The sequence below is a fragment of the Gossypium hirsutum genome, chromosome D11, assembly GCF_007990345.1.
Source record: "Gossypium hirsutum isolate 1008001.06 chromosome D11, Gossypium_hirsutum_v2.1, whole genome shotgun sequence".
Taxonomy (NCBI): domain Eukaryota; kingdom Viridiplantae; phylum Streptophyta; class Magnoliopsida; order Malvales; family Malvaceae; genus Gossypium; species Gossypium hirsutum.
This window is the reverse complement of record NC_053447.1, coordinates 21611748-21755194: the sequence shown is the minus strand read 5'-3', so window position 1 is coordinate 21755194 and position 143447 is coordinate 21611748. Positions and strand designations below refer to the sequence as shown.

The 143447-nt window shown below is 33.1% G+C and overlaps 12 protein-coding genes and 3 pseudogenes across 18 annotated transcripts in view; 8 read left to right on the top strand and 7 right to left on the bottom strand.

Annotated features, from left to right (window-relative positions):
• The first annotated feature begins 17685 nt into the window (after positions 1-17685).
• On the top strand, positions 17686-19257 carry LOC107911351 (peroxidase 72-like; annotated as a pseudogene).
• Positions 19258-25837: 6580 nt separating this feature from the next.
• LOC107913043 (50S ribosomal protein L7/L12) lies at positions 25838-28626 on the top strand. Of its 3 annotated transcripts, XR_005921254.1 has the most exons (3): positions 25985-26707; positions 27995-28058; positions 28232-28626. XR_005921254.1 is itself a non-coding variant. In XM_016841479.2 (2 exons), exon 1 carries the CDS (start codon positions 26116-26118, stop codon positions 26704-26706), a length of 591 nt encoding a protein of 196 aa, XP_016696968.1. In that variant the 5' UTR covers positions 25838-26115; the 3' UTR covers position 26707; positions 27696-27936. The 3 variants fall into 3 exon arrangements, 2 of the variants coding, with proteins under 2 accessions (XP_016696968.1, XP_040962421.1); XM_016841479.2 differs by lacking the exons at positions 27995-28058; positions 28232-28626 and adding an exon at positions 27696-27936 and having other exon boundaries at positions 25838-26707; XM_041106487.1 differs by lacking the exon at positions 28232-28626 and having other exon boundaries at positions 27995-28109.
• LOC107911064 (epoxide hydrolase A) lies at positions 28044-30027 on the bottom strand. The gene is made up of 4 exons (XM_041106486.1): positions 29239-30027; positions 28954-29136; positions 28622-28863; positions 28044-28528 (listed from the first exon to the last, which is right to left on the bottom strand). The coding sequence occupies exons 1-4, from the start codon at positions 29515-29517 to the stop codon at positions 28279-28281; spliced, it is 954 nt and encodes a 317-aa protein (XP_040962420.1). The 5' UTR covers positions 29518-30027; the 3' UTR covers positions 28044-28278.
• Positions 30028-31254: 1227 nt separating this feature from the next.
• Positions 31255-33140, bottom strand: LOC107913042 (epoxide hydrolase A). The gene is made up of 4 exons (XM_016841477.2): positions 32665-33140; positions 32387-32569; positions 32056-32297; positions 31255-31959 (listed from the first exon to the last, which is right to left on the bottom strand). Exons 1-4 carry the CDS (start codon positions 32944-32946, stop codon positions 31710-31712), a joined length of 957 nt encoding a protein of 318 aa, XP_016696966.1. The 5' UTR covers positions 32947-33140; the 3' UTR covers positions 31255-31709.
• A 1760-nt stretch (positions 33141-34900) lies between these two features.
• On the top strand, positions 34901-37481 carry LOC107913041 (CDK5RAP1-like protein). The gene is made up of 3 exons (XM_016841476.2): positions 34901-35287; positions 35439-36508; positions 36764-37481. Exons 1-3 carry the CDS (start codon positions 35019-35021, stop codon positions 37273-37275), a joined length of 1851 nt encoding a protein of 616 aa, XP_016696965.1. The 5' UTR covers positions 34901-35018; the 3' UTR covers positions 37276-37481.
• Positions 37482-48187: 10706 nt separating this feature from the next.
• LOC107913040 (double-stranded RNA-binding protein 2-like) lies at positions 48188-54921 on the bottom strand (annotated as a pseudogene).
• LOC107913038 (L10-interacting MYB domain-containing protein-like) lies at positions 53988-57730 on the top strand. 2 transcript variants are annotated; one of them, XM_041106485.1, is made up of 4 exons: positions 53988-54319; positions 54425-54576; positions 55010-56802; positions 56998-57730. In XM_041106485.1, the coding sequence occupies exons 3-4, from the start codon at positions 56455-56457 to the stop codon at positions 57583-57585; spliced, it is 936 nt and encodes a 311-aa protein (XP_040962419.1). In that variant the 5' UTR covers positions 53988-54319; positions 54425-54576; positions 55010-56454; the 3' UTR covers positions 57586-57730. The 2 variants fall into 2 exon arrangements, with proteins under 2 accessions (XP_040962419.1, XP_016696964.1); XM_016841475.2 differs by having other exon boundaries at positions 53989-54319; positions 56455-56802.
• A 2564-nt stretch (positions 57731-60294) lies between these two features.
• LOC107913036 (3-epi-6-deoxocathasterone 23-monooxygenase CYP90C1) lies at positions 60295-64829 on the top strand. The gene is made up of 9 exons (XM_016841473.2): positions 60295-61131; positions 62079-62403; positions 62486-62635; positions 62730-63029; positions 63663-63752; positions 63842-63920; positions 64009-64115; positions 64200-64327; positions 64535-64829. Exons 1-9 carry the CDS (start codon positions 60923-60925, stop codon positions 64617-64619), a joined length of 1473 nt encoding a protein of 490 aa, XP_016696962.1. The 5' UTR covers positions 60295-60922; the 3' UTR covers positions 64620-64829.
• Positions 64830-65477: 648 nt separating this feature from the next.
• LOC107913037 (uncharacterized) lies at positions 65478-67524 on the bottom strand. The gene is made up of 3 exons (XM_016841474.2): positions 66962-67524; positions 66601-66722; positions 65478-65951 (listed from the first exon to the last, which is right to left on the bottom strand). The coding sequence occupies exons 1-3, from the start codon at positions 67230-67232 to the stop codon at positions 65787-65789; spliced, it is 558 nt and encodes a 185-aa protein (XP_016696963.1). The 5' UTR covers positions 67233-67524; the 3' UTR covers positions 65478-65786.
• Positions 67525-78410: 10886 nt separating this feature from the next.
• On the top strand, positions 78411-83721 carry LOC107913033 (beta-galactosidase 3). The gene is made up of 19 exons (XM_016841468.2): positions 78411-78970; positions 79060-79155; positions 79270-79382; positions 79469-79535; positions 79630-79722; positions 79824-79967; positions 80139-80227; positions 80317-80422; positions 80506-80593; positions 80711-80829; positions 80922-81086; positions 81166-81344; positions 81529-81638; positions 81721-81830; positions 81923-82033; positions 82116-82229; positions 82317-82519; positions 82629-82965; positions 83051-83721. The coding sequence occupies exons 1-19, from the start codon at positions 78800-78802 to the stop codon at positions 83198-83200; spliced, it is 2565 nt and encodes an 854-aa protein (XP_016696957.2). The 5' UTR covers positions 78411-78799; the 3' UTR covers positions 83201-83721.
• A 459-nt stretch (positions 83722-84180) lies between these two features.
• On the bottom strand, positions 84181-85530 carry LOC107913035 (thioredoxin H-type). Its single transcript, XM_016841472.2, has 3 exons — positions 85349-85530; positions 84607-84729; positions 84181-84519 (listed from the first exon to the last, which is right to left on the bottom strand). Exons 1-3 carry the CDS (start codon positions 85436-85438, stop codon positions 84370-84372), a joined length of 363 nt encoding a protein of 120 aa, XP_016696961.1. The 5' UTR covers positions 85439-85530; the 3' UTR covers positions 84181-84369.
• Positions 85531-86346: 816 nt separating this feature from the next.
• On the bottom strand, positions 86347-88157 carry LOC107913034 (protein RTE1-HOMOLOG). Of its 2 annotated transcripts, none has more exons than XM_016841471.2 (3): positions 87884-88157; positions 87406-87689; positions 86347-86884 (listed from the first exon to the last, which is right to left on the bottom strand). In XM_016841471.2, the coding sequence occupies exons 2-3, from the start codon at positions 87664-87666 to the stop codon at positions 86462-86464; spliced, it is 684 nt and encodes a 227-aa protein (XP_016696960.1). In that variant the 5' UTR covers positions 87667-87689; positions 87884-88157; the 3' UTR covers positions 86347-86461. The 2 variants fall into 2 exon arrangements, with proteins under 2 accessions (XP_016696960.1, XP_016696959.1); XM_016841470.2 differs by having other exon boundaries at positions 87406-87719; positions 87884-88042.
• Positions 88158-95828: 7671 nt separating this feature from the next.
• LOC107911063 (trafficking protein particle complex subunit 4-like) lies at positions 95829-97950 on the bottom strand (annotated as a pseudogene).
• A 31373-nt stretch (positions 97951-129323) lies between these two features.
• Positions 129324-135683, top strand: LOC107913029 (protein MICRORCHIDIA 2). 2 transcript variants are annotated; one of them, XM_016841463.2, is made up of 17 exons: positions 129324-129757; positions 129862-129936; positions 130033-130067; positions 130165-130249; positions 130342-130431; positions 130629-130704; positions 131209-131287; positions 131414-131542; positions 131861-131959; positions 132236-132343; positions 132430-132579; positions 132826-132915; positions 133345-133396; positions 133477-133588; positions 134600-134830; positions 135176-135218; positions 135315-135683. In XM_016841463.2, the coding sequence occupies exons 1-17, from the start codon at positions 129487-129489 to the stop codon at positions 135408-135410; spliced, it is 1821 nt and encodes a 606-aa protein (XP_016696952.1). In that variant the 5' UTR covers positions 129324-129486; the 3' UTR covers positions 135411-135683. The 2 variants fall into 2 exon arrangements, with proteins under 2 accessions (XP_016696952.1, XP_016696953.1); XM_016841464.2 differs by lacking the exons at positions 135176-135218; positions 135315-135683 and having other exon boundaries at positions 134596-134811.
• A 124-nt stretch (positions 135684-135807) lies between these two features.
• LOC107913030 (uncharacterized) overlaps positions 135808-143447 on the top strand; it is a 7758-nt gene continuing 118 nt past the window's right edge. Inside the window, exons 1-14 of one of the 2 annotated variants that reach the window (XM_041106483.1) lie at positions 135808-136488; positions 136595-136753; positions 136855-137106; positions 137201-137320; positions 137581-137661; positions 137789-137884; positions 138083-138178; positions 138578-138631; positions 138731-138934; positions 139428-139553; positions 139848-139913; positions 140073-140372; positions 140515-140959; positions 143287-143447. The exon at positions 143287-143447 is cut by the window's right edge and continues 118 nt beyond it. In XM_041106483.1, coding sequence (XP_040962417.1) covers positions 136426-136488; positions 136595-136753; positions 136855-137106; positions 137201-137320; positions 137581-137661; positions 137789-137884; positions 138083-138178; positions 138578-138631; positions 138731-138934; positions 139428-139553; positions 139848-139913; positions 140073-140372; positions 140515-140959; positions 143287-143309 — 2085 coding nt within the window. In that variant the 5' untranslated portion in view covers positions 135808-136425 and the 3' untranslated portion in view covers positions 143310-143447. Of the gene's footprint in view, positions 136489-136594; positions 136754-136854; positions 137107-137200; positions 137321-137580; positions 137662-137788; positions 137885-138082; positions 138179-138577; positions 138632-138730; positions 138935-139427; positions 139554-139847; positions 139914-140072; positions 140373-140514; positions 141270-143286 lie in introns of those variants that run through there. The other variant, XM_016841465.2, reaches the window with a different exon arrangement.

Here is a 143447-nt window from a genome sequence, read left to right as displayed (position 1 = left end):
AAAATAACAAGGAAATAGAAATCATGGTATTGATGAGCTCATCAATCATGGTATATATATTATTGATACATGGAAATTATTGAACTAACTTGAATGTTGAGTTTGTACATGTTAGGAGGATAATGCATTGAATGGCATGTATAAGTTAAATTGGCCAACGTTAGCTCATTAATCTTTTGATTTTAATTGGTTTTAAATATGAATGCTTGATGAAATGAAATGTCTGTAAATTAATTTGTAAACTCCGGTAATGCTCTATAACCCTATTCTAGCGATAGGTACGGGTTAAGGGTGTTATAGTTTAAGACTTTCGACTTCGTGATTAAATCAATTCATGCTCGAAACTAGTCATCAAATGCTCAAATTAATTTGGCAATATATATATCAATACATACAATTCAATTCAGCTACATATAATATATATACTTTTGAATTTAAAAACATTTAATTACTTATGCACTTACCTCGTAAAGAAACGAACGGATTGGAACGACTATTCGACAACTTTTGACTTTCCCCAATCTAACTCCGATTTCTTTCTTTCTTGATCTAAATCAATTCAAATTTAACTTATTTAATCACATATTCATTCAATTTCATCTAAAAACACATAAATAGGCATTTTGCACTTTAGCCCCTAACATTTCACATTTTCATAATTTAGTCCCTAATTCAAAACAACACAAAATACTCAAAATTTCACCATGCTCATGTTAGGCCAAATTTTTCCTAGGTCCCTAACAACCCATTAATTCCATTTATTTCACATTTTAACCCCTTAGTTTACTAATTTCACAATTTAATCCTTAATAAGCATTTTTATCAAAAATCACTTAATAAAACATGATAATCTCATATCAAATATTTATTTTCCATCATAAAAAGCAAAAATTTTGAATATTCATCAATGTCATTTTTATGTTTTTTTATTTATCTATTACATATTAATATAATATTTACTAATTTACCCTTAATGAATAAACATAAAAATTTATAATACATGTCTATTAATGTCCATTAACACTACCAATGGTCTAATATCATCATAAGGACTTTTAATTTAATTAATCATAGCAATTAAGCGCTTTAAGCAAATAGTATGTAACTTTTGTATTTTACGCGATTAAGTCATTTTATCAAATTAACTAACTAATCGGTAAAATTAAATCACGAAATTTTGACCCAGAGTAAATAACATACTGTAAATACCAAAAATAATATTAAAATAATTTTATGACCTAGAATTTGTAGTTCTAAAACTACTGTTCAAAATTTAGCTGAAACCGAGCTATTACAACTCTCCCCCTTTAGGGATTTTCGTCCCCAAAAATCTTACCAATGAATAGGTTTGGATATTGCTCTCTCATAGCATCCTCGGGCTCCTACATAGCTTCTTCAACCCTGTGTCGATGCTATAAGGCTTTCACTAATGAATTTTTTTTATTTCTTAGTTCTTTAACCTCACGATCTAAAACTCGGATCGGTTATTCTTCGTATGTCATATCAGACGGAATCTCAATCTCAGACGGGGAAATCACATGTGAGGGATTAGATCGATATAGCCGAAGCATTGATACATTAAATACATTATGAATCTTTTCTAATTCAAGTGGCAACAACAATCTATAAGCAACCGGTTCGATTCGCTCGATAATTTCATACTGCCCAATAAATCTCGGACTCAACTTGCCTTTTCTGCCAAATATAAGTATTTTTTTCCATGGAGATACTTTCAAAAACACTCAATCCCCAATCTGAAACTCAATATCTTTTCGTTTCAAATCAGCGTACGATTTTTGACGATCTGACGCTGCTTTCAGACTATCACGAATCACTTTCACTTTCTGTTCAGTCTCTTTAATCAAATCGACCCCGTGAATCTTATTCTCACTAAGTTCAGTCCAGTACAAAGGTGTTCGACATTTACGATCGTATAAAGCTTCGTAAGGTGTCATTTAAATACTCGATTGAAAGTTGTTATTATACGCAAATTCAATCAACGGCAAATACTTGCAGTTTCTGAATAACATATCCTCAAGTATCTTTGTAACTTCAAACTCAAGAACGCAACATCGTAACATATCCTCAAGTATATGAATAACTCACTCGAATTGTCCATCCGTCTATGGGTGAAAAGTGGTACTAAAGTGTAGCTTTGTACCTAGTGCATCTTGCAGTTTCTTCCAAAATCGCGATGTAAACCTCGGATCTTTATTCGAAACAATAGAAATAGGTACTCCGTGCAATCTCACAACATCAGAAATATACAACTTAGCTAACTTATCAAGCGAATAGTCCATTCGTACTGGAATGAAATGAGCTGATTTCGTCAATCTGTCAACTATAACCCAGATCGCATCTTTCTTTCTCGGAGATAGGGGTAATCCTTACACAAAATCCATAGTCACTCTATCCCATTTCCACTCAGAAATCATAATCGGCTGCAATAAACCAAATGGTACACGATGCTCAGCTTTAACTTGCTGACAGATCAAACATTTAGAAACAAACTCTGAGATGTCACGTTTCATACCAGACCACCAGTAAAGCTGTTTCAGATCGTTATATATTTTCATGCTTCTCGGATGAACAGACAAACAACTAATATGAGCTTCATTTAAAATCATCTGAATCAACTTTGAATTTCTCGGTACACATAGTCGGCCTCTGAATCTTAAACAATCATTAGCATCAACCTGAAACTCTAAATCAAAATTCAAATCACATTGATCCCGTTTTGCTAACAATTCCTTATCAACTTTCTGAGCTTCACAAATCTGTTGTATAAATAACAGTCTTGCTTCCAACTTAGCTATAATTGAGCCATCATCAAATAGAGCTAACTGAGTATTTATTGCATGCAGAGCAAATAAATATTTTCGACTTAAAGCATCAGCAACAACATTGGCCTTTCCCGGATGGTAGTCAATCACTAGCTCGTAATCTTTTAACAATTCCATCCATATTCGCTGTCGTAGATTTATATCTTTCTGATTCATCAAATATTTTAAGCTCTTGTGATCAGAATAAACATGACATTTCTCACCGAACAGATAGTGACGCCAAATCTTCAATGCAAATACGATAGCAGCTAATTCTAAATTGTGCGTCGGGTAATTCTTTTCATGTGGCTTTAATTGTCTCGAGGCATAAGCTATGACTTTGCCTTCCTGCATCAATACACAACCCAGTCCATTCAACGATGCATCACTATAGATTACGAATTCTTTACCCGACTCTGGCTAAACTAACACTCGAACTTAACATCTTTCTGTAGCAGTCTCGTCATCAGGGTTGCAATCATTGAGAAACCTTTTATGAATCGTCTATAATAACAGGTGAGTCCCAGAAAGCTTCGAACTTCAGATACATTTTTTGAAGGCTTCCAATCTAACATTGCTGAAATCTTACTCGGATCGACTCGAATACCCGATGCTGACACAATATGCCCCAGAAAACTAACTTCTCGCAACCAGAACTCACATTTACTAAACTTTGCAAATATCTGTTTATCTCGTAAAGTCTGTAGCACTATTCTCAGATGTTCAACATGCTCGAATTCATCATGGGAATAGATCAAGATGTCATCTATAAACACAATAACAAATCTATCAAAACTGTCTGAAGATCCGATTCATTAGGTCCATAAAAATAGCAGGTGCATTCGTTAGTCCGAAAGACATAACTAGGAATTCATAACGCCCGTACCTCGTTCGGAAAGTAGTTTTTGGCACATCTGAGTCTTTAACTCGTAGCTGATAATAACCAGATCTCAAATCTATCTTAGAAAACACCGTAGCCCCTTTCAGTTGATCAAACAAATCGTCTATTCGTGGCAGAGGATATTTATTCTTGATTGTCACTTTATTGAGCTATCTATAATCAATACACATTCTCATAGTTTTGACTTTCTTCTTCACAAATAATACCGGAGCACCCTAGGGAGAAAAACTCGATCGTGTGAAACCTCTATCTATCAACTCTTGCAACTGAGCTTTCAACTCTTTTAATTTGGTAGGTGCCATTCTGTATGGAGCTATCGATATCGGAGTTGTTCCCGGCATTAACTTAATACCAAATTCAACTTCTCTGATCGGTGGCAAACTCAGTAACTCTTCAGGAAACACATTCAGGTATTTACACACAACTGGTGTTGACTCAATCTTCTTTTTGATCACTTTAGAGTCGAGTATATAGGCAAAGTAAGCTTCACAACCCTTTCTCACATATTTTCGAGCTAACATCGAAGAAATCACTGCCGGTAAACCATTCAAATCATCTGACTCAATACGGATAATTTCATTATTCTGACATCTCAAATCGGTCGTCTTTCGTTTGCAGTTTACAATTACATCATACAACGTTATCCAATCTATACCTAGAATCATATCGAATTCGTTGAATGGCAATAACATCAGATCGGTCAGAAAACAGAAATCTCGAGTCATCAATGGACAGTTCTTACATACTTTATAAACCAAAACACACCTGCCTAAGGGGTTCGATACTCTAATCATAAATTCAGTAGACTCTACAGGCAAAGTCTTACTGGATACTAAAGTTTCACATACACAAGAATGAGTTGATCCTGGATCTATCAATGCAATCACAGTAGTATCATAAAGAGTGAAAGTACTGGTAATAACATCTAGAGACGAAGCTTCTTCACGAGCACGAATAGCATAAGCTCTGGCAGGTACACGACCTTCAGATCTAACAGCAGTGTCTTTAGTTCCCCTTTGGCTACCACTCACATTACCCGTGTTTCTGGGTGGTCTACCTCTAGCTGCAGTGTTACTCAGCCTCGTATTCCGCACTGTATCTTGTTTAGCCAACTCAGGACATTCAGGAATGAAATTATCTAATGATCCACAATTGAAACAAGCCCGATTATTCAATCTACAATTTTCGGGATGCCGTTTACCACAATGTTTGCACTCAGGTTGATTTGATCTGACATTTCCAACACTAACTATTGAAGTAACTTTCGAACTCACAGGTGGCCTGTCTCGGTCTCTTCTAGAATAACCCACAGTAGCCTTTGAACTGTTAAAATTATCTCGAAACTTCTTTGATGCTGACTGAAATGACATACTCGATGATCTTTTTCGCGAATTTCTAGCTTCAAAGTCAGCTTTTCTTTTCTCTTTCCCAAGTTCTTCAGCTTTGCATGCTCGCTTGATGAGTACCACAAACTCTTTTATTTCCAGAATCTCGACTAACAGCTTAATGTCTTCATTCAAACCATCTTCAAATCTTTTACACGTTATAGCTTCAGTCGAAACACATTCCTGGGCATATCTGCTGAGTCTCACAAATTCCCGCTCATATTCTGTCACTATCATGTGACCCTGTTTTAACTCAAGGAATTCTTTGCGTTTTTTATCTGTGAATCTCTGACTGATATATTTCTTCTGAAATTCAGTCTGAAAGAACTCTCAGGTAACCCATTCTTTTGGAACCATTGATACTAGTGTACTCCACCAGTGATATGTAGTGTCCCTTAACAAAGATACAACACATTTAATACATTCATCAGGAGTACAAGATAATTCATCTAACACCCTGATTATATTATCAAGCCAAAATTCAGCTCGTTCAGCATCATCATCGACAATAGCTCTGAACTCTTCGGCCCCATATTTTCTAATTTTATCAATCGAAGGCTTATTCAATTGTATCGAATCAGTAACTTGAGGCATCATAGGTATTTGGGAAAAGTTAGGAGGGGGTAGAGGTTCTTAAGCAGCCGGATTTTTTTGTATATACTGTGTGAACCATTCGTTCATCATCTGGAAGAAGGCTTGTTTAGCCTCTCCCTCGTGGCTACTCATAATCAGCCTAGAATCAGCCGGCACTACTCCTTGAGTGGGAGCGGGCACATTACTTTCCACATCATTAGCTACAACTCGATCGGGATCCATTTACTATACAAAAACACATTTTAATTGTCAGGAATCATCACACTATCGTAGTTTATATATATGGCATGTATAACTAGACTCACACGCACTACGTTAGTCCTAGAACTGACTAAATCGTAGCTCTGATACCAATCAAATGTAACACCCCTAACCCATATCCGTCGCTAGATTAGGGTTATGAGACATTACCGAACAAAACATAGTTCATTACAAACATTTATTACAATTCGTGCACAAAATTATAATGACTTCTTTACAATAGTTATCAAATTCAAATAGCAACCATTCACTCATTCATTTATGTCAAATTCATATATATATAAGGCACTAACCAATTAATTCAAACATGCCTTATTAATTATATCACAAATACGAACCATGCTTCAAATTCCATCAATTCAATATACTCCATTCAATCAAAATTTTAGAACCATATGAACATCACATTCTTGGTATTTGACTACCTAATTTAAACCAAACATGTTTTATTCCATATATCAATCACATATATCACCTCATTCTTTAGTATACATCTATTTCAATGACTAATTATTATACGAACCATTTTATATACCTATGCACTTTCACATAACAAGTTAAAACAAATTATATTATACCATTTATTAGTTAACCAAATATGATTCATTAGAAAACATTAACAAATGGTTAAATATAATCTTTATACATTACCAAACATCAAAATCTCATGCTTATCAAAATGAACCAAATACCATAGCTGAATATAAATATGCGTCATATATATATGTGTATATCATAATTATCTCATCTAATGATCAAAGCAATTTTCATCATTTACAAAAACAACTTACAAGGTCATTTATACATCAAAACATAGGTCATTAACGAGCCACACCAAATATCCAAATTCACATGGCATAACATAGTCATCACATAGCAAATACAAACACATACCAATATTAACATTTAACCGAACAACTAACCACTTAAATATATCCAAGTTGCTGAATCACAAGATAGATTATAGACATTATCTATTATTTAACAATGCACAAAATAAGCTAATTTAAATAGTTAAAATAGTTCCAACAATTACATAGCATTCGAATACCTAAATCATAATCAAACATAATTCATCTCATATACCGAGCATACATTAAGACATCCTTTAGTACAATTTCATGCCTTTAACTAGATATTAAACATATCATTTTCATTTGCTAAGCACCAAGTCAAACTTTACATATTCACACCCAATTTACGCGCAATTTGCCATAATTTCATTAACCATTTTCAGACGCAAAATACAATTTATAGTATATCCAAATCGTATGCTCAATAACCAATCAGTCACATCTATATCTCTATCTTCTAGAAGTCATCCACTCTAATGCCCAAGACAAGACATCTACCTAATTAGACTTGATATACGACATATTAATCTTTTAATCGGTGTGTTCATTTTCGGTTAGACTAAGGACATGTTTAGATCCATCTACTTATATAAGTTGTCTTTTCATATTACGATCCGACCACGTAATATCATTTAGTATTAATTTAAACATTAGACAACCAGTGAGCCAATATTTGCTTCTATTTAGCTTTGCATGCAAAAACCATATGAGGACATTATATAAAGTATATTAATGTAATCTTTGAATTATTTTATTAACCAATCTATTTGAAAAATTATAAGTTTACAAACAAATATACTACACTTAAGGCACCTAATCCAACAAAGATATCATTTACCCATCTCCTGGGTTATGAAAGATGTTACAAGGATATCATTTACCTATTTCTTGGGTTATAAAGTTGTATACCCAATGCACCAGCTTTCAGTTCCTTATCTATTTGAACTCAGGTTTTTACTTACATCAAAGTATACAAGTCAAGCATACATAATCCAACAACCACTTAATATTAATGTATGTTGCACTATGAATGTCATAAGTAAATAAATCCATATACGGATTTAGGATCTATTCTACTTGGGTCATGTTCGATGTACTGCCAATCCAGTTAGTCACATCTATGTCTCTATCTTTTGAAAGTCATTTACTCCGGTGCTTAAGGCAAAATATCTCCCTAATTGGACTTGATAGATGACATATTAGTCTTTTCATCGGTTTACTCATTTTTTATTAGATTGAGACATGTTTAGGTTCATCTACTAATATAAGTTGTCTTTTCGTATTATGATTCAACTATGTAATACCGCTTAGTATTAGTTAAATGTTAGATGACCAGTGAGCCAATATTTGCTTTCATTTTGCTTTATGTGCAAAAATCATTGAAGATGATATACAAGGGTGTTAATGTAATTTATTGATGTTTTTATTAAACCAATTTGTTCAAAAAATACAAGTATATAAAACGAATGTACTACACTTAGGGCACCAGATCCAACAACTCGAGACTAACCAACTAACACACCGTAATAATAAAAATGTTGTAGCATTAGTGTCCAAAGACTAAAACACTTTTACACTGAAGTGCCAGTAAAAAAAAGCACCAATGTGCTAGTAACAGAAGTACCAAAGTTCTAATAACATAAGTACAAAAGTACTATGCCAGAAGGCTAAATCATAGTTGAAATCGCATCTTCTATTAGAAGTAACTGAAGTTTTCTATTGGCATGTCAATCATATCCTAACTAAGCTACTAGGGCTTTGTTTTATTAATTCAATTTATCAGAAGATTTTATATCAAATCATTATTAGATTCAATACAGTTTTTTGTTTCATTTTAATTTTCAGTTACAGTACAAATTTCTCATGCCATTTGCCACTATACCAAAATTCAATAAGGATCATATGGCTTGTGCCATTTTAACAAAAACCAGTGAAATTTACATGGCTCACACCATTAAAATAGAAATTAGCAGTCAGTTTCATTTATCATAATATGTGTTTATTTATTTAGGATATAAACATGATTTATAGTCACTTAATATCTTTTTTTTTAATTTTTAGAGCTCATAATGTAGGAAGGTTGCACTACTTTTAGGCACCCAAATGCATTCAAATATACATTTCATTTCACGTTGTTAATTAGGCCTTATACCAGTTTTCAGTGTTTAGTTTTCCTTTGTCATATTATGGCAATCCTAATATTTTAGCTTGTATCGACTCTTGTCGACATAAAGCATGACTTTTCAATTTAACATAATTTGGCTATTATGGCATTATTCAATCTCTTTATATTAGTGACATGGTTTGTACACATACATACATATCCTTTCAAGTCTTAGATTCATCCATGGCAACTGTAACACATTTTCACATAATTTGCTAAAAATCCCCACATAATCACACATCAATTTTTCTACCCCATTTTAGTGCCTTATCATTTCACATTTTTCCATTGGATTCCACAACCATACTAGCAGAATTAGACACTTAATTATAACATTAATTTAATGATTCTTAAGCTTACTAACTTAGGGTAAGTATGAGTATCCATGATACTTACCTAATTGGATGCTCTACAACATTAAATCAAGTCTCCATGAACACCAATTCATCATCAATTAAGCTTGGAACTCCATGAATCAACATTTCCCCAATTCCAATCAACCAAAAATACATTCAAAACTTAATATAAATTCATTTTAAGCTTTCTCATGACAACTCCTAGCAAATATAAAACTAATAAAGGTATAGGAAACCATTTCTTACCATTATTGAAGCTTTCTCACTCTAGATTCATCTTCTCTCACAAAAGCTTCATCAACCCTAAGCTAAAATTGGTGAAGTTGTTGACGGTAGTGAGTTTAGGAGGTGGTTTCTATAGAGATTTTAACAAAATCTTAAGGTGGGTAGTGGAAATTTTGAGAGCAATTGATTAAATAAGCAAGAAAATAGAAGGTGGAAGTGGAAACTTCCATGTTTTTCTACTGCTGTCATTGGAGAAAAAGAGAATGAGCTGATGATTTTCCTTCCCATCTTTAAAATACCATCAAATGGGCTTTGGGACCATGTTTACATGTTTCAATTCTATTTTATGCCAATTTGAAGCCCATTTCCATTAATACGGAGTTCAAATGATCCAAAATAAATTCCAAATTCCAAATATCATATTTAAATGTTATTTTCATCATTGAAGTCTCAAGAATTGACCGAATTACCATTTTTGGCAAAATTATCATTTTCCCCTCTTTTACCCATTTTTTAGTGATTTCTTCTCAAAATTCAATACTTAAATTAATTTAATTTCATAATTCATTATAAATCTTTATTATAACTTCATGAGTAATGAAAATCTCACTTTGGCTTTTTTCTTGATAAAAATGAGAAAATTACAATTTAGTCTTTATACTATTCAAAATTTTCAATTTAGTCCCCAAAGTATTTTCATCACACTAATTCACATTCTAATCCATTTCATGTCAAATAATCCACAATTATTAATATTTTCCATATTCTGATAATTTTTCCCATTAGTCCTCATACTTTTTAAAATTTGTAATTTGGTCATTTTGTCATATGTTCGTTTTTGCAATTCTTTTTGCATGCTTCCATCTCCAATATCAAATTTATTTCATAAAATTCTCATGTGAGTCATTCTATAATTTTTATCATAACTTTCTCAATATTCAAGTCCAAAATTATGCCACGTGTCATATCAAAATTTTTGGGGCATTACAAGCCTTATTAGGAAAGTTGGTATATATAGAGATTTATACGTAACCGAGATACATCTTGCAGCCATGAAAAAATTGTCGTCAAGATTATTTTGGTAGATTAGGGATGGTATGATGATATAGATTTAGAGTTCATTGAGGGGGTTTGGATGTGTTTAGAGATAGTGATTTGAGCTCTAATGGTCAAGTTCCAAAACATGCTAAAGTGTGTGAGTTGTTTAATAGCAAGGGTAGTGGGTGGAATGAAACAAGTAGATGTTATTATTTGGGGACATTCGAAATAGGTAGATATTATTATTTAGGGACATTCGACAGATGGAGTATACTCTACCAAGATAGCTTATACTTAGCTTTGATTGAAGTCATTGGGTTATGGTTTGCACAAGTTTTACCAGCAAGTGATTTGAAATCTCAAAATATTTCCTCAGGTTAAACTTTTTGCTTGGAAAGAGGCCATGAGATTTTGCTCATTGTGGCTAAAATTGCACTTATAACTCCTATGCATGATGCTACTTGTAAAAGATGCAAGGCACTAAGGGAAGACTTAATTCATGCTCTTAAGGTGTGTTTGGTTGGATGGAAAAATGGAGGGATAAAAGGAGGGAATGAAAAAGTGGAAAAAAAAAATAAATTTGAGTGTGCTTGGTAGGAAAGATAAGTGAAGAAAGAAAATAGGAGATGTGATCATTTTTCATACTAATGCATAAAAACTAATCCTTCCAAATTCAAATAATGAGAGGAGAGAAAATAAGAGAGAGGTGTATGTTAGTTCAAAATTAAGCATTTTTCAAATGTTTTATTTTATTTCCTTTTATTTTTCAACTCTACCAAGTAATGTATGGAAAGAAAATTATTATTTTTTCTTTCAATTTTTCCATCTTTCTGATTTTCATACTCTACCAAGTAAAACCTTAGGATTACCTTAATCTTTAGATATTTGGTGACTTGGAGGTATTAATAATGATTTGCATGTAATTTTCAAGTTATGCATCCATACTTGACTTGTATCATTTGGTTGCGTTCATATACATTATTAGGGATGTATTTAGCTACAATATATGTGCAAAAGTTTCCTTGGTTCTATTTTAATATAATTAATGGACGAAATTGTTTGAAATACATTTTGGTTATGATTGTAAACTTTTGAGCTCATAAAATTATATTATGACATGTAATTATATGATGATAAGTATATATATGTGGTCTAAGTGGGAGATTGTTGGATTGGACATCACACACATATATAATAATAATAATAATAACAACAACAACAACAACAACAACAACAACAACAACAACAATTACATGTTATTATTTACTATTATAAAAGATTTAGCTCAAAATATAAAGTGATCTAATACAATTTAAGTTAATTAGGCTTCAATTATTAAATAAAGTATGAGCTAAATATGTACAAATAATTAAGAAACTAATTTCTAATTGATGATGTGCTAATTAAAGATTAGGATTAATATGCAAAGGTTATTATTTTTATATAATACTTAAAACTACCTATAATCCCTCATGCATTGGCCACAATGCCAATGCTAACTGAGCTAAGACTCAATCGACATTAATATGCAAAAGTTATATATTAGATTTATGGTCCCAAATTATACAAAATTCTTTTTAGTGTGAACTACATCATTAGTCACTAAACTATGGGTAAGTTTTCGTTTTTGTCACTTAACTAAAAAGGTTACCATTTGGTCACTGAACTATTCAAAAGTTTTCATTTAAGTCATCAGGCTATTAAAATTGATGCCATATGGCTTTCTCTATTTGCACTACCTGCTAAAATGGAAAGCTCTATTTCCACTTCTCTTCTACAGTTTAGTTTTCTTTCATGAAACAGCTTTGGACGTCACGAATCTACGAATCAAAATTTAAACAATTTTTTTCTTTGATCTTTGCTATTGACTGTCAAATCGACTTAAACCTAAGGCATGTTCATCTACTCATCGGTGGGTACTAATCCACCATACTGATCGCCAAATCATCGAATCGTTGCTTTGAGCTTGCTAGTGGAACTTTAAAAAAAAAACCTAACAGCCCAGTGGCTTAAATAAAAACTTTTAAATAGTTCATGACTTAAATGAAAACTTTCTAATAGTTTAGTGGCCAAATTATATTTTTTTAATTAAGTAACCAAAACAAAATTTTAATTTAGTGACTAATGGTGTAGTTTATCCTTGTTTTTAACATTGTCAGGTTATTTTTAAAATTGTATGTTAATTTGAGAGATAAAAACAAAAAACAAAAAACTTGGTGGACTAGATTACCTTTGTTATCCTTGATAGGTTATGTCGTAGAGAAATACATGAGACCTTTATTAGATCCTTGAATCATCGTAAACCCAACATATTGAGGGGGTGTTTGGTTCGTCGAATGTAACATTATGGTGTTACATTCCAGAATGTGTTACACCCCCATACTCGACCCGATTGCCAAGTCAAGGCATCAGGATGTCACATTCGTTACTGAAGTAACTACTAAAAATTTCAGATCAATTTATCTTATTATTTAATTAATGTAGACCATTAACTAATTTTAGTAATAATTGAATTTACGATAGAACTAATTATGAGTTAAAGGAGCTCATTAAAATATTCACAATTGATCAAAGGCCAAATTGTAAAGTTCATAAAAATTTTTGAACTGTCGTCGCGACGTTAGGGTTTCCACGTCGTGACATGGCGAACTTGTCATCATGACATCATCTCCATTTCCTACAAGTTCGACGCTTTATTTTTATTTATTTATTTTATTTCATTGCCTGAACCGTATTCAGATGTCATAACCACCACTTCATTTTACATATCATCCACTTACATCTATTTCTAATCTCAAGTCTTCATAAAACATGATATTCAATTAAATATAACAAAGTTTATAAAATTAACACAAATATTAAAATTTTACAAATAAAACCATTGGAGGACTTACACTTGCAAAATTAGTTACCCACTTGATGTATATTTCATATTTATTTCTAAATTGTGCCAATCAATTTAATTCTTCATAAAATTTTAACAAAGAATTCACATCAATTAACAATTATTTACTTATTATGTTATCAATTCGTTTAAACATACTCATATGTATCAATCATTCCATCACCTACATCCATTTCAAAACATTTCAAATTCATCTACTATACATATATATATATTCATATATTTTTCCTCCTCCTCCTCCCCATTCCACATCCTTTATGTATATATTTGTTAGAATCTTTAGCTTTTAGTATATAACGTACTTATATGTAACATTATCTATAATTCCACTATTTACTTATGCGTTCATATCAAAGATGTCCACTTAAGTCATAGTCACTAAATTATTTATATCTTGAACTACAAAATTCTAAATTAAGATTCGCTTTGATGTTTTTGAAACTAAACTCAAATATCTTTTTACCATAAAAATTTCAGAATTTATAATTTAGCCAATAAGTACAGTAAAATCTTCAAATTTATCCATGTTCTGTTGTTTGACAGCTTCGACCTTTCTTTACTAAAAATTAATTATCTCTTAGTACGGGGTTTGGATGATGTCTCTGTTTGCTTCTCTTAAAAATGGACTCATTAATAATTTAAACATATAAATTTAAACCCCTAATTATTTTTTTTAAAATTTTTGATGATATTCTAAAGTCAGAGAAGGGGAACCCGAAATCAATCTAACATTGTCTCACAAAAATTCATATATCTCATAATATGAAATTCTTTTGCTTACACCGGTTCTTCTATGTAAAAATAGACTCATAGGCTTTAATTAACCTCTAATTCAATTTCTAAAATTTTTGGTGAATTTTCAAAGTCAGACTACTACTGCTGTCCAAAACTGTTTTAGTGCAAAATGTTGATAACCAAGTTTATAACACCCTCCTTTCTTTTCTGTACAATATTTCTCATCACTTCCTCTTATTTCCCTTCACTAACATATCAAGAACATAAAACCTTATATAAGAAAACTCTACTTTAACATCATTTTCATGCTTTTTCAATAATACCAAACTTAAAAATATATTAGAATCTTGATGTTCTTACCTTGTCCTATTGATTTCAATCTTTAACTTGATTTTCTCTCTCCTCCAACTTCCATTTTCTTGAATCCAAGGTGATTTTCTTGTTCTCCATAGTCTCCTTATCACTTTTCTCTCTTGGTGATTATGAAAATTTCTTGAAATTCTTGGTGAAAATGGTGGATTTTTGGTGGAAGGACCAAATTGTAAAGACAACAAAATTTTCTTCTTCTCTCCCCCTCACTCACGTTGGAAAGATGGGAGGATCCTCTCTCTTTTTTTTTTCATTTTCCTCTCCTTTTATACTAGCTATTTATAATAAAATATTAGTAAAATATCTCATTAAAATATTAATAAAGTAATATTTATCTAATTAAATAATTATAAAATATCATCAAAATATCTCCAACATCATCATTGCCTTCTAGAGTTCTCTCTCTTTCTAATTGACCATTTTTCCCTTTATAATCTTTTAAAATTCGATCCTAGAATCATCACTTAATTTGGTAAAATTACGATTTAATCCCTCATAATTCTTCACCTTTTTAATTTGGTCATTGCATGCCAATTTCATATCATAGTAAATTAGATTATTTTCATTTTTGGTCCTTCAAATTTTTTATTTTTACACTATGATCCCCTAAATTTTGAATATTTATACTTGAGCCAAAAAATTCACATATTTACAATTTAGTCCTTACTTTAAATCAATACACTAAAACGTACTTCTTAATTATTATTTTTTTAATACTCCTCAATATTCGCTTTTATCATCTTTATATCAATTTCTCATTTTATCGAGAAATCAATTATACATCATGTCATGCTTCTTGATTTAACTCTCTTTTGATATCTTGCAACTTTCATTTTCTTTGATCTTATACTTTATTTCACTAAAATTTTATCTCATATTATTTACAACCAAGGGGGTTTTGAGGATGTTACAGAATGAGATTACGCTGTTTGAATTTTAACATCTTGGCCATCCTATAATATAGGGTGTAATCTCATTACGGTCCATTCCTTAGGTAATTTTAGATTATGAGTATAATCTTAATTTTTGGACCAATTTGACCTTTGTTTTTATTATTCTATCAATTTAAGCTTTTATCTTAAATAAAGTTTAAGACTAATTAAAAAATATTTTTTCTTAATAGTGAATTTGTAGATATCATACATTGTAATTATAATCATTATATCTTATTAATATATTACTTATGGTTATAACTAAAATTATGGTTGGTGCCGCAATCACTTTTCATGAATTATTATAATTATGATTTAGAAGCTTATTTCAACACAATATATTTATTTATTAATATATAAATTATAATAAAAAGTAAGAATTCTAATAATTTATCATAATCTTATGAAAATTGAGGCTAAAAAATATTAAAGAAACTAAACTTATAAAAAAAAATTTATAACGAAGACAATTGAATAAAATACATTTTTAAATAATCTTACATTCTGTCCAAATGAATTAAATAAAATAATTGCACATTTTATCTTTCATCTTACAGTCTCATAATCCTATGTAACCATTTCCATTTGTTTTCTTTAATAGAAATTTACTTCAAAAAAGAAAAGAAGTTTAGTCCATAGAGGACACGTGAAGGGATACCTTTTTACTTTTCTGAATAGTTTAACGTATTGTTATATAATGGTTTGACATTTGTGCGTTAATCCTTTCCTTTAGCTATTCCTACTTTTCCCCATCATATAATGGGTTTGCCACACAGTAGTTATTTGATGAGATAAAATCTTCAATCAAAATCCATGAAAAACCTAACGGTCGCCAAGTATGAGTTATTTAATAGCTTGAAAGTTAGGTTAGAAGAGGCTCAACCAAGAATGCAAGCAGTAACTAGTAAGTGGCAACCTATTTCAGTTTTAAAAAATCTCAAGTATGGCATAATCAATATCCCCGCAGTTGAGTAATAATTAGTCCAATCTCCTGCAATGAAAAATGGGGTCTTTGTGCCTTTTGTGTGTGTGTGAACAAAAGGACAGTAGGGGTTCCTTTTAATGGATATATATCTACTGATATGGGTAGGTTTTGGGTTCCATGTGGAGATTCAGACAACTAACCAAAAAGGAAAGTATTTAGAGTCTAAAATTAAGATTACGTAAAATTATATTTGTAATATGATGATTGCAATGTAACATTATTATATTTGATTATTTTGTTGAAAGTAAAATTACTTTTTACTATATTTATTATATTATCTTTATTATAAGACATCAGAATTAATTATTTCTTTCATCAAAGATGAACTTTTAAAGTCAACAATAAATTCAGTAAAATAACATATATTTTTTAAATTATTAATTGTAATTTTGAAATTTAAATTTTATAACAAGTAATTTAAAATTTTAATATTGTTGGAAATATAAGATTATAATAATTTTTGGAACTTTATTAACTTTGAAATGTGAGATTAATTGAAGCAAACAGATTTAATATTGCTATCTCAGACATTGAAGGGAAGATAACTATGCTTGTCTCTTTACTTGTATTACTTCGTATAGGAATCAACCATCTTTTCTACTTACAAACTCTTATATTTCTTTTGTTGATCCTTCCAATGAGATAAAAGAAATGATTGCCATGTGCTGCTTAATTGTTGCCTTTGAACATGTGACAAAAGCAGTAAAATTTTAGTACTACAGCTAGAATCACTGTCGAATGAAGTTTGATGATTCAGATTAGTCAAAGAAATTATGAGTTTGGGTTTATTTTCAATGAAGTAGGTAAGCCTGTCCCCTGTTAGATACGAGTATGTGTTTGATTTAAATATATTTGAATTATACATATATTACAGGGATACGTAATGAACTAATCCAAAAGCTAGTTTTATTGTATGATTAATCATATGCCTAAAGAAATAAGGGTGATTAGCTTACAACTAATACATTTCAGGGGAACTGGTCAACAGCAGCATGCAAATATTGGCAAATTACTATACTAACTCCAACCTTAACCATTTCTTTCCTGTTTTTCTGAATTATGCAAAGCTAGTTTACTTAATACTGTTTTCATCTGTTCGACGACCATTCAAACGAACTAGTCCCTTTTATAAATACCCATATATCCCTTGGAACCTCTCATCATAACCAAGTTTTCAACATCCCTCTTCACATTTCTTCAGCTGTTTCAACTTTGGTCTAGAAAATATTTAAGTTAAAAGGCCAAAAACAAACTAGGAAGCTATTAGGACCAATATGGCTCATTCTATGGCCTTTATCACAGTTCTTTCTCTTCTTGCCATTGTTCCCCTTTGTTTGTCAGGCAAGACATATGGAGGAGGAGGGTACCTCTACCCTCAGTTTTACGATCATTCATGTCCGAAAGCTCAAGAGATTGTGAAACACTCTGTAGCTAAAGCTGTCGCGGAGGATCCTCGTATGGCTGCTTCATTGCTAAGGCTACACTTCCATGACTGCTTTGTCAAGGTCTTGCTTTATATATTGGCCACATCTGGAGTAACAGTTTCAGTGTATCACAAAAGTAATTAATACCTTTTAACGCTTGGTTTTTGTCACAGGGTTGTGATGCATCAGTCTTGCTAGATAGCAGTGGGACTATAATTAGTGAAAAGAGGTCGAACCCTAACCGTGATTCGGCTAGGGGATTCGAAGTCATAGATGAGATCAAAGCTGCAATAGAGAAAGAGTGTCCTCATACGGTATCATGTGCTGATATTATGGCACTGGCTGCTAGAGATTCTACTGTTCTTGTAAGTCCTGCCCATGCTCTAATTACGCTTAGCCAAAGCATTTGCATTGAGTTAACTCCTTTGGCATTTGCAGACTGGAGGACCTAATTGGGATGTCCCTCTTGGAAGAGGGACTCCAGAGATGCAAGCTTGAGTGGCTCTAACAACAATATCCCTGCCCCAAACAACACATTCCCAACAATTCTCACCAAGTTCAAGCTACAAGGCCTCGACATCGTCGATCTCGTAGCACTTTCCGGTAAACTTACTCGACTCAAAATCTTGCACTGATATGTTCTAAAGAAGGCAAAAGTCAGAGAACATGTTTTATTTTTATGCAGGGAGCCACACAATAGGAAATGCTCGATGCACCAGCTTCAGGCAGAGGCTTTACAACCAAGCAGGCAATGGAAAACCAGACTACACACTTGACCAATCATATGCCGCACATTTGCGCACCCATTGTCCAAAATCAGGTGGTGACCAGAACCTGTTTTTCTTGGATTTTGTGAGCCCTGTGAAGTTTGATAACAGCTACTTCAAGAACTTGTTGGCCTACAAGGGTCTGCTCAGCTCTGACGAAGTTTTGTTCACTAAAAATGCTGAATCAAGGGAGTTGGTGAAGACATACGCTTACAACCAGGAACTGTTCTTTCAACAATTTGCCAACTCCATGATTAAGATGGGAAATATCTCACCATTGACAGGCTACAAGGGTGAGATCAGAAAGTATTGCAAGAAGGTTAATGCTTATTAATAGGCATTAAGAAGTGAATAAATATTATATTGTCTCCAGTTTTATGTTATTATTTGCTTTCCTTCTTGATTCATGTATTGCATGGAGTTGTCTTGATTGTTTCATCAAACATGAATATCTGCAGAGTAATTCAAACTGAAAGTAAAAGGATGAATAGAATGAAGTCTGATTTTTATAAGATCATGCACAACAATATTTTAGAGGATGAGCATGCACCTAAGGACCCACACGCAATCAGTTCATGCAATTTTGACATCACCCGCTTTCAAATTTTTATATGAAATAAAAAACCGCATTCCCACCATCTGTAAATGAAAATCCTGCTTCAGTAGTTTTGGTTGAACGTCTTAGTTGGTTGTTTGAAGTTTTATTTAAGGTAATCAATGCATCTTTTTTTCACTCTATACAATATATCGTTTCAGATTAATAAATAATTATAGAAAATATTAAAGGAATGAAATTAAATAAATTAAAAATATAAAATATTTACCAATTATATAAAACAAATTTTACAAATAAAATTTAAGCATTCAACAAATTAAAGTAAATAATTATCCCATATTAAACACTCCAAAGGTAAGTTAAAAAAATTTCATTTAAAGTTTAAGTTAAATTTAAAATTTTTATTAAATATTTTAACAAGTGAAATCAAAATTAGGTACAACTGATACAAGCTAAAATTTTTATCGGTCTAAAAAAAAATTACAACTAGAACTGATATGGATTTGACTACATTGATTTCTATTATTTTTTTTATTTTTAATTTTAATATTGTAAGATGCATAATATGCATATTATATCTCATCGTGGAAACAAATAGTAAAAGTATTATGGATATTTTTGTATTAGGAGTTAGATTGTTTTTTTGAGGAAAATATGTTAGGGAATGAACTGAAAATGTTTAAAGTTAGATAAACTTGAGAAACAAAATTTAGGGACATATTGAGTAATTTAAATAATAATTTTATATAGTTTTTTAAGTTTATTATTTTTTTTAAAAATAAAAAAGATAAGAAGGGTTTATTTTTGTTATTCTTATAAAATTTAATTTCAAAATGGGACAAACCTAACATGCAAATAAGTCAAAAGTTTAACTAGATGTCACCATACTCTCATGCGGCACTCTTTTTTCAGCCACGCTTCAATCTGATCCATCAATTTGTTAGGAGACACCAAAATTTTATTAATTTTTTTAGATTTCTAGGGTGGTGCCGCATGATAAAGTGGCGATGTAACATCCTCAAAACCCCATTGGTCGTAAATAATATGAGATAAAATTTTAGCAAAATAAGGTATAAGATCAAAGAAAATGAAAGTTACAATATATCAAAAGAGAGTTAAATCAAGAAGCATGACATGATGTATTAAGGAATGGACTAAATTGCAAATATGCAAAAAGTTCTATGGCACAAGCATAAATGTAATATCTCTACAATTGATATATAATAAAAGTAGTAATAAATTGAATAATGTATAATTGATTTTTCAATAAAATGAGAAAATAATATAAAGCAGATAAAAGAGAATATTGAAGAGTATAATAATAATAATAATAATAATAATAATAATCAAGAAGTAGGTTTTAGTATATTGATTTAAAGTAAAGGTTAAACCGTAAATATGTGGAAAGTTTTTGACTCAAGTGTAAATATTTAAAATTTAGGGGATTGAAGTGTAAAAATGAGATATTTGAAGACCAAAAGTGAAAATAATCCAATTTACTAAGATATGGAATTGGCATGCAAGGACCGAATTGAATAGATGAAGAATTATGAGGGACTAAATCACAATTTTACCAAATTAAGTGATGTTTCAAGGATGGAATTTTGAAAGATCATAAAGGGCAAAATGGTCAATTAGCAAGAGGGAGAGTTCTAGAATGTAATGATGATCTTGATGATATTTTGGTGATTTTTTATTTAATTAATTAGTTAAATATTATTTATTAATATTTTTCTTAGATATTTATTATTATTTTATTTAGAAAAATGGTAGTATAAAAAGAAAGGAAGTATGAAGGAAATGGGTCATCCTTCCAACGTGAGTGAAAGGGTGAGAAAAGAAATTTTCTTTTCTTTACAATTTAGTCATTTACCATGAAAACCTACCTTTTTACCCAAAAATTTTAAAATTTTCCTTAGATATTAAAGAGAGAAGATGAAGTAGAGATTCTAGAGAATATGTTCATCAATTTAGAAGCAAGAAAATAGTAGATGAAAGTGGAGAAAATAAGAAGAAAAAGGAAGGAAAGTGGTGAAGATGAGAAATGCATGGAAATGAAGAAATTCTTGACAAATGAGGTAAGCTTCATACTAAACCTACTTGGATTTCAATAGATTGAGTTAAAGATATTTTGAGTGAGATGTATGAAACATGTATTTAATCTAAATACTAGAAATAGAAAGTATTTGATGAAGAATAGAGACTTAAAACACTAAATTGGTAAGAGAGAATGTGATTTGTATGGTGAAAAGTACTAAGATTAAGAAATGAATATGTAATCTACACATAAACATAAGTGTCTAAATTGTATAGAAATCAAAAGTATGACAAGTATGAGTGAATGAATGAAAGATAGTGCAAGGAACCATGAAAAAGAAACTATTTTTTTTCATTAAAACAGTTTGGATAACAACAGTGACTTAACTTTGAAAATTCACCAAAAATTATAAAAGTTTAGTTAGAGATTGAATTAAATATGTAATTTCATATGGAAGAATGATGAAAGAAACAGAATTTTATAGTTTGAGATATATTAATTTTCGTGAAACAAGGTCAAAGTGGATTCGTGTTCCCCTGTTCTGATTTTGGAAAATCATAAAAAATATAAAAAAAATACTAGGGTTTTAAATTTATATGTTTAAATTCTTAATGAGTCTATATTCAATAAAAACAAACGAAAACATCATCCAAACCCCGTAATAAGAGATAATTAATTTTTAGTAAATATAGATCGAAGCTGTCAAACAGCAAAATAGAGACAAAAAATGAAGAATTTATTGTACTTATTGGCTAAGTCATAAATTCTAAAATTTTTATGGTAAAAAGATATTTGAGCCTAGTTTCAAAAGCTTCAAGTAGATCTTAATTTCGAATTCTATAACTCGTTATCTAAATAATTTAGTGACTATGACTCAAGTGGACAGCTTTGATATGAACACATAAGTAAATAGTAGAATTATAGATAATGTTACATATAAGCATGCTATATACTAAAAGTTAAAGATTCTAACAAATATATACATAAAAGATGTGGAATGGAGAGGCGGTGGAGGAAAAAAATTAATATATATATATATATAGTAGATGAATTAGAAATGTTTCGAAATGGTTGTAAGTGATGAAATGATTAATACATGTGAGTATGTTTAAATGAATTGATAAAATAATAAGTGAATAATTGTTAATTGATGTGATATTGAATTCTTTGTTAAAATTTTATGAAGAATTAAATTGATTGGCACAATTTAGAAATAAATATGAAATATACGTAAAGTGAGTAAACTACTTTTGAAAGTGCAAGTTCTCCAAGGGTCTTATTTGTAAAACTTTAATATTTGTGTTAATTTTATATACTTTGTTATCTTCGATTGAATGCCATGTTTTTATGAGAACTTGATATTAGAAATAAAATGTAAGTGGATGATATGTAAAATGAAGTGGCAGTTATGACATCTGATATATATTCAGGTAACGATATATAACAATAAATAAATAAAAATAAAGCGTAAAACTTGTAAGAAAATGGAGACGACGTCATGATGACAAGTTCGTCATGTCACGACGTGAAAACCCCAACGTCGCGACGACAATTCTGAAATTTTTATGAACTTTAAAGTTTTGCCTTTGATCGATTGTGGATGTTTTAATGAGCTCATTTAACTCATTATTAGTTCTATTGTAAATTCAATTATTACTAATATGTGTTAATGATCTACATTAAATAAATAATATAATAAATTGATCTGAAATTTTCAATAGTTGCTTCGGCAATGAATGTGACATCCTGATGTCCTGACTCGACGATCAAGTCGAGTATAGAGGTGTTACAGGCAGTACCTAAAATTAGATTATTCTCATAATTAATCTTGAAATTGGATATTTTCATAATTTTTAACGGTTTGTTTAAAAATTGGTAAAAAGTAATCATGTAGATTGCCATAAATTTGTATTTAAAAAAGAGCCTAAACTCTATGAATAACTTTATATAAAATTTATTTGAAGAAAACGTGAATGACTGCTATAAAATGGCCTTAATATAAGAAGAAATTCATTTTATTCTCAACTCAGGTTTAGTTGTTTACAGATACAGTTATTCATCGAAAATAAAAAAAAAATTATTAATATTAAATCAATATATCAAAAAAGGAAAGAAGTAATGCAAAAATCATTCCTTCACACACTAACACCAAACTATGAACTTTAGAAAATATATCAAACTCATTTTCTACTTTTTTAGGATTTGGGTTTAAAGAATTTCAAAAAAATAATATTTGAATTTTTTTTTTCTGAAAATAAGAAACGAAGACTAAAGTGTGGAGCCTTTGATTATGCTCACCAAATAGGAGGGTAGGGAACGAGCTCATCCAAGTAATTTAGAAGGCTGAAAATGAGGAAAACGGAAAAGAAAATGCATTAATGATGGAGGTGGTTGTTTGAATTTTAGTGAGGGTGAGGAGCCATGAGAGGAAGTTAAAAAGGTGGAGAGTTTTGAATGAGAGATGCAGCAGTAGAAGTACAAAGGAGTGTTGATAAATTCTTTATAATTAACTAAATCAACTAATGTGATATATATATTAATACATTTCGTGGGAAGTTTGCCGCAATTGGTCAGAATTAGATTTTTTTTTTTAGGTCATGGGTTAATTTTGCTTTAGATCCTTCATAATTTGTTAGTCTTACACTTTAGTCTTCATTTCGTTTCAATTTAATCTTTAATAATTCAATTTGATCTTAATTTCATTCAATTGATACTTCTTGGATTTGTTTGGATTCAGTTAGGTTTCTCTCTCTCTCTATATATATATATTTCTATGTTGGAATTGTTTTTCCATTTTTATTTCATATGGTAATTATTTCATTAAAATTTTAAATGTAGAAATAATTTTATATGCACAAAACGGGAAAGAAAACTAGTTAATCATTAAAAATTCAATTAATGGATTAAAGATTATTATTTACATAAGGATTGAAATATCAAAATTCCAAAAGTATAGAAATTTTGAATGATCCAATTGGAAAATATGAATTAAATTTATAGTTGTATGCATAGTACATGATTAATAATTGAGTTTAACCAAACGGATTTAACTGTTACTGTCTGGATCAAGATTAAAATTTTAAAGTTTGAAAAGTACTTGGACTAAAATTAACCAATTAAAAGCACAGCCTAAAATTGATCAAATTAAAGTACGAAACTAAATCCAAAACTTTCACAATGTACAAGGATTATTAGTAGAATTTAACTTTTTTTTATCACATTCGACTTTTCTTTTCATTTTTGGTTAAAGTGACTCAGATTGCATTTTGCTCCATTTACTCAAAAAAATGACCAAATTTGTTCTTGTACAATAAAGAGCAAACTAGCATTGTTTTGTTAAAAATTTCATTCATTTTTTTATTAAAAACTAAGACGACTGACAAAACAACTCGAACACTACATGTGGTATGTGTACCTCATTCTAGTGTATAATGACCAATTTTTAACAATAAAAATGGACGAAATTTTTAATAGAATAATTGGTTTGCTCTTTGATATAACATATAGAGATTAATTTACCCGTTTTTCATTGGTCAAGTTACTCACTCAAGCCTAAAGTTTTGCTTAAAATGTGGAAGAATTTTGGAAAAATATCCGAGCTCAACCTGACCCTTTTTTTTTTAAGTTTATAATTTTTTTAATTATGTTATTTATATATATTATATAATTTATAACACATAAAAGTTAAATCTATAATAGTATATAATACAACTATAATTTAAATGCTAAAAAAATGTCAAATTGATTATATATAATTTTTTTAATAAACAAAAGAAATTAAACTATTAAATATTAAATTAAAAATAATATAAATATATTTTTTTAAATGATATGAGCGGATTTAAAATGAGCTTGAGTTAGACATTTACAAATAAGGACAAATTTAGACAAAATTTTAAACCCATAATTTAAATCAAGCCGAGTTAAAAAAATATAAAATGTGTTAATATCATACCTAGGCTGACCATCAACACCTTTAAATAGAGTCCTCATAGTGCTTTGACCTTTCATTTTCTTTTGGTCAAAATTTGATATTAGACCTTATACTTTGTATAACTTGTAAATTTAGTATTTATGTTCTAATTTGATCAAATTTTGTTTTTATATTTTTCGAATTTTAAAATTTTAGTCCTAACTCAATGGTAGCAGTTAAATCCATTTGATTAAATTATGTTATTAGTCATGTACTATGCATAAAGTTATAGATTTAGTCCACATTTACCAATTGATCATTCTTAGTGGCTATATTTTTTAATTTCAAAATTTAGTCTTAAAGCAAATGACAATAATTAAATATATTAACTAATTTTTGGTGAGTAATAAGTAAAAATAACAAATTAACATAGCATTACACATATGATAATATGTTTGATACATCAAATTTTAAAAATCACAAAACTTAATTTAATGAATTTAATAGCTATTATTTGGTCAGGAGTAAAATTTTCAAATTCTAAAAGTACAGGGACTGAAAATGACCAAATTAAAGTATAAATACTAAATTCATAACTCACGTAAAGCATAGGGTCTAATAGCAGAATTTGACCTTTCTTTTTGTATAGCTATGGTTTCAACTGTAGTGTCAGTCGAATGATGGCCTCAGCCGCTTGCTCTTGGAAGAAAAAGAAAATTAATATTTGGGCTGAAGTTCAAGCCCATAATTGACCCGACCTGTTTTTACACCTAGGGCTTATGCCTAAACCCTCAGCAACACTCGTACTTTCGTTTTCCTTGCACTCTCGTGATCTCACTGGACTCAAACCAAGAACACCCAAATTGAAAATTGAAGCAAAAAGGGAGAAAAATGAGAAGTTTACGGTTTTTTTCCTCTAATTTAACTCGAATCCATAAAACCCTTGTTCCAAATCCAAGCATTTCCTCTTCCATCCAATCTTCACACAGCTTTTACCTTACTCCAACACGAAATTATACCACCCCATCACAAGAATCCACCAAGCAAGCTCCTTCCGAAAAGGTCTCCGCAATCGTCGATGAACTCTCCGGTTTGACTCTGCTCGAAGTCATGGACTTGACCGAAGTCCTCCGTCAAAAACTGGATGTTAAAGAGATGCCAATAATGGCAATGATGATGCCCGGGATGGGATTCGGTGGGGCCATGAGAGGAGCCGGGAAAGGTGGGGCTGCTGGCCCTGGGAAAGGGGAAGAGAAGAAGGAGGAAAAGATGGTATTCGATGTGAAGCTTGAAGGGTTCGATGCGGCGGCTAAGATTAAGGTTATTAAGGAAGTTAGAGGGTTTACAGATTTGGGGTTGAAAGAAGCTAAAGATTTGGTGGAAAAGGCGCCTACTTTGTTAAAGAAAGGGGTTACTAAAGAAGAAGCTGAGAAGATTATACAGAAGATGAAAGAGGTTGGAGCTAAAGTCTCCATGGAGTGAGGTACGAGAAATTTGGTTTACTTTGATTCCTTGTTCATTTTGTATTACTGTGCTTCTTTAAGCTATGATCATCTTAGTAATGTTTATATTTATGATATATACATATATTCATTTGAAGTGTTAGCTTTACATTTGAACAAAAGTAAAGGTTTTAGCTTTACATAGTTGCTTAGCAAGAGATGATAGAGGATAGATTTTTATAAGTTCGTCAAAATAGGTACTTCTGTTAGTCTATTTTATGCATTTTATTCGCTGGGAATGTTTAGCACATAGCAGTCTAGGAGAATTTATCATGAATAGTATCATTCAATAACCTTAGTAGACATTAGATAAGAGACAGATGATTATCTATGTAGTACTGGAGTTGTATACTACATAGATTTCAACTGCATTGCTTGTTTAATTGCCTGTGAATAGGTCATTGATGTACTTGGGAAGAAAAAGCTTGCAGTGAGCCTTTTTTTTTTGGCTACTATTAGTATTATTACTGCATCTTAATTGGAAACCAAGGGAACTAGTTCTACTTATACTGATGTAGTGAGGTTAGTTAATCAATGCAAGTAAAATGCAGAGTACAATTTTATGGTCATTATTTTTTAAGGCAGGTGTAAGAGAGAATGGTTGAGATTGGATCTGGTGGTGTATTGACAAGCTACAGTCAAAATGATTATGGCTGGTAAATGATCGATGTTAAACTAAAATTAAAACAACCTGACTCTAATGATGGGAAACATAATTAGTTTCAAGCAATTTAAGAACATGCAAGGGTACATTTACATGCACTTAAAACTTATGATTTATGAACTGAAAGCAGAAATTTGTAAAGCCTTTATTAGTTCATGAGGTATGGAAGTCATGAATATGGAGTTGAACCCCTGAAAAACTCGTTACAAAGGAAAATCTACCTCGGCTTTACTACATCGGTTAAATTATGTTATGCAGTTTCATGAGCTGATTTTTTTTTTCTTTCTGGATTTTAACTTTGCAAGATTTTCTCCGAGGAAAATGGGACAAGGAAGAAGACCAAGGCATTTCCTAATGGTTTAGGAAAATGCAGAGTAACTGATATTGATGTATAATGGAAGGATTACTGTTGTGTGAAGGGGGGTCAATTTAGGATTCTTGACAAAGCAAAATGTTCTTTGAAAAGATTGATTTGCAGCAGCTGAACCCATATTATGTTTTCATTTTCATTGATCATCACAATAATTTATTGATGATTCTAAACCACCAGTTCTTGAGCTGAATTTTGACAGTAGATTCATTTTATAAAGATTTTTTTTCCCAGCGTACCCCTGATGGATTTCGTTGATCATTTACTGCTATGAGCAAGTTTGTACCCTGGAACAAAGGTTAGATATCATTTAACGTAAACAATGTAATTTGAAGTATTTTGCTGATCATATGCCTAGTGTATGACATAAGACCATTGGCCTTTATTAAGTCTGAATAAAGCTTTTCTCAATATCTAGATAGTTTCATGAACAAGGAGGTCAGGAAGTAACTTGATCATTTATTTATCCAGGCTAGTTATTTTCTCAGCAAAATCGTGATGAAGAACCAGAGACATGACTATTCTGCAGGGAATTTGCGAAGAAACGATAGAATTTCCTCGGAGACTTCTAGGTGTTTTTCTTGTTGGAGAAAATGATGACCATCAAGGAAAACAATTTCCAGGTTGGGAACAAGGCTCCTAAAGATATTTCCCTCAACGTATTGCCTTACACCACTCACTTCAAATCCCAGATCATTTTTACCCACCATGAATTTTACTGGCACAGTGATTTTTGATCCTTGCCAGGGTGCAGTAAGCTCCCAATTCCTGTTTTATCAATTTGAAACATTAGCTCTGAAGAAGAACACTAATAAATATGAAAATCAACCATTTCTGATTAGCAAAAATACCAGAACTTACAAGTCCATAGCACGGTAGTAATTAAGAGCTCCAGTGAAGCCAGATTCCTGAAACTTGTCAGCATAAACCTGGAGTTCCTCTTCAGTAATCCATGGTGGTAACCTTGATAGTGTTCTCAGATAATCAATAATCTCCATTCCAGGAGGAGCTATCAGATTATCAGTCTGTGTAATCAGCAAGAACTTCTTTATCACCGTCAAATAATCATACCTGGTGAATGCCCTTTCCGCTCTTCCCGGTTCCTATCGAACAAATTTCCCCAAGAAAAAGCCTGATTAACATCAACAACATCATGTACATCCCATATCTTGACTAAATGGGACAGAATTTACCTGGAATTGGGAAATGTAAAATCCATCCCCATATGTTCTGATTAAGGATTCAGCAAATTTGGCATTTGGGTTTCTACTATAGTATGGAACGGATAAGTTGATCAATCCTTTGACTCTCTCAGGTCTAAACAGTGCTAAATGCCAGCCAATAACAGCTCCCCAATCATGTCCCACCATAAAAGCCTAGCCATAAATAGTATAAACTCAAAACAGTTGAGGTTGGGTTTTAAATACAACACGAACTGGCAAAAGATAAGCAGGTTCGGTCAAGGAAGGTGGAAATACCTGTTCCCCAAAATGGTCAAGCAGGCCAATGATGTCCCCAACAAGGTGCATAACAGTGTAGGAGGTTGGGCTAACTGGGGAGTCGGAGTCTCCATAGCCTCTCAAATCAGGAGCAACTACATGATAGCCATGGTTAGCCAAGAAACTGATCTGATGGCGCCATGAATACCATATTTCAGGGAAGCCATGAAGCAATAGAACAAGTGGTCCTGTCCCTTGCTCTGCTATATGCAGCCATATCCCATTTGTTTTGACCCTTTGGTGACTCACCTCATGCATGGTCCCTCGCGTTTCTTTCACTTCTCAAGGAATAAAGTTAGAGCAGCTTGGTGTTCAACTGAAACCAGTCCAATTGATTTGCACCTATGAATATAATTGACGAGAGAGAAAGTTGAAAGAGTTTGAAGTTTGAATGAAAAAGTCAAAATCAGAAACTTTGAGATTAGGCAAAAGACAAGGACATATTAGAATATTGTTGAAAATAAGAAAGAAAACACCAATTGGAAGTCCACGTATGTAACTTGCATGAAGGGCAAGAACATGGTGAAGTCAGTCCTGAAGTCATCATATAGCCTAGCCGTTGATTCTCGATTCTTTTGATACATTGCACCACCTGAGTCCTGACTCTGGAAGTAGTTAAAATTCAAAGCAATTTGCCCAGAGGAATCATACAAAATTAGAAATTTAGAACCCTAATTCTAGTAGTGCTAGATTACTAATTCGAATTGAATAATTTTGTCTTGGGAGAGAGATGGTTGCAACTAGATTGGTGAGATTAGTTAATAAATGTAAGTAAAATGCTGAGTACGATTTCATGGTCATTATCTTATAAGAAGAGGGTTTCTTATTTTAGAACTGTAACAGACGTTGGCAGGGAGTAGTTAGTATGTGTAAGAGAGAATGGTTCAAGATTGAATCTGGCAGTGTATTGATGACCTACAGTCGAAATGATGATGACCGGTAAATGAACAGGGTTTAACTAAAAAAAAAGCAACTTGGCTCTAATGATGGGGAAATGGTGAGGTAAGATGTGGTTGGAGGGTAAAGTGACGGTTCACACACCGGAGTAATGTGCCAAGAGCCGTAGGAGGGAGATTCTTGGTTTATTTATTGTGTGCAAAATGGTAGAAGGAGATGCATAGGTCGTCCCAAGGTTAGAGATGAATATTTATAGATGATGGCAATTATCTATCAACTTTGAATCTTGATATTCGTATAACGCAAATTCCATAATGACCGATCACTTGAGAAATACAATAAAATTTTTAAGTAAATTACTATGTGTATGCCATATAAGGGAGAGCTCAGGGCTCTACATATTATGCGTTTGCATATCCATGAAGCCAAGTTTTGGTGAAGTGTTACTCTTAACGAGGTCATGGTAGACATAGTTGTGGCATGATGAAGTAAGGGTAGCGAAGACTGGACAAACAAAGTATTTATAACATAACTAGTATGGTTTCCCACCCACTATTTGCATTGGGTTAATTATTTATTTTTTGACTAAATCAAAGTGTAAAAATTTAAAGGTTACAATTCGCTCAATGTTTTTACACTTTTTGTTAATTTTCATACTTTTATTTTTAAGAATTTAGCCTCTTTACTTTTTGAATTTAAAATTTTAAGTCTATCTGTTAAATTTGTTAGAATTCTTTTGTGTTGATGTAACATTTTGAAAAAGTAGAATAATCTTAGTATCTATGTAACAAAAAAAAAATTGTAACGGACTTAAATTTAATAAAATGTTTTAATGGTACTAAAAATTATTAAAATTTCACATCATCATTTTAATTAGAATAAAGTATTTAAACTAGCTAATTAAATTATAAAAGTTGAGATATCAAATTATATCAAAATTAAAATAAATAGATTAAATTTCAAATTTGAACGAAATATAAGGATCAAATTAAAATTTAACCATTCTTATAATCTAAAAAGTAGGCAGATTGGAGTTAAAATTTACCCATTGTTCTCATAAGGAAAAAGGCGGACAGGTGTCCATTGTGGAACGCTTTAGGGAAAAAGTTGCTAAGATTTGTAAACCCTCTATTGGTCAATTGCGGCATGCAATTTCACGAATTAAAAACTGAGTTCATATTATGTTCTCATTTTCATTTCCATTGACCATTACTGCAATTCCTAGATGATATTCTAAACCTGTTCTAGAGATGAATTTTGACAATTTTTATAAATAATACTTCCAATGCCCTCCTCATGGATTTCATTGATTATTCACTGCCTTGAACAAGTTTGTATCCTGGACCTGGAACAATGCTAGAAGATCTCTTTCCATGCTCATGTGCCTAGTGTATGATAGAAAAGGAATGGCTTTTACTAATTTCTGGGTAAAGCTTTTATTATGGAGGTTTTTTCCTTAACTTTGCTTCTCTACAAGACGAGCATACGCAGGATAAACAGTAAATTAAATCTAGTTATTTTCTCAATAAGATGACGAAAAAAACCAGAGAACACTATTCTGGTGGAAATTTGGCAAGGAACGACAGAATTTCCTCTGAGACTTGGTGGTGTTTTTCCTGTTGGAGATAATGATGGCCATCTAGCATAACAACTTCCAGGTCGGGAATAAGGTTCCTGAAGACATTCCCCTCTATGTATTGTCTTATACCATTGATATCAAAACCAATATCATTTTCACCCACCATGAATTTCACTGGAACTCTTATTTTTGATCCTTGCCATGGTGCAGTAAGCTCCCAATTCCTGTTTTACCAATTCCAAACATTAGCTCTCCGAGGAGCAGTACTCACAAATATGAAAATCAACCATTTCTGATCAAGCAAAAATGCCAGAACTTACAAGTCCAAAGCACGGTAGTAATTAAGAGCTCCAGTGAAGCCAGATTCCTGGAACTTGTCAGCATAAACCTGGAGTTCCTCTTCGGTAATCCACGGTGGTAACCGTGATGGTGTCTCCAGGTAATCAATAATCTCCATTCCAGGAGGAGCTATCAGATTATCAGTCTGTGTAATAAGCAAGAACTTCTTTATCACTGTCAAATAATCATACCTAGCAAATGTCCTTTCTGCTCTTCCCGGTTCCTATAGAAAAAATTGCCCCAAGAAAAGCCTGATTAACATCAACAACCTTATGAACATCCTTTATGTTGACTGAATGGGACACGATTTACCTGGAATTGGGAAATGTAAAATCCATCTCCAAACGTTCTGATTAAGGATTCACCTAATTTGGCATTCGGGTTTCTATCGAAGTATGCAACGCCTAAGTTGATCGATGCTTTGACCCTCTCAGGAGTAAACAGGGATAAATGCCAGGCAATAGCAGCTCCCACGTCATGTCCCACTACGAAAGCCTTGCCACAAATGATAAAACAGTTGAGATAGTTTTTATAACACAACACAAATTGGCAAAACATAAGCAAGCAGGTTCAAGGAAAGTGGGAAATACCTGTTGTTCCCCAAGATGGTCAAGCAAGCCAATGATGTCCCCAACATAGTGCATAAAAGTGTACGAACTTGGGCTAAGAGGAGAGTCGGAGTCTCCATAGCCTCTCAAATCAGGAGCAACTACATGATAGCCATGGTTAGCCAAGAAACTGATCTGGTGGCGCCATGAATACCATATTTCTGGGAAGCCATGAAGCAATAGAACCAATGGTCCTCTCCCTTGCTCTGCTATGTGCACCCATATCCCATTTGTTTTGATCCTTCGGTGACTCACCTCATTCATTTCTTTCACTTCTCAAGGCAAATGGTGTTCAGCGGAAACCAAAGTAGTTGATTTGATCCTATGACAATAATTCACGACAAAATTGGGTGAGTTTGAACCTTGAATGGAAGATTCAAAATCAGAAACTTTGGAATTAGTCAAAAGATAATAACATATTAGAATATTATTGCTGAACTTAAAAAAAGGAAAATACCAATGGGAAGTTCACGTTTGGAATATGGAAATCAATCCTAAAGCCATCATCTAACTAGCACGTGACTTTCTAGATACATTGGACCACCTGAGTGCAGGTCAATTTTTTGTTTTTTTAATTACAAAAGAAAAGTGCAAGGTTTAATATGCAAACATAGTTTACTAAATATTTATATATTTAGTCTAGGAAGTAGGAAATGAAATAAAAATTTGAAAAATTTGCCTTGCCAAGCCCCTGCAGACAAGGTTTACTTTGGATGAAGTTTAGAATTAATAAAAGTTGGATAATTTCCGAATCCTTTTCCCCATTACTCACATTTTCAGATATTGGTGTTTTAGGAGCTTCTTTGATAAAAAACCAACTTAAAACTTTGCTTTCAAACTATCTCTTTACTACATTTTAAAACAAGTCAATGAGGGTTTCATAGCATAAACACGATAAAAGTATCATGAAAGCTCTTATATTAAAAGTTAAATTGTATTTTACCCCTCTATTAAAAAAATAAACAAATTAGTCCTTATATGTTAGATCAAAGAGTAAATTGGTCCTTTTGCTAAAAAAAGTATCAATTTCTACTGTTAAAAATTAATCCTTGTACGTTGGCATGAGGTACACGTGGCACGACATATGTCATTGTTTGGTTATTCTATCAGCCATGTCAACTTTTAATAGTAGAAATGAATTAAATTTTAATAGAAGGGGTCATGTTACTTTTTGATCTAATATATAAACACCAATTGAACCACTTTTTAATAGAAGGGGCAAAATATAATATGGCATCTAACCATAGTATTTTTACCACATAAAAACAATATTATAATTTAGATTTTTAAAATTAAAAAAATTTTGTTTTAAAGTTGGATGATTAAGGATAAAAACAACCTTTTTAAGAACTTTGTTTTCAAAGTTCATATAAATAATTTTGTTTGATGTTAGGAGTTTTGTTCTTTGAATATGAAAGACGTTGATTTCAGGCTCTTAAATAACATTCAAATTCCGTCTTTATTTTATAACTCTAAAATTATAAGCATATAACTTACCAATTTTTAAAAGTTACATTCTAATTTTTCAAATTTTGCAATTTAACATTTTTCTTTCTATTTTGGTATCTAAACTTTTTTGACCCAATTTAGTACTTGAACTTTACACTTTTTTCCTTATGTGGTACCTAAACTTTTTTTGGGCCCAATTTTGGTACCCGAACTTGGTTTTTTTTTTCTAATTTGCTACCTAAGCTTTTTTTTAGATTCAATTTGGCACCTAAATTTATTAAATGTTTACAAATTACGCGAAATATTGTCAGTATTAGAGGAAATTCATGTTAAAAAAATAGTTATTGAGCTATGCTTAACGAATTAATATTAAATAAGAAAAAAATTTTAAAACCCCGATTTAAAATAAATTCATTATTTTTAATTAATAAAATAATTAAATAAAACTAAAATTAATTGAACATATACAAAAAAAATATAATATCATCTATCACTTGTCAGTTATACATTGATTATTTTTGCTACCTCATAAAAAAACATTTCCAGTATATTGGAATAATTTGTAAAACATTTGACCAGTTCCAAATCAAACAAAAAAAAAGGATTAAGTACCAAATTAGGAAAAAGAGTCAAGTTCAAGTACCAAATTGAACCCAAAAAGATTAAATACCAATTTAAGAAAAATGTCAATTTCAGGCCCCTAATGTTATATTAAGCCTTTAAAAAACAAAAACTTCATAAGAAATAATTATGTATATACTATATACTTGAGACGCTGCGTTTTGATCCTTCCCCTAGGTGCCCAGAATAGTGGATAGGTAAAGACTATCCTGTGGTATTTTCGCGTTGAAGTAAATACAGGGCGCTCACACAAACTAGTTGTTCCAATGGCCTCAATTTTGGCTCAACCCGGCTGCTCCTGCATTCGAATCCATCGGCGATGCTGCTTTACCACTCTTAAGTTCTTCTCTTCAAGGCCTTTCGCTTCCCGTTCCCACCCTCCTCACCATTTCTCTCACCGGCCGCTCAGGAAACGCTTCGCTCTCGATGTTTCTAGAAGCCTCTCTCAATCTCACCGCCTCCTCAACACCGATGCCCCCACTCTCCATCACTTCACCGCTCAAGCTTCCCTCACTGCCTCTCAATCACAACCCCAGTAAGTCCCTTTTCCCATTTTCCTTTTAAATATCTATTTTTGGTTTCATGTTTTGATCTCTCTAGTAAGAGGAAACAAAGAAAAACACTAAAACTTTTTTTTTTCTAAAATATCTGATTGGTTTCAATCTTTTTTTCCCTTTTGATTTTAGTGTTTTGTCTAGTGATGCACCGAATTCAGAAGTTGCTTCAAAGGGTAGAATTTATCACGAGACTTATGGATGTCAAATGAATATAAACGATATGGAAATTGTGCTTTCAATTATGAAGAATGCTGGTTATACTGAAACTGCGGATGTTCCTGAGAGTGCGGAGATTATATTTATTAATACCTGCGCCATAAGGGACAATGCTGAACAAAAGGTATGGCAAAGGCTTAATTACTTTTGGTTTTTAAAGAGGCGTTGGAAGAATAATGTAGCTATAGGAAGATCGCTGTCGTTGCACCCTCCGAAAGTGGTGGTGTTAGGATGTATGGCTGAAAGGTTAAAGGATAAGATTCTGGATGCTGACAAAATGGTTGATGTGGTGTGCGGACCTGATGCTTATAGAGACTTGCCGAGGTTGTTGGAAGAGGTTGATTATGGTCAGAAAGGGATTAACACTCTTCTTTCCCTTGAAGAGACATATGCGGATATTAGCCCTGTTAGGATTTCAAAGAATTCGGTTACTGCTTTCGTGTCTGTGATGAGGGGTTGTAATAATATGTGCTCGTTTTGCATTGTTCCGTTTACCAGAGGTAGAGAGAGGTCACGTCCCGTGGAGTCTATAGTGAAGGAGGTGGGGGAGCTTTGGGAAGAAGGTGTGAAGGAGGTCACACTTCTTGGACAGAATGTGAATAGTTATAATGATGCATCTGGAAGTGAAAAAGAAGTTGAACCAGGAAGTAATTGGGAGTTGAGTGATGGCTTTAAAAGCATGTGTAAGGTGAAAAACATGGGCTTGCGTTTTGCCGACCTCTTAGATCAACTTTCTAATGAGTTTCCTGAGATGAGGTTCAGATATACATCCCCTCACCCTAAAGATTTTCCAGATGAATTGCTGTATCTGATGCACGACCGCCATAATATCTGCAAGTATATACATTTGCCTGCCCAAACAGGGAGTACTGCAGTGCTTGAAAGAATGCGTCGGGGGTATAGTAGAGAGGCTTATTTAGAGCTTGTTCAGAAGATACGCAGAATCATTCCGGACGTTGGAATAAGCAGTGATTTTATATGTGGTAAGGTTTTATTATCTTATTCGGATTCACTATTTTGATCATTTACTTGTATATGAAACTTAGGCAGTTGACCTTTAGTACAGACTATGAAGGATTGAACTCAATTATCCTATATTGTAAAAACTAGTGCTGTTGGTATTTGACAATCCGCATATGCACTGCTGCTAGAGTAGTAACACATTTTCAGTATGTAAGAATGTTAGCCTCGAGATTCTGGTGTTGGCTTCTTATTACCATCTGGATCCTTTGGTGCAGGTTTCTGTGGCGAAACAGAGGAGGAACATGCAGATACACTAAGCCTAATAAAGGCTGTTGGGTACGATATGGCATACATGTTTGCTTACAGCATGAGGGAGAAAACTCATGCCCATAGAAACTACATTGATGATGTTCCAGAAGAAGTCAAGCAAAGGAGGCTTACTGAACTGATTGAAGCTTTCCGTGAGAGTACAGGTCAGCGATACGATTCTCAGGTTGGAACCATCCAACTTGTGTTGGTTGAAGGACCAAACAGGAGAGCTCCAGATAAAGAGCTTATCGGCAAAAGCGATAAAGGCCATAGAGTTGCATTTGTTAATCTTCCTTTGCTAGATCGGGAGAATCAAACAGATAACAGAAGGAATCCTGTTATTGGTGATTACGTAGAAGTTCATATAACAAAGTCTTCGAGAGCATCACTTTTTGGCGAGGCACTTGCTATAACTAAATTGAGCGCATTTTACAACAATGTGGATGAAGCAGCAGTAGCCTGTGGTAGCAGAGGTTGAAAACCATCTCCATTTTCATTGCCTGTAACTAGTTTCCTTAATATGCCTGGAAATTACAAGAATTAGAGTAGCTTCTTGCTATTGGAATTGGCATTTGCTGCTATGGGATTATTAATCGCTTGAGATAGCAAGCCTATTCATTTGATGTGAAGGATAAAAGGGAACTGTGAGTTATGAGTATGACTGCGGATTTTTCTTCTTTCCTATTATTCTCTCTCGATATTGCTGATGCCTGCTGGCTGATGTATACGAACAAAAAAAAGGAAATACAATGGGATTCTTAAAACATTTTGTTGCAATTGATTACTGGAATTACATTTCACATGAATTTAAATTTAAATTTGATGCAATACCAATTTTGTTAACTTAAAAAAAAAAAAATTCTACCTAGTGAGCTTGAAGTGATGATTCTACATTTGTATAGTGAATCAGTATCTATCGACGAGTAGAAAAATATATTTTAGATTCAAATCGATTTGATGATTAATCTCGGATTTTAAAAAAGAAAGCTATTTGATTTTTTATTTGCATATTTGTGATGTTCAAAGTTTTTTCATAAAAAAAAAAACTAAACTAAATTGTAGAATAAATGGGAAGGAAATGGTCATACTAATAGTTTAATGATCTTATGTGTAAACTAACCAACAAATATTGAAATGAAGATTGAGCTCAACCCATATTTTAAATAAGCTTATTTTTCTTACCTAAGCCATTTTTTGTCATAATATTTTTGTCCAAAACTTTTTAAATTTCAAGAGGGCCTTAAAGCTTAAACGGGTTGCTCGATCTTAGGATAAGCCTATTTAAATTTAACTTTATTTTAATTATGCAATACTTGTTATATTTATGGAAAAATAATTGATACATTGTCAGGAGAAATTATTCCATGAACCCTTCCCATCACCTTATATATGGTCCTAACTAATTATTTTATGCCACATCAACAACTTTTTTCCAATTCAAATTAAAAGAATTAAAACAATTTCCACATCAAATTTAATTTTGTTCATTTTTTATGTGAATTTTTTCCTTCCTCTCACTGTCTTTCACTATTAGAAGAAAAAGATTTAGAGTTTTGTTGATTTTCCTAATTTTTTTTTCCTTTCTTCATAATCTCTTCACTGTTAGAAAAAATATTTAGGGTTTTGGGCAATTCAAAATTAACAATGGAAGGATTACAGACTGAGCAAAAAAATGGAGGGATTACAGAATCAAGTTCATTCCTATTTTTAGTGATTAAAAATCAATGGTTTTTAATCTTTTCATTCAACTATAAAATAGTTATTAAATTTAGTTTATAACAATTTTTTTTTATTTTTTATTTATTAGAAACAAAAAAAAGAAGCAAAATTGAAGTAAAAAAGTGAGAGTAACCCTTTTCAAATTTCTGTTAATATATATGCAGTGGGAGGTGACTAGCTTCTTGTTCGTTTTGTTTTTTAAGTTTTGGTTTATACCCAAATCGCAAATATGTTGCAAATTGCATCTTTAATGCGTCTTAAGTGCATAATGATATTCTTGTTTGAGCCTTTGTATGAATTCAATTTGTAATGTAATGTTAGTTGCTTTGGATTACTGGTCATTTCCTGTCATATTATTGATGGAATTCCTGTTTATGTAGATCTCTGGTGTTGCACTTTTTTTCTTTGAAGTCTTTCAATCAGTTTGGGTCTTCTTTTTATAATTCTATTTTTGTTTTCTCACTTTTACATTTAAACAAAGTATTTTGATATTTACTTCTCTACTTTAAAGTTTGCTAAACCAAAACATATTGTGTTTTTGTCCATGGATTTTAAGTTTTAGTTTATATCCAAATCGGCAAATATGTTGCAAATTTTCTTTTATCTTTTTACTTGGAATTTGTTTTATTTAGGAATTGAGTGTTTAGATCATGTGATCAAAACTTTAGTTTCTGTTTGGTTGATTAGAAAGTGAAGGAACAGAAAGAAAATGTAAAGAATTTTTCGAGTTTGAAGTGAACGGGAAATTTTTTATAATTTTGTCTCTTTTTTTTTATAAATTTGCACAATATTTAGGTGGACAAGAAATTTTTTTTATGAATCCTCCTTACCACATCATTCATGTGACACCCTTAACCCGAATCCATCGTCGGAACATGGTTACGGAGCATTACCGGAGTTTGCAGATCAAATAAACAAACATTTCAAACATTTCATATCATATAATATTTATGTCAGAAACCAATCAAAATCAAACATATTGTCCCTTATACGAGCTTTTGAGGCCCAAAATACGCATTAGAAACAAGTCGGGACTAAATCGGACACTTAAAGAATTTTTTTTAAAATGTTGAAATTGCTCAAAGCTGCAGGGGTCACACGGCGTGTGGCCAGGCCGTGTGATTAACACGGCCAAGAGACACGCCCGTGTCTTAGGCCGTGTGGACATTCAAAATAAAGACACACGGTCGTGTCCCAACTCATGTTCGTACTTGTGTAACTTACTGACTTGGGTCACACGGCCAAGCTACATGCCCGTGTGCTAGGCCGTGTGAGCATACTGACTTGCATTCTTAAGAAGATACAGGGGACACACGGCTGAGACACACACCCGTGTCTCTGCCTGTGTGAACGAAAATAGGTCATTTTACAAGCCATATTTCTCACCCAATTTAGCATCCACCTATACTTAAACATTTTGTATATATACAAGTCATAATTAGGCAACCAAAACAAGCCAAAAATTAAGCCTTAAACATGTAAAATCATCACATACAACCAATATGCCTTTAGGCACTTCAAATGAAAATATGCAAATATGTCAACCATGTACCCTAAATTTACCTAAGTGACTAAATACATATATGCCTAATTATACCAAAACCTATCATGTAAATCATTTATCAAGCTCACCCATTTGGTACCAAATATACCATTCTATACCAATCATCAATATACATAAATTTTTTATCATTCAACCATATCAAACACACATTAAATATGATAAGGTCACACATATATATACATATACATCAAAATATACCAAAAACAAGCCAAATAAGTGACTAATCTCAACAAAATATTTATATGCCAACTTTGGCCAAATTAACCTATACATGCCATTATAACCAGAATTAATTAACCAAAAGTACCAAAAGAGCCAATGGATAGTGTGATATAGCTCCGACAAGCTTTCAACCTGAACAAGCTTCCGAATCACTATAAAACACGGAAAATAACACAGAGTAAGCATTTAAGCTTAGTAAGTTCGTATAACACAAAAATTAACTTACCATTTAATCACATTTAAGGTAAGCATACATAACATATCCAACTCAATTTGGCCAAAAGTCTAAACACATATCCTCAATAACCATGTTAGTCATATAATTCATATAAAAATCAAGAAACTTGTATGAGCTCAACAATAATCAAACTTCCATGTACATATAATTTCTACATCATGTATCTAAATATCATGTACAAATCATTTTCATATATCTCATGCAAATACCTATAGTAGTTCGTATTGAACTCATATAATCTCGTAACAGAACAATGCATGTTGAATCCTTTAGAATATCATTGGATACGCGGGTAGTACACACGAGGTGTACTGAATTGTAATCCGTCAATTCATGTACATGTATGCTCATACGAGCTGTAAATGGTAAGCTCCTCCGAGCTAAAAAATCGGTAAGGTCATACGAGTTGAGTATTGATAAGCTCCTAAGAGCTGAAACCGGTAACTCTAATGACATGCCATTTGTATCCTACGAATTCCTAAGGTTCAAACAGGGCTCGGTAATCGTCGTACATCGTCGGATATGCGATCGGTATTCATATATGATGATAATGCAAATAATATACATATAATTCAAACAAAGTATATAATTATACAATTTAAATACACGAACTTACCTCGACGAGTGTACGTAGATATGGAGGCAACTAATCCGATATTTTCTCTTTACCTCAATCTAACTCTGTACGAGGTCTGACAGGATCTATACGAATGAATTTAACTTATTTCAATATAATTCTCATTCAATTTAATCCAACATGGAATTTTTGGAAAAATTACCATTTTTCCCTATACTTTTAATTCCTTTGTAATTTAGTCCCTAGGTTTGAAAATTGAAATTCATGCAATTTAATCCTTAACCAAGCCTAGTCGATTTTTATACATACTAGTAGCAGCCCATATATTTTACAAAATTTACAAATTTTACCATAAATTTATCACCTTTTTTCAATTTAGCCTCTAATTGATAATTTTACCAAAAATCTCTTTACAAAAATTATTTATCTAACAACAACCATTCATTTTCTATCATCAAATTTCAAAATTCAAGCATGTTCATCAATGGAAAAATCCTAATACCTTAATATTTTTGAAAATTAATCCTCGGGCTAGCTTAAGCTACAACGATCCTGAAAACATAGAAATCATAAAAAAACGGGACAAAAATTCATACAAAATTGAGCAAAATAAGCTTGCTGAAATTTCAAGCTTCCATGGCTAGGTTTTCTTTTAAATTTTTGGTGGAAGATGATAATAATAGATGATAATAGTTTGTTTTATTTTATTTATCATTTATTACCCATATACTAATTTAACCTTAAAAACTAATCAAAATTTCAATAATAACAATCCATACTTATCCACTAACAACCTTAATGGCTAATTACTATATAAGAGCCTCCACTTTAAAATTATATAGCTATTTAATACCTTTAGCTATTACAACACAACTTTTACACTGTATGCAATTTAGTCCTTTTTATCAAATTAAGCATGTAAACTGTAAAATTTCTTAACTAAATTTTTATATGGTATTTCTATCATACCATAGACCATAAAATAAATTTCTTGACTTCAGAATTGTGGTCCCGAAATTACTGTTCCGATTTCACTGAAAACGGGCTGTTACAATTCATGATTGAGTAATTTGAAATTTTTTTAGATTCTGTAATTGTTCAATATAATTATATGACTAATCTGATGTAGATATGTTTCATGACCTAGATGAAGAACATTCTCAAAGTTTTACTTACATAGAAAGGATAGTAATTGATACTGTTAATTTGAAGGGACTTGTGGTGAATAGTGAAGATGAAGCTTATAATTTGTATATAGATTATGGCCATCACATTGGTTTTAGTGTTTGAAAATGAAAAAATAGATATTTTTCTGGCACAAAGATTCTTCGCACTAGAGGCATTTATTGGTTCAAACAAGGTTTCAAAGAATTCGAAGATGTTGTGGATATAAAAAAACATAACAAATTAGAAACAAGAACTGGATGTTCAACAATGATTTGCTTTACAGTACAAGATGACCAATGGAAAGTTACTCGTTTTATTTCTGAGCATAATAATGAGCTAACAACTCATTCAAAAAGACATCTACTCAAGTCAGCTCGATCAGTTCCGGTAGCTAAAGCTCATGTCATTAATTCAATGATTAGTGTTGGTATACGTCCTATAGATGTTTACTCCTTCATGTCAAATAAAGTTGGTGGAACTAAAAATGTTGGGTTTACAAAACAAGATTGTTGTAATTACATTAACAAATAGAAGATGATGATGATTGAAGCCGAAAATGGTCAAAGTTTACTTAACCATTTTAAGGTTAAAGCAAGTGAAGATCCAATGTTTTTTTACACAGTTCAAGTGGATCAAGAAAATCAAATAATAAACTTTTTTTGGAGAGATGGTAGATCAAGAATTGATTATGATTAATTTGGAGATGTTGTGGTTTTTTATACAACTTATTGTAACAATAGATATAACCTAATATGTACTTCCTTTGTGGGTATTAATCATCATCGACAAAAAATAATGTTTGGGTGTGCATTTTTGTTAGATGAGACTGTTGCTTCCTTTGCATAATTTTTCAAGTTTTTCTTACAATTAATGGGTAATCAGTCACCAAATATTACAATGACTAATCAAGATCATGCAATTAGCAAAGCAATAGGAGAAGTTTTTCCTGATTCATGTCACAAATTATGTTTTTGGCACATTTCTAGGAATGCCCATTCACATCTTGGTAATCTCAATGAAAATGTTGATTTTCATGCTTTGTTTCATAAGTGCATGCAAGGTTATGAATCCGAAATAGAATTTGAGAAGACATGGGAAAAATGATAAATGATGATAATCTTCAAGATCATTCATGGTTGAAAGGTTTGTACAAATGCCATGAAAAATGGAGTACTGCTTTTAGCATCAATATATTTTCTTCTCAAATTAAATCTTCTTAAAGGGTTCAGGTTACAAATAATGTTTTTCATGGTATTTCTAAATCCACTCTTCTATTACCAATTTTTTTATTCAAGAATTTAGTGGGAAGATAGCGTTCTTCTGAAGCTATGAAAGATTTTCAGCGCAAAAATGGCTCAATCACGTGTGCAATTAAAAATTGTGGCATTTTGTCTAATGCGTCGAAAGTTTTACTCATGAAATATACAGGTGCTTTGAGAAAGAATTTCGTGATGGTGTTCCACTGATATGGAGAGAAATTGCGCAAAATGGTACATCTTATACTTCTGAAGTAATGATGGATGAAAATAGTTCAAGAGTTCGAACAGTCCATTTTAACACAACCACCATGGAGATTCGTTGTACTTGTAAGATGTTTAATTTTTGTGGATATCTTTGCTCTCATGCTATACGAATTCTTAGTGTTTAAAATGTCAAGAAAATTTATGATTAGTATATCTCTCAAAGATGGACTAAATATGATAAAAAAAAATATGTATGGTGGTAATGTTGCTAAGTTTTCACAATAGTATAATACGGAGGTTGAAGTTGTATTTTGTAATCATATGATTCGATTTGCTTATGATTTGATTATAAAAAGTCAAGAAAAAAAGGCAATTTTGTCAGAAGAATTTCTATGAAGGAGACATGGAAGTTAAGAAAGAATTGACAAAGTTATGTGTCTCTAAGAATCATGAGCTCAAAGAGAATGAGACCAATGCAAGAGCAGTCATTCCATCTAGTAAGTTATCTATATAATTAAGAATTTTAAATGCTTTATGTTTTTTCTTACATAAGTAATAATTGTTTTATTTTTAATGTAGGAAACGTGAAAAGGTCAATAATTGAATAATTACCAATCAATGATGATAGTGTTGTAAAACAGGGTTAAAGTAAAACTTCTTCAATCTTAGATTCACCATGTGTTAAGCTGAAAGGGATATCTAATTCTAGAATTAAAGGTCACCTAAAGAAAAAAAAACAAAAGCATCCCAATTGTACAAGTTGGGTAAGTAATTTGATGATAAATTTTTATTTTGGGGTAAATTTATATTTTTTCTAATTATATTTTTTTAATAAATCTTACATTTTATATAAGAAAAAAAAACAATCAGCAATTAGAGAATCCTTAGATGTACCTTTTAGCTCTACTTTAAGTTATAACAATTTTGTAAGTATAAAATTAATTACTCACATATTACATAAAAGTATTTTTATTGTTGTTATACATTATTAACTCCTTTTTTTTGTCTGCATTTATTGGGAATCAAGCCGATTAAACAACAAACAAGTAAAAATAACGAAAGAAATTGAGAAATTGAATACACAAATTTAACATGAAAAAACCCCCTCCAAAGAGGATAAAAAACCACGGGTAAAGATAATTTTACTATAATGGAAAAAGAACGAAGAGTAAAAAAGATGGAGATAAAAACTAAACCCTGAAAACCCGAAAACAAAGAACCCTCAAAACGTAAACACAAAATTCTCTAAATGTGTTATGAGTTCTAATCTCTAATGGGTGTGTTTTCTAAGGTGTAAAAGAACATATTTATAGGCTAAATTCATAGGTCAAATAATAATAAATAATCCAGACTAATCAGAGTTTGATTGAAACAAATAAACAGAGTTTAACTGAAAGATTATTTCTTAAATTTCACTGAAATATGAGTCATACTCAACAAATCTCCACCTTGACTCATATTTCTATAATGCCATCTTTACCAAAGCCCGCCACGGGCCTATCTTGAACTATGTTGGGAATTAACTGAGTCGAATCTATGCTTAGAAACTGGAAGACTTCTAGCCTTCGACTTGGACACTGGCAAATTAAAACTAACCCGAGTCTGATTTTCATGAACACAATACCTTAACTTTTCAAACCTGCATCCAAAAGAGAACCTCTCTTCAACGAAACGGTCATACCTTTTTCCCTAATATGACCAAGTTGCCTCCACTCCAAACGAGTTGACTTTGACTCCGTAACGGACGAGGGTCGGCCGATTTCACCGGTCACTGTAGAACCTTCCAGAATATAAAGACTTTCGATTTTTTTACCTTTTAACAAAATGAGAGCTCCACGAGATACTTTAATTCCACTCGACTCGATGTACTTTAATTCCACTAGACTCGATGTTGATTTTGCATTCTTTCAAGTCTAAAATACTCAAGGAGATGAGATTTTTTCGTAAATCAAGTACATACCTGACATCTGAGAGTGTCTTAATCGTCCCATTGTGTATCCTAATTTTAAAAGTACCAATACCAATTACATTACTAGATGAATCATCTCACATGCGCACAAATCCACCTTCAACCAAACTATATGTGGAGAACCATTCTTTATTGGGACACATGTGGAAAGAACATCCTAAATCTAAGGCCCACACGGACGTGAGCTTGGAGTTATCACTTGTTGAAACTAACAAGAAATCATTACTGCTTTCATCTGCCAAATTAGCACCAGCTACCTCTTCCTCGTTACTCTTAGCAGCTCTTTTATTTCGCAGTTTATAACAATATGCTTTGACGTAACCTAACTTTTTACAATAGCGACACCTTTTGTCCCGTTTCTTTGATGCTACCAAAACGGAAGCTTGCCTATCTGCCTTGCTATCCAAACCAAAATCTTTGCCGAATTTGTCTCTACTCAACAAATGACCCTTCACATCTTCGAACGAGAGTTTGTCTCTGCCATAAATCAAGGTCTCCCTGAAAGACTTGTATGAAGGGGTAAAGTGCACAATAATAGCATAGTCTGATCTTCATCATCAATCTGAACCTTAACGTTCTTTAAATCATTTAAAAGAGTAATGAATTGACTGATGTGATCTCTAAGAAGCTCACCTTCATTCAGGCGGAACGTAAATAGACGTTGTTTCAACATTAAACGGTTAGCTAGAGACTTAGTTGCATAAAGAGTTTCTAACCTTTTCCACAAGGCAGATAAGGTCTTCTCCATCAATACCTCTTGCAATACCATATTCGTGAGGCACAACTAGATTATAGACAAGGCATTTTCATCAAGTTTTTCCTATTATGTTTGATTTAGATTCTCAGGCTTTTTTCCCAGTAACAACTTTTTTCAAGCCGGTTTAAACTAGAATTGTCATCATCCAAACTTGCCACAGATTGAAATTTGTCTCACCATCGAACTTTTCAATTTCAAACCTTGTTATTGTCATCTCTGAATGGACTGATCTATGAAAATTGAATTAGCTCTAATACCATTTGTTGGGAATCAAACATGTTAAGCAACGAATAAGTAAAAATAATGAAAGAAATTGAGAAATTGAACACACAAATTTAACATGAAAAAACCCCTCCAAAGAGGATAAAAAACCACGGGCAAAGATAATTTTACTATAGTGGCAAAAGTACGAAGAGTACAAAAGATAGAGATAAAAACTAAACCCCAAAAACCTAAAAACAAAGAACCCTCAAAACGTAAACACAAAATTCTTTAAATGTGTTATGAGTTCTAATCTCTAATGGTTGTGTTTTCTAAGGTTGTAAAAGAGCATATTTATAGGCTAAATTCATAGGTCAAATAATAATAAAATAATCTAGACTAATCAGAGTTTAATTGAAACAAATAAACAGAGTTTAACTGAAAGATTTTTTTCTCAAATATGACTGAAATAGGAGTCATACTTAACAACATTATAGGTTATTCCTTCAGTGATGATGCCAACAAACAATATCTATGCATATCCATGTCAAAATTCAATGCAATTTTTCAACATGGTAACCACAGCCGATAGTTATTTTATATCTATATCTTCTTAGAATTCCATGTAAATGAAACTATTTATTTTTTTTAAGACTCCAAGTAGCAGTTTGTGTTTAAGTGGTGCAAATTTACCTTATAATAGCATGCAACTAAGTACTGGTGTAATAGCTCCAAATTCGTGTCAAATATTTATTTTTTATTTTATTTGTAGATATATAATATGTTTGATTTTACATTAAATATTCAAGTGAATTTTTTTCGTTAAACAACTCTTTTAAAATTTATTTTTGTGAATTTAATTTTTTTAATCAATTAATTATAGGAACCACTTACACGTAATCAAGGATATCCAGATTCTAACCGTTAATCACATGTTTATTTCATACTAATGCTTATTCTTTTATCAAGGAATTATACTTGTATATAATTTTTTTTGTATTTGTTGCAATGTAGGATAAAACCCTGGATTGTTTTTTTCAAAGTCAGAAAGTTGCACATCATGGTGAAGCTATATTGCTCCGACAAAGTCTAGATTTGGTGCTTAATGGCAGTTGATATTAGATTAAATGTTTTTTTGTACACCATTAGTATGACCATTACAATGTATAAAAGACTTGAATGTTCTATGGTATGATTGTGAATATATTCACTTCCTTATTTGAGGTTCTTTAATCAAGTGTTGTATTTTTTAGCTACGTTTCTTTGATATTCCGCAATGAAATTTTTGCTAGTGATTTGTTTTTGTTTTTATTTTAATGTTAAGTTCTTATTTTATATTCTGATGTTAATTTCTTATGTCCTGTTTGGATCTTATCAAGATCTTTTGTAATGAGCTTTTTTCCTGTTTCTAGAAGGTAAAATGTATAATTTCATTAATGAAATTACTACACCATCAAATCAATAGGTAACAATTCTGGAACAATATCAGTTCTCAAGAACATACAAAAAAAAATTAAAAGAAATAATTAGAAAGCATATTCAATTCATAAATTCGTCAAATTCGTACATTTTCTTTAGCCAATCAAAGACAAACTAGTTGAAAACAAAATAGTTAAGCATTGCTGAACAATGTCATTGTTTCTAAACAATGTCTAGTCCAATGGTACAATTGATCTTATTCTATCTGGTGGTGCCATGGAAGTGGGACGCATTACCGTCAAGGTGTGTTCTTTCGAACCTGGGTCTAGTTGAAAATGGCGGAGCTCTTGTTCTCATTCTTGGCAGGACAGGCACTTGAGTTGATGTCGGCCTTTGAGTGTTCAGTCTCGTGGAAGAAACAAGGCTCAACCATGCATGAAAAGGTAGGAAATGACCTGGTCCAGATCGAATAGTTGTGTACACTGGAAGATTTAAACCAGCTTAATGAGCAGTCTCTTGAAGTAAATTCTTATAAACACCTGTTTCATCCTGTGCAGTAGAGATAAACTCAAAAGAGTTTAGCTTCTTCTTTTTCCCCAAAATGAATAATCAATAGCTGCAAATTCCAGCTCAAAGACTAATGCAGAACAATTGGTTGAGTAGGAAAATGGCATCTACGTAAGTCTAGCTCAAAAGTAGATAAGATTTAAGTTGAATGCTTACCAAAATTCTAGCAGCCAATGCTTTGGAAGTGCCTCTTTTGGCAAGCGTATTTAGAGCTATTGCAACATGTTCGACTTGTCTCAAAGTAGAGGAAAAAGTAGGGCTTTCGAAAGTCTCTCGATTAAAATTGAGAGTAGCTTTAAACCAAGGAGCATGATCTGATCCTTCTCGGATGCATGAATAAGAAGACGACAAATTAAAGCAACTCTTTGAGCCAACTTTGGCAATTGGTTCTTGTACATATCTACAAACGTAGCACATATTTGTTAACAGAGGAAATTGAAACGAAAAATCTACAATTTAACTTCACCTCCATACTAATACATTTGCAATATATATACAAAAGGAAGGTTAAAGAAACTAATATTCAATTATCAAAATCATTAGATAGTGTAAGATTTCACCAAATTCTCAAGTGCAACATTAGATCAACAGATAATCAGAACAACTAATTTGTAAGACATTTAAATCAAAACACACATCATTAATCTCAAACAGAGTCTATACAATTACATAAGACTCATAAGAAAATGAAAATCTCAATCAAATTATTCAAAGACGTGTTTTTTAACCAGAAAATGAAGCTGGGTCAGTCCATTTGAAGGAAAATCCAAAGAGAGACAACAATGTTGCAAAAACTAGCCACATGGGCTCTCCACTTTCAAGACATGGAACAAATAAGATACTATAAACCAATGTTTATTCATTGCACTACACGAGCAACTTTGGAATATCATCTTTAGGTAAGCACCTTAAATTGCATACATCCAACTAATAAAAATCTTATAATAATCGATTTGATGCAATCAGTAGTTTTATTAAAAACTATTATACTAATATCTTGAAATAAACATACAAGGAATTAGATAAACTACCACGTGTATATAAATATGAATTAGATAATTCCAAGAAAAAAACTTAAAAATTTAGCAAGATGAATATAAGTCTAAGACAGAAAAGTTCAAGATCTCATAGTAGAAGACAGAAAAGTTCAGAGCCAATCCTAAACGGATAGGATGAGTTAGGGCTAGCTCAGCTACTGCAATGTCTTGAAAAGAAAGCAGTAGAAAAAGATACAGATACCATCAATAAAACTTAAAAACCATGGACAAAAACACAATATGTTTTGGTTTAGCAAACTTTAAAGTTGAGAAGTAAATATCAAAATCCTTTGTTTAAATGTAGAAGTGAGAAAACTAAAGTAGCATTATGAAAAGAAGATAAAAACTGATTTAAAGACTTTAAAGAAAAAAATCGCAGCACCAGAGATCTACATAAACAAGAATTACATCAATAACATGACAAGAAACAACTAGTAATCCAAAGCAACTAACATTACACTACAAATTAAATTCATACAAAAGCTCCAACAAGAATTTCATTATGCACTTAAAACACAGTAAAGATGCAATTTGCAATATATTTGCGATTTGGATATAAACCAAAACTTAAAAAACAAAACAGACAAGAAGCTAGTCACTCCTAGAGGTGATCATGGGTTGGGCCGGGCCTAGAAAAAATTTCCGGCCCGCTTTCTAGGCCCGGGCCTGGCCTGAACCGAAATATGGGTCTACAATTTTGTCTAGGGTTGGCCCGGAAAAAATTACTAAGCTCGAGCCCGGCCCGGCCCGACCTTTTTTTTTAGTAAACACCAAAATTGTATAAAAAACCTGCAAAATATAATCAACCAACCAGAATATCCATACATTAACCAATCAACATATTTAATTTTATAACAAAATTATAATTTATTGCATAATAGTATAATACCGAACTCATATATTGCACGAGATAATAAACTAGTTATTTAACTATGCTAGCCTTGTGATACAAGATCAAACTTGTCACATGTCTTTAAGTAATACTAAAAAAACACACATCATTTAGGAAAAGTCGCTAAGGTTGATTGTTTCGAAGGAAAGGGTGTGAGATAGAGGTGCTCATGGGCCGGGTCGGGCCGGGCCCATAAAAAATTTCGGCCCGGCCCGAAATATGGGCCTAAGATTTTGCCCAGGCCCGGCCCGGGAAAAAATCATAAGCCCGGCCCGGCCCATTTTTATTTTAAAAATTTTAAAAAATTAAAAAAAGTATTTTAAAAATATTTTAAAATTAAAAAAATTAAAAAAAAAAGTATTTTAAAAATATTTTAAAATTAAAAAAAATTAAAAAAGTATGTAAAAAATATTTTAAAATTTAAAAAATAAATATATTTATTATATCGGGCCAGGCCCGAGCCAAAAAAGTGGTGCCCGAGGCCCGGCCCGTTTTCTAAACGGGCCTCATTTTTTTTGCCCAAGACCATATTTCGGGCCTATATTTTTACCCAAACCCTTCCATATTTCAGGGCGGGCCGTCGGGCCGGGCCGGGCCGCCCGGCCCATGAGCACCTCTAGTGTGAGGTAGTGAGAGCAACCTACCTGGGCCTACTATTTTTCTGCCTCACTAAGTAGCTTGTTTCTGTAGTAAAACAAAGCAAAAAAAAAAAAAAAAAAGAGATTAAATGAAGAAACTAAGCTTGTGATCTCAGCCCTACAAATTACATGCTCTATAAAACATAAATCAATTCTCATCCAATAATAATTGAATAACACAATTTTGCTCTTAATTGTGCTCAGTTACCCTTAATCCTATAGCCTCATATTGAAATACAAAACTCACCTCAAGGCAATTTTACAGTAAAGATATATATACATACATATATATATGTAAGTTGCTTTCTAAAAATGAAAAAAACAAGTTTCCAGATGTCAAGATTCAGGAACCATATGCTAAAAAAAAAAATTACTTCACTTGTTGAATAAAACTCTTAATAATCAGTCTCTTAATATATATATAGCTATAATTGTCAGATTTGGCTATGACTATCCTTCTATATGATTGGAGTTTACAAATTGATGTCATATCACTATGTTTATTTGTAATGGAAGACTTGTTTAATTCTACTTATGTTTAACAATTCTTTTAAGTGACAAATATGAAAGTTGTTTTTGTCTAAATTTTTTTATATTTTTCAAATGATTAAATATAAAAGTCAGTTTCATTACTAAAATCTGGTTAGTATATATTGGAAGCTTAAAAGAGTTGTTAAACATAAGTAGAATTAAACAAGTCTTCCATTACAAAGAAAAGAAGGTAGTCAAACCATAGTAGTTTATTCACATTACTAGAAACATTGTTTTACCTGATCAAAATTTTTAAAAAAAAATCTATTGATTTAGATGTAACCATCATCCATCTTATCCTAGTGCATCCAGTGACCCAATCTACAGCAACATTCGTTTTATCAGTGGACAAAAGATGCATCAACACATAAAACAAAAGATATCCCTTTTAGCAGAGGTCGCCTAGAACAAAAAATCATTAGCTAAGGCTTCAGCCACTACAATAGATTCAACTCTTACTAGTAACTTTCGTTATCAAGAACTATGGTTGCAACTCCTGTCATTTCTCGTTTGGGGACAAAGGAAAGCTGTTTATTTTTATTATAGCTTGTGGTATAGTTATATAAGAGCACACTCCGTCAAAGGAATACTTTGAAGCAACGATAGATCCAAAGCTTCCACCGTTCCCAAAAGAATTGCTACTATAATGAGCTTAAAATTTTGGATATAAAAAAGATTATTAAACCAGACTCAAGGATCTTGGCAAAATTTTGTCTTCTAACAAAAATTATAAATTAACCGATCTTCAAAAGGGGGGAGTGAATCTAAAATCAAAAGTCAAATACATCTGCATATCATCTCCGTGTCACAATAACGATTTCCCAACTGGACTCACAGGAAATCTATGGAAGATTACTTATATTTACAGTAAAGATCAGAGAAAGAAAAAATAAACAGGAAAACTAACTAAATGTCTAATGAGAATTGAATCGAATAAATTAGGGTTAACACTGTTAATATACCTTTGAAATTCAAAGGTAGAAGACGTTTGTAGCTTCGCTCTAACCTATGATTCTGGAAATGGGTGGAGGCGTGGAGGACCGGAGGTGGATCGGCGGAGGTGGATTGGTGCCGGAAGTGAACTCGAATTGAGAAAAAAGGGAGGAGGGCACAAGCTTAGGGAGATCTGTGGAAGAGAGGAAATGAGAAAGAAATAGGGAAATGAGTTAATGGGATTGGGAAATGTATTTTAAAATAAATATATATATTTATTATATTCGGGTCGGAACTCATTTTTTAACATTGTTAAAACTATTAATGTCTTTGAAATTTAAATGAGCCTTATTTTTTACCCAAATTTATATTTTAGGCCTATATTTTTATCCGAACCCTTCCATATTTCGGACAAGCCGTCGGGCTGAGCCAGGCCGCCCAACCCATGATCACCTCTAGTTACTCTCCATTGCATATATATTGACAGAAATTTTGAAAAGGTTACTCTCACTTTTTACTTCAATTTTGCTTCTTTTTTGTTTCTATAAAAAATAAAAATATTGTTATGATTTTTCTTTTAAAATCAATACTAAATTGACATTTATGTCAATTTAGTATTGATTTTAAAAAAAGTTAACTCTTAACATTTACACATTATGTAATTTGATTTTTTTTGTAGTTTTGATTTTCTCTGACATTGAGGGTTAATTTTAAAATAACGAGAATAGATGAAAATTATTATCTTAGATTTTTGGGTGTTTTCATTTTTTTTGTATATTTTCAATAGTTGATAATTTATTTTTTAGCTTTTTAGGTGAAAGGGTAAAAAAAATTGCAAAAAAGACTAAATTACACAACGTGTAAATGTTGAGGGTTAGATTTTTTTAGAATCAAGACTAAATTGACATAATATAATATAAATATTGAGAATTAAAGTTACTATTATGTTAATTTTAAAAGCTGTCACTGTTAGCCCGCTGGTGATTGAAAAAACAAAATTAAATAGTTTGAGTGACCATTCTATAACTTTTCATAATTGAGTGACTAAAAAAGTTTTTACTAATAATTAAATAATCATTTTATAAATTTTCATAATTAAGTGACTAAAAATAAAGTTTGCAAAAAGTCGAAGGACACAAAATGCAGGCACTGAGAGGAGGCAGGGATTTTCGTCTTTTATAACATATTATATTTAATTTTTTCCATATTATGAACTTTGTATAGACATACAAAAGAAAGAGTCAGATATGCATCTAATCATTTATCTTTTCTTTCATGAGTGTATGACTGTGGTTAAAGATTTTTGTGGTCTCTTTTATGTTGTCAGATAGTTTCTTTAGGTTCCTTTGGTTTGGCTTTGCTTGTCAGTGAACTACAGTTAGGGAAAAAATATGGTACCAATCTACTAGTCAGTCCTTTGGTTCAGCATGTCAGTCCAGTGAGAAAACACGGTATTCCAATTTGATGGTACACACTCAAACACTTTCATTTGAAGGTAATCTCAACAATTTCTTTCACATCCAATTACAATACCACAACCCAGTCAGTCTAGTGAGAAGTTATCTCCACCACGCTGGTCAGCCCCAAATCAACTGGAGATTTCAATAGCAATTGAAATTAATTGAACTGTTGGTATTTTTAACAGATATAAATACTCTTATTTTTATTTATTATTTTACCATTTTATCCTTGAAAGTTAAACTAATTTCTTTCCCATTCTTATTTTTCTTCAGATTTGGCAGCCAAATTCTGTCAACTCCTGCTTTCCCACTCTCCTTCTTTCCCACTTCTCCCGGAAAAAACACACCACCAACAACAAGCAGACTCAAAGAAACTCTGTTTTTCGACTCATCCTATCAATCTCGTTCTCAACTCTGATCACTTGGTAAGTCAAAACCCTTCTTTTTCCACTCTATATATGTGTTTGAATTGTATCAAAGTCTCATCTTGTTCTTAGATAAAAATAATAATAACTATCTGGGTTCATTTGTTTGTGCGTGAGGGTACTAGAAACTGTATGTAAACTCTTTGTGACCACATATAGACCAATCTTAAATAACTCCTTCGCTACTCCAAAATCACTTGCCTTGCAGAAAGCTTCTATTAACATCCTGAAGGTAGAAATATTAGGATTTATACCCATTTGCAGAATGTCATCCAAGATAGAAGTAGTGTCTTGGATTTTCCCATTTTTGCAAAGATATAATGTTATTGCTTCATCTATTTGCATATCCCTAAAAATCATTGATGCTTCAACATGGTTTTTGTTTTGTGCGATCCGTAATTAATTCCTTGAGTATTTGGTTTTTTCTTTTTAGACGATGAGATTTTCAGCCAACATGGTTGTATGTTGAAGTTTTTACTTGAGAGTTAACTTGCAACTGATGTTTCACTACTGATAAGAAAATGAGTGGACTTCAAGCTTCTATCAGAAAGTATCCTCCTTTAGCCACAGAGCTTTTCTTTTTAGACGATGAGATTTTCAGACAACATGGTTGTGTGTCGAAGTTTTTACTTGAGAGTTAACTTGCAAACTGATGTTTCACTACTGATAAGAAAATGAGTGGACTTCAAGCTTCTATCAGAACGCATCCTCCTTTAGCCACAGAGCTTTTGTTTCGCTTCTTTTAGTGATAGAAAAACAATCCTTAAAAAGAAAAATTCATCTTCATAAATGGCTGTTCTTACCGATTTCAAAGCGCTTGGTGTTTCATCATCATAGATGGTTATTCACCATGGATTTGCAGGAAACATTAATGATGAGGATAAATGGGTAGTTGAGTAAATAATAATAAAATTTGCCCTTTGGTATTTTAGTTTGATTTTGAAAGTTAATTGTGATTATTTTTAGGTTTGAATTTTTTATTTATTTTGTAGTAAATAAAGAATCTAAATACAATTAGTCATGATTAATCTTGTAATAGTCACCAATGTTCTCTTGTAACACTTTCATAGCAATCCGTTTTTAGAAGAACTCATAAATTTTCAAACCAATAGGATCGTTTCTACTTAAAGCTCGACCCAATTTTTTTTTTAAATTTATAAGGTTTTATATTATGTTATTTTTATATATTATGTAATTTATAACAAATAAAAATTATAAAGTGACTATTTATCAAATTTTAATACATGAGAAATATATAAAATTATTAAATATTAAATAAAAAATAATATAAGTATATCTTTTAAAAAATAATATGGCGGGACCTAAAATGAGTTTTTAGTTTAATTATTTACAAATATAATCGGGATTGGGTAAAATTTTATGCTTATATTTTGAATTGTACCAGACTTAAATAAATAGAAATTATATTAATATTATGCTTAAATCGAGCTCAACGATGAATACTTTTATATTTTGAGTTGGAACTAATTTTTTCCTATTAATCCTGAAGGACGATTGATAATAATATCTTGTCACTATTGTTCCTTTTAATTACGAATAACTATTCTAATTTTGTAGCATAAGCATTCATGATAATTGAAAATAAGTACCTGAATAGAATTACTCATGATATATAAATTTACAACTGCTAAAGTTTGCTTACACTTTTAAAAAAATAGTCATAATCAATTATCCTTTCTATATCCTCGTTATTGTTTATTATGGATCTTTGAAAATTTTTTCTTTAGTGTTCATATTATGGATTTCATCCATTCGTGATGTGTTATTCTTATTTTTTATGAAACTATATTATTATTTCTAATTATATATTTATGGTTTTATGTCGGTTGACATTTAAAATCAAAATAATAATAATAGATGGTAAAGACACGAAATTTTGTGGAGGGAGATAGTACCTTAGCAACAAAAGCTGTTTGGGATGATGAGCTGACGTTGATATTTTGTGAACTTTACGTGAATGAAGTCAATGCTGGTAATAGACCGACAACTCATCTAAACTCAAAAAGATGGGAAAATGTCATTGCTCTTTTTCAAGCAAAAACACAAAAAAATTATAGAAAACCTCAATTGAAAAATAAATGGGATACATTAAAAAGGGAATGGAGGTTATGGAGAGAGTTGCTTAAGGAATCTACAGGTATTGGATGGTGTCCATCTAAAAAGACGGTCGATGCTACCGAAGAATGGTGGGCTGCAAAAATACAGGTTAGTGTTAACTTTATCATTATTTTAATGCATAAAGTTTATTGAAATTAATAATTTACAATTATAAAAATATTAGTATAACATTTAACATTTAACATGTTATGTAGGAAAATCCTGATTTTAAAGGATTTAAGAATAAATGAATTAAACCACGATTGAATGAGTTAATGTAGCAAATGTTTGGTGGCATTGTAGCTACTGGAGAGAACGCATGGGCACCTTCGTCTGGTGTTCTTCCAAGTGGGGTTCCTATGGGAGATGATGCACCTAATGAGGGATTTGGTGATTCAGATGAACATAGTAACGAGAATGAAGGTATTCCTCCTAATGAGATACCATCAAACCTCTCATGAAATTCCTAATCGAAGAAAGCAAACACTTGGGGCTATACACGGTAAAGGAAAAAAATCAAGTTCAAGTAGAAAATCATCAAGAAATACATTAACTACTCAAATTGAGAAATTGTGTGAGAGTATGGTTAGTCCACGGAAGTCAGTGAATGAAATTATTTTTCCTCACTCTCAATATACTATTTCAAATACAATGGATGCTTTGCGTGCTTTGGGAGATGAAATTCCAAAAAAAGATGAATTGTACTATTTTGCCACCAAAATGTTCCAAATACCGGTGAAACGAGAAGAGTTTTTGAACTTAGATCCAGATGATAGGGTTTGGTGGCTTCGACGTGAGTATGCTGAACAAAATCCAATTGCATCATTTTCATCCTTGGTAGCAACATCCTCATTTCCCTTCCAACCATACCATCAACCACCTCCACCATAAGCTCCTTAGAATTATTATTGTAATATAACTATACTACTTTTTTATATGAAAAACTAATGTATGATACTTTTTATGTTTGGTATTTTTGTGCTATGCTTTTAATCAAGTTTCTGTGTTGTATAGAATGTCACGAAATATTAATTTATTTTCATTTTATTACTTTTTCAGGTTATGGATGAATTTAACAATATGTATAATAGTTTTGATATGAATTATGATACCCCTGAATTAAGTGAAGAAGCTCAACGAAAAATAGCCACAATTGTTACCCAAGTTAAGCACAACAATTATCATAAAGAGGAAGAATATGTGTTAAGCAGTGTATTGGTGCACCATGAAACTTATTTCACTATGCAACCGCGTATGGATTCAAATTATACAGGTCAAATGTGGGTGGACGAAGTATTAAATGGGCACGATGATCGTTACATGAATAGTTTTAGGATGCCAAAAAATATATTTCACAGCTTGTTGCATGATTTGCAAATAAATTATGGCTTAAAGAATGGGAAAGTATCGACGATGGAGAAGTTAGCATTATCATTGTACATTCTTGGAAATAGAGAATCAAATTCAAATGCAACAGAGAGATTTCAACGATCTGGGGAAACTGTTAGTCGAATTTTTACTGATATGTTGCATATATTTGCTCAAACGGGAATAAACACGATTAAACCCACTGAAGGTCAATTCGAGGAAGTACCGAACCATATTCGACATGATACAAGATATTGGCCTCACTTTAAGGTAAAGTTTACACAATCTTTATATTTTTAAAATGTAAATTATTTCTAACTTTTATCTCATTACTTGTATTTATTTTAAAGGATTGTATTGGGGCCATAGATGAAACACACATAAAAGCATGCATTTCGTCTTCTTGTCAAATACCTTATATCGGACGAAAAGGTGAACCAACTCAAAATATTATGGCAGTTTGTGACTTCAACATGTGCTTTATTTTTGCATTTCCTGGTTGGGAAGGAACAGCACATGATAGTAGAATTTTTTTGCAAGCACTTAGAAAACACGAGTAAAGTTTCCACACCCTCCACCAGGTTGAACTTTAATTTTTTAATTAATTTTTACATAAAAATATTAAATTTTTTATTTATTTTTAAACTTGATATTATGTTTTACTTTCTTGTAGGAAAACATTATCTTGTGGATTCAGGATATCCACAAATGGCAGGTTTTCTAGGTCCATATAGGGTGAACGATATCATTTACCTGATTTTCGTCAAGGTAATCATCAAGTATCTGGAAAAAAAGAAATCTTTAATCATGCACATTCTTCGTTACGCTCTGTGATTGAACGGACATTTGGAGTGTGGAAAAAAAGGGCCAATATTAAGAGATATTCCAAGTTATTCATTCAACAAGCAAGTTTTAATAGTTATTGCAACAATGGTTATGCATAATTACATTCGAAGACATGCTTGGTCAAATGATGAGGATTTTCGAGAATTTGAGAATATACCCGACATGCCAGTCTCTTCAGACCAGTTTGACAGAGGTGAATCGAGTTCTTCTAACAGAGAAAGTGACCTTGAAATCACGATGTTAAGGGAAACCATCACAACTAGTTTAATGAATCCATATTTGTAAAAAACATTTTGTATCATAACCTAATTTCTAGTAATAATGAAACTTGTTATGTCTTATGTTACTATATTTTTTTATTAAAAATCATCCGTTTAGATACTTCAAATTTTGATCCAAGTATAATGTTACTATTTGTGAAAATAATATTTATCATTGTTATAAAAAAATATTTAACTATAAAAAGTTAAAAATAATTATCATTTTATCTAATAAATAATTTAAATTGATTATATAATTCATTAAAATATTGGAAGATGCATTTTAATATTTTATTAAATGAATTTATAAATTCATATATTTTAATAATTTTAAAAAAGTAAAATAATTTTAAAAACTTCTATTATATATTAATTCTAGTCTGATGTCCTTAATAGTCATTTTTTATTCTCACATCACCGCTACAGCTGCGTTTGAATCCAAACACACACTCCACAATTGTTTCTAATCTCACTGCTACAGTATCCAATCTCACCGCTACAGTATCCAATCTCACCTCCACCGTTGTTTTTAACCTCACCAGAGGTAAACGCACCGCTTTTGGATGGGCGGTGCGTTTACCTGCGGTTAGTGTAAAAACAGTGGTGGTGGTGAGATTAGATACTGTAGCGATACTGTAGCGTGAGATAAAAAATAAGCTAAACGTATCGCACTTAATCGCTTATCTAAATCCACCCTTAGTATCTTTTTAGAGAAAGGCTTTGCTTTTGTGTGTATTCTTCAAACTTATTTCATGTGGTACATCAATTTTATCCAGTTCAGAATCATTAAAAAAATTTGATTCGGTTTAATTTTTAAAGTAAATAAATAATAATAATCGATGACTCTTATATAATAATTTTAAAAATTAAAATGGAATTAGAATTAGAATAAAATCTTTTAACTTATAATTTAAAATGAATTGGCCATTGATCTCATTATCTTTTCTCAGCTGGTGGGGAGCGTCTGACGAATGATAGAAGACTAAACGATGACAATAAAAAAATAAAAGAAGGCTGACAATTTCGGCGCCCTCACGGTAGGCCCACTGGGCTTTGCCCCCTACCTCTAATTCTAAAGCTAGGGGAGAACCAATTTCAAAATCCCTACGATTAGACTTCACATTGCTCTCTCATTTTTGAAGTTGCTTGTTCTTTTAACTTTTCAACACCTTGGCTAACAAGTGTCATCCGAATTCCCTGCTTCCTGCCTGCCAGTTTCATATGCCGAGATCCTCTTTTACTATGAATTTAATGACTAAAAAAACCTAATGGAGACGACCATTTCGTTTTGTGTATATAGGCTTAGGCTGTGATATTAATTTTGTGGAATCGAAAAAGCTAAACAAACCACATCAAGTTAACAGGGGAAGAACAGCAGCAACAAGGACAAACCTTTTAATGCTTTTAAACCCTACCCCACTTAGGAGGAGGGATGGATCTCCGTCTATGTACGCGGAGAGAAGACAAAAATGAACAAGCGTGGAGCATATATGGGTCAACTCATTTAATGATATAGCTTCAACCTCTCTCTCTGTCTATACATACCCATATCACCTTCAATCCTCTTTTCTCATTCGATTCGCCTCACTAGGACCGTATTTTTCTCTTTCTTTAGTTTCAGAACGGTACAAAGAGCTGCATGAATGACTAAGTAGTCTCAAAGAGCTGCATGAATAAGCTGTACAAAGAAGAAAAAGCAACCCTCATCTGCTTGTTTTGATTGCTAGAGCTAGCTAGGGTTCTATTCAGAGAAGATGGGATGGGGATTTGTATTAATGATGAGCTTGTTGATGGGTATTGTTGTTGCAGGGTGGTTTTGGTATAAACACAAGGAGGAGAAAAAGATGAAGAGTGGGATACCGAAAGGGAGCTTGGGTTGGCCTTTCTTAGGTGAAACTCTTGACTTCATTGCTTGTGGTTACACCTCTCGACCTGTCAGTTTCATGGACAAACGCAAGCTCCTGTAAGCTTTTTTTTTCTTTCTATTTAACTCCACTGTTGATGTTTCTTTACTTTTGGGATTATCTTCTTTTCTTGGCCACATGTTTTGTTTGTTTGCTCTTCCTACTTTCTCCATGGCTTCATTTCAATATTTTCATGTGTGTATATGCATGCATTGTTCTTTTATCTCTTAAACTAGCTTTTGTCTTGGATGATATATAGGAACCCTAGCGAGATTCATATATCATTGCTTCTTCACCATAATCATTTTATGTAAGAATATTGCTAACTATGCAACCTCTATAAAATTCTAATTATTTCCAAGTTCTTGTATTCTTGACTCAGTAGTATAAAAAGTTTTAATATTGGAGGGGTTTATCTATTCAAATCATGTAACATGCAAAGACCAAACTAAACTTCTCTTTGATTTATTTATTTTTCTTTTTGTTGGCATTATGAGTTTTTCAATTGACATGTTATAGGAAGTAGCTTATTACATAAATTAAAAATTATTGGAATCTTAATAATAAAGAAATTCTATCCTAGACGAGTAATAAATTTTTTCCCTGAATTATTCTAAAGTTGTCTATATTGTTAACTTTTTATATAAAACATTGTTATTTTAACTTGTCATTTCATGAAATAATATTTAAAATTATTTGTTAGACATTGGGAACATAGCCACAATGACTAACTTTTTCTTTTTTGGCTGAATGCCACGATGACTAACTTGGTAGCTAGGCCCCAAATTCTCCTTATGATTCAGACAAATAGATAAATTAACCTAGACATCGTGTCTTCGCTAAATGATATGTCCCAAAGGAAAATTCTTCATCGATGAGCTCCTAGCTTGAAAACACAAGCTTCCATTATCCAAAAAAAAAGGCGTGACAGAATTAACACAATAAGTAATTAAATCGAATCCGAAAGCTTTTGCTTATAGAAATGGTTGTGTCTCGATCTTACCAGGCATGGGAATGTGTTCAAAACACACATCTTGGGAACACCCATTATAGTTTCAACTGATCCCGACGTGAACAAGGTGGTTTTGCAGAACCATGGCAACACCTTTGTTCCTGCTTACCCCAAATCCATCCGATTGTTGCTTGGCCCGTCTTCCATACTTCAAATGAATGGTAACCTTCAGAAGAGAGTACATGCACTCATTGCAGGCTTCCTCAGGTCCCCGCAGCTTAAAACCAGTATTACTACAAACATTGAGAACTCTGTGAGACAAACTTTGGGTTCTTGGCAACACATGCAGCTCGTACGTGTTCAACAAGAAACCAAAAAGGTCTACTCGAAAGTACTAGTATTGTTAATTCCAAACTCTCAGATTATTTATTTCACTGAATCTGCTTCATTAAACATCTCAGATTACGTTCCAAGTCTTGGTTAAAGTTTTAATGAGTGTTGATCCCGGTGAAGATTTGGAGTTTATGAAGAGAGAATTTGAGGAATTCATCAAAGGTTTGATTTGCTTGCCTATCAAGTTTCCAGGAACAAGACTATATAAATCTCTCAAGGTAATTGGCTTTAGCAGCATTCATCTCCTCTCCGGTTACCATTTTCCATGGGGTTTTCTAGAAGTTGTTTTGTTTTTTTTATTATTTGTTGTAGGCCAAAGAAAGGTTAGTAAAAATGGTGGAAAAGATTCTGAAGGAGAGAAAATTGGGCATGGCGAAAACAGGCGAAAACAGTGTGGTCAATGATGCAGTGGACGTCCTGTTACGTGACATTAGTGAAGAAGGTGATGATGATGAACAAGGAGAAACAAAAGAGAAGCAATCTCTGCCGTTGGATTACATGAGTGGGAACATAATAGAGATGATGATCCCAGGAGAAGAGACGGTTCCCATGGCAATGACCCTAGCTGTCAAATTCCTCGGTGACAGCCCTGTTGCTCTCCACCAGTTGATGGTACGTACCATACAAATCCCAAACATAAAACTTTAAAAAAAAAATGGGATAAGGAATTCTCACCTTTATATCCAACGGCTAGGATTATTTTGGTTTCCACTTCAAAACCGGGTCCAAGAATGTCACTATTTCACCATTTTCCCCCCAAATTTTTTCCACAGATAAGTCTCTTTCATGGTTTCATTTAGGCACACGAGTAAATGCACGTGTAAAACAGATTGTAATTGTGTCAAAATATAGACCATACTTTAGGTTTGAGAGTTAAAGGAGTATGTCCTGTCACTTCCTTTTCTTCGTGGCGACCAGTTTATTTTAATTGAAAAATATGAAGGCTTAAATGCAAAATTACCCCTTAACTATATTACTTTTAAGATGAGACGAATAAGAACGAGAAATGTGTTATGTTTTTAATTGGATGTTGTACACTTCTTTTAGTAGAATGAGAGGAATTGATAGTTTAAGTACCAATTTTAACCCCAAAAAAACTTTATGTACTGACATGGGGAAAATGGTATAAGTTTAGAAACCAATTTTGTAGTTGAGCCAAATCGTAATTATCTAAATTTTCAATGGCACTAGCTTTGGCTCAAAAAAGGGATTTTTTAAGTAATTTTGATGTTGATTTTTTTGCAGGAAGAGAATATGGAACTGAAAAAGCAAAAGATGAATTGTGGTGAAGATTATAGTTGGACTGACTACTTGTCTTTGCCATTCACTCAAAATGTGAGCCTCAAAATTTCATGGTAGGTGCCATTAGACAAGTGAAAGGGAACAGTGACACTGACATGCACTTTTTTTTGTTTCATTGGTAGGTAATAAGTGAAACTCTTAGACTGGCAAATATCATCAATGGAGTTTGGAGGAAAGCAGTAAAGGACATTGATATCAAAGGTAGTTTTTCCATTGTATTTGCTTTAAGCTCGAATTTGCAGAAAACAGGGAAAAGCACACATCAATTTGGTTTTTTTTCTTTTGGCAGGCTATCTGATACCACAGGGATGGTGTGTTCTAGCTTCTTTCATTTCTGTTCATATGGATGAAGAAAATTATGAACACCCTTATCGTTTCCATCCATGGAGATGGGAGGTAGCTTAAAATACAAAAATATTGTCAACTGTTTATTATTCATGAACTATTTTGAGCAAATAAAAGAAATTTATTTGTTTACAGAGACTTGGAACTGCTGTTAACAACAATAGCTTTACACCATTTGGAGGTGGGCAGAGGCTTTGCCCTGGTATAGAACTATCAAGGCTTGAAATTTCAATCTTCCTTCACCATCTCATCACCAGTTACAGGTAGTTTACTGATTCTTGTATTCTTTAATCATAGAATTCTAGTTCACCTGCTATGATTCAATTTAGTGGACCATGGGACACCTCAACGAGGTCTTACTTTAAACCCTACATGATTTGAGAAACTAAAGAATCGACGTTTTAGCTATCATGCCATGGTTAGATAATCTGTTAAAATCAAAGCACTCATTATTCTTCTCATACATGCAGATGGGTTGCTGAAGAGGATCACATTATCTACTTTCCAACAGTTAGGATGAAGAGGAAGCTGCCAATCAGTGTCACCCGCTTATGAAACTACCATTAGTTTGGCCCATCAAGGACAGTCTGTAGTACAATAATATCTAAAGCAAAATATTTTCCTTTCTGAATTGGATAATACATAAGAAGACAGAAACTTTGGAAGGATTATTGCCCACTCAAAAGGGAGCCACTGGGGAATGGCCTTTTGTACAGATACATTGATCTTTTAAAAGATATGATAGGACTGTGCATTATGGTGTTAGTTCTCATGTCACCATCTTTTTTTTCTTTCATAGCATTGGAGAGGTCCTAACTGGGTCCCCTTTTTCTTTGTTCCTTCTATATTGAATGCATTGTCTAAATCCTTGTTCCATTGCCGCCTCCAATAATTTTGGCCCTGCTATAGATCAATCATCTTCCATGGCTAAAATTATCTAACAGAGGATATTGTCTTCTAGATTAACATCAGTGAAAGAGCAAAAGATGAAGCAGATTGCAATTACAACCGTGAAAATGAGTTGTAAACATCTGTTCTTCTTTGTTTGGTCGAAACTGGAAACAGGGGTTCATTGATTGATCAACAATGGAGCTGACTGATCCCGAATAGAGTGTGGTTGATGTCTCGTATAGGAAAAACTACTAATATTGACAACACCATATCTCGTTTTACACTTGGAACACTTGAATCTGATTGATATAATTGTAATTATTGATTCTATTTAGTCGGAAAGAATATAGTGGCTCAGGTATCTTTAGTCACTTTTGGCCATAAAACAAAAAATGTGAGAAATGGAACCTCAAGAAACCTCAAACATGATAAATGAAGTATTCCCATAAAGGAAACTGTATCCCTCTTCCATAACCTTTTCTTAGGTCAATTGGCAATCATCAGAAATCACAAGCATCATTATAAAATAAAATTTAATCTCAAATTATTTCAGATCTTGATTCACTGTGCTAAAAATAAGTCCTCAGCCAAGGCCAAATGGAACTTTTGAACACCTTTCTGTTTCCTAGTCCTAAACACAAAGATACAAATTTCCAATCTATAAATGAATAAGTGCAGAACTAGAGAAACCAACATCAGATGTCTAAATGCCATTAAACTGTAGACCGGCTGGCGTAACCAAACATTAGGATGGAAACATAATTAAGTTCTTACAAACCATCTCAAAATCAGCATAACATTGGAAGACAAAGCGTATAAGCAAGCGAAATTTCAAGCCATGGCCTTTTTCTTCTCTTCCTCAAGCCCCTGCAGTTCCACCAGCCTTTCGGCCCATGCTCTATCCCTAGCCACTGCAGCCATCTTACGCTCTACTTGCTTAATCTTCTTCTTCCTATTAGCTTCCTGCAATTGAGCTTTCCTCTTCTTTGCCTCTGCCTGTAGAACCCAAGGGCAAGAGATAAGCGTTTTTTCCATAATCAAATATATAGACGTTAAGAAAAAAATGTGCATTATATTTCATGTCCTATGAAATTGTGAAACCATGCAACCTTCAGGAAGCAATCGTAGAGGCAAATTTTGAAAATATGAATTACCAACCGAAGACAGGTTTCAATGAAGTAGTCGCAATCAAATGCTGGTTTTTACATGAAATAAACTAGTTGCAAGTATTAGGACAAATTTTCTCTCAATAACTTACACACTGATGAACCTATTCCTCATTTCAAGCCCCAAACTCTCTATTGACTAACTAAAAGGTTACTTACAGGCAACATTTATCAAATATTTAACTTCTTGATTTCTTCTAAATATATCGGACAAGGTAACCAGTTAAGCAGATTGTAGCTTCAAAATCCAACCATTAATTTCAAGTCAGCATTACTATACTCAGATGGATATAGGAGATTTGGATGCAACTTCTACTTAAAAGGAAAAATGGTTGATAATGCATGCAACATAAGCCACTTCCTTCCTCATTGTGTTCCCATTTAATTCCATAAAAACCAAACACACTACAAATTTGATGATTGCCATGCGAACCTCATATCAGTAGAACTATTTTCAATGTGATTTATGGAAAACAAACCAATTTAAACGCACGGCGCAGCCTCATTCTCTTTTTCTCATTCCTTCTTTTGACACTCCCTTCATTAGGATTATTTGGAAGAATAGGCTCCCCTGGTGTATACTTCACCCATGCATATGGCCCTGCATTCTTAAATTCATTAGCATTTCCCGGTTCTTTTCCCCATTTGTTTCACCAATAACTTGGGTATTTTCTTTTGTTAAATTAGGCATATTCTAAGGGGAGAAAAAAATGCTTTCTAAAAACCCTAATTGCACATAAACCCTACTAGTTAGGAACAAAAAAATCGCAAAAATAAATCCTGAAAAGGTAAATTAATTAAAAATTGAAAGACAAAATGAAGGGATGTTAAGTGAGGTACCAGGAGGTTTCAAGCTGGCTCTTTTTCGGCGTGCCTTGTCTTGAGGCCTTCTCTTTGGGAAACGAGTATTGGTTAAGCTATGCAACTGATTGGACATCGAGATCCATGGAGATTGGCGGTAAATAGACCCACACAAAAGGGAATTCAAACAGGATTTTGGGCACAAATAAGAAGGGAGAGTCGACATAGTTCCAGAAGCAGGGGAAGCCTGGGATAGTAGGAGAGTCCGACATAGTGGTCGAACGATACTTCTTAAAGCCCCAAATCCCATTTTCTAGATCATGAAATTGTTACGTTTAAAGGACAAAAGAAGAGGAAGGGGTTGTTTTTGTTTGAGCAGAGTGGAGGCAGTAAGCTTGTAAAACAGGGTTAGCGAAGAAGAAAAGAGATGAAGAAATTGGGCTGAAGCTTTGACATTGAGGCCCTTTCGTTTTCTTTAATTTTCCAACTAAAAGCCCACTTGACCCAGCTTTGACATAGAGGCCTTTTCAGTAAATACCATGAACTTGGTTTGGGATTAGGTTGATCTGATCTGAACCAACCAGGCCATTTCAAGTTTTTTATTTTCTTTGAAAGAGAGTGACGTGTGAAATTAAACAGGATAAAATGAAAGTTGAAGGCAATGATGTGAGAGACAAGGATATTGAATACAGTTGTCTGTTGGTTGGTTCCTTAAAGTTTCTCTTTGTTGCTGAGTTTGCATCTTCAACCCACTTTACCCCTTCACCGGTTTAATTGTAAATACAACTACAACCTAACCTATGAAAACCTTCAAACATATTCGAGATTAAGAATCAAGAAAAGATGGTCGAAAAAGTGTATGTTTGGAGAAATTCAAAATCAAAAACACTAACATCCAAATGTAGGTATTGATTTTGATAAGGACTCCACTAAAGCTTATCATTATTATTTCATACTTGAATTTAGTATTTAGACCAAATATGTAATTCGGTAAATGTTTGATTGTATCTTCTAGTTAAAAAAGCATAAGTACATAGTTGGGGGATTGAACATTTAAGCCAAATTGATGTAAGATAAAAAAAAAACAGTAAGTACCAAAGTGAGCATTGTAGCCAAACTTAGGTACCAACTTGGGATAAAAAAAAATAACTTAAATACTAAATTGAATATAAAAAATGAACACGTGTACCAAATAGCATATTAACCTTAATTTATATTAAAAGTGAAGAAAAGCACCCATACCCTCAGGTTAAGAGAAATTGGCGCTGGCGCCATCTTTTTTACCGTTAAAGAAAATGAAGAGCAATGGCCCGCCATAACCGATAAAAGTGCAAAAAGGAAAAGGAATCCAATATATATAAACTTTGACAATAACAAAAACAAAAGTTGAGGGAGCACAAAAGAAAATTAGTGTTGATGAAGAGAAGAATTAAGGCCTTCAGAAAGTGAGATTTATGGGCCACGAGAACCCAAAATCTAGGTCCCCGCCTTCAAAGCATAACATATATATTGGAGAGAAAAAAGAACACAAAGACTGTCATGCTTGGATAATGATGTGCTCAAAAAGTGACCCTTAATATATATATATGATGACGAGTAAGTCTTGGGTGTGAAGGGATATGGGTTTGCACAGGCAAAAGGTAAAAGACATGTAACTACTAACTGTAACATCGGTCCTATTGAATCAAATTTGGGGATCACATGATTCTTAATTAGGGTTCATGTGAAAAACCAATGATTAACTTGTTGACAATTTTTTCCCATTTTATGTGTCAGCCATGTGGTAAAAGATTAAAAAGAACTAAAGGGCACAATATTTAAAAAAGACCGTTGTTAGTAAAATCCTTCCAACTTTGCCGGATATATGATTTTTAGCTTTCATCTAACATCAACATTGTGAGAAAGATGAGTGGGGTAATGCCAAATTTTCCCTTGTTTTAGGCTTTTCGACTAATTAATTTCCTTGTTGAATGCTTTTTCTGTGTCCTAACTTTGAGATATGGGTTTGTATATATCAGTAATAAAATCACCAAAAACAAAAAAAATCTTCCGTTATAAATTATATACTCAACACAACATCTTAGTGAATTACATCCTTTTATATATATATATATATATATATATGTTTCGCATCAATATTTATTTTTTTCTTAAAATTGATATTTGTTTCATTTCTGTTATACAAAATAATACTTAAAACTAACTGTTTTTAACCTTTTCATGTTGCTTCTAATAATTAATTGACACCCCAAAGTCCAATATTTGACACTTGACAATGATGATGTCACAATGATATCACTATCTAAAATTTATTAAAAATCTAAAAAATTAAAATATTAAAAATTATAAAAATCAAAATCAATTAAATTTAAAAGGTTTTTGTTTAAAATTACATATTTACCTCTAGTTACATAGTTCAAACAAAAAAATAAAAATACGCAAATGTATTTATCTTCAACTCAAGATTTAAATTGAAATTATAACCTCTTCTGAATATGTATTTTTTTTAAATTATTGTCCAAAATTCAAAACATAGAATTTTTTTACAAAACATGAAATCGGACACGCATTCGAATGTGGCATCCCAATCTGAAATAAGTAGTATTTTGGTATCTAAACATGCATCCTTTTGACAAAAATGTAGTATACTTTTTTAAAAGAGTAAATTAATTTTCAGAAATAATTTTTCTCTGTTGAATGAAATCTATTTTTATCAATTTTTAAAATTTGTAATTCTTTTAGATAATATGATAATTTTTGTAAATATAAATATTATCTTTATACAATAAAAAATTTTAATATTTTTTTTATTTTTGATGATGGCATCACATCTTAAATATTCATTGGACCACATGTTAAATATTCGTTGGTTTACATAGATAAAAGTAACACCGTTAGTTTCAGGTACTATTTTGTATGATAGAAACCAAACATAGGTATCAATTTGAATCGAGGTAAGCAAAATTCGATTCTCCTTGAAAAAATTAAAAAAAAGTTCTAATTATTCGAGTTAATTGAATCAACTTGATTTTTTTTTTGAATTTCGAGTTCAAATTGAATTAAAAGTTTGAATTTAAATAACTTCAATAATTTGAATACATCAAATATCAAACCCTTTTCCTACCCCTACCCCCCTCAAACCCTTTCATTTTTCCCAAAGAAATTTTACCACCCCAAAACTTTTTTCTTTTTATTTCCTCCCCAAAATTTTTACTTTCCCAAACCCTAATTTTATTTCCTTTTGCTTTCCTCCAATACGTTTACTTCCTCAAACCCCCAAAACTTTTTTTTTGATTTATGTCTACTATTTATATTTTAAACTAAATTTCACATTTTGTACTATTTATATTATTGAATTGTTTAATCATGTTGAATCTTTATCAATTTATGTTAAAATTAAATTATTGATGATGCCATAAAATATTCGTGTTAAAAATTTATGTTGGTACCAATTTCGCATTTTATCTTTAAAATAACTTTTATTAAAAAATCACATTTTTTACATTTAATATATTTTTTAAATTTTAAAATACACGGTGACAAGAATTAAAAGATAATTGAAGCAACTAAGCAAGAAAAGAAGTTAACCCGTATATAAAATATTAATAAATAAATTATGAGGAGATGAAAGTTAATAACAAAATTGATCACGATGGGTGGCAGTGGTTACAAGAACCCAAAGTCATTTTTTTAATTTAACTCAAACAAATATATTCGATTCAAATATCATCTCACTTGACTCAATTTGAGAAAATTTCAAATTGAGTTAGGATGATAAAATAGGATTTATCAACTCAATTAACTCGAATTTTTTTCATTCGATATGATTCGATTGAATGTTCATCCCCTAAATTTGAACACACACAAAAAAATGTGAGTATAAAAATGAACATTAAAACCAAATGTAGTTGCCAAAATGTATATTTACCCTAAAAAGTTATAAAAACAATTAATTATCGGTGAAATTCTACTATTAGTCCCAATACTTTGTATAAAGTTATGTATTTAGTTTCTTTACTTTAATTTGGCCAGATGTAGCCCCTATACTTTTCAAATTCGACAAATTTAATTTTCATACTTATTGAATTTTTAGTCCCAAAACAAAGCAGTAGTGGTTAAATTTGTTTGATTAAATTCTTGTATTAGTCTTGTACTTTATATAAAGTTTTATATTTAGTTTATATTCTTCAATTGAATCATTATTAGTGTTTATGCTTTTCGAATTTTAACATAAATGACTGTCATTAAATCCATTAACTAATTTTTTTAAGTGTAATACGTGAAAATAATAAATAAATATAATATTACGTATGTAATAATATATTTATTACATTGTGTTTTAGAAATAACAAATTTTAACAATTATCATTTAGTAATAAAATTAAGAAAGGATAAAAATTAATAATATCACACTAATCACAAAATGTAACCATTAATCATTGGTGTTGATTTTGATATTATACTTAGAATTTTGAGTTTTGGATTTATCATTTATGCTACCCAACGAAGTTTTGAGGTTTCTCATATATTTCCCCTTCGTTTCCCATTGCTTCCGCAACGTAGAAAGCGACAAGTCCAGTACAAAGCTCACCGAAGATACCAAATCTAAACACGTGGCGGAAATATATGAGACGCCACCCGGCATAGATCCTCAGCCATTTTGGTCCCCTTACCCTTAATTTAAGGGACACATGCCCCATCATCCATTACATGTAAAAGGATTTGCTCAGAAATTTCGTACCAAGTACACCTAATTTCAAAGCAGACAATCCCATTTCTGTACCTCGCGAGAATATTCCAAGCCGGGAAACGGTAGGGGCAAATTCGACAACTTGCATAATGACGGAATCCTTGCCACCGACGTTAACGGAATAAGGTTGCTCTCAGAAAATGGAGGGAACAACTAACGACCCTTCACGCCGTTCCGCATGTTCTTTTTCTTAATATAAATTCATCATTTTGATCCTAAAAACGGAAGAGTCACGCGCGGCACGTGCACCGACGCTATGAGGAAGAAAAAAGGGGGGCCCACGACAAACACGCACCAAAAACGATCTTCGATTTGATGTACGTGATGGTGATGATTTCACGTGTCGCCAACCAATCAAAATCAAGGAGGGTATGGCTATCTTTGGCGCCCTTGCCGTCCATCAACTTTTCTAACGTGTCTTTGTTTTTAACGGTTCATAAATTGGGAAGTCGCGGTAATAATTCTAACACTAATCATAATTAACCCTCCTAAAAGTTTGTGCCTCACCACTATGTTATCTTCTTTTTTGTTTTTACCGCTTCAACCGACTGGAATCTTGTGGATTCCTAGATTCATGCTACATTCCATTCCTTTAAATTTTATCATTTTATTTTTAGATTACATATTGTAAACGCTAAATTTAATATTTAGCTAGAGGTTATTTTCGTTAAATTTGACCTTCAATCTCTAAAAATTTAAATTAGATTATTAATATTTCAAATCGAGTTAAATTATATTTTTAACAAAAATATTGATTAAATTGTTAAATTTTTAAATATAATAACTAACGTAATGATTCATATGTATGTCAAACTATTTTTTTGAATTTTTATGAACTTATTTTAGTTTCTTTAGATTCTTTTAAATACTTTTATATTTTCTTTAAAATTATCTATTAACGTTACATATAAAATCTATAGTACCATGTTAATATAAAATATATATGGACTACCATGTTGGCTGCCATGCCAATATCGTCAAAAAAAAAATATTTTAGTCATCATTTTTATTAAAAAAAAGGTAATTTGACTATTTTTGAAAAGATGAAAATCAAATTTAGCTCAAACAAATAATAATGATCAAATTGATAAAAGACGTAAATGTTGAGGGCTAAATTTATCATTATGTCTATCGTATAACCAGGAGCGTAGCTAGGGGACTAGTAGGGCCTAACCCCTTTAAAATGGAAAATTCTCCATTTAGGCCTTTTAAAATTTTAAAATAGTAAAAGTAAAATTACACTTTATCTCCCCTAAAATAATAAACATTTGGTTTAATTCTTTAAAAATTATAAATATATAGGCTATTAAAATGATGAAATTGTATTTTTATTATCTTAAAAATTATAATTTAATTTCGACCCCTTAAAAATAATTTGGTTTCGCCAATGGTATAGCCCTACTTTATGTATATTTGTAAATGAATATATAGGTTAATATTATAAAAGTTTTGAAATTTACCTCAATTATAAACTTGTCTGTTTATAAAGAGTCGGATTCTTTTTTCCTTTTACAAATTACAAAGGAAAAGAAAAGAAAAATATGGGGGGGGGGTATGCTAAGATTATATCCATAAGTCCCCAGACCTTCAATTATGCAATTGATGACATTAAATATTTGATAAAAGGGGCCAAAGACAAACTCTAGGAAGTGGGCTCAGTTGAAGCATACAATGAAGATTTATAGAAAAGCAAATCATAAATTCTAGTATAGAAGGTTAATAATAAGTGAAGCATAGCATGGATGAACTGAGAGTGGGGTAAGCAAAAATCTTTGGTCGACCAAAATTATGCAAAGCTGGTCCTGGTGTGTCTTGTCTTTAATAAAAAGTGAGTGCCGAATTATGTACAATATGAGTTGTAGCAGTGATGAGCTCAATGCAGAGTTAGGAGACGTAATTGAATATTAGGTTGTGCGTAGGCCACCTCTCCCAACCAAACTTTCACTTTGTTTAGTAAAAAGAAAGAAAGAAATATTGGTGGTGATCATTCCATTGCTACTTAATTAATGGCTTTAGTTTAGTTGCTGAGATAGTGGTAGTTAGTTATATGTCTCACCTATTATACTGGATTAAAATTCACAACCTCGTTACCAGAGATAGTTATGCCCATCAATGAGGTGTGTATATACAGAGTAGATTAGGCCACAACCCATAAGGTTTTGCCTAGTGGATTCTCCAATAATTGATATAGGTTGTATAGGACGTGGCAGGGAAGGCATTTTGATTGATGAAGTACCATTTGATGTAACTTGTTTTTTCAAGAGCCAAATCATATGAAATATATGTATGGGAGTTTCATATGTTATGAAACATGCACCTGTCAGGATATTGATATCCTTGCAAATAAGGAAAAATTTCACAATCACAAAAGTATACTATATATTAATACAAAATAGAATGGATGAAGACTCAAGGCCTCAATCTTAGAAGGGTTTTTTTTTCCTTACATAATCTGGTACTGCATTAGAAGGGGGTTAGCGACTCTTTTATGCTGTCCAGCTTTAGAGTTTGGGGATAGTACTTTTCAGTCGCTAAAATTGAAAATGACGTTTTAAGAAAAAAAAAAGGTTAATCAAGTTCATGGCAGCAAATCAGGCAAATCCAAGTCAGTTTAATCCACTTATAATTTAGTCAATTTTAATGCTTGGACCAATGCATCACCAGCATTTAAGCAGGCTAAGCATAAACCATGATGCAACAATTAAACAATCAATGGTGTGATCAATTAACAACATAGTACTAAAAAAACCCCATTATAATTTTGCTAACAATCTGTGAGACAGCATTCACCAGGACAAGGAGCATGAAAACTTGCCATAATGAGTTGGAAAAAAGAAAACCCATTTCATTGCTGCCCTAAATAAGGGACCAATTAAATTATAAATCATTTTTTCAAAAGGCATGCATTGATGAGTAACATAAAATGAGCAACAGTGTGGCAGTTGGTGACCAAATGGTCCTTAATCTGTGCTTGGGATTGGAAGTGAGAAATGGGGACTAATTGCACTTTCATTTTCCGCTCATCTCGGCGTTGAAAAGGTAAAGTAAGTTTGAAGAAGAAAAAAAAATACCAGAAGAGGCATTGAGGGCTTTGGTGGCTAATTAAAATTATTTCTTAGGGTCTGTTTGATTGCCAATAAAATATTTTCCGTAAAATGATTTCTGGAAAATGTTTTACTTTTCTGTAAAATGATTTATTGGAAAATATTTTCTGGTGTTTGATTGAATCTGTGTAAAATATTTTCTGCTGTTTGACAGATTTCCTGAAAATATTTTTTGAAAAAGTTATTTTTACATATATTAATATATATTAATAAATTTTTATATTTTAAATTATTTTTACATATATTGCAATGATTTATTTATAATAATACTCAATTATTAAGCTACAATATTAATCGTTATAAATTAAAAAAAAACTAATATCAAATAAATTATTTGTAATTGTGTTAAAAAAAGTATTGAATAATTAAAAAAATAAGTTACTGAAAAATCGATAAACAGAAGCAATTTTCTATCGAAAATGAAGGAAGGAATGAAGGAGGCGATAGAGAGGAGAGCACGGAAAATGTCTTACGGAAATTGAAAGGGTAAGACATTTTCCCTAAAATGTAACCCATTTTCCCTTGTTTTGGAGTTCATTTTCCAAATAGAAAATGTTTTCTGCCAATCAAACGCTGGAAAAGTTGGAAATGATTTTCCGGAAAATCAATTCCGTCAATCAAACAAACCCTTAGTTTACTTACTAAATGACGTGCATGCCATGTGGGGACTTATCCATCTAATAAACCCTTGGTTTTGACTTTTATCTATCTGTTTTAAGATTTAATTAAGCAATTCTAAATATGTAATTACGTTAAGTTTTTTTTTGGTTTATGGACACTCTTTTAACAATCTTAACAATCATGTTCCTTCCTGTCAACTTCATTCATTCAATAAGTTTGACTTCATGATTTCATTCACATGATTCAATTAGCTTGTTTGTTCTCAAAACTTTATAAACTTGGAAATACATTTCTTTTTCACATCCATTTTCAATTTGATTTTTATCCATTAAATCAGCTAAAAGTTCATATTAAATCCAGGGAAGAAGGAGGAGGAAGAGGAGGGACCAATTTGACAGAAACTAAGCATTGAATAGACCTTGTAGTATGGAATTTGGATGTTGGATACGATGCATTTAAAATAATTCTACACAACAAAGGGGGAGTCACTGTTTTTATTAACCCACATTTATTGTCACATTTTTTTGCCTCACAGAGTTGTATAAGACTAGTATTTTTTGGGATTTGGTTGTTTTTCAAATTATTATAAAAGATTGCTGGCAATAACATTTTTTTTATAAAACTAAATCTCTGTTGATTTAGCTGCATTTATTGACTACAATATATTTATTTATTTTTTCCTTCATAAGGAACCTTCTTTATGATGGTGGCAGACCACATGAACATATTTTTTCTAATGGAAAAAAACCGATACTAAAAGATGGTATTGGTCAAAATTAAAATATATAATGTAGAAATAACACATTAATGAGGAAGAGAGACAGGAAAAGGGCAAAGTTAAAAGGTTGTTTTGGGACGACCAGAAAGGTGAGATATAAGGTATAGTGTCAATTACAAGCCAAATAATTGTCACAATAAATCATATATATTACAGAGAGAGTGATAGGTACATGAAACTGCTGGGTTCACATGGAAAGGACAGATTTTGTAAAAGGATCCCAAATGCAAAACCTTCATTGATTCATTTTGCTATGACCATAATGTCCTAGGTCAAAGGATATATTAACAAGTCAAAGCAGAAACAGGAGTGGTATAAAAAGAGTGGTGTCGGTTGGGTGTGTAAGTTTTCTAGGTTAAATTTGGAAATTGATGTATGAGACAAGGTTGTTGATGCAACTCCCTTTGGGAGTATTATGGAGAAGTAGAACATAGAGCTCATCTAATCCCATGAATTGACACGTTCCATCCACTCTACACAACAAAACCAAAATTGGTTTCCTATTTGTTTAAGGGTGGGTTTGGATGGGCGATTGGGTGCGGTGCGGTGCGTTTAGCTTACTTTATGTCTCACGCTACAGTATCGCTACAGTATTTAATCTCACCGCCAACGCTATTTTTACAGTAACCGTAGGTAAACGCACCGCCCATCCAAACTCACCCAAGTGTATATAATTTGTAAAGTTTTGAGTTAACCACGCTTTCCAGAAATATTTTAAGTTTGTATTTTATGAACATCATTTAAGCATATAACTTTTTATTTTATTTTAACTTTTAATGTCTATTTTTTATTAATTTACTTCTTATTTTTACCAAAATTTGATGATTAATATTTTAAAAGTACTCAAATTACTTTTTTTTAATGAAAATATTGATTAAAACATTAGTTTCTAATGATGACAGTAACTCACGTGGCAATCCACATATATTTCATGTTGACATGATATTATTTATTAGAGGTGCTCATGGGCCGGGCCTAGAAAAAAATTTCGGCCCGGGCCCGACCCGAAATATGGGCCTAGAATTTTGCCTAGGCCCGGCCCGAGAAAAAAATCATAAGCCTGGGCCGGGCCCAACCCGGCCCGTTTTTTAAATAAATACCAAAAATTTATTTTAAAAATTAAAACAAAAATTAAAAAAGTATTTTAAAAATATTTTAAAATTAAAAAAAAAAGTAAAAAAGTATTTAAAAAAATTTTAAAATTAAAAAAAGTATTTTAAAAGTATTTTAAAATTAAAAATAAAAAAATAAAAATATTTATTATTCGGGCAGGGCCGGGCTGGGCCCGAGCCAAAAAAATGGTGCCCGAGGCCCGGCCCGATTTTTAATCGGGCCTCTTTTTTTGCCCAAGCCCATATAATATTTATCTTATATGACATCTAGATTACAATACACGCTATCATGTTTATAAACTTAACATTTTAGCCAGTGTTTTCATTAAAAAAAACAATGTATAATGACTTATTTGACCTTCCAATTTTATGAGAGTTATTTTAGCCTTTCATTTACTTTTTTTGCCTTATTTTAGCCTTTCATTTACTTTTTGTCTCTTTTAGTTCTTGAACTTGTATTTTTTGTTAAATCACCTCAAAATGGATGGAAACTTTGCTAACGTGGCATACATATGGATTGTCGCGTAGATGATATGTAAATATTTAATTAATATTTTAAAATTTTAAAAATATTAAAAATGTATATTTTTTTATATTTTATACTTTTTAATAATTTAAATTATTTTTAATTTTTAAAATAATTTTTAAAATTTAAAAAAATTAATTAAATGTTGATGTTTCATCCACGTGGAAATTCACATATATGCCACATCAGCAAAGTTAAAATTTTCATCCATTTTTGGATAATTTGACGAAAAACATAAGTTTAAGGGCTATAAAAAGTGAAAAATTAAATGGAGGGCTAATGACCCCTTTTTTTTGTAAAGTTAGAGAGCTAAATAAGTCGTAGAAAAAAAACAACAATTATACTTGTTATGAAATGTTGATATTTTTCAAAAGTCGGGAGCTAAATTAAACTAAAAATGAATAAGGACTAAATTGATAAGAGATATAAACATTAAGGATTAAATTTGACTTTATGCCTTTTATTATTCATGCAAATCTTTGAGATTTTAGGCAAATGGTTGATTAAATGGAAAAATGGCAGATTCTGATAACGCGTGGGGAACACTTATTAACATTAAGCTTTTAATCTTCACCTAAGAACAGTATAAACCGTCTATCATTTACTGTTGGGATACCCTTTTTCCTATTTTATGTCAGTTATTTTGTTTCTTCTACCTCTTTTTCGCCCTTTTCCTTTATTGTATTGTTATAATGGCAATGGACACTTGTGAGCTGTGAGTTGAAATCTGTACACCCCATTTTTTCCACTTTCACTTATAAATTTAAGGTCTGCTCAGGGCCTCAGTTCTCTCTCAGAGACCCTGTGTGAATGGATTCTCTTCCTTCTCCATTTCACTCTCATTAAACCATAGCTCCAAGGCCAGCCAGCTCAAACCAACTTTTTTTTTTCATTTCTCATCCTCGCCATTTTCTAGTTGCAAGCTTTGGGTTTTTCTTCTTCTGAGTTTTGAAGTTGAAAAAGGCAGAATCTTGTGCTGTTAAAACATGGAAAGAAGCTCATGTTCAAGGCTTTTAATTGTATTCTGCTGTGCTCTGTGTTTGGAGTGTCAATTGGTTCAGTGCAGTGTTACCTATGATAGGAAAGCCATTGTGATTAATGGACAGAGGAGGATCCTCTTTTCTGGTTCAATTCATTATCCCAGAAGCACTCCTGAGGTACTTTAAAAGTTTCTCTTTTTTATTGTAAATTTCAGAGCTTTTGAGGTATATGGATTCTTTTTTGAAGTCCTTTTTTGTTGTTATAGATGTGGGAAGATCTTATACAGAAGGCTAAAGATGGAGGAGTTGATGTGATTGAAACTTATGTTTTTTGGAACGTTCATGAGCCATCTCCTGGAAATGTAATCTATTTTCCCTCCATTTGTTTTTATTATTTTTTTGAGCCTGTTTACCTTTCCTTTTTCAAACTTGGAACTGAACTTGTTAAATACTTATTCTTTTCACCATTTTTACAGTATAATTTTGAAGGAAGATATGACCTTGTGAGATTCGTAAAAACAATACAGAGAGCAGGTCTCTATGCTCATCTTCGCATTGGGCCTTATGTTTGTGCAGAGTGGAATTTTGGGTTAGATCTAAATCTCTGTTTAACTATGTTTTCTTTGTTGTAACTTATATTTTCTCGATAGTCTAAAACTTTTTTACAATGTCCAGAGGGTTTCCTGTATGGTTAAAATATGTGCGAGGCATCAGCTTCAGAACAGACAATGAACCTTTCAAGGTATCCCTCCTTCCTTTTGTTTTTTTTTTACTGGAAGATAAACCATTGTTTCCTAAAAGTAAAATATTTAAGGATTTTTGATGCTTTATTGCAGAGAGCTATGCAAGGGTTCACTGAGAAAATTGTGGGACTGATGAAGAGTCATAACCTGTATGAGTCCCAAGGTGGTCCCATTATTCTCTCTCAGGTAAATGTTTTGGCGGTTGTATAATTTTTTATCTTAGGTCAACTTACAATGGCAATATGAACCTTTCTTTTTTACTCTTTTTCTTATTTGCATGAGCTCAGATTGAGAATGAGTACGGGGCACAGAGTAAATTACTAGGGGCTGTCGGCTACAATTACGTTTCTTGGGCTGCAAAAATGGCGATAGAGACGGAAACTGGGGTGCCCTGGGTGATGTGCAAGGAACAAGATGCCCCAGACCCGGTGGTAAGTAATCCGATCGACATTTAGCATGTCATGTCTCTTGCTCTATGATGTTAGTGAACTTTGTGGAGGACTTAGTTAATGTGAACATATGTATGCAAAACCCAGTTTCATGTTTTGGACTTGTAAATATATGTGGATGGCTAAGGGAGTTTTTATGGCTACTTGTGATAGATAAATACATGCAATGGTTTCTACTGTGATTCATTCCAACCCAACAAACCCTACAAACCAACAATGTGGACTGAAGCTTGGAGTGGATGGTAAAGTTTTTTTTTTTGGTGACCTTAATTTGAAGGATCTTATATGGAATGGGACTCCCAACTATTTTATGCTTTCATTTATGCAAAAGGTTCTCAGAGTTTGGCGGTCCACTTCACCATCGGCCAGCCGAAGATTTGGCATTTGCTGTTGCTCGATTCATTCAAAAAGGAGGGTCCTTTGTTAACTATTACATGGTTAGTTCCCCCCTTTCTTTTTCATTATCTTAAACTTTTTCAAAGGGTATGCAATTTTTACAATAATAACCTGATTCAAACAGTACCATGGAGGGACCAATTTCGGACGTACAGCTGGAGGTCCTTTCATCACTACCAGTTATGATTATGATGCTCCAATAGATGAATATGGTGAGAAAAAAAAAAGCTATTTGCTTATTTCCATTTCTTTTTTCTGCTAAAATATTTGAAAAACATTTGCACAGTCCTCTCCATTGCCTTACCTCTGATTCAAGCTAAAAATGACAGGTTTGATTAGACAACCAAAGTATGGTCATCTAAAGGAGCTCCACAGGGCTATTAAGATGTGCGAGCGAGCTTTAGTTTCAGCAGATCCCATTGTTACTTCACTTGGAGACCTCCAACAGGTTTCTGCTTCAATTCTCAAAGTCCTTTACTCCCAGTAGATATGTGATCATTAATTCGTCACTAATTCTAGTCATTTTTTGGCATTTGCCAGGCTTATATGTATACATCGGAATCTGGAGATTGTGCAGCTTTCCTATCAAACTATGATACCAAATCCGCTGCAAGAGTGCTATTTAACAACATGCATTATAACTTGCCTCCTTGGTCTATCAGCATCCTTCCTGATTGCAGGAATGCAGTATTCAATACTGCTAAGGTATGATGTTGTCAAATAACTAAATTTGAATGATCAGTTTTAGGACTACGGGAACTCAAGCATTGCTCGTCCTCTTCAGGTTGGAGTTCAGACATCACAAATGCAGATGCTACCGACAAATTCTGAGACATTCTCATGGGAAAGTTATGACGAAGATCCTTCTTCATTAGATTACAGCTCAGCAATTACTGCTGACGGGCTATTAGAGCAAATAAATGTCACAAGGGATGCAAGTGATTACTTGTGGTACATTACCAGGTGAAACTGATGCGCCCATCGTTAGATTTGAAGAATATTTCTGCTTTTTCCTTACTCAATTTACATGTCGGATTCATCGTTTCAGATTTTTCTGCTCAGCATTGCTGAATCCAAATTAAGACTTTATGGCTTACTGATTCTTAAAATTTGGGAATGTCTCACAAATATATGTTTGATAATACAGTGTTGACATTGGTTCATCTGAATCCTTCCTTCATGGAGGGGAACTCCCCACTCTCATTGTCCAATCAACAGGCCATGCTGTACACGTCTTTATCAATGGACAACTGTCAGGTACATGGTTATATTGCCTTTTCACTGGATAGTACTTTTTAGCTCCCTATTTATTTTCAGAAATAAGATATGGTGATAACAGGTTCTGCATTTGGAACGAGGCAAAATCGGAGATTCACGTACACAGGGAAGGTCAATCTGCGTGCTGGAACAAACAAAATTGCACTGCTGAGTGTTGCTGTTGGATTACCGGTTAGTTCTTCAAAGCATGGAAAGTTTAAAAACCATGGCATGGTTGTGTTTTCTGATGGGGAATGGCTTTCTTTTTTTTTTGGTGATTGAAGAATGTAGGTGGACACTATGAGACATGGAATACAGGGATCCTAGGTCCAGTAGCACTGCATGGACTTGACCAAGGCAAATGGGACCTGTCCAGGCAAAAATGGACTTACCAGGTAGTAAAATTAACCTTTTTCATCTTTTATGTCCTTATTGTTGATCCAAATAAGTGTCCCTCATGAATGCCTCTATGAACAGGTTGGTCTTAAAGGAGAGGCCATGGATCTGGTCTCACCAAATGGATTTTCCTCAGTTGAGTGGATGGCGGCATCATTGGTTGCACAAAAACCAGAGCCATTAAGATGGCATAAGGTGAGCAAAAAAAGAAAAGCACCAAGTAGTTACAGGATGAAATGTGGATTCCTAAAAGTTAAAAGTTGTTCTCTATCGATGCTGCAGGCTTATTTTAATGCACCTGAGGGTGATGAGCCGTTAGCTTTGGACATGGTGAGCATGGGAAAAGGTCAAATCTGGATTAATGGGCAGAGCATAGGTAGATATTGGACAGCATATGCTCATGGTGACTGCAATGGTTGTAATTATGCTGGGACGTTTCGACCACCGAAGTGTCAGCTTGGTTGCGGCCAACCAACCCAAAGATGGTAACCACTCTTAGGACCGAAGATATACAAAAAAAACCTTTCCAGTCTGTGTTATTAAAAAGAAAGCATATTTTCATCATGTAATAGATGATTTGTTTTTCTTTCTCAGGTACCATGTTCCTCGGTCTTGGCTGAAACCTACACAGAATCTGTTGGTTCTTTTTGAGGAGCTGGGAGGAGACCCCACAAGAATCTCACTTGTAAAAAGATCTGTGTCCAGCGTTTGTGCCGATGTCACTGAGTATCACCCGAATATTAAGAACTGGCAGATTGAAAGCTATGGAAAGGCACAACAGTTCCGCAGACCAAAAGTTCACTTGCGCTGTAGTCCTGGACAATCCATCTCTTTCATTAAATTCGCCAGTTTTGGAACTCCTTTGGGAACTTGTGGAAGTTACCAGCAAGGCCCTTGCCATGCTCCTGCTACATATGCCATCGTGGAGAAGGTATTCTAACTTTCATGTCTGACACATAAACTAAAACTTGCATGAATGCATTTCTCACCATCTTCCGCTGTTCTATGTTTCACAGAAATGTGTAGGGAAGCAAAGATGTGTGGTCACCATAGCCAACAGTAACTTCGGGCAAGATCCATGCCCGAACGTGTTGAAGCGGTTGTCTGTGGAAGCTGTTTGTGCTCCGATATCTTCAACAACAGCACAGCCAAACTGGGGAGGCTAATAAGATTGAAACACTCACAAAGGAACTCTATAGCGCTTGCATCTAGTAATTTAACCATACAGAAGCAAGCACCAAAGAAGAAAATAAAAAAGAAGAGTGCAAAGAATTGGCGTTTAGTTAGGGTTAGGTTGAGTGCCATAGCATTTCAAAAATGGAGTGCTTTGGCAAAAGGTGTTCGCTGTTCAATGCTATAGGCAATGAGTTATTTTAATTTTATAAAAAAGAAAAAAGGTTAAGTGAGGTTAATAGACTACTGTAAATTAGTGATCGAAAGATAGGTGAGTTTCTAAATTCTTAGGGTCCTTCAATTTAGGCCCGAAGGGTGAAATGTCTTGCATGTGTCCCCGGACTTTTAATAACCGGATACACGGGCACCAGTGAAACAGAGATTTGTATTTGGTGTGATTTCAGTTTGTATCAGTGGGGGGAAATCGAAACCCTATCAGGTTCATGTTGGGAGCGGTTCCTAGTATGGCCATTGTTTTATGTGCAGTTCCTGAATCCAAAAGTCTTCTTTTTCAGCTGTAATTTCTAATGTTATCCTTAAACCATGTTTCCCAGTTCCCACACCACCAAACAGGCAGCAATGGTGACATTTGACCGCTGTAGAACCCAGTATCCCGATCTCAATCTTCTTGTCACCAAGGAGGTAAATAAATTGGCAAAGCTGTACAACCCAGTAAAGTCCAAATGAAGTTTCACATATGAAAAACTTTCATCTAAACCTAAGCTTCTAATTCATCAAAGCTAACTGCGTGATCATTTATTTTTTTATCAGATGACTTGAGGAGATTGACAATATATAGACAAATTATCTACTGATAAATCCCCCCAAGTATCAAATAAACCAATGTCAGCCCCATGAAGATTGAAAATAGTTATCAGGAACAAAAACAGATCAAATGAGTTTCTGAATAGGTACCCTTGAAGTAACATACAATTCAAGGGCAATGAAAATGCTCAAAATCACATCAACCATGAAAACAAGCAAACTTTATATGATTATGTATCATATAGTAGTTAAGGAAATAAAAGTACCTCAAAATATAAAGGAATAAACTTAGGGTTTAACATAGAGATGTTTAGCTAAGTACCAGCAAATCAAAGATGAGGTACATGATAATAAGTTCCTCAAAAATATGATAAGATAGCACTAATAATTATCACCATCAAGCAGAAGTACTACCAGTAGCCATATGTTTTGTCACAGCCTGCTGAAGCTCTTCTTTCTTTGCACCAACCACTTTTTCAACAGCCTTTCCTTCCTTCAGGAACAAGAAAGTTGGCATAGCATCCACATCCCATTCAGCAGCAACCTCCTGAAAACAAAATGAAGAAAAAAAACAAACAATTCGATAGACATTTTCGCTTCTTAGTTGCGGATTCTAACTGTGCATCTGCATTACCTTCAGTTCATCCACATCCACCTTAAGAAACATAACATTAGGAAACTTCTTGGCCAGTTCAGCCAGAAAGGGTGAAATAAAACGGCAGGGTCCACACCATGAAGCAGTGAAATCAACCACCACCTGCATTTACCATGTAAGTACAAATTCACATAACGTTTGTGAAGAAGCTAAAGTTATAAAAAAGGATGAAAAAGTTAATGGAGAAGAGTAAAAAACAAAGAACAAACATCAACGTCACCATTAAAATACGACATTGATTTGTCATCACCATCACCAGCTAGTAACCTTAAATTTCATTAATGTCACTCACATGTATCATATTGCTCTGTTACTACAGCATACTGTCCTTCAGAACTTTTAATTGGAAACGTGTTACAAAATCTATAACAAATTTTCCCTAGAAACAAACACATCAAAATTTCCTAGTTTTAACATGTGAAATTGACTAACTAATATTGTATTAACCGAGAATTTTTTAAAATAAAATAAAAATAGAAGAAGCAAGCTTCAGCATCAACAGAAAATGGCTTTAGTGTTTAAGAGGCTTCAACTTTACGGATCGTGGAATTTTTTAAATAGAAAAATCTAGATTTATACATATAAAACAACCAAATCATAAATATAATATGATATGAAGCAAACGAAAACAGATCAGACACATTATCTGAAACATTAAAAATAATCATGAATCTAACACTAAATATATGGGGGGGAAAGGGATTCATTAAAATAAAATTACCAGCTTTTTGGATTGGTTTCCCTTTTGAAGTTGCTCCTTCCATGAATCAACGGTGTGGCAACTGATTACTTGACCTTCCTCTGCTGCCATTTTTGCTTAGATATTCAAAGCTCTGCTTTTTCTGTTTGCTTAAAAAAATATATAAGTCTTCTCTGCCGCTCTATTTACAAATAAATAAGTAAATAAAGGTTTTGGTTTTGGCCATGGGCCATAGACCTAGATTTGGTTGTAATTACGATCTTGCCATTATTGTACGAAGAGGGTTGTACCCATACGGATATGTATTCCCATTCAACACGTTTAGTTTTAGCTTCCAGATTTTTACGGTTACGTCTTTATACGCTTTAGTGTTTCAAGTTCAACCATTAGATTAGACAGAATTGTTGAACTAGTCAATTATATTGATATAAAGTTTGCAAGCCCATTAAAAATCTATATTTATATTATTATTTAAAATTTAAACACAACAACCAAAGCTTTATTATTATTATTATTATTAGTTTCAAACCATACCTTTTCTATTTAGATATATAATTTCTAGATACTATGATAGAATTTCTAGATTAAATCACTATGAAAAACTACATAAAAATATAATACAACACAAAGAGTAACATAAACACATCCCCGTTATTAAAATATACACAAAACGAATTTTTAAGGTGTGAAAAATTATATACAAGTTTGCAATACCCTTAAAGCACGAAACTAACACAAACATGAACACAACACGAGAAATAACATGAATCCATGACACTAAAATATATGGAAAAGAAGCGTGAACATAAGATGAGGTAAAAGTTTGATAATAATTAAAACAAAAAACATCATCACAAATAATATTAAATCCATATATCAATGGATCAAAATCTTAAATTTTAGAAATTTTAAGATATTTTGAATACATAAAAAATATTACAACAATATCTCAATGTTACAAGCCAATTTGACTTGGGATTTGCAAATGGTTCACCGTTCACTAAAAGAGATTGTCAGTATTGAAAATTAAAACTATACTCTGTAAATGAAATATTCCATCTTTATCGACTCCATCAATGTCACATACAAAAATTGACATATCCCTTCATTCTTTGCATTGGTTTCTGGTAAAAGCTACAAATAGATCAAGTTCTTGAAACAGTAAGTACCGAGAAGGAACCAACCAACAAGAAGGAATACAAGGAGGGCCAACAGAGACAGGTATGTTGTGCCACCAAACACTAGTCCAATACCGGATACAACAACAAATGGCAAGTGAGATCGCAAAACTGCTATTTTGTTCACCCACCGACCATTGAGGAAGATGAGAACAGCAAGGTTAACTACATTCCACCCACCCGAATGAAAGCCTAACCTGTTCAGGTTGTTTGCTACAAACGAATGGCAGTTGCAAGTGAAAAGGTTGTACGGCCGATGTTGGAACTCTTGAATGCCCTTTTCTAGCGCATCATCCCATGTTAATGCCTCTCTCAGATTGTCATGCTGGTATTCTTGATCTCCTTTCAGTGCTGATGAATGATAAGAAATGCTGCATTCCTAGCAAAAAGCTCCAAAGTTTGCACACATAAATGAGGAAGAATTATTTTTCTTTAGTAGATATGCACTAATTCCCGTCGTGGGCGCTATTCTTACTTATCAATACTCAAAATTTGTACTCTAAAATCTACCAAACCAATGTGCATCCATGAATTAGATTCGGTGACACAAACTATTTCCCGTCATTTACACAAGGCTTAGCTACCAATACTCAAAATGTTTTGCCACAATATCTACCACAGTGCATTCACAAGTTACTAAAAAGCACAGGATATTGCATTTTGCAGGCTTTACAATTCTTTCCTATAAAAGACCCGTGAAAAGTAAAGCACAATAACCCAATCAAATCCAAATTAGCAACAATTGAACTAATAAATCCTCCCTTTGAATTCTTAATCAAGTTGAAAAATGTCATCCCATCCTTTCCCCAGTTACAACTTACTTGGAAGTGAAATTTGAGAACAAGCGGAAATTGATGAAGCCAAAAAAAATAGAGGTGGAAGATGAACGTATATAAATACCTTATCTTTGTTAATTTGGATATAGCGAGCTACTGCCCCGAAAGCGAAATCGTCAATAGAGACACAACTCGGACCCGCAAAGTCTAGAATAACTCCATCTTCTCTGCAAATGCCAATGTGGCCAATGAAAGGAATCAGCCATGAAGTAATAGGAAGAGGCGTCCAAACAATGCAGTATGGGAAACGCTCCCTTCTTGGATCAATTTGCATACCACTTTCCACCATAATCGACCGGTGATCATAATCTACTTGTTCTTCCATTGCCAAATTTTCCTAACTGCAGTCTTTTTTCAGAAAATCCACATCAATTATTCCTACAAGGATTTAAATTTTGTGATAAAAATCTCCATAAACCATCTACTGAATCGAACGAAAGAAAGGAAACGCGCGAAAAATGAGGAACTGGTAAATCATGATTGATTCGAAAATTGAGAATTAAATAAGCGGAAACAGATGTAAAAGAGAGACTAAAGCGTACCTTAGTCGGCAGAGAGAAACGCAGATACACCGGAGAGTCGAGGAATCGGCTGCCCCAGCGATGGGTCAAAGAGGGATTTGGTTTCTCGGAAATTCCTGCAAAACAATTTCATATGTTATCAAGTAATGATTGATTCCGCCAAAACATACCTAAAATATATATATAAATCGGTTACTATATTTTAAAATGTTGAACTAAATCTTAAAATATTTTAATTAAAATTTAAAATTATTAATATTATATCCATGAAGTGATTAAATTGTAAATACATTTTTTATTTCTTATATGAATATGGTTGAGAGTTTAATATTCACCTTAAATTATACTTTAATCGTATAATATGCTATAGATCATAATATATATAGCATAAAAAAGGTGAAATAATATATTAAACTTTTAAATAAAGTTAGGTTTTAGGACTAATATTTTATTTCACTCTAAAATAATATTATTTCCTCAATGCGCATGATAGTTTAACGAACGCATTGCAGACACCATTTTTCTCATCAATTTTTTATCTGAAATCTTTCATCCAAGGTTGTTTTGTTTTCTGATTAATTTGTGAGTTATTTTATAGACGGGGTTGTGCCTAGATTTTGAGGATGGTGAATTCGAGCATACGGGAGGGTTAAATCATGAATGAATTTGCTTTTCCTACTTTCAAATCAAATGGTGCTGTACATGGAATGAGGGAAGGCCCAATGTCAGCTGCTGAGTGCTGATGCTTGTTGCGAAATTTATTTATAACTTTTTAGAAATTAAAATATAAATTTTATCATTTATTTTATAAATTTTATTATATTAATTTATTATTTTAAAGAAGATTAAACAAACAATATTTAATTTTGGGCTCGAAGTCGCCTGCCTGCCATTAAATTTGGCCCTAAAGATATTGATGATGGAGTTGATGTGAATAGGGAAGCTTCACATCCATCAGTTAATTGACTCAGATTACCATTAATCGAATTAATCGATTATTTTAATTTTTTAATTGTTAATTAAACTAAAATTTTTTAAAAATAACTAATCGAATTAAATTTTTTCGATTAATTCGGTTGGTTAACCGAATTAATTGAAATTTATATGTTTATTTTATATTTTTAGTTAAAACAATTATAAAACATATAAAAAATTAACTGAATTAACCGACCAATTAATTTATACTTCCAAAAAATTAACCGAACTGGCCGACCCTGACCAAATACTTATATATTATAATATTATTTATTAAGTTCGATTAATTCAGTTAACTGAGTGATTTCGAATCAAATTAACCGTTAACCAAACTTCTAAAAAAACTATTAACTGACCATCGATCAAATTAATTCGATTAACCGATCAATTAATCAAATTCAATCGATTAACCGAATTAATTCGATTTTATCCAAAATTTACACCATCGATTCTTTTGTCTGACGTGGAGAAAGATGAGAAGATAAATGTGGAATCCATTATTGATGTGATTGAAGAGGGTTGATCTCAATGGGTTAATGCTTTAGTTGGCCAATTTCTAGGGAAGTCACCCAACTTTAGCTTATTTCCGACAATGACTAACCTACCATAAAACAAGGTTGGAGCTATTGATATTGGTTTCTTGGATTTTTTTTATAAAAATATCCTAAATTTTGATTAATTACGAAAGTGATCCATTTTTTTGATTATACATATAAATGATCTGAAATCTACAGTAAAAATTAGTGGAGTCAAAGAGTTTGGCGCTACCAACATGTCACGTCAACAAACCTAATAAAAAATTATTGTTTTGGTGGAGCCATGTAAAATGACACCACCTGTATAAATATAAAAAATACTAATTCTAAAAAAACGAGGACTTTAAAAAAAAATTGATGGAGCCAAAGAGTTTGGCCCACCACTTTTCAATGTGTCAATGTAATTTTTTTTATTTTAAAACTATAAAAAAATTATTGGTGGAGAAGAAAAAAAGTAAATAATCCTATTTGACAGTACATTACTAGCATCAAGAAATGAAATAATTGCGAATCTCAAGTAACTGGCCAAGCCGCCAAAGTCGATAAAGTGATGATAAATACTGTCAGTAAAATGAGCCCTATAGAAAGTCTATCTATTCCCAATCTCCATTAAAAATAATAAAAAAATTATCCATTTATAATCTTCCACCAACTGGATTAATGGATCATCCAATAGAAAATGATAACAAAATACATAGGTTGTTAGAAGGAGTTGCCAGAGGTTTTTTTAAATGTGTGTTTTTAATTTAAATTTTTTTAAAAATAATATTTTTTTTACAAATAACCTCTTTCTCGTTTTTTCCAGTCAATTCATTCCTCACTTTCTTTTTATTTCTCATTTTTCCCAAATTTTCTTTATTTTTTGGTCATCTATTTCTTGATTTCTGTTAAAAATGTTCCTTATCAATCTTTCTTTAAAAATATCCTTTTGATTTTCTTGATTTCACAATACATAAATGATTTAAATGAAAATTATATTTTACAAAATAGCTATCAATTTACATAATTCAAAAATTATATTTTACATTTAAAACATTCTAAAATTGTTTAACTTAACTTACAATATATAATTTTACAACACGAGCAACTTTCTCAATACTAAAAAAAAAGTTAAACGATTTTGTTCAAAACCGAAAACATTGTATATTACAAACAAAAAATAATTAAACAATTTTGTTCAATACCGACAACATTGTGTCTTACAAATTGAAAAAGAAATCGTTTAACCGCAACAGGAGCGATTTTCTCAATGCTATTATCTTGTAGCTCATATGTTGCCCATATTGATGATATCACCCATGCGGTTCGATTTGGGATTCCTTGAAACCTTCAAACATCTCGTTGACCCAGGGAATTCCAAATAATCCACTTGTTGCCTGCATAACCAATTTGAACTCGTTATCATCCTACCACAGTCAACGAAAAGACTTACATAACCAATTTGAACCCGTTACTGAATAATTACTGGCAACCGAAAATAACCATTAAATTTACCAGTGTTGAAGCTCCACCAGATTATTGTTAAACAAAACATACCTTCAAATTAAAAAATTTACTAAATAAACAAAAACTCAAATACATAAAAAAAAACACTCATCATCTCCCTCCCATTCATCCTCTAACAAAATATAATTAAACAATTTTTTTCCTTCAACTTAGATTAATCTGTCATTGGGGGTTATATATACTAATTTGGTCACGCTAAAGAGAATGACTCCACCAAATAAAGTATTATTTTTTATTTTTAAATTAAAAAATATTTAAAAGAATTAAAAAAAGGGGTACAGAGCCAATAAGAAAACATTTTTATAGTTTTAAAATTTTTAAAAAAAATTACACTGACACTTTGAAAAGTGGTGGCTCCAAACTCTTTGGCTCCACCATTTTTTATTGTAGATTTTAGGTTATTTACGTGTATAATTAGAAAAGTAGGTCATTTTCATAATTAGTCAAACTTTTAGGGTCATTTTTATAAAAAAAGGCAGGTTTCATTAAGTTTAGTTTATACTTAATAAAATTTTGGGTAAATTATATAGATAGTCATCCAACTATCAAAATTTTTTATTTTAGGTTGTCAAAATAAAAAAGTTTACAATTTAACAACTCATGTTATATAGTTCAATCATTTTGCTCACTCTTTTTAAAATTAAAAACGGCAAGCTAACGTGACAGTTAAAAACCAGTATAATAATAAATTTAGTTTTCTACTTTTACTTATTATATCAATTTAGTCATAATTTTCAAAAATTTAACTCTCAAAATTTACTGATCTCAATTTGATCCCAATTCTAAAAATTCAAAAAATACATATAAAAATAGATAAATATTTTCTAAAAAATATAATAATAAATTTAAAAATTATATAAAAATAAACAATAAATAATAATATATAAAATTTAAAAATATATAAAAATAAATAAACATTTTCAAAAAGTATAATAATAAATTTAAATTTTATATTAATATTAATATAATGAGTATATAATGTGTGAGGGAGGGGGATGGGGTGAGGGGAGGTAAGACGGGGAAGGGGGAGAGGGACGAAGATGGGCGGAGGTCCGATGAAGGAGGGAAAGGGGAGAGCTTTTTTTAATATTAATATAATTATTTTATTTAATATTAATTTTAATATAAATTTTAAATTTATTATTATATATTTTTAAAATATTTATGTATTTTTAAATGGGTTAGCATTTAGTACACTGACAATATTACTATTTTTATTCTACAAGTAGCCTTAAAAAATTACCATGTGTCTCTATTTTTTTTACATATTTTACTATATCTTTATAGGACACTTATTAACTCCTGACCCTTGCTTCCAGAGTCTAAAAGCTCCATTGGCAATGTACTAAATATTATTTATTTTTATATTTTTTAAAATTTTATATATTATTATTTTTGTCAATTTTTTTATATTTTTAAATTTATTATTATATGTATTTTATATTTTTTTGAATTTTTTAGAATTAGGATCAAATTGAGACATTTGTAAATTTTGAAAGTTAATTTTTTAAATTTATGACTAAATCAATATAATATGTAAAAGTCAAGGGTTAAATTTGTTATTATATCGATTTTTTTAATTGTCATGTCAACTTATCATTTGTGATTTTAGCAAGAGTGATCAAAACGATCAAACTATACATGGATGCTTAAATTATAAATTTTTTATTTGGGTAAATTACACCAACAGTCACCCAAATTTGATGCAACTGACAAAACAGTCACTCTAATTTCAATTCAGTCACTCAATTTTCGAAAAATAACAAAACAGTTATTTTAACCATTTTTCGTTATAGGCGTATCAAAAAAGTGACATGGGATCCTACTGTGTAAACGGACCCAATTTAAAACCCTAGTTGGGCTGGGCAATAAAAGAAAAAGAAGAGGAAGAGGAAGAGAAGAGAAAAATTCTAGATGGTTCAGTAGTAGGATCAGGTTGTGGAAAAACCATGCTCTCAGGGTACCGGAAAATGAGTTGTCACTGAGTTCAACGACTTCTAATTGAGTTAACCCGTCGAAAGTTGATTTTGAGACATACCTAGATAAAGAATTTGCTTTTAAAGTAAGTTCCAATAAGTTAACTGGTAGTTTTGGTAGAAACCCAGTGAGTTTGTTGTAACTCAAGTAGAATCTCTTTAAACTCGTAAGCAAGTTAAGCGATTTTGGCAATTTCTCGGACAGAGAATTATGCGAAAGGTCTAAGGTTTCAAGCGATTGAGAGCCGTGATTGAGTCAGGAATTCAGAAAAGAAAAGAAAAAGGTTGTGGATCGCAACGCCAACGGTGAGGCAAGCTTCACAAAGAATAGTTCCGGTGACGAGAACAATCGAGAGCTTTTCTTCGTCGTATCTGGCCAAATGCACCATCTCATCTCTTCTCAGGTTTCTTCTTCTTCTTCTTCTTCTTCTTCTTCTTCTTCTTCTTCGTCGTCATCGTCGTCATCATCATACTAGATACTTTGGACTTAGAATTTGCCATGATTTAGGGATAAAATAATGCGATTGTTGTTGTTTCTATTTTCTTTTTATGTACGGAGTTTTTGTTTTCTTTATTACCTTTTGTCGTAAAACTTTTTTATCAGTTTACTACCATGGTGATGTTTGGTAGATATCTGATTGTGGGTGTTTTGTTGGGTACATATGGTTTGTATTGAAATGAAACGTTGTCATATAATGCATCTTGTTGGTTATACCCATGTGAGGTTTAGACCCACAATAGTTATATGATGATGATGATGTTTAAAGTTGACCATCATATCTCTTTCGTGGAAAATGGAAACTGTATCTTTTTTTTTTAAAGTTGAGCATATTCGTGTTAGTGAAGAAAAAGAAGAAGCAGATCACTATATTTGAAAACATATATTGTTGGGATGGAGAAGAAAAAGCGTAAACATATTAGACCATTTAATCAAAAAGTAAAAATATTGGGTCATTTATTAAAAAAATGGAAAATGAAGGATGAAAAAAATAGTCACTAAACTTTGCCTCGTCCAACGTGGCAAGTTAACTGGCCGCATCAGCTAGTTAATTAGTCACGTCGGTGGTCTCATTAAGCCTGTGATGGAAAATGTTAATGGGTGACTGATTTTTCACTTTTCGATAATGTTAGTGATTGATTTATTATTTTTCGAAAGTTGAGTGACTTAATTAAAATGAAAGTGACTTTTTGCCAGCTGCATCAAAATTGAGTTACTGTTGGTGTATTTTGCCATTTTATTCTAAGTGCTTAAAAAAACAATTAAGTGCATCTGTGTAGTTTTCCCTATAATTTTCGCCCAAAAAACTTGTGGCTAGTTTCTTGAAGCAAGTCCTTGGCACATCCAACATAAGGTTACTATACTGAGTTGATAAGTAACCAAAGATCCATGCAGGATGTTTTTGACTAAAAAAATTGAATTACTTAGCAAAATTCTTTGACCGGCACTTGGCTTTACATGGAGTTAACACATGTCATGCTATAGTATTAGTGCTCAAAAGCCTGTAATCTTAGATCGTTGTTTGTTGCTGCTTCCATAGCATTTACTTGAAAACGTAAAAGTTTAAGCAATTATGTCAATTACTCGTCAGAAATTTGTAATTATATCACCATACATTTTGTCGTTATGTAATTTAAATTGTTTTCTTTAAAACAAAGGTTGGACATCTTTATTGAAGTATGGCAACAACGTTTTAAAAATGAGAATAAGGGTACGTTTGGTTAACTGTAATGGAATAGGATTGTAATTGAATAAGGTTGTAATTGAATAGAGTTGTAATGGAATGAAGCTGTAATCAGTAATTCAATTGTTTGGTTGAATGGAATGGAATAGAACTGTAATAGTGTTCTTGTGTTTAGTTGAATGGAATGATGTTGTAATAGCATAAGGAAAAAAATTAAAATGACTAGAATACCCTTAGTAGAATTTTTTTAGGTAGATGATTATTGTTATTGTTATTAAATTTTAATAAAATTATTATTAAAAATAATTTAATAAAAAAATAAATAATTTAACCATATTTTAACATAATTATTATTAAATATAATTTAATAAAATAATATATAATTTAATAAAATTCTTAATATAATTATTATATTAATTAAAAAATCATAATATATAATACTATAAAAATAATATATAATTTAATAAAAAATTCTTAAATATATGTTTATGTTTTTATGAAAATGATATTGAGCTTAGCATATGGTCTTTGCATGCCAACGTAACTAAGCTCATTTGAAACCGTGTAAGAATCCTCGTTTTGTTACAATCCCTATGGTATTTTGAGATGCATGTCTTATTGTCTTTTCAAAGCTATTTACTAAAACCATATTCTTCTTTCTAAACTCTTATCGGAATTTGCCCGTCAATTGTTTGTCCATCTAATTTCCAAAACATCGAAAACCAACTATTGTCATAAACATCCAAGCAAATTAAATGCAACTTTTGTTTAATTTTTGAATACAAATTTAGCATGAAACAGTGCGTTAAAGAAAGGATTAAAGAGTCAGAAAAGAGAAGTCCAAATGCAAAACGATAAGTGAGATATGGGTTAGTAAAGTGAATGGTGATTGATTGTCAAACAACAATACTTCGATTAAAAGATCAGGTTGAACCGTAAGACCAGCGCAAGACTTGAGAAATCATCTTTTAGGATGAGATTCAAATGAAAAATAGGGAGAGACTATTTAATAAGTTGAAGAGATCAGACTAACCTTTCAAAGTTCCCTACTCTTCAGCTTTCTTTTCCAACCATGCACATGAATGAAAGAAGAGACTGAAAAAGCTGAAGCTTCGACTTGGCAAGGATAGAGACTTATTTCTTGGTAAAATATATGCAGGAGAGATTTCACATACAGTATCTTTCTTGTTGAATAAATGCAAATGATTCACTATGAATGTTTTATTCATAAGATCTCCCCTGCTGTAACTTCTTCCTAGATAAAGATTGAAAAACAATAGCAAACAAATAATTGGGGAGCATGCCTCTAAAAGGATTTCTTTTCATTAATTTTATAAATGTTAATTGGGAGAAGCAACTCTAGAAATCATCATATGTTGTAAATAATTCAGCACTTATGAGCTAAACATAGGAGCTTGATGATATCCCAATACACAGGTTTATACAAACTTGATAGCAATCTTCCATCAAAAGTGTACGGATGAATATAAGAGATGGTGACATTTTGGTAAAATAAAGGTTCCAGGACAACTTATCACCCCAAAAGTGCAACACGATCCTTCTGTACTGCCTGTGTCAGGTTGATGTCAAAGAGTTCGAATCGTATGGGCATCACCATCTCATAGAAGGGGTTCTTCAAAACGTAATCTGTGTAGAGCTCATAAACAACTTTCAAGAGAGCCTCCATTTGTTTTGTCCTAGGTTCGCAAACTATAAAGAACTTTGTCCCTGAAAATCATAACATGTATATTTGCAAAATCAACAGTGTAGAGAACATAATGCCTAGTTGTCTACAAAATCATGGTTTCAGAAAACATGCACATGAGACTACCTCCCACACAACCCATGTCTGGAAAATGCCATTCCATGTCAAATGCAAGAACAAGAGATTTATTCAGCACAAATTGTCAGGACTAACAAGGAGAAATAAGTAAACCACCCTTCAAATTTGTCAATTTTTTGATAATATGGTCTCAAGTGTTATACTTATCATTAATGGCACAATTAGACTAACAGATATTTTGATACTATCATCCTATCTTCAAGTTGAAGCATAAAAAACAGTTCGACAAGCATTAAATACAAAGTATTTCACTGCCAACAGTTCTCGTCTCGTAGTTTCAGGCTTTGAGAAAGTGTAAAAGCAAGCATTGCCAACTGCGTCCATAACAAATTATTCAAGCTTCCTATATTTATATAAAAATAAATTTCCAGAAAGTTTCATTTTCTATTCATCATCTTACATGGTATGAACTCCCAATATTCGTATTTTAAGCAGGAAAAAGGGCAAGATTAATTTCCTTAATCGAATCAACGAACATTGAAACGATGGCTGACCAATCCTAGTCTACAACTTTTAGTCAACCGAGTGGGAAAATCAGATCTACAAATCAGTTTTCTCCAATTCTACTTTCACACTTCAAATTTCCCCAGTATTCAAAATAGTACAATTGATATTTTTAAACAAAAAATTACTGGTAAGAGATTGAAAACAATGGAGATAAAATGTATCAGCCTCAAGTACTCAATTCCAGAACAACTAGCGGTAGACGATAGCTGCTGTGAGATAGCGTGCATTGAATGCCATAGACTAGCCACTCTTAAGCTATCATTCATATCCATGCGCCCCTTGGATCCATAATCCTTCAAAAAAAGAAAAACTTTACCAAATATTCTCGAGAAACAAACAGAAAAGGGTTTCAAAGAAATGGATAAAGCAACCAAAATTGTAAATAAGAATACACCATAAAGAAACCAAATTGATAAGAATTCAGAAAATAATAAATTAATAAACATATATATATTAGGGTATAAGGGAACGTGAGAGAATATTTGAAGGGAGAAAACTTACATATAGGTGAAAAAAAAGAAAAGAAGAAAGAAAGGATTCTCACATTTCTATTGAGAAGGAAAAAGAAAAAGATGAAATCAAAATCTCTCAAAGAAATCAAAACCCTAGTAATGGAAAATGAGGAGAGAGCGAAAGGGGTTGTTGGAGGTGGATTTGGAGATAACTGGAACAGAGTGATGGCGTACACACTATACTTAGCCCAAGCTTTTTCCCGTATTTCTTCCTTTTACTGTAAATAAGGAGGTTCAACTAGAAGGAAGATGAAGATGAAATGGCGAATGGATGCTTGATTTGTCGTCAATTAAGAAGAACTCTGGTGAGGGTAATGTCGAGGAAGAAATCTGGTGAAAGTGAAAATGCTTACTTGAGAAACCAATACGAATGTTGAAGGTGAACAAAAACAGTAGCAGCAGCCGCCGCGGAGCGAAGAAGGGAAATAAGAAGGAAAAAGAGGGAAACATAAAGATGGAAAGGAAAGAAAGTTACCAGAAGGAGAAGATGAAGCTGAGGGATAAAATTGAAAATAGGAAAAAAAAATTGGAACACGGGATTGAATGGCTATTCAGAAGTGAAGGAAATGAATAGCTATTCAGCTTTTTCCTGTAATAAGGGGTGAATGGATTCAGGCTGTAGTACCATCACAGCCAACCAAACTAACGTTTGGTGGTGGGCCCACTAAATTGGGGTGAATGCATTCCTATTCCCCAACCAAACATGCTGTAAAAAAGAAGAAAGCAACTAAATAAAATAAATCCCTAAAACTTAAAAAGAAAACATCAAGAGAAAAGCATAGATTTCAACCGCACTTAAGTTTTTTGTGTCTAAAAATCAGAATTTAGACTTAAAGGCAAGTTCATTGTTGATTCTAATTATTCTCTGACATCATTACAACAAGATGTCAAAAGAGATTTTCTTTGTCTTGTCTCACTAATCAAATGTAAGAAGGTTAAACTTAGAGTAGTGGAATTACTTGAAGGAGCTCATAAGGCTCAATATGAGAAGATTTATAAATATCTGTCGGAGGTTTGGATCTAAAATGTTAGAACAACAACAATCTATTATCTGAATAACATGTTCTTTCAAAGGATGTATGTCTATCTGGAGGCATGCAAAGATGAGTATAGGACTGATTGTAAGAGGATAATAAGTTTAGATGAATGTTTCTTGAATGTCTACTTTGGTGGCTACCTACTAACAACTGTTGGGATAGATGCAAATAATGACATCTATCCTATTGCATATGCTGTTGTTGAAAGTGAAAACTAAACATTATAGCTCTGGTTCTTGGAGTTGCTCGCATTGGACTTGGAAATTGTGAACTCATATAAGATATCTTTAATGTTTTACAAACAAAAGGTAAAACTCCATTTGTTTGCTTTGTTTTATGTTGTTTTTGTTTAGGATGATATGCCAAAGAATTAAATTGTTTTTGTTCTGTTTGTAGGGACTTATAGAAGCAATATTCATGTTGTTTCCTAATTAAGAAACAAGACACTGTGTTAGACATTTACATACTAATTTAAAAAAAAGTTGATTTCAAACCAAAGAAATTAAAAGATTTGCTTTGGAAAGCTGTCAAAGCAAACATTTCAAAAGATTTTAAGGATGTCATGGCCAAACTGAAGAATACCAATCAACATGCTTATCATTATAAAATTTTAATTATAAAAATAAAGAATTCAAGCAAAATTTACGATTTATGTTATAAATATGAAACTCAATTTTTACTTAGATAAAATTAAAAAAAATCGTTCCAATATCTAAATATATACATTCAATAAATTTTAATCTAATTTAGATGCTGTAAACTTAACATTTTTCTTTTTGCAGTAGTGCATTTTTCCTTTTATGTTTCAACCCAAAAATGATTCCCAAATGCACTACTGCAAAAAGAAAAATGTTAAGTTTACAGCATCTAAATTAGATTAAGCTGTTACCGGATAGAGAATTACGTCGCAAACCAAAGGGTCGACCTTGCTCGACTAGAATACGTAACAATATGGATATCTGAGAAACAGCCAGTCAAACGAAGTTGTGCAGATGGTGTAGGAATCCAGGCCATACAAGTCGATCATGCCCTAATCGCAATAGTTGAGTGTAATTGTAAAAAAATTAAGTTTGTGAAATTATTAATTGATAAATTGTATTAAGTCAAAAAATTGTATTAATGGTTAGTAAAATTATCAAATTATATACAATTATTATTTGTTAGTACCAGTCAAAACATTTTTCCAAATCTAACATTATGTGAATGTAAAATTATTAAGTCAAAAAATTGTACTAATGGTTAGTAAAATTATCAAATTATGTAAAATTATTATTTGTTAATACCAGTCAAAATATTTTTCCAAATCTAACATTACGTTAAGGTTAGGGTTTTTAGAGGTGCTCATGGGCCGGGCCCATAAAAAAAATTTAGCTTGGGTCCTAGGCCCGGGCCCGAGCCCAGCCCGAAATATGGGCCTAAGATTTTGCCCAGGCCCAGCCCAGGGAAAAAATCATAAGCCCGGGCCTGGCCCGGCCCGACCCATTTTTATTTTAAAAATTTTAAAAAATTAAAAAAAGTATTTTAAAAATATTTTAAAAATATTTTAAAATTTTAAAAAATTTAAAAAAGTATTTTAAAAATATTTTAAAATTAAAAAAGTATGTAAAAAATATTTTAAATTAAAAAAATAAATATATTTATTATATCGGGCCGGGCCGGGCCGAGCCCGGGCTGAAAAAGTGGTGCCCAAGGCCCGGCCCGTTTTCTAAACGGGCCTCGTTTTTTTTGCCCAAGCCATATTTCGGGCCTATATTTTTACCCAAACCCTCCCATATTTCGGGCGGGCCGTCGGGCCAGGTCGGGCCGCCCGGCCCATGAGCACCTCTAAGGGTTTTTAAATGAATTAAATTAGGTTAGGGTTTTTATTTAAGGGTTTAGGGCTTTTAATTAAATTAGGCTAGGGTTAGGGTTTTTATTTAAGGGTTTAGGGTTTTTAATTAAGGGTTTAGGGTTTTTAGTTGAATAAGGTTAGGGTTAGGGTTTTTATTTAAGGGTTTAGGATTTTTAATTAAATTAGGCTATGGTTAGGGTTTTTATTTAAGGGTTTAGGGCTTTTAATTAAATTAGGCTAGGGTTTAAGGTTTAGGGTTTTAATTGAATTAGGTTAGTGTTAGGGTTTTTAATTAAATTAGGTTAGGGTTTTTAATTAAGGGTTTAGGGTTTTTAAATGAATTAAATTAGGTTAGGGTTTTTAATTAAGGGTTTAAGGTTTTTAACTGAATTAGGTTAGGGTTAGGGTTTTTATTTAAGGGATTAGGGCTTTTAATTAAATTAGGCTACGATTAGGGTTTTTATTTAAGGGTTTAGGGCTTTTAATTAAATTAGGCTAGGGTTAGGGTTTTTATTTAATGGTTTAGGGCTTTTAATTAAATTAGGCTAGGGTTAGGGTTTTTAATTAAGGGTTTAGGGTTTTTAAATGAATTAGGTTAGGCTAGGGTTTTTATTAAATGTCATAAACTTCTATTTTATTACATCAAATAATATTAAAATAACTCAACAAATTTATATTTTCTCACATATAATAATATCAAAATATTCAAAATATTTGTACAAAAAAATTAGGCTAGGCCATCAATGTCTAAGCCCGGGGATTCAGTACCACATGGTGGCCGTCGACGGTTACGCGCTGGATTTCTCTTTTCTCTAGCTTCCGGCGGCGGTTGTTCTTCCTCCGGTGGGGATTCTGGTTCTTCCAGTTCGCCAGCTGGTTGTCGGACTTGGGACAATGATCCACCTTCAAAGAATAGTGTATGTGGAGGTGTTTGCATCAGGAACGGTGACGGTGTTTGAAACCCATACGTTGGTGGGGATTGGTAAAAAGGAGAGCTCCCCGAAGGCCGCCCTTGCGATCCCTCCTGCGCGGCTGGCCTATACATCGGCGGTCCTATCGGCATAATAGGAAATGGAGCTAAACCGGGCATTTGGCTCCAACCTGCCATAGGACTCGGAAAAGGATACATATAAGGGTTAGGGTACATATAAGGGCTAGTAAACGCGCCTGGCATCATCTGAAAAGGCGGTTGCGTGGGTATCATCGGTTGAACTACTGCGTCGGGTGGTGGCGTCGGTGCTCTCGTTAGGCCTGGTGATTGCATGGCCGCTGATGATGAGCCGGGTGAATGTCTGGGCCTCGTTGAGGGGCTGCCTTCGTCTTGTCGTCTTGGATTTAGAGGCCCGCGCCTTACCCTTTCGACACGTATTTGCCGCTACCTCTCCTCTGGCGTCAGTAAATACGGCTTGCCATGGATCCTAAATCATGGCATGTATTCTGGAATGCACGATAACTCCGGAACAATAATTGGTTCCCGAGTAGGTAGATATTCATACCGATCTTCCCACATTTCCGTGTACTCAGACCAGTATCTAGGCCAATCCGTATTCAATTGTCGAAGGTCGATTTTGTGTTGATCGTCAAACACCTCAGGATCCATCAGAATCGGTTGTCACATCCAAACTATCGTAGCACTCTGTCTGTCTGGTGCGGCTCCACGGTTGTGTAGTTGACCAATACGACTTTCACGTGCCAAGCTTGTGGATTTTGTAAAAACTCTTCCGGGATTACTTCTCGAATTGCCGGATCCTCGTATGGTGTCCATCGAAACTATATGAACATGATAGAAATATTAGTTATATACATACATAATACTAAATACTAAATACTAAATATCAGTCGAATAGCGAATGTATGGAAATATCTATTTGCAATAATACTTACTTCTGCTTCCGACCGTTGGTCCAATAGAAGCCGTATATCTTCAAGACAGGACGGTAATCAAGCATAACTTGCCGGATGGTTCCACCTAATTAAACAAAATTTTAGCATACTTTTATTTTTAAAAATCTACCTAATAATTGTAAAATATAATATAATAAAATTTACCTCGTTACGAGTGGGAATGTATATGGGTGGTTCACTCGAGGACTTAGAAATGGAAACTGAAACCGTGCCCATGACTGCAGTAGTGACAGGCAACCTCTGATGTTTGCTCTCCTCGGTCGCGTCGCCCCGCACATCTCCCGATATAATGTTGCCAAGACGGCAGACCCCCAAGTAAATTCACCGGCTGCTCTAAAATCAACGAGTTTTAGCAGCCATCTTAGATGTACGCAGCTTCGTGACGTGTCGAGCATCAGATAACCTCCAATTAATTGAAGAATGTATGCCCGAGCATATCGGATTCTTTCAATTTCGGTTGAATCTTCATCCGAATCAGGGAATGTGTCACGTAACCAGCCCATCTCGACCTTACCTCCCTCCATTTTCTCCGGAATAGCGCCCAAAAGCTCGTAGCACACCGCCTCGCAATTGCTAGATTGGACAGACCCGGTGACTGGGTGCCCGTCCACCGGCAATCCCAACTGCAGACTAACATCTTCTAGAGTAATAGTGCACTCTCCACATGGAAGATGAAATATGTGCGTCTCGGGTCTCCACCTCTCGATCAACGCACTGATCAGATTCGAGTCCAAGTTACATCCTCGGCCCACCGTCGCCACGTGCCAGAAACCCACTTTCCGCAGGTAGTTCTCTACCAACGGTGATGGAGGAGCATGCATATTCCGGATATTGCATTCCAATACCCGATCTACTTTTTTTTTTCTAACAAATAATAAATTAATCATTATCTAAAAATGAATAAATAAAAAATTCTTAAATAATATTTAAAAATTAAATTTAATACTTACCATTGTCATTTGTTCCACCGATATGTGATGCCTATCAAGACGAGTCAATGATACGGCCATTGATGAAATCGGACAAATTTTTACGATTTATAAAAATATAAAAAAACTTAAAATTATTTTAAAAAAGGAAATTGAGAAGAAATTGAAATTAAATATGGATTTGAGAGAATTTTTGAAGGAAATTGAGAGGAAATTGAAATTAAATATAGATTTGAGAGAATTTTGGAAGGAAATTGAGAGAATTTTGGAAGGAATTTGAGAGGAATTGAGAGGAAATATGAGAAAGGATTTGTTTGTGAAAAAGTAAAAAGGGGTAGGGGTATTTATAGTTTTTTTTACCATTGGGGGGGCAACGGTCAAATTTTTGACCGTTGGGCACTGTTCACGCGCGGGTGACATCGCGTCCACGTCAGCAACTCGCGCTGGCGTGGATGCGATGTCCTGGCGCGTGCACTGACATCGCTCTGACGTGGACGTGATTTCCCAGAAAAGGACCATTCCGGCAAATAATAAAATAATTGGCTCATTTCGGTAATTTTTGAAAAAATAGGGCTTTTATTGGTAAATTGCCCTATTCTGTGTATTATATTTTTTTAAACAATATTTTTCAAATAAAAACAAATAAAGAAAATCAAATTGGGCGGGTTAGGACAGACTTAAGTTTACCTTTTTTAAATTGAATTGGGTTTTGGCAAAAAAGTAAGCCCATTTTTTGAATTGAGTCGGCCCTGAGCTTAAAAAATTATTTAAATACCTTATATACGTCTGACTCGAACCCAACCCGACCCGACCCATTATTATCTCTATTTTTAGTGCATAAATTGATATTATTTTTTTTTTTTTGAAAAAGGAAACTGATATTTTATTATAGTGGAGAGGGCGAACAGGTCATGTGATGAAAGAAAAAAACAGAAGAGTCATTTGTTGGCTAAACAGAGGGTCACCAAATGGTGCAACCCAAAAAATAAGAAAACCCTAAAGAGAAAAAAAAGACCTAAAGAAAAGCACATTAGCCTCCATTAGTCTCCCCCTAAGGGTCAGTTCTTCATTGCTTAAAAAAAGTACTTCTAACTCCAAAAGTATTTTTAGAAGAAAAGCTGTGCAGAACAAACTACTTTTGGCTGAAATTTTAGCTTTTCAGAAGTGCTTTTCAAAAGTACTTCTGAAAAGGAGAAGCTAAAAATTTTAGTTTTTCTTCTTCCAAAAATACTTTTGGTGCTTAATTACTTTTTCATCCCTTCAATAACATAGTACTTTTCTTTTTTTTTCTTGGTGCTTAATTACAAATGTGTTAAAATAATTAATTAAAAATAAAATTTTTTAAATTACTGATTACAAATATTTAATGGTTATATTTAAATATTTAAAATATAGTTTATATATTCTAATTAAATTTTATGAATAATTAATATTTATTGCGTAAAAATATTTAAAATTTATATTTCATATATTAAAATATTAAGAACAAGTTATAATAAATTTTTTATATTCTTACTAAAATATAACAATATTAACTAATTTAAATATTATTTAAATGCATATTTGTTACTTGATAATAACATGTCTAAAGTGGACATTTTATTTCTCAAAAGCACTTTTTGATAGCAATGCTAAACACTCAAATTTTAAACCAAACTTTTTAAAAGCACTTTTCAAAAGCATTGCCAAACTAGTCCTAAATCTCTAAGGCTTCCTTTGGATGCAACTGCATCTCAGTACGTTGGCTTTTTTAGGCTAAAAAAATTTACAACTAAAATGTTAGTAAACGCAAGACTGTTTGGAAAGCATTCTTCAGTGCGTTGAAAATGCATTTCACCTCACCGGAGGCTTAATTCCAGACTGGAGCCTTTTGTTCCAGTAAAAATTTAGCAACTTCAACTGCTTTTTGTTTTCCTCTTTTACCCATATATTCTTCAGTTGCATTCTTCAGGCTTTTCTGATGTTTGGTTACCCTTCTTCTCCCCTTTCCCCTTTCCCCTTTCCTTTCCCCTTCCCCTTGGGTTGCAAATCAGTTTGGTCAAGGACTTCTTCCGGTTCCTCCTTCATCCAGGTAACGCTCCTTCTCCTTCTTTCGTTCTTCATTCCTTTTTCTTCTTCCGTTCTTCATCTTCTCTTCTCAGCATATTCTGTTTTGTTTCCTCTTTTTCTCTCTTTCTCAGGCAAATCTACCATGAATTCTTCGCTGGGTCTTGGCTTAAGGCGATGATCGTTCTTTGATTTCTAACAATTTTCAGTCATAATAATTTTCCTTTCATTGTTTCTTATTTTCGAGCACCTTTCTCCTTACAAGAATCCTGAGGTAAGTTTTTGTGTTTCTCTTTTTTTTTCTAATTGAAATTTTCATTTTTTTCCTTATTTGGTTTTGTAAGTTTTTTTTAAATTCTGTGTTCTTGGATTGACAGGAGCAAAAGTTCTTGATCGGATTTGTTCTTATGGTTCCTTGCTATTCTGTAGAATCGGTGAGTTTATTTGCTATTCTGTAGAATCGGAGTTGTTCTTATGATCAATGTTGTAAATTTTTGCTTCTAAAGATGCTTGCAGTGGGAATTTTTGTTGTTAGACTCCTGTGACTTCTTTTATGACTCTTCAATAGTCTAATCAATAAAGTCTTTGTTTTGAATGGTTTTCTTTTGTTGCAAAGGATGGTGCACAGGATGAATTTAGTTTTATGCTGTATTTTAAAATGCTATGCTGTATCTATGCTGATCTGCATTTTATTCTCTTATGTTCTTTGTCTGGTGATGTTCAAATTGTTAGGGAGCTTGTTACAAATACTTTTTAAAATGTCAATAATATTCTATTCGTTAATGGTTTTGTTTATTAATGTTTTCTCTGTTCATTGTCTTGGCTTTTCTAATCTATTCATCCTTATTCTATAGCATATTGAAGACTTGACTCAGGAAAAGTTTTCACTGCAACGAGATCTTGAGGCCTCACGTACATTAGCAGAATCTTTGGCTGCTGAAATTTCATCTTTGACTGATAGTTATAACCAACAGGTTTGTTTCCAAATATTAGATTAGCAGCATTACCAGCTGTCATGGTCATGATATGTTTTTTTATCAGTTCATTGTGCTTCTCCATTGCAGTACTTTCTGTCATTTCATTATCCTAATTTGTATTCTCAATCCTTCTTAAAAATCTCTTAATTATCTTACATTTACTTTTCTCCCCAGAGAAGCATTGCCAACCGGCTAAAATCTGACATGGAGAGCTTACAAGAAGAAATCAAGGCCCTTACTGGTTAGTATTTACTATATTTAGGTACTGGTAGTCACTTCAAATTGTTAGAAATAATTGAATCTCATATAACTACATACTACTTTATGTCATATGGTTAATGCAATGGTGTTTGTATGGCATGTGTCATGTGTGCACAGATGCACATTGATTTAGACTTGTTTGTGCTTAGATAAAGTTCTATCTAAAAATTGAGATACCTACTGCTGTCTATTGCATCTCTGGTGGTACCCATTAACCAAAAAATGCAGTACAAGGAAACCTCTTGAGGTTGTCCATGTCTATGCCCTTTGATCTACACTTGAAGGGGCCTTAAGTAGTGCTATCCCAAAGTTATTAAAAATTGGGTTTGTTTCGGTTTTATATTCAGGTTGGGCCTCTCAACCTATTGCCTATTGGTTTTTGGTTAGATGCTTAATAACTTTTTATCTATAAAAATGATCCTTAAGGCTGGAGCTTATCTATTTTTTCCTGGATTCAATTAATAAGTCTTTGTTTTGAATGGTTTTCTTTTGTTGCAAAGGATGGTGCACAGGATGAATTCAATTTTATGCTGTATTTTAAAATGCTATGTTGTATGTATGCTGATCTGCATTTTATTCTCTTGTGTTCTTTGTCTGGTGATGTTCAAATTGTTAGGGAGCTTGTTACAAATACTTTTTAAAATGTCAACAACATTCTATTTCAGCGTATACCTTTTTTTTATTCTTGCTATGTCTGGTGTTTGGTATTGCAGGCAGAGCTCGAGTATTTTAAAATGGAATATGCAAATGCACGACTGAAATGTAATGCAGCTGATGAACGTGCTAATATATTGGCTTCTGAAGTCATTGGTTTGGAAAAGAAGGTAACAAAGTTTTAATGGGTAAAGGTTTTCTTCCTTCTCCAATTTTATTATATTCATTACAGAACATATATCACTCTTGATAATAATGCTGAAAGATTAGTAAGCTGCCATGTTCGTATATGCATGGTTGTAATATATACCACGTGGAGAGTGTTTCTTGGACGTATAATAGAGCTGCAACGTTTTTAAGTGCCAGTTTAACTTAAGTGGCTCTCTAGTCCTTTTTTATATTTGATTTGATCTTGTTATTTGCTTGTTTTATATGATATTATTAGCATTTGGAGTTTCTTACTTTATTCCATTGAATATATTTCTGTATAAAGCTGTTGACACTGGAGTGAAATTACTTTTGTCTTCTTCTAGATTAAAATGTGTTTAATATCCTTTCTGTAGTCACTTCGATTAAGGTCAAATGAGCTAAAATTGGAGAGGCAATTGGAGAACTCATAGGCTGAAATTAGTAAAAACAAGCAGTAGCATATTTATGTTACAAAAAAATTGACCTATATTCAACAAGTTTTGAGTATAGTTTTGGCACAGCATGCAACATGTTAATTTTGCACCGTGCATCTGGTGTAATTATATGTTATTTTCAATCTTACTAACCTGGATTATTTTAACAGTTTGTATTATTGGTGCATCCATCAGTTAGTGTTGATTGTTCGATACTACATGATTGCTATGAATCATTTGCAATGTATTGCTTTGGAAGATACATTGTTGCTTGCTTGGGTATGTTCATTTCAAAGACCTTGAACTTCAAATAAAGATTTTATTTCTTATCTCTGGATCAGCCTTGCACGATATTTCATTTAGTTTACAGTTTCTGTGGTGACATTGTCTCTGTTATTTGCTTTGCTTATGCCCTTGAATCTGAATTTTGGACACCCATATATTATTTTCAATGTCATTGAATAGTCATTTCAACACTCTAATTTTTCATATCTTTACTTTTTAAGAATATATAGGTTCTTCGGATGTCTAACATACCATAATCATAATTCCCCTTAATACACTAAAAGGAATATGCACTACTTTGTTAGTAAGCAAAGTACAGGATGTTGTTAAACTTTGGCCTGCAATGCAACAAGAAACTAGCAGCAAACCAGCATGCAGACCAGCATCCAAGCTGAACCAGATAAGCAGCAACATTTTGTTTATTTTGTTCATTTGTAACTTGATTTAGTTGCTATGTAATTTATACTTAAAGTTAGTAGGAGTAGTTGTTGATTTATGTTTATTGTTATAGCTGGTATGTCAGCTACATTTTGTTTGTAATTCTATCTAGGCTTTAGTCATGTATTAGTGGGAGCAGTTATACATTAGTTAAATGCCATATTTCATTGTAACATAAATGCTTTTCAAGTCAATGAAAAAGATCTGATTTTTGGAAATCAAATTCAATTGTCTTATTGTTCAAACTTCTTTGCATTCATTTTTCTTTTTCTCCTTAGTTTTCTGCTAAAAAAACCAACACATGTAATCCGAACTACTTATGTATATGGCATATTGCTTATGTTTTCTTCCTCTGCTATCAAAACCCCAATAGATGTGATTTTTAACTCTTCCCTTTAGCATTGATGACCAGCTCAAGGCTCGACATTGCACGTTCTACATGGTGGCCATAAGCTATTTCAGTTACTAGCCAACGATTGATTTTAATTTTAAAGTTATTTGGTGCTAGCAATGTCTTACATTAAGTTACTGATGACAAACATTTGAAATAACATGCATTAAGACCCTTATTCTAGAGTTGCTTTATTATTTTATCTTTCAATAATGTTTTATTTTTCTAAAGGCTCAATAATTTCAATAATCTTTCAATAATGAATTAAGCCCCTATAATTAAATATATGATTAATTTTGAAATATTAAATAAAATAAATTTTTGAATTTTTCTCTAGTTTTAATTCATTTTTAATTATTTATTATTAAAAATAAATATAATTGTAATAATTTTTAATCATTTATTAATTTTGTAATTGTTAAATAATTTTAAAAAATTCTATTATATATAATTTTTAATCTAATTTCCTTAAAATTCATTTTCTATTTTCACCTCACCGCTACAGCTGCGTTTGAATCACTCCACTGTTGTTTCTAATCTCACTGCTACAGTATCCAATCTCACCGCTACAGTACCTAATCTCACCGCCACCCTATTTTTAACCTCACCGGAGCTAAAGACACCGCCCATCCAAACTAAGCCTAAATCTCTTAATCTCTATTTTCACATCAATAGCAGAGTAAAGGCTTCTTACCCTAATTAGGGATAATGAAACTTTAGAAATTTTAGCCCTATGCCTAACAAAATTGAGTTCTTCAGAATCAAGACAAAGATTTTTCGATCTCAGCCCGTGTCCTTCGAAATCATTCATTTTCAAATCCGATCCTTTCTTTATTCATAATATCTTCTACTGAAGTTGGAGCCTCCTCTATCCAGTATCTCGGCCATACATGACCTCTTCCTTCTTTTGCTAACACGTGTGTTGCAGTATTGGCCGATCTAGGTACAAATCTGAATGTTATTTTTGTGAAATTTGCACATTTATTCTGGATTGCTTTAATCACATTGTTGATACAAGATTTGTCTTCTCCTGTAGCAGTTAACCCTTTAATTACCGCCAACGCGTCACCTTTCAAGCAGATTTCTCTGAAGCCTAACTCCTCCCCAAAAGTGACCGCATGCAAGCATGCCCAGGATTCTGCCAATTTCGGTGTTGAGATGTTTGAGAACGGGTAAATGCATGCAATTATAATCAGTCCATTTTTATTTCTTGCAATTATAACTACCTTAGAAATGTTAAGATCCTGTTGAAAAGAGGCATCAAAATTAATTTTGATCATATTCCCATTAGGTGGTTCCCATTTAACATTTTTAGGCACTGTTCTTGACATTACAACACCTTCGATTAACTTGTTCTCCGATAAGTATGCTTCAATAAAAGAAATCACCTATTGTTCATTTGGGGTTTGTCTCTTGTGATATATTCTGTTTCTGTTGAACCATAGTGCCCAGAAAGATATCATAAGAGTTTTACATTTTTTGCTTTCATTTTTGTAGAAGAAATCCACTAACCAATTTTGTCATTCTTGATTTCTATCTGAGGTTGAATCTTCGACTCTCAGATCTTGCGGGATCTTTTTTTGTGAATTCGCAATCTTGGAACAGATGTGTCATGGTTTCCTCATCTTCCTTGCAAACTGGGCAACGAGCTTTTCTCACCAAGCCTTTATTTTTTAAGTAGTAAAGCGTAGGCAAAAGCCCCTTCGAAAGTTTCCACATGTGTATCTGGATTTTAGTTACTACTTTAATCTTCCACATCTTTGTAAAGAATGTATGCATTCTAGAATTTTGTAAAGCGGTGTTGTCTTTTGTATTGTGTAAATTCTCTAAAATAAGCCATCTGTAGCCGCTTTTAACTGTGTAATTTCTTGATTTATCACCCCGCCATACCAAGATATTTGGTTGGTTTTGACACACCAGTGGAATCACAAGGATCCGTTTTATTGTCTCTTCATTGAACAGAATTCTAAGGGATTCTATATTCCAGGTAAATTCTTCCATCTCAATTAAGTCATTTAACTTTTGTAAAGTTTATGTTGATATTCTGACAATGTACTCGTCCCTTCCCAGGTCATGACAGCCAATTATCATTCCACATGTTAATAAAGGCACCATTCCCCACCTTCCATCCCAATCCTTGTTCCAATAAGGAGCGGACATTCTAGATACTACGCCAGGTAAACAATGGGTAAGATCCCAGTCTTGCACTCAAAAAATCACCTATAGGATAATATTTAGCTTTCATAACATGTGCAAGCAAACTAGTTGGGTTCGTAATTAGATTCCATCCTTGTTTGGCTAACAAGGCAACATTAAACTTTGATAAGCCCCAAAACCCCATCTCCTCTTACGATTTCGTGTTACACATGGCTGACCAGCTGCACCAATGAATGCCTTTATTTGTAACTGTATTACGCCACTAGAATCTGTTAAACACATTTTCTAACTCCCTGCAAAAAGAATTTGTAACATAAAATATTGCATTGCGTAAACTGGGACTGCCTGCAACACCGATTTTATCAACACTTCTTTTTCGCCAATAGATAAAAACCTCACTGTAACACCTCTTACCCGTATCTGACACTGGAATAGGGTATGAGGCATTACTAGAACACATACACTTGCGAACGTATTTAACCGAGTTATAAAATTTCATCTAAATTAAAACTTTCAAAATTATTAACATGCTTTTATAACTCTTCATAATATATCCTCAAAACATTATAATCATAATAAAATTGGGCCTACGAGACCCGATACATACTCATGCAATTCAATGCTTCGTTTCCATTTCATTCAATTCGCAATTTCTCATGCTCACAATTTAAATCATATCACTAGCAATTTCCATTTAATTCACATACAATTCAATGTCACTAAGTTTAACACTAATACATATTTACCATTTAACTCAACGTTTATCGATTATACCATTCATTAACACATTTATGAAATTCTCAATTTTGCAATGAAAATATCACTTTAGCTTAAATAACAACATCATCCTGGTATAAATACACAACCACTTATCCATTTGCTTTAATTCTTTTGGGCCCATTTGTCACTTACCATTCTTGATCAAAATTAAGGAACGGTTACGGAAAATTGAGTACTTAACTTTCACTTTGCCATAGTATAACTATGGTCTTACGTATGATCACTTATCACTTGTCCTTAATCAGATAAGTGTAGCTAGACTACCACTTGTCACCTTTTTACTTGATCAGATAAGTGTAGCTAAGGCTACCACTTATCACTTTTTCACTTGATCAGATAAGTGTAGCTGAGGCTACCACTTATCACTTTGTCACTTGATCAGATAAGTGTAGCTAAAGTTACCAGTGTAGCTAAAGCTACCACTTGTCACTTTATCTCTTGATCAGAAGTACTCAGATCCGGCGTTCCGCTTAATTTGATCATTTATTCGATTTTTGCAATTTTATTTTACTCTCATTTCAACACTAAATACATTTCATCATACATTATATACTTCATGAAATTAACACTTAATCATTAAATTTCAGCCATATGAACTTATTATTTCATCATCTTTCCACACTCGTTTTCTATGCACATCACATAAGATATAAACATATCATTCAACCATAGTCGCAAGCTAGTGTATTTAAACATAACTCTTTTTGGGGCTAACCACATGATAAACCATTTCAATGCATAACTTATAAATTTAACATAGCATAATCTAGCCACTACTTGGCCAAAGCCTAAGCATATACACCAAATATGTCAGCCAAATACACATATAGCATAAGCATTATAAGCATGAATGAGCACAACACTTATTCATGTATCAGGCTTACCAACATGTGTTAATTCATAAACCATTCATGACATTATTTCATGCCAATCATATACCGAATATACCATACACACATACTATGAAACTTTATTTTCACACATGAGCTTAAACCATGACCAATAATGCACAAATATAAGCATCATTTCTATTTCATCGTTTATCAATTACAATCAAGCATATGACCAATTATACACAAATCATTCATATATTTCTCAATTTTCCTCCTCCTCCTCTCCATTCCACATCCTTAATGTGTATAACACACTTAAACAACATTATTCATACTTTCACTATTTTCTTGTATGTAAAATTCAAGCTGTCCGTCTGAATCAAAGTCACTAAATTATTTTTATCTAGAGTTACAGAGCTCCAAATTAAGATCCGTAAATTTTCCCTGAAACTATACTCACATATATTCTTACCATAAAATTTTTAGAATTTTTGGTTTAGCAAAATAGTACTTTTTATTCTTTAAATTTCCCCTACTTCGTTGTCTGATAGTTCCGACCACTCTTCACTAAAAATTAATTATCTTATTTTACGAAATTTGGATGATGTTTCCGTTTATTTCTTATGAAAATAGACTCATTAAGGATTCTAACCATATAAATTATAACTCATAATAGTTTTTGTAAAATTTTTAATGATTTTCCAAAATCAAAACAGGGGAACCCGAATTCATTCTGACCTTGTCTCACAAAATCTATTATATCTCATGATTTATAATTCCATTGCTTACACCGTTTCTTTTATAAGAAACTAGACTCAATAAGATTTAATTTCATATTTTATTCACCCTCTAATTCAATTCCCACAATTTTTGGTGATTTTTCAAAGTTATACTACTGCTGCTGTCCAAAACTACTTTAGTGCAAAATGTTGATTTCCATTTTGCCCCAAATTTCACAGTTTATACAATTTGGTCTTTTCTCAATTAACCCCTCAATTAATCTAATTTTCTCAATTAATACTTTCCTTAGACATTATAAGTTGTATCACAACTAGTGAAATTAAGAATTTCCACATATAACTCTATCTTCAAACTCTTTTACTGTTAGGTCCCAAACATTCACTTTCTATTCAATTCTTTCAATAAAATCAGCATATGAACAATTTAAAGCTCTAATTCCATGCTAAATAATCATATACTTCCAGAATGTATTCATATCAACTTTCAAATTCTTTCATAAAATCAAAAACTAATGAATTCAACAAGTGGGTCTAGTTGTAAAAGTCCCAAAAACACAAAAATTTCAAGAAATAATCAAGAATTGAACTTACCTGCAGTAAAAATATGAAGAACCAGCTTGAAGAAACCCTTCTATGGTGTTTTAGCTGATGAGAATGCAGAAAAATGAAGAGAAATCTAGATAATTCCACTTTGGTCCTAACTTTATTAAGCAAATTTTGCAATATTCCAATTTTACCCTTAATTCTCCTGACTTTCTTGCTGATTTCATGCCTTTGCCATCCAGCCCAAATAGACCTTGGGTCTATTTTCCTTTTAAGTCCTCTTTCTTTTATCATTTAAGCTATTTAATCATTTCCTATAATTTTACATTTGTTACAATTTAGTCCTTTTTGTTCAATAATTATCGGAACTTTAAAATTTCTTGACGAAACTTTAATACTAACTTTTTAACACTCCATAAATATTTAATATTTATGGCTCCATTTAAAATCTCCGATGTCTCAATACCTCGTTTTTAATTCTAATTATTTTAATATTTATTTCTAGTGCACTATTCACTATTTAAAAATTTTTCCTAACTTCACATTTAACTTATACTCACTAAATTAATAATATTTTCTACTCATTTATCAAATTTAGTGATCTCGAATCACCGTTCTGACACATTTGAAAATTCAGGCCATTACATTTTTCCTCGTAGGATTTGTGGTCCCGAAACCATTGTTCCGACTAGAACCAAAATCGGGCTGTTACACTCACGCTCCAATTTTTTAATTTCCTAATAATTCTTTCTTTGATTTCATTAAAAGCATATCTTTTGCGGCTCCCCACCATTGTTGGTAATCCAAAATATTTCTCGGGATTATTTGTAATTCGAACGCCAAAGACTCTTTGACTCTCTCCCTGTTGTTAAAACTAGTATTTTTGCTGAAGTAAATTAACAATTTATCAAAATTAACAACTTGGCTTGATACATTTTCATAATCTTTTACCACGACTTTATCGCTTTTGCCCCTTCCTCTGTCGCCTCTCCAAATAGTATGTTATCATCTGCAAAGAATAAATATGTGATTGCCAAACTACTTCTTCCTATCTTGGCTCCTTTAATAAAACAAGCACTTTTCGCCGTTGTAATCAAATTGGAAAAACTTGCACACATATAATAAATAAATAGGGGCTTAGGGGATTCCCGTCTTAATCTTCTACTAGGTTTAAAATCTTCTCCTTGTACCCCATTCAAAACCACCGAGTATGTTACTGTAGTTACAGATTTCATAATTAAAATAATTCAACCATTGCAAAAGCCTAGAGGTGTTCATACGGCCCGGCCCGACGGCCCGCTCGAAATATGGAAGGGTTCGGGTAAAAATATAGGCCAAAATATAGGTTTGGGTAAAAATAAGGCCCGTTTAGAAAATGGGCCGAGCCTCGGGCACCATTTTTTTGGCCCGAGCTCGGCTCGGCCCGGCCCTGCCCGAATATTATAAATATATTTTTTTATTTTTTATTTTAAAATATTTTTTTATTTTTAAAATAAATTTTTTGTGTTTATTAAAAAATGGGCCGGGCTAGGCTCGGGCTTAGGAATTTTTTCCCGAGCCGGGCTTGGACAAAATTTCAGGCCCATATTTCGGGCCAGGCCTAGGATGCAGGCCAAAATTTTTTCTGGGCCCGGCCCGAACCGGCCCATGAACACCTCTTCAAAAGCCTATCTTTTGCATCATTTTTTCAATGAAATTCCACTCAACCCTATCGTACGTTTTACTCATATCGAGTTTTAAGGCAAACGATTCAGTCGATCATTCTTTATTCTTTTTGAACGAATGTAGAATTTCATAAGCCACTAGAATATTGTTCGTGATCTGCCTTCTTGAAATGAAAGCGCCTTGATACTCATCAATACATATATCCAGTACTTTTCTGAATCTGTTGACCAGTATCTTTGATATTATTTTGTAAAGTACATTACACAAATTGATCGGTTTGAATTGATTCATGTTGCTTGGTGAGCTTGTTTTGGGGATTAAAACAATATTTGTTCTATTAATTTCTTGTAGATCTTTCATTTCTTTTAGCATATCCAAACAATAGTTACAAATATCATCCCCTACAATATGCCAAAACTTTTGATAAAAAAGAGGAGGAAAACCATCTTTACCTGATGTTTTTAGTGGCGACATCAAATTCATAGCTTCAACAACTTCTTCTTTTTGAAAATCCGCCATTAATTCCTCATTCAAAAAATCGATATGCAAGGTTTACTACTTTCGAAGATCCTACCACATTCGCCTGCTGCCTTAGTCGTGAAGAAATCTTGAAAAAAATGAGAAGTAATGTTAATAAGTTCAAATTCATTATCCATCTATCTCCCATTAACGTCATTGAGGCCTCTAATTGTGTTTTTCTTCTTTCGCTCGTTTGCAACCTTATGGAAAAAAAGAAATATTTCGATCTTCAATTTAAGCTAATTGGCTCTTGCTCTTTGGCCCCCAAAAATATCTTCTTTATCAGTTTCTAAATTTAGCTCAAGCTTTAAATCTGTGTTTTGTGCTAAGACTTCATCAATGGGATCATCTTCATACAACTCCTTTAGTTTAGAAAATAACCCTTGCTTTCTCCCTTCTCTCAATGCCTTGTTCTTGCTAGCCCATCTACTTAACTTAGTCCCAAGTATAGATAATTTCTCAGGAATGTCTCTCACCCAGGCCCTCTAACCCTCAATCACTTGTTCTTCAAAATTTTCTTCCAATACTCAATCAACATTGAATCTGAAATAAAACGGTCTAGCAAGATTTCGTCTTTCAACTTTTCATGTTGTAATAAGCATAATCGGACAATGGTTAGAAAAACTATGCGACATATGTTCGATCAAGTATCCTAGAAAAAGGTCCCACCATTCGGTATTTGCCACACCCCTATCGAGTCTTTCTCTAATGTTATTACTTGGCAGGCTTCTTATCTCCCATGTAAACCATTGTCCTGAAAAACCTAAATCACTTAAATAACATCCTCGTAAAACCTCCTAAAAAGCGCTCATTTGTCTTTTCTCTCGTACATGTCCCCCTTTCTTTTCAAAAGAAAACATTATCTTGTTTAAATCTCCCATCATGACCTATGGCAAATCACATTCCTTTTTAAGATGCCTTAATAAATTCCATGAATCCTTTATAATTGTTCCACAGGTGCTCCATAAAAGCTACTAAATCTCCATATTATCTCTTCCAATTCTTCCTTTATCACCACATCAATGTGTGAATTAGAAAAACTCATTAAAATTATGTCTACCTCTTCCTTCTAACCTAATGATAAACCTCCTTTCAAATCATCTGCCCCTATATCAATTCCATTCCTAAAACCACAACTTTTCTTTATTCTCTCCATTTTGTGTGTTTACTTTTGTTTCAATAAGAAATAAAATTTGGGGCCTAGTTTGTCTCAAACTATGTTTGAGATGACAAACTGCTCGCGGTTGCCCCAACTCTCGAACATTCCAACTTGGGATTTTCATTACGACTGGTCGGCCCACTTTTTAGCACCCGACACTAATTCGTTATCTTTGTTGGATCTCATTACTTCATATGAGTTGACTTTTTCTTGACCTTCACAATGTAATCCTTGCCTCTTTTTGCATTCCTTTAACGCAAGTGATCTGTCCTCTTATTCCTGCACTACTTCTTTGCCTTTGATAGATACTCTTTCATTTACTAATGAATTAAAGAATTTTGCCCTAGATTGAACATTCCTCTTTCCAGCCGTTCCATGATTTCCCATCTTGCTACCCCTATTTTCCCCTGGAGATTTAGTTGATTGATTTCCCCCATGTTGTTTGCTATTTGTTCTTCCTTCTACTTTGGCCCTCTCTCTCGGTTCCTCTAGTAACCATGGACTCGTCATCTGTATCACTTTCCTTGATTGCACCCTTAACGAACTATCCCACCCGAACTCTAGATCCTGTTCTTCCATTGTTAATCGAACTGGGCAGAAACCCTCCCCATGCCCTAATCTTCCGCAGAGGAAACAATACATTGTAATTTTCTCATATTAAAATTGTGCATGCATTGAATTATTCTTTTCAAGAATAACTTTTTTCTTTCGTTTTAAGGGAACACAAACATTAAGTTTCACTCTAATATGCATGAATTTTCTCACCCCTCTTGTAACCAAAATTGTATCATATTCTAAAAATTGACCGATGAAGTTCCCGAATTGATTTGCCATTCTTTTAGTCAAGAACCCTAGTGGTAGGTTGTGAATTTGCACCCTAAATATAGCATGGTTCAACGGAATTTGTAATGGATCCTCCCCCTCTTCATCTTATGAAAAATAATTAGGTGCCTATTGAAAAACCAAGGCATTCCTTCCACCACCCTTTTAAAATCAATCTGAGTGTAGAACCTAAATAAAATCCTTTTTTCTTCAATGTCTGTAATTGAAATCCCTCCTAATGTGCCACAAATTTGCCATCGTATTCCTTAATGATGGAAAGTGCACCATGCCTTATGTTAAAACTCGTCCCACCAAACACCAACTGTAATCTTCAATTACATCTTCATCTTCTTCTGCAAAACGTACTGGAACCTCCTCGTCGTCATCAATGTTGAGGTTGGAAAATTTTTCTTCCATATGGATTCACCTTAAAATCACTAAATCACCAATTGAAATTGTCGCCGACAAGGGTCAAGATCAAAAGGAAAAACAAAAGAAAAACAAGACGTGCTATCGCAACAGACTAGGTAAACGTGCTATCGCAGCAGACTCTTTTCAGCTATCTCCTAACTTTGAAAGTCAAGTTACTAATATTAATATTTAAAAGAACTTACATGCAAAACGTAAAGATATCACACATACAGACGTTCATTTTTTGAACAATAAACTTTAATTTGTGAGATTAATATTACTAATTAGTTTAAGGATATTTTATTTATAAAATATTATTTTTTAAAATGGTTGTAATATCAATTAATATTTTTTAAAATTTATTTTATTAATTATTATATTTTAATTTCATAAGCATATTATTTCTGAAATCTAAAAACAAAATAAAAAAAACTATATATGAACTAATTTAATAAAATGTAATTATTAAAAAATAAAATAAAATTCTTTTACTATTTCAATATATTTTAATTAATATATAATCAATCTCTACATAAATATTGTATCAAAATTTTAAGATGGGTAAAAAAAACATGTTGAATCTATATTTGAGTAAGGCAACTATTTCGTTTTGATTAGAACAATTAGCAGTTGAGTTATATTTTCAAAAGAGACTTGGGTGTAGTATTAGTGCTTTGGGAAAACCCTCTATACTAAATGAGCTACAACTTTGAGGCAGCGATTGGATTGTGTTGAGTGGGATGCTACTACTAGTACTATGGTTGAACTCAAGGATGGAGAATTATTTGGATGCCACTCTGAAATGGGTTCCTATTATCAAAGCAATGTGAATTGAAGTTGCTTCTTGTAAAATTGCATCAAAGATATCTAATCTAAAGGCAGGGGATCTTTGCAAGATAAGATGCTTTTATGGGGGACTTCAAGTTAATCCTGAATGTATATTGTGTAATTAGGAACCGTTGACAATGGAGCATACTATTGTGTGTTGTTCATACTTAAAGAGAGCATGGAGATATGCACAATAGGCTTTTAGTTGGGCAAATTACATATAAAAGCCCAATTTTTAAAATATTTATCGAAATAGGCCCGGTAAATAATTATTTACCGGAATGGCCCTATGTCCCCGAAAGCGCGTCCACATCAGCGCGATGACAGGGGACATGGCAGGAAAATGCGTCCCTGAGGAAGCGTTTTTCCTACATGGAAAAAAATCACTCCCTCAAGGATGCGCTTTATGTCCAAGTAGGCAAAACGCTTCCTCAGAGACGCATTTTGCCCATGTCTCCTAGTAGGGTTTTGGGTTATTGGTTTAGGTTTAGGGTTAGAGTTAGGGTTAAGGTTTTGGTATTTTTAAGTTTAAGGTTTTAGAGAAAAAATTAAATAAATAAGGGATTAGGGTTTAGGGTTTGTCAATTAAATTAATTAAAAATTTTTCAAATTTGGATTAGTTTTCGTGTTTATTATTTTTTTTTAAAAAATTAATTAAATTAAGGTTTAGGGTTACTTGAGTAATATAATTAAAAAAATTTAAAAATCAGATTAGGATTTAGAGTTAAGGGTTTTTAAACAAAAATTAAATAAATTAGGGTTTAGGATTTTTTATTACCGGGCCCATTTCGGTAAATTTTTAAAAAATTAGGGTTTTTTTATTGTTTTGCCCGGTTACTTGAGTAAATTAATTATAAATTTATAATAAATTAGTTTAGGGTTTAGTGTTTAGGATTTTAAGTAAAAACTCAAATAAATTAGGGTTTGAAGTTTACGGTTACATAATTAAATTATTTGTTAATTTAAAGAAGCACCCACGTGGACGCGCTTTTGCTACAGTGGCTTCTGAGAAAATAATTTCGAGTAGACGTTTCTGAGCAAACAGTGTCAAAAACGTTTTAAGACACTTTAAGCAAGATGCTTTGTCAGCAGAAGTACTAAAAAAACTTCCACGTGGATGCGCTTTTGCTACAGTAGCTCCTGAAAAATAATTTCGAGTAGACGTTTCTGAGCAAACAGTGTCAAAAATGCTTTAAGCAAAATGCTTTGTCAGCAGAAGTACTGAAAGAAGCTCCCACGTGGACGTGCTTTTACTACAGTGGCGCATGGCCTGAGGCAATAAATAAGGCAAAATTTGCCCTTAGATTGCATAAGTTACTTATAGCAAAAAAATTTAGAGAGGCTAAGAAGGATAGAAATTGAAGATGAGTGAACGTATTAATGCTGTTATTTACTATGATGGTGAGGTTTGCCACACCGAGAACGGTGTTGTTTTTTTTTGGAGAATACAGTGCGACTGGTTTTTAACCAGAACATAGATTTGATAGAACTTCATAAAAGAATTAGGCGTAAAATATTCGGAACGACGCCAATGAAAGTTTTGTCTATTACGTATCGGTTTTGTTCTTCTGTTGATCCGGTGACATATGACTCGTTCGACATAAAAGGTGCTCGTAGCTTGGAGGCAATAGTGCAGACTCATCTCGCTAGTGGAGCACCGTATATTGAGTTATATGTACAATTTACATCGCCAAATGATGCACTTGCAAGTGGTGTTCGAGAGGTATACGCGACCCCTGCCCGACACTCGGTTAGTGGGTTACAAAACACGGAGCAACCCATGTTTGGTAGCAGTGTGGAATACACAACCCTTACACGACACTCTGTCAGTGGATGAGACATGCACCTCGGTGGGTTGATGTTTGATGCTGGAAATACATACTGGGGAACAACATCAGCTTCTACTGGTTGGCAATCTACATCCAATTGAGGACGTTATGAAACGCCCAGAAGAAGGGATGATGTACTCCCTATGACGTTCACCGGTGAGGGGACCTCGTACGTTGTAGATGATGGTGGGTTAGAAGATGACTCTTATGTGGATCCACCTCGAGAGCCCGAGCCCGATGGTGCAGAAGTTGGATTATTTTTTGAATCGAAGCCTATTCCAATCGAACCTGAAGATGTTAAAGGGGGTTTAGATGAAAAAGAAGATCCACAATTCAGGGCATACTCACCTCTAGCCCACATGCATAATGTTGATCTGTCTACAGATGATGAGTTGGAGTTTCCAGACCTACCACACCGGTTGCGTGATCGTACAAGTTCGGTACTGGATCCGGGTGAATTTGAAGTTGGTAACCAGTTTTCCAACAAGGATAGTTTTATTGGTGCTTTGAAACAACATAGCATCAATAACGGCGTTAACTACCACGTCGTTAAGTCTAAAACTGATAAGTTTAAGGCGAAGTGTGCAGTGCAAGATGGTACATGTTTATGGAAAATCTACGTCTCATTAAGGAAAAGGACAGGGTTGTGGAAGACTAAAAAGTACAAAGGTCCACATACATGTGCTGCAGGTACAATATTTAAGGTTTTTGAATAATATTGCTATTATGTAATGTTGCATTATTTAATGTACTCCGTTTTTAGGTATTTCACAAGATCATCCCAAGATGGATTCAGCTATGTTAGCTAGCTTGATACTGCCCACGGTAAAGGCAGATCCCAAAACTTCAGTACCGGTGTTAATTGCCAATATTCGAAGCCAAATGGGGTATACGCCCTCTTACCGCAAGGCTTGGATAGCTAAGCAAAAGGCGTTGGAGAATATGCATAGTGGGTGGGATGCTTCATATAATGAAATATGGCAGTGGTGTCAAGTGCTAAAGAGATACGTCCCAGGTTGCATAACAGACCTTCAAACTGAACATGCGTACTACGACGACCAATTGCTACGTGGATGCCAAGTGTTCAAACACCTGTTTTGGACCTTTAAGCAATACTGAGACATATTTCCATACTGCAAACCATTGGTACAAATTGGCGGTACCTTTATGTTCGGTAGATATACCCATCGACTATTGGTAGTAGTGGCACAGGATGGCAGTGGGAGAATTCTTCCACTTGTGTTTGCAATAACACTGGGGGAGTCAGCTGATGACTGGAATTTCTTTCTATCTAGGTTAAGGAGGCATGTGTGCCCCCAACCTGACATCTGTGTTATTTCGGATCGGGGCACCAGCATACTAGCTGCAATTGATCGACAGGGAAGCTTATGGCAGCGCACACACCATCGGTATTGCCTAAGGCACGTTGCTTCCAACTACTATAGGAAATATCCATCTAAGAGTGAACGACGACAAGTGACCAACATAGGTATTTAGTCTCAAGTAATATAATTTCATTTGTCATTTTTAATTTATTCTAATTGAAAGAGTGGTATGTAATATTCACTATGAACTTATATTGGCAGGGTATGAAATAAATAAAGATCGCTTTCATGAGATGTTTGCAGTTTTGCGTTCAATTAACGGCAAAGGCGCGGACTACCTTTCGAACAGTGGGCACAAGCATACGACGTTGGCCTACGATATGGTCATATGACCTCAAACCTGGCTAAATGCATAAATTCTGTTCTAAAAGGAACGCGCTATCTATCGATAACATCGGTTGTGCGAGAGACATATTTTCGTTTAGCGGTGTTATTTCCAAAGCGAGCAGGGAGTTATGCAGGCCAGATGCAGGGAGGCCATGTGTGGTGCAGTAAGGTAGTGCAAGAAATTAACAAGGCCAAGGCGCGGGCGAACACCATGCACACAGTATATCACGACCGAGACAACTTATGGTTTCGCGTGACATAGTTTGACAAATCGCACCAAGGTGTTATTAGTGGGCAATATCGGGTACACTTGCGAAATAGGACTTGCGACTATGGGATGTTTGACGCACTTCGTTATCCATGCGCTTATGTAATTGCAGCTTGTCAGAATCTCCGTCTGGATCCGATGAGCTATGTCGACGAAGTATACAAATTAGAAAACATGTACAATGTCTGGAGACACGTATTCCCACCAGTCTTAGATGAACGTAAGTGGCTGTCTGTATCGCTTGCTCCCTTTAAGCTGTTACCAGATAGAGATTTACATCGCAAACCAAAGGGTCGACCTTGCTCGACTAGAATACGTAACAATAAGGATATCCAAGAAACAACCAATCAACATAAGTTGTGTGGATGGTGTAGGAACCCAGGCCATACAAGTTGGTCATGCCCAAATCACAATAGTAGAACATTATTGTAAAGAATTTCGATTATATTAAAAATATTAAAGTAAATTACAATTACTTTATTCAACATATTGCCTTATTTAAAAGAATTTCTATTATATTAAAAATGCAAAAGTAAATTTCTATTTTAGTACATGAAATAATATAGAAGATGTAACACCCTCTAACCCTAAATCGTCGCCTGGACAGAGTTACGAGGCATTACCGGACATATCAGATAATTTACAAATAATTCTTAAATAAATAACAAACATATTAAAATAAAATCATAAAATCATAAAATCATATAATATTTTACTCATTGACTTCATTCATTTTTTTCTTTAAAAAAAATTTCGGCAGCACTTCTGCTTATTTTTACATAAAACTCCTTGCAATTAAAAACCATAAAATTTTCAATTATAATCAAATCAACCAATTCATTTCACATTCTCATTTTCTATTCTAAATATCTTCTATTCAAACTCAATCAACATAATATCAATTTAAATTTAACAATGTACTAATCCAATCAAAATAGATAAACTTCCTTTATTATAATTCTTAAACTTATAATACTAAAATTTTTTAACCATTTATATTAAAACATAATAATATTTATATACATCCTATGTACATGCCACATTGCCAAAAGAAAATATACATCACCGAAGTTATGCTGAAGTCGGGATTGATCTGGATGCTGAACTAAAACCTTTGACTTTTATCGACCTACACAAGGAAACAACTGTTCAACTTAGTAGTATTACCATAATTCAAATTATAATAATAACAATAGAGCATAAGCATCAAACATACAAGTTTAAGCTCAATTTTCATATTTCAGCAATAGCAATTCATCGATTAATGTCACATATCCACAATTTAAACTTGAACATATCATAAATTTTAGGTTTATTCCTCAATCTCATATAACATTTCAATTCACAATCCAACTTTTTCATCTTATTTCAGTAGCTCGATTGATCAAACTCATTCGGTTTATCATTTCATTATTTACCTCTATTAACAAAACTCGGACTTTGGCGGATACACGGATCCAACCAAACACACCAGATTGGCACCCAGTGCCTCTTCGGTTAGTTCGAAGCAATAGTTGACACCCAGTGTCTCATCAGGAAAGTCGAAGAAAGTTGGTACCCAGTATCTCATCGAATCTATCCGAAGAAATATAGTGACACCCAGTGTCTCATCGACTCGAGGTCGAAGTATCCCTAAACTCTTCCAATCCTATGGTATGCCACCTATATTCGACTCAGCCTGACTAGTTAATAGGGTATTTAAATCACATATAACCTCAATTCACTCACAATTTCTCACATTTTCAATTCAATCATTTTTTCCACTTTTCGATCAATAATTAATCCACAAATTCACATATATTCACAACTCAATACATTTCCATTCAATTTAATATCAGTCACAATTCGATTCAAATTCACTTCCCGCTTTCAATCAACAAACAATTCAAATATTAATTCATATCAACTATTCAATTTAATTCCCACTCATCTTAATAATAATAATAATAATAATAATAATACTTACCTAATATTTCATTTACCAAACACATAAATTAAAATTTAACATTTAATAATAAATAACTTGAAATTATAGTAATACAAACTGGAATTCTCTTCGGATTTAATCCTCAACGATCTTTTCTTTTTCTTTTTGGGCCGATGCTTCAGGCTCGATATTAGCTATGAACTAGTAAAATAATTTCACAATTATGAGCACAACACAATTTAATTGCTGAAATTTTTATCTAACTTTTACTTTAATTCCAATTTAATCCTAACTAAACCTATATATTTTTCTTTCTCAATTCATACCTTTTTACTACTCAATTTCTTGCCAACCTCACATTTAACTATCTAATTTTTATCATATTTTCATAATTTCGAATTTATTTCAATTTAATCCCTAAAATTCAAAATTTATAGCTTAGGTTACAATTCAATCCTTTATTCAATTCCAATCAAAATTTCTATCAAATAAACCCTCAATTCCATCATTTATTCAACATAAAGCCTACTCAAAAATCTATTAACTTTCAAAATTTCAACTTAAATCCAAGAGTATTTCACCCTAGGATTCCAAAAACATCAAATTTATAAGAAAATGACTTGATTAAACTTACAAATTAAATTCCAAGCTTTAAAACCCTAATTTTCCCTTTCTTTCTTTCTCCCCTGTTTCTCCTCTGTTTCGTCCCTTGCCTATTCTGTTTCTTTCTCTTTCTTTTTCTTTTGTTTAGTTTATATTTAAGTTAATTAATAATTATAAAATATCTATTTTAATAACAAATGTAATTAATACATTTGTACCATATCATAGCTTTACATTTGTCTTAATCTAACTACTTCATCAAAAAAAAACTTTTAATATAATAATTTAATTAATAAATATCTTTTACTTAAAATTTAAGAAAATATACAATTATATTACAAATGTACAAATACATATATTACACATGTATTTTATCATATCCATACAATTGGCATATTTTGATTTATTTAATAATATAATATCTTAATTTAATTAATATAATTTATAATATTTTAATTAAATAATATTTTTATAATATAAATCAAGAAAAAATCTAACATTTTTCCATGTATTGCCGCCTAATCTTAAGCCATTGGCTTATTTACCTATTTAGTTCCTTTTATTTTCTTTTAATCTATAATTAGACTTTTACCCTTTATTCATTTAATCATTTTCCTATTTACTCTCAATTAAGCTAAATTCACCTATCTAAAACCTAATTAAACACACAACTAGTCTCGTAAATATTTCTAATAATTATTTTCAAACTCAGTTTACTAAGACGGAGGCCCGATATTATACTTTTTTGATGCCCGTGAATTTTGGGTCATTACAGAAGAATTTCTATTTTATTACATTAAATAATATCAAATTATTCAAAATGTTTGTACAAATATATTAAAATAAAAATCAATCTCCGTGCCCGCCGGATTCAGTGCCACATAGTGGCCGTCGACGGTTACGCGCTGAATTCCTCATTCCTCTGGTAGGGTATCTTGTTGTCAGTGTTGGGACGATGATCCACCTTGATAGAATAGTGATTGTGAAGGTGTTTGCATAACCAACGACGAAGCTATTTGAAACCCATACGGTGATGGCGATTGGTAAAAAGAAGAGCTCCTCAATGGCCCCTCTTGCGATCCCTCGTGCGATGCTGGCATATACATCGGCGGTCTACTCGGCGTAACGAAAAATGGAGATGAACCGGGCCATTGACTCCAACCTGCCATAGGACTAGAAAAAGGAAACATATAAGGGTTAGGATACATAAAAGGACTAGGATATGCACCTGGCATCATCTAAAAAAGTTGTACCGTGAGTATCGTCGGTTGAACTGCTGGGTCGGGTGACTGTGTCGGTACTCTCGCTGGGTCTGGTGATTGAATGGCCGCTGATGATGGGTCGGGTGATTGTCTAGGCCTCGTTGATGGGCTTGTGTCGTCGTCTCTTCGTCTTGGATTTAAAGGGCCACGTCGTTCCCTTTGGATACGTAATTGCCGTTGCCTCTCCTCTGTCGACGGTAAATACGGCTTGGTATGGATCCTAAACCATGGCATGTATTCCGGCACGCACGCTAACTCAGGAACGATGATCGGTTACTGAGTAGGTATATAATCATACCGATCTTCCCACTTTTGGATGTAGTGTGACCAGAATCTCGGCCAATCCGTATGCAATTGCCGTAGGACGATTTTGTGATGATCATCCAACACCTCAGGTGCCATGGAGATCGGTTGTCGGAATCCAAATTGCCGTAATACTTTGTCCGTCTGGTGCATCTCCATGGACGCATAGTTGACCAACGCGACTTTCACGTGCCAAGCATTTGGATTTTGCAAGTACTCATCCGAAATTACTACCCGAATTGCCGGATCCTCGTATGATGTCCATTTAAACTATATGAACATGATGGAAATATTAGTTATATACATAATACATAATACATAATCCTAAATACTAAATACCAATCGACTAGCTCATGATTGAAATATCAATTTTATTTACTACTTACTTGTGCTTCTGACTTTTGGTCTAATAGAAGCCGTATATCTTTAAGACAGCTAGGTAATCCAGCATAACTTGTCGGATGGTTCCACCTAATTAAATAAATTTTTAGCATACTATTATATTTTAAATCTACGTAATAATTGTAAAATCGGTAGATAAAATTTACCTCGTTATGAGTGGAAATGTATATGGGTGGTCCACTCGAGGACGTAAAAATGGAAAGCGAAACCGTGCCCATGACTGCAGTAGTGACAGACAACCTCTAATTTTCGCTTTATTAGGTCGCGTCGCCCAACACATCTCTTGGTACAGTATTGCCAACACGGTCGACCCCCAACTCAATTCACCGGCTGCTCTAAAATCAACGAGTTTCAGCAGCCATATTAGATTTTCCGTGACAAGTCCAGCATCAGATAACCTCATATTATCTGAAGAATGTATGCCCGAGCATATCGGATTCTTTCTAGTTTGGTTGAATCATTATCCAGATCCAAGAATGTGTCTCGTAACCAGCCTATCTCGATCCGACCTCCGTTAATATTCTCCGGAATAGCGCCCAAAAGCTTGTAGCATACGACTCCCCAATCGCCAGATTGAACAGACCCGATGACTGGGTACCCGTCCATCGGCAATCCCAATTGCAGATTCACATCTTCCAAAGTGATAGTGCACTCTCTACATGGAAGATGAAATGTGTGCGTCTCGGGTCTTCACCTCTCAATCAACGCACTGATAAGTTTTGGGTCTAACTTGCATCCCCAGCCTATCGTCACCACGTGCCAAAAACCCGCTTCCTACAGGTAATTCTCTACCAACGGTGATGGAGGACCATGCATATTACGGATATAGCATTGTAATATCCGATCTACAGACTTTTATAACAAATAATAAATTAATAATTATTTAAAATTACATAAATAAAAAAAATCTTAAATAATATTTAAAAATTAAATTTAACACTTATCATTTTTATTTGTTCGACGAATATGTGCTTGTCATCAAGACGAATCAATTCTCCAGCCATTGCTAAATTCGTACAAATTTTTACGATTTAAAAAAAAATCAAAATTTTTTTTAAATTTTTTTTTGAAATAATTAAAAAATTAAAGCTATTTTAAATAGGGATTTGAGAGAAATTTGAGAGCAAATTGAGAGCAAATTGAGTGGAAATTGAGAGGAAATTAGAGAAAGGATTTATTTGTGAAAAAAAAGAAAGGGTGAGAGATTTTATAGTTTTTTTTTTACCGTTGGGGGGTCACCAACAGTCAAAAAATTAGCCATTGCTACTATTCACGCGCGGCCAAGGGGAGTGCTTACGTGGTAGAAAAACGCGTCCTTGAGGGCTCGCTTTATTGCCACGTAGACAAAGCGCTTCCTTGAGGAAGCGTTTTCCTGCCACGTTCCCTGATATCGAGCTGACGTGGACGCGCTTTCGGGGAATTGGGCCATTCCGATAATTAATTTTTTATCAAGCCAATTTCAGTAATTAAAAAAAAAGGGTTTTTATTGATAGTTTGCCCCTTTTAGTTTGTAGAAAGTACATTCTTGGCTAAAAGTTACTGCTTAGACATGCAAGTAGGAAAAGGGAAGTGTGTCTTCATATCTGATTTGGCAGGGAAGGAACAAAAAGCTTCGTGGAAGTTTGGCAATGTCAACTCAGTAAGGACCATAACTAGAGATAGACTTGTTAATGAAAAAATTAATGGGGAATGGGAGATAAGATTGTAAAGGGTAGGTTTTTAATTAATTAATTAATTATTATTATTTATATATATATAAAAAAGAGTTAGGTTCAGGCCCAATAACTGATTTCCAACCTAAGCTTAAGACTTCCAGAGATCGTATCGGAGCTCTTGGCTTAGAAACAAAACGCTTTATAGCTCCAACAATTTAAAATTTCAATAAATAAATAAAGAAAAAGCTCTGAGAAAACTGATTTCCAGACTCAGCGAACATAAATTAAAAGAATGCCTCCGAAGGTTGAAAAAGAGCATCTCAATGTTGTAGACATAGCCAGCAGCGACGATGACGGCGACGCTCAAACTGTCGCCAGAAAGAAAGCTTCCTCTCTCGGAGAACGACAACTTCGACGGAATATATCCAGTCCTGAAATACCACAGAGCTCAGGATCCATCACGCCGCCGGCACTACCCTCCGATGAAACCCTAGACTCTCGAAGTTTCTGGAAGGCGGGGAATTATGTCTTTGGCCCCACTTCCAAACCAGCTCTGCTTGAAGGTTCGCCTTTTCAATTTTTTCCTTTCACTAAATTTTTATGCCTAAGGTTTCTTGTTTTTTTTTTTAATCCAATTGAGCTTTTTCTCTCATTTTTTTATTCTAAGGTGCATTGGAGCATGCGCGTGTACACCCCAAGTTTCTTCATTCAAATGCGACGTCGCATAAGTGGGCGTTTGGAGGTAACTGGAGTTCCCGCTAGCTGAGTTCTGGATTTGCCTTTTGTTTGTATTAGTGGGATTTATATCTTCCCCCCCCCCCTTCCTTTAAAATTGCAGCAATTGCAGAGCTAATGGACAATGCTGTGGATGAAGTAAGCAAAAATCTAATTTATTTGTCAATGGATCCTTAATAATCACTCTGTTGAATCTGTTTTTTAACTGCCATTTTCTACCTGACTGTTTCTACAGATTCAACATGGTGCAACTTTTATAAAGGTTGATAAAATTGATATAAAGATGGATAATTCTCCAGGTCCAGCTTTACTTTTTCTAGGTATAATAATATGACTTTGGTCTGCTTATTTCACTCCTAGAATGATGGTGGTTTATGATATAAAATCTTTAACTTCTTGCTTACTTTTGCAGATGATGGTGGAGGAATGGATCCTGTATTGCTACGGAAATGTATGAGCTTGGGTTATTCTTCTAAGAAATCAAATACAACAATTGGACAGTGTAAGTCTTACTACTTATCTTGTTTTATCCGTTTACTCCTTGACTCAACAATTTTGTTGCCCTTATCTCTATGCTCATTACTTACTGTGGTTGCAGTCCTGAAACTATTGTTAGAAAGACCTGCATTTATGTTCAACATGACTCCAAATATTCTTTTATGACTTTATGTTGATGTTGGTGTGCGCCTGTTTTTGCAGATGGAAATGGATTCAAGACAAGTACCATGCGACTAGGTGCTGATGTTATTGTTTTTAGTCGGTCAACTAGGGCAGGGTATAATGCTCACTGCAGTAATACACATTGATTTTACAAAATTCCATGAAGATGTTTAGACATTCTCTAAATCATATTGTCTTTCATTTTATTTGTTATATAGGATAAGTTGTCTAGATCTCCTTGGTACTTCTGAATGCATGGAATTTGAAAGTGTTATTCGTTTCCATTTATTTTTTTCCTAGAGACTTTAGGCTTTTGGTTGGTGACAAATATGTCATGTTGCCCTTTTCATTTCTCCTTATTTCTGTTTTACTGTTCAGAATGGTACTTAGGCAGACAGGTTGCTGATTTTTGAACAAACCTTAGAAGGTTAGAAACAGGAAAAAACGGGGAGCGGGGTTGGGTGGGGCAAAATGTGCTGTTTCTCTTCTGAATGTATTTTGTTTAAGTTGCTCTGCCTGCTCCATTTCGTATGCTTCTTCTACTTCTGGTTCTAACTTAATACTAGTAGATGTTGTTTGACCTTTCTTTTCTTTTCTTTTTCTCCAAATATGTCCTTAGCAAAGCAACACAGAGTGTGGGACTTCTATCTTATACTTTTCTACGCCGAACTGGACAGGATGATGTCATTGTTCCTATGGTAATTCATTGTATCCTTAGTATTTTGGATTCTTTTCCTTGTCCCTTGAAGGAGTTAGGTTTGAGGATTTGGATTAACTCCTAATGTCCACAACTCAATTGCTTTTTGTTTCACTTCTGTTTGCAGATTGATTTTGATATTTCTGGTCATTGGGCAGAGCCAATAATTTACAGCACACACGATGATTGGTCTTCTAAGTTGAAAACTATCTTGGAATGGTCTCCCTTTTCATTAAAGGAGGATCTGCTGCTACAGGTTTGGCAACTAAGTTTTGTTAGGCCTGTTCAGGAGCTTCATGATGATTTGCCCAGTTGTATTCTAAACTACATGCATAACATGTTCAAATTTCAATATTGTTTGGCACTATAGTTGTATTCTTACATGGAAAGGAATTAGAAATACAAAGGTCATTCTGGTACTGATGCAATTACTTCCTTGGAAATTTTTTTGATTGCCTTTCAAACTGCAAATAAAGTTGCATAAAGTACTAGAAGAGCAGCTAAGTTGCAGTAGTCTAGCACTGTGTGAGCAATTTTTTTTTTCTAACTAGAATTTTTTCTCCCTGTATTCCAGTTTGATGATATTGGACCACATGGAACAAAAATAATAATATACAACTTATGGCTGAATGATGAAGGCATATATGAACTGGCTTTTGATGATGATGATGAGGTATGTGCATGGTGCTGTAAGCTATGAGATCTGTCTGAGATTTTTCTTGTAGTAGAATTTTAGTAATATACTGTGAGAAGCAAAATTTTCCAGCATTTGTGTGTTTCTGCTCAGACCTAGTTATTGGATCTTCAATGCCTTTACTTATGAAAGAAATCTTTTGATCATCCTGTCCTCACTGTTTCTAATAGGTTGATGTACATTTGTTTATATTTTATAGACATAAGAAGTTTAACCTCAAGGCTTTTACTATTTTTCTATGTTATTTTTAAAAAGGACATTCGACTGAGAGATGAAGCTCTTCGTGAAGCTACAACTAAAGTACTCAAAAAGACAGTTGAACTTCAATCCCATATTTCTTACCGCCTCCGGTATTCACTGAGGGTAACCTGTTAACTTTGGACATTTTTTGTTTAGTTTCAACTGCTAGCTACCACATGCTTGAACTTATAACTCTTTTCTCTGCCTAGGCATATGCTTCAATGCTATACCTCAGAAAATTCAATAACTTCCAGATCATATTAAGGGGGAAACCTGTCCAGCAGTTCAATATCGCTGACGAGTTACAATATCCAAAGGTTGTAACATACAAACCCCAAGTAGCTGCTGGATCAAAAGAGGTAAGTATAAGTTGCTAAGATATCTTCTGTTCTGTGTGAAATAAATTCCTTTTCCCACTTCTTTGTTCTGCATTACATGTTATAATTGTGCTGAGATTTGTGTTGTAGTCTCCCTATTACTTTGTATTGCTTCTATTCTCTGCTATCATTATATTCAAGGTTTTGACCTTCAAATTTAATTCTATTAGTGGTCCTTTAGAGGTGATTTTTACTTGGGAAACTTATGGAATTCTTCTTCTAATGTAGTGTTCAGTGGAAACTACCATTGGATTTATAAAGGAGACCCCTACAAATGTTTCGGGATTTAATGTATACCATAAAAATCGCCTTATCAGGGTATGTTTTTATACTGCTCATTTGATCTCCTTTTTTGGTTAATTATATTTCTTTTTATCTTATCTTTTTTTTATTTGATATACTTTTTATCTTTTCATCATTTGATCTTTTCATTTGTGATTTATGATGATCTTACATCAGACTGGATCAGTATATTTAATCCTCTATGAATAAAAGGTTTTAAATTTGAATGTTTATGAAACTTAAGGTTCTAAACTTTGCGTAAGCATGGAAGATAGTGGTGAGTGCTGACACTAGTGTATCTAATTTCAGTGAGTTCAAGTTTGCTTGAAAGTCTGATAACTTGGAATTTAAAGCTATTTCAAGGACTTACCGCCAATTGTATGACATGGTGTTCTGCATGTTTTGAAAACTTTTGACATACTTGATTATGGTACTGATCTGACAAGTTTGTTCACATTGATGGAGCCCTTCTGGAAAGTGAAAAGTGATGGCTCTGTGATAGGGAATGGTGTTGTTGGTAATACACTTTTTCTCTAAATTTCTTGTTAGGTATTCTCTCAATTTATGTTATTTATGGTTGCATTGCTTATATTGCAGGTGTTCTTGAAGCTGACTTTATAGAACCAGCACATGACAAGCAGGATTTTGAGAGGTCTTCGCTGTTTGTCCGGCTGGAAAATAGGCTAAAGCAGATGGTTCATGAGTACTGGTCGGTTCCTTATCATAACTTGCTTTTAGATTGCCATTCAATTTTCACAGTGCAAAATTGTAGTTCTGGGTTTTCTATAAGGGGGAAAAGGGGGTGAGAGGTCAGTCTTGAAATCTCCCTGATAAACTTTCTTACAATATGAGCTCTTTTTGAGTCTTGAAGTCCACTGATAGCTAATTTTTGTTTATATGCTATTTTAAAGAATGAACATGCACTTTCTCTCACCTTTTCTTTAATGTTAATTCCTTTTACAAACTGGGTGTCTCAGTTTGATGAAGCTATATGGCATTATCTTCACAAGCACTTATTTTTATTGTTTATGTTCTTGATTTGCTGAACTGAGGAGAATATTTCTGCAGAGATTGACCTTTTAAATCCTTTTTTCTAGAACAGTTGGCAGAACTGAGGAAAATGTTTTTTTTTTTTTTTTGTTGTTGCAAGAGTAGGGTCTTAGGTGTTGTGATTAATCCAATTGATGAGACAAGAGCTTGCATAAGTAGGATAGTTGTTGTTTGAACGGCCTTAGTTGATTTATGAGCAGCCTTCAAGTACTTAAATATCTAGAACTGAGTCTCTTATAGTTCTCTGCAATTTTGGATTTTCTTTCTTGGCTAAACATACAGATTTCATTTTAGTTTAAACTGATGCTAGTGATTGAGGAATGGTGTTGTCTTAGATACCAAATCAACTGTCTTAGACTTGACTACAAACATTGAACTCGAACATAAGAGGAGGCTGGGAGCATGGTCGTTGGAGAGAGATTTACAAGCTTATAGTTATAATGCCTGTAGACGGTCTTCTAATATGTTTGTCCCCCGCTTCCTTGCCTGTGCAAGCTCATACCCATAAAATTGTTGTTGAAATTTAATAATAAAGGTGGATCAAGTTTTGTTGATGACTTTATTTATTTAAGAATGACGCTTCTTGGTTCAATGGACTGAGGCTTATTATTAGTTTATTACTAGTGTTCATGACTCTTTTGATTAGATGAGGTTTCTTCTTGCAAGACAGGAAAGGCCATTGTTACTTGATGGGCTATCAGCCTCCAGGTTTTGCTGCAAAGCAGAAGAAATTGTTAGCTAATCAGCATAACAATAGTTCTAATTTGCCAGCCGGTGGCAAGCAGGATTCAAGAGATGAACAACCAGGTCTTGATGTCCCTGATGTAGTCATGCCTGAAGGTGACCTGGCATCCATATCAGTTGATCAGTTATGTGAAGAGAACATACAACTTTTCATGAGGTAAAAATTCCATTTTAATCTTTTAAACACATCTGGCTGGTTGGATGTGTCATATTTTGCATGTCTCATTCCAGTGAGACTTGGTTCATATCTTAAGTTCAGCTTGAGTTTCACAGGCTGAACCATTCTTAGGGTGAGTTTGGATGGACGGTGCGTTTACCTGTGGTTAGTGTAAAAACAGCGGTGGCAGTGAGATTAGATACTGTAGCGGTACTGTAGCGTGAGACAAAAAGTAAGCTAAACGCACCGCACCGCACCCAATCGCCCATCCAAACCCACCCTTAGACTATGTTTAGGGTTTATAATGTAGGGTTCCATGGAATTTAAGTCTATCCTTTGGTGCAGGTGTGAAGAAAAAGCACAGAAGGAAGCTGACTTGAAACAAACGGTGCATATTACTTTGCCAAGAATCAATTTCGGGTTGTGGTTATAAATTGATATTTTGTTCAGTATTAAAAAGTTGTTTCTATTTGGAATTGCATAGATTGAGGAACTAGAGAAGGGGTTGGAAGATATGAGAAAGAAGTGTGCCCACCTTTCTTCACTCCTAGAGTCCAAACGTAAACAGAAGGTTACATAAAAAAAAAAATACTGTTTACTGTACATTTCATTTAATTAACCTAAAGCTCGTCGTTTCTACAGAGGAACCGTTTGGGACACGTAACTACAAGTTACACTTGATGTAAATCTCATTTTTGTTCCTTTAATCCTGTTAAAGTTTATATCCTGAGGAGCAGAGCATTGTATGGTGGATGAAACGACCTATTTATTACTTTGAATTTTAGTTGTGTATACTTTTTGTATCAAGGTTAAATTTAGCAATATCATCGTTCAATATTGAATTTTGTTGCCACTATATTTCTTGAAAAAAATTGTATTTATTCAACAGTTGAAAAAAGTTGTATGTTGATATTGGGTTTGGCAGTTGGTGGTTAAAGGTAGTTGACAGTGTAGTGCCGAGTTGTAAACGGGGTAAACTAAAAGAGAGGTCATTAGTTATCTAAATGGGGAAGAAAATTAACTTTTTCAAGGGATGAGAATAGAGAAGGTATTATATAGAAGATGAACTTGGAGAGAGTCGGCTGTGATCGGATGAAAATGGTTGTGGTTGGTAGCCGGTGAGATGATTTCATCAAATGTTGTTTGAATCGGATAAAAAATTGGTTGAGTTATTATTCTAGAGAGAGGAAAAATCAGTTTGATTCTCTAATCTCTATGGATCCATTGAATTAAACTGGATTTTATTATTTTTAATATTTTAAATCGGTTGAATTGATCTCTTTTGGAGTTGATATAACGGGAGATTCAAATGAGCGAAATTTCGAATGGACGATAAAAAGAGATTAAGAACAAACAAGAATGGCCGAGAGAAAAAATGAAATGCAGGCTTAAAGCAAACAGAAAAAATTCACTTGGACCGGAAATTGTTGTCGAGGTGTATGATTTGGGCCATTTGTTTTGATGGTCTCCGAATATTCAGTCAATGCTTTTGTTTTCCTAAGCTCTCTTCAGTTGATTGCCTCAAAATCGTTTTTTCAGTTTAACTCTACTGTGATGTCCCCGTTCCGCCATTGATCCTTAAACTCCAAGCTATCATGAGGAAAAGAGATTTATGTATTCTTATGCTCTCCGCTTTTGCCATATTCTTCTCTCTTCAGGTCCTTTTATGTCTCTTCATTTATTTCACTGCATGAACAATGAACCACAGTTCACCTCTGTTCTTCAATTCCGTGCTAATTTTATTTTCTCCTGTTGTTTGTAAAGCACGAGGGAGATTTCTCGTTTAAAGAAGCATGGTTTCATTTGTCCGATGAATATCCAATCAAATACGAAGCTGAACGTCTCCCTCCACCTCTCGTCGCCGATCTTAATGGCGACGGAAAGATAGAAATCCTCGTTGCCACTCACGATGCTAAAATTCAGGTTATTCATTTTTCTATAAAATAAAGTTCTTTTTAAAAAAAAAAATAAATAAAGGAAGTATACTGGAAAGTTTATATTCGATTGCATTTGAAACTTACTAGCTATTGGAACCACACGCACGACGGGTCGATGAAGGATTCAGTGAAGCGCGTTTACTGGCAGAGGTGTCTCTGTTGCCTGATAAGGTCAGGGTTGCTTCTGGTAGACGTCCGGTGGCAATGGCCACCGGTGTTATCGATCGAACTTTTAAAAGTTCGGGACCTCAGAAGCGGGTTCTGGTTGTTGTTACTTCGGGTTGGTCTGTTATGTGTTTCGACCATAACCTCAAAAAGTTATGGGAGAACAATTTGCAGGTCTGTACACTTTGTGTTTGTATAAAATCTCTATGTAACTTGTCTTCAAACAGTGTTGTTTGCAATAGCCTTGTGTTTTGGTGGTGTTGGACAGGATGATTTTCCGCATAACGCTCACCATAGAGAGATAGCGGTTTCTATAAGCAATTACACCTTGAGGCATGGTGATTCTGGTTTAGTTATTGTTGGTGGGAGGATGGAAATGCAGCCCCATGTAAGTTTGCTAAGTTCTTATAGTATAGTAGCTTTTGTTCCCTCTTCGTCTATACCCTACTGAAATCTAGTAGTACATTTCAGTTCATTGAGTTTGAGTCCCCAAAAACTATGTTCATTTACATGGGAACCGAATTTTTTTTTTCAAATTTTTAACATCCAGTGTTTGATATTATCAGAACCTGGATATGTGATGAGTAAAGTGTGTTTGTTTGTGTCACTCTTTTTTGACTAATTAACCAGTTTAACAAACATTTTTAGATATACCTAGATCCTTTTGAACAAATGGGGATGGCTGAACGAAATGCTGAGCAGCATAGAAGGAGTGCAAATGAGAAGGAGGTACTTGTCCCTTGATGTTGTTACACGTCTGCACTTCTTGATGCACAAAGACTGCTGCATTAAGAATGAGTTGGTGTCACTTCTAGTTTCAGGATTTCGGTACTGATACATTGTATCCGTTATATAGGCTTCTGAAAACTCTGGAACTGTGAATTTACGTCATTTTGCTTTTTATGCATTTGATGGACGAAAAGGTGTAGTTCGATGGTCTAGAAAGAATGAGGTACCTTTCTTTTTTGGAAAAGTTGTTTTTAGTTTCCACAATTTCTTGCAATTTGGCAATATCTTTCACTATATTTTAAGGTTTTGAGGAAATGTATATGTGCATTTTTAATTGTTGTCACCTGATTTGCATGTCTGGTGCTTTTATCAGCTATAATCTCCTTCATTACATGATAATATGATCATTTTGTTGGCTCAGAATGTTGAAGAACATTCTTCAGATCCTTCACAGTTAATTCCACAACATAACTACAAGCTTGATGCTCAAGCTCTCAACAGTCGTCATCCTGGTGAGGTATGCGTTAAAGCCATTTGGATAATTATATTTCTCTGAAGGTGGTGATAACCTTTAACTACTTTTGAGGAAAAATGTACTAGTAGTTGAACTTTTCCAACTTGGTGTCTGTTTTCCTGGTTACATTCATCCATTTTTCTGAGATTCAAATTTTCAGTCAAACGCAAATCTCGCTTCACCTGCCACAAAAACCATAGTTTTGCTCACAGATTTCTACGTTTTGTTTAATTCATACTGATCTTGGTTGTGGCTATTTGTATAATTGTGTTGGTACATTTGTTTCTTTTAGAGCACTTCTGCTTCTCTATATGGTTCATGGCATTCTTTTGAAAATTGTTCTTTTCCAGTCTAGTTGAGTCTTTCCGACATATAAAATCTCTTAGACATGTCAAACTGTAGTTCGAGTGCAGGCAATTCAGAGAATCAATCCTTCGAGTTTCTCCTCATCATTGGGTAAGCGTGCATTAGGACATACTAATCATGAATATTTGCTCTCTTCTTTGTATTCTCAAGAATGTTGGGGATTCATGTTACATCTATCTTTTGAACTAGGATAGGAGAGAAGATACATTGTTAAAGTTGTCACATTTCAAGCAGCATAAAAGGAAATCATTGAAAAGAGTACCTGGAAAGGCAAGAACCTATCCTTTTCACAAGCCGGATGAACACCATCTTCCAGGGAAAGATGAAACCAAAAAAATTTCTAAATTGATTGGAAAAGCTGCAAAATATGCTGGTTCATCAAAATCAAAGAAGGTATGTTTGACTATAGAATAAGCATTCTTCTGTGAAAACCTTCCCTTTGAAGTTCAGAAAAGAGTGTAGAATTGTAGATATATATTTTTAGGAAATTTGGTAGGTTTATTTTAGCTATGATGCTGCGCAACAAGTTCGCGGGGAACGGCACCTATATTTGTCTTATGCACCTCGTATCTTTTATATCTGTTTTTCTTTGTTGCTTAGACCCTTTTTTTTAATTGCTGCAGTGCATAAAAAATGCAATCTTTTGTAGCTATACTTGAGTAGTCTTGTGCACTGGTATACCCAACTACTGATAAATTTTACTGTGGTTTTGCTCACATTATACTGAAAACGGTTTAATGTAAGATACTTTTTTCAAGTACATTTTTATCTCTTTCACCTTGATCTACTATCTTCTGCTGCATGTCTAAAAATAAGAACATGTCCGTTCATGGAAATTTATCTTATAGGAGCCTTCTGATTTTTCTAAATTATGTTTTTTATGCAGCATTTGCCTTATATTCCAACCATAACAAATAACACTCGACTCTGGTGGGTTCCTAATGTTGTTGTAGCCCATCAAAAGGAAGGGATAGAAGCTGTTCATTTGGCAACTGGTCGAACTATATGCAAGGTGAGCTTAAACCACACTCCGCTTTTAGATAGGAAACCTGGGAGGTAACTAGTATACCATTTGTTTATCTAAATACATTTTACTATGTGTTCATATGAGTGCTACCTTTCAACCTGAAAAAAAGATGGGCTTTCTCTTGATCTTACCTTCAGCTTTTGTTTCAGTTGTTTTCTTCCCTCAAAACACATGCAACGTAATTGCCATGCTTAGCTTTTAAATACAATCAATTCGTGGTATATGTCACTCTATATTGCTTTACAAAATTTGATGTGTTATGTTTATTGTTTTCATCAGCTTCATCTTCAAGAAGGCGGTCTCCATGCTGATATTAATGGAGATGGAGTCCTGGATCATGTTCAGGTGTGGCCTTGTACCGAATTTTTTTTTTGTGTGTAATGCATATGTAAGAACAAAACCTGTGTTCATTCCAAAGTGCCACCTATTTAAGTAAGAACAAAACCTGTGTTTATTTCAAAGTGCCACCTATTTAAGATTTGGCCATTTATCTGTTCTCCTCAGGCTGTTGGAGCCAATAGTGGTGAGCGAACTGCTGTTAGCGGATCAATGGAGGTGCTGCGACCTTGTTGGGCTGTGGCGACCTCCGGAGTGCCTGTTAGAGAACAACTGTTTAATGCTTCAATATGTCGTCATTCCCCTTTCAATTTATTTCAACATGGAGAGTACTATAGAAGTTATGGTCGAAGCACAAATGGTGGTGCTTTAGAAGTGGCAACGCCCATTCTCATCCCAAGAAGTGACGGGCATATGCATCGCAAGAAGAGTCATGGCTACATTATTTTCTTGACTAGTCGAGGAGAGGTACGCTTCGATTGTGCTAATAATCACTTTGCACCATGTGAATAAGGAAAGAGCGATGACATTAATCACTTTTGGTCAAGCATGTAAAGTTTCTACTCCTATTTAATCTATGCTTAGAATGTGGTAATGATCCCCTTTTTAGGTAACCGCATACTCTCCCGGCTTGGACGGGCATGGTGCCGTTTGGCAATGGCAGCTCGTAACGGATGCTACATGGTCGAACCTACCTTCACTTTCTGGTATGATGGAAGGCGGTATGATCGTTCCAACACTGAAACCGATCTCATTGCGAGTGCTTGACCATCAACAAATGATCCTTGCGGGAGGAGAACAAACAGCCGTAATTATTTCTCCTGCAGGAAATATTTTAGCTTCAGTAGATCTTCCTACTAAACCTACTCATGCCCTGATCACAGAGGACTTTTCGAACGACGGGCTAACCGACCTCATTCTCATGACAACTACCGGAGTATATGGTTTTGTCCAGACGAGACACCCGGGTGCCCTATTCTTCAGCACTCTGGTTGGTTGCCTTTTAGTTGTGATGGGAGTAATCTTCATCAGTCAGCACTTAAATTCAATCAAAGGTAAACCTCGTACTTCCTCTTAAGCTCCTCTGCCATGAAACTGTGAAATAAAACCAGTTGTTCTGCGTCGGAAAGCATAACATTGACACCCACACCCGACCAAATAAAAAGGAAAAAGAAAGAAAGAAATTAATTAATGCTTCTATCACTTAATTTTCGATGAAGTGTAAAATATCTTTACAGAAAATTTGGAATCTTCAAATTCGAAAGCTTAATTGATAAAATTTGTGTTGAAATTACATTTCAATAAATGAATGTTTTCATGTTGAAAATATGTAATATAAAAGCTCAAGTTATAGTTGTCATTTCATTTTCACCCTCCCCCTCTGGCTACCAGTATACACAGAAATCTGACAAAGCCTCTTTATCGTACGGTTATATGATTCATAATCTTCGTTCAGCTAAAGGTAGTGGGTTTTTTCTTTTTCTTTTTTTTTCATTCAGGGCCAAACATTTCCATATTCTTTAGTCAAATCTAGGAATCAAATCGAACATCATAACTTCCACTTTAAAGAAATTGATTTTACTATTATGTTCTGATCCTACTGCCTTTAGACTGATAAAAATAGCAACATTAGTTTTACAAAACCAAACAAACCCACCACAGAAACAATCATGGTTTAGACCATGAAATTCACAAAACCATAGAAATCAGCATCAACTGTTAGGGAAAAAGAGAAGTCTAAATTCATGTGGGTAAACCGAATGGTATATTAACACTCAACCACAGGAAGAATGAAAGTTTTAAACCGCACACGTAATTTTACTAATAGCAGGTCAGATTTAAGAAATCTCCTGCTAAATTTCATCGTACACGTTTTAAAAGAATATTTTACGATTAAAACAATGATTTAAGCCCAATTTCTCCTATTTATCGAATAATTATAATATTACTCAATTACACTTAAGTCTTCTCGATAAATCATTGAAAACATTAATTCAATTAAAAATAAAAAATAAAAACAGTTTGATAGAAATTTTCTATGAAAAAGTTTGGAAAATGATAAAGTAAATAAGAGCTATTTATAAAGAATATTTTCAATTAATTTTAGGGTAAACTATCAAAATAGTCACTTTTGTTTGCCTTAGGTTACATTTTAGTCACTTATATTTGAAATATTACGTTTTAGTCATTTATGTTATCGTGTTGTAACATTTTAGTCACTGAGTCGTTAATTGTTGACAATGGTGTAACGGTAAGTTGATGTGGCACGTTAAATCATCATTTCAAACGAAAATTTTAGGTTAAATCCTATAATTGGTTCCTATATTTTTTCATTTTCAACAATTTAAAAATTTTCTTTTATGTTCTTCTAACTTTTTTTTCCTTTCTCTTATGCTTCTCCCTCTATTTTCCTCCATTCTTCATTTCTTTTAACATAGTTTTTCTATGCTTTCCATTTGTAACTAGTCCACAAGCTCGCCTCACTCGAAAAAATTAAATTGTTCAAAAAAATAAAACATAGAAAAACTACGTTGAAAGAAATGGAGAAGGGAGGAAAACAAAAGGAGAAACATAAGAGAATGGAAAAGAAAGAAAGTTCAAAAAACATAAAAGAAAAAAATTAAATTGCTCTAAGTGAAAAAATATGGGGACCGATTGTATAAATTAACCTAGAATTTTTGTTTGAAATGATGATTTAACGTGCCACATCATTTTACTGTTACACCGTTAACAGAAACTAACGGCTCAGTGACTAAAATGTTACAACATGATAACATAAGTGACTAAAACGTAACATTTCAAACATAAGTGACTAAAATATAACTTGAGCAAAAAAAGAGTGACTATTTTGGTAGTTTACCCTTAATTTTATTATATTTTATTTATTTTAACATTATATTATCTTATAAACATTTTACACGTTTAAAATTTGATTTTGCTTAGAATAAGTTAAAAGTTTAAAAATTAAAATTTATATTTATTAAACAATCTAGTTATATTCAGTATATAAATTTGATTAATATATGGTTGAGGGGGCCAACTCTCTTATTGGGAGAAGTCTTTGAAGTGTCATCCTTTAAGCAACCGATTGGACCCTTGAATAGTGGAGGTATTGTTCTCGAGGTGTTTATGCTCGGTTTTAGTCTCGAGTTTTTGTCTCCCTACTCAGAAGAAAGCCCAAAGGGGTTTATGGAGTTTCGGCAAAAGCGCCTAGGTGCACCAAGTGTAACACCCTATACCCGGCTCGGTCGTCGAGCCCGAATATTAAGATGCCACACCATCGTTGATTAAATGCTAAAGTTACATATTTTATGTAATTAAATTGGTTAATTTATGAGAGTGCACCACTAATTTTTCCATGTTTTTGTTGAATTTTGTGCAGGGGTGCAATTTGGGGCTAAATAGAAGAAAAAGGAAACAATTGGGCTAGATTGAAAAAAAGGAGCAAAAAAGGAGGGCCAAAGTAGAATTTCCCCAAGATTAATTAGCTGAAAATTTTTGGTTGACTTAGTGGGAGATTATGTAGGGATTTTTAATATTTTA

Coding starts and splice junctions, on each gene's coding strand:
- LOC107913043 (XM_041106487.1), top strand. CDS start 26,116: ATGAGAAGTTTACGGTTTTTTTCCTCTAATTTAACTCGAATCCATAAA.
- LOC107911064 (XM_041106486.1), bottom strand. CDS start 29,517: ATGCATGAGGTGAGTCACCAAAGGGTCAAAACAAATGGGATATGGCTG. Junction 29,137..29,238: donor TTGACCATTTTGGGGAACAG/GTATTTCCACCT, acceptor ATTTATGGCTAG/GCTTTTATGGTGGGACATGA. Junction 28,529..28,621: donor TACTACCGTGCTATGGACTT/GTAAGTTCTGGT, acceptor TTGATAAAACAG/GAATTGGGAGCTTACTGCAC.
- LOC107913042 (XM_016841477.2), bottom strand. CDS start 32,946: ATGAATGAGGTGAGTCACCGAAGGATCAAAACAAATGGGATATGGGTG. Junction 32,570..32,664: donor ACCATCTTGGGGAACAACAG/GTATTTCCCACT, acceptor ATTTGTGGCAAG/GCTTTCGTAGTGGGACATGA. Junction 32,298..32,386: donor TTTACATTTCCCAATTCCAG/GTAAATCGTGTC, acceptor TTTTTTCTATAG/GAACCGGGAAGAGCAGAAAG.
- LOC107913041 (XM_016841476.2), top strand. CDS start 35,019: ATGGCCTCAATTTTGGCTCAACCCGGCTGCTCCTGCATTCGAATCCAT. Junction 35,288..35,438: donor GCCTCTCAATCACAACCCCA/GTAAGTCCCTTT, acceptor TTTTGATTTTAG/TGTTTTGTCTAGTGATGCAC. Junction 36,509..36,763: donor AAGCAGTGATTTTATATGTG/GTAAGGTTTTAT, acceptor CCTTTGGTGCAG/GTTTCTGTGGCGAAACAGAG.
- LOC107913038 (XM_041106485.1), top strand. CDS start 56,455: ATGGTAAAGACACGAAATTTTGTGGAGGGAGATAGTACCTTAGCAACA. Junction 56,803..56,997: donor GGTGGGCTGCAAAAATACAG/GTTAGTGTTAAC, acceptor GTGGCATTGTAG/CTACTGGAGAGAACGCATGG.
- LOC107913036 (XM_016841473.2), top strand. CDS start 60,923: ATGGGATGGGGATTTGTATTAATGATGAGCTTGTTGATGGGTATTGTT. Junction 63,921..64,008: donor AAAGGACATTGATATCAAAG/GTAGTTTTTCCA, acceptor TTCTTTTGGCAG/GCTATCTGATACCACAGGGA. Junction 64,116..64,199: donor TCCATCCATGGAGATGGGAG/GTAGCTTAAAAT, acceptor ATTTGTTTACAG/AGACTTGGAACTGCTGTTAA.
- LOC107913037 (XM_016841474.2), bottom strand. CDS start 67,232: ATGGGATTTGGGGCTTTAAGAAGTATCGTTCGACCACTATGTCGGACT. Junction 66,723..66,961: donor AGCCAGCTTGAAACCTCCTG/GTACCTCACTTA, acceptor TTAAGAATGCAG/GGCCATATGCATGGGTGAAG. Junction 65,952..66,600: donor TGCGCCGTGCGTTTAAATTG/GTTTGTTTTCCA, acceptor TGGGTTCTACAG/GCAGAGGCAAAGAAGAGGAA.
- LOC107913033 (XM_016841468.2), top strand. CDS start 78,800: ATGGAAAGAAGCTCATGTTCAAGGCTTTTAATTGTATTCTGCTGTGCT. Junction 79,156..79,269: donor ATGAGCCATCTCCTGGAAAT/GTAATCTATTTT, acceptor CCATTTTTACAG/TATAATTTTGAAGGAAGATA. Junction 79,383..79,468: donor TGTGCAGAGTGGAATTTTGG/GTTAGATCTAAA, acceptor TACAATGTCCAG/AGGGTTTCCTGTATGGTTAA.
- LOC107913035 (XM_016841472.2), bottom strand. CDS start 85,438: ATGGCAGCAGAGGAAGGTCAAGTAATCAGTTGCCACACCGTTGATTCA. Junction 84,730..85,348: donor GAAACCAATCCAAAAAGCTG/GTAATTTTATTT, acceptor TGGTAAATGCAG/GTGGTGGTTGATTTCACTGC. Junction 84,520..84,606: donor TGGATGTGGATGAACTGAAG/GTAATGCAGATG, acceptor TTTTGTTTTCAG/GAGGTTGCTGCTGAATGGGA.
- LOC107913034 (XM_016841471.2), bottom strand. CDS start 87,666: ATGGAAGAACAAGTAGATTATGATCACCGGTCGATTATGGTGGAAAGT. Junction 86,885..87,405: donor TCCAAATTAACAAAGATAAG/GTATTTATATAC, acceptor GCTTTTTGCTAG/GAATGCAGCATTTCTTATCA.
- LOC107913029 (XM_016841463.2), top strand. CDS start 129,487: ATGCCTCCGAAGGTTGAAAAAGAGCATCTCAATGTTGTAGACATAGCC. Junction 130,432..130,628: donor AAATACAACAATTGGACAGT/GTAAGTCTTACT, acceptor CTGTTTTTGCAG/ATGGAAATGGATTCAAGACA. Junction 132,580..132,825: donor TAGCTGCTGGATCAAAAGAG/GTAAGTATAAGT, acceptor CTTCTAATGTAG/TGTTCAGTGGAAACTACCAT.